The sequence below is a fragment of the Glycine soja genome, chromosome 16, assembly GCF_004193775.1.
Source record: "Glycine soja cultivar W05 chromosome 16, ASM419377v2, whole genome shotgun sequence".
Lineage (NCBI taxonomy): Eukaryota > Viridiplantae > Streptophyta > Magnoliopsida > Fabales > Fabaceae > Glycine > Glycine soja.
In genome coordinates this window covers 4238840-4380222 of record NC_041017.1, presented here as the reverse complement: position 1 = coordinate 4380222, position 141383 = coordinate 4238840, and the positions used below count along the sequence as shown (strand labels likewise).

The window sequence follows — 141383 nt, the reverse complement described above, 5'->3', positions numbered from 1 at the left end:
AATGACAGTGACGATGACATTGATGGTGGTAGCGCTGCCAATAGTAATGATATTGGTGACAATGATGATGGTGGTAGTAATAATGGTGACACTAATTATGGTAGTAGTGGTGATAGTAGTAACAATGTTGATAGTAATGGTGATATCGGTAATGATGGTGGTGATGTTAGTGATACTAGTTATGACAGTGACAACGATGGTGATGATGACAGTGATGTAGTGGTGACAAAAAATGTTATTATCAAATGTTTAAATGTGTGCTTTTTTAAATTAAAAATTAAATTCACAATTTTTTTTCCTAGTTTTAAAAATAATTTAAAACTCATTTCAGTTCTATTTTTACAAATATATTTTGTTTTGAAAATTACATTTAAAATTTAAAAATCAAAAGTTTGCAACGACCCCAAACAAACCCTAATATATTACCACTTAACTTAAAGTTTTAAAAATAATTTTAGTTATTTTTTTCAAATTCCATATAAATCTTAATTCATTCATTTTCCACCCTAAAATAAAAATTCATTCACTTTTAGTGCAAAAAATATTTTCGACCACATGTTAGAGTTTGATTTCATTTTTAATTTATAAATAAATCGTTTGCATTTCTTTGATCTTAAGAACCCATCCAACACCAACTTTTGGGCCGGGCCTGACAGCCATTTTTATGGGCACACCCCATTTTTATATATATAAGCATTTGACGCTGCTGAATCGAAACCTTATTCTCTCCTTCTCCCGCCGCAACTCACTGTCTTCCTTCTCTAGGGTTTTTAGCTCCCCCAATTTCTTCGCTCAACATGGTGAGTCCCCTCTTTCATCGTTTCAGATCTGAACATGTTTTTGCCCATGTTTCCATCTTCTATTTCCCTATGTTTCATTTTATTAGAGAAACTCATTATTAACTATTAAGACAGAAGAAAGCTGTTGCAATTTCTTTTTACGTTATATTTTGTTGCTGCGTTTCGCCTAGGAAAGAAAGGTCGGAACCTTTTGTTTTTCTCTCTGACGATGATGCGATTTTTTCGAGTTGTATTTTGATTTCTGTGGCGATGGTGCAATTTTTTTATTATTTTAATTTTGTTGCTGCGTTTCGCTTATATGAAAGTGGTTACGTTTGATGAATAACTGTCAAGTTTTTGTGCTTCTGGGTTTGATAGGTTCTTCAAAATGATATTGATTTGCTAAATCCTCCGGTTGAGCTTGAGAAGAGGAAACACAAGCTCAAGCGTCTTGTTCAGTCACCAAACTCTTTCTTCATGGTATTTTCATTAGAAATTCGATCATCCCTTTTTTATTTTTTATTTTATTTTTCTTTTAAGGGTATTTGTCTCCCATTTGGATTTTTAATTTTTTGCCTAATTGGTTTTGTTTGCATGTTTTATTCCTCTTTTGAAGGATGTTAAGTGCCAGGGTTGCTTCAACATGTAAGTTGGATCGTCTTTTTTCCCTTCCTATTATTGATTTTGATTGTGTACATAAAATAGCTCGAGTGTTATGAATTTGATTGTGGATTTGTTTTAATACTTGAGTGGTATGAATATGACTGCAGAACCACTGTCTTTAGCCACTCTCAGACTGTTGTTGTATGCGGAAACTGCCAGACTGTCTTGTGTCAACCAACCGGTGGCCGGGCAAGGCTAACCGAGGGATGCTCCTTTAGGAAGAAGGGAGACTGAGTGGATTGCCATCTTTTTTTGTTTGTGATTGGAGAGTTTCAGTAATGCCTTCTTTTGTTTTGGTTATGATGATATGTTAATTTTGTTAAATTTGTAAGACTTGAGTCTACAAGCTTATCCAAGACATTAGGGATTACACCTAATTTTGCATTTCTCTTTACTGCAATTGGGTTCATGTGGCTATGTTAGATGCTTACTTTTAAATTAAATTAGAGTGCATGTTATGGTAAATGTATCTTTGTTTCTTCAGTATGGTAGATATTTTTCTGATAGTTCTTGGTGTGTCTGCTTCCTTTCCTTCTTTTACTGTGGTTACCTTGTTTGTTCTGCGCAGTTAAATGTGCCTTGTTAAATTAATTTCAAAATATGAAGCTTGTATTTGCTCCCTATCTTAAACTGTGAAACAGTACCTTACCTTAGTGGTATGTGTTTTGAATGTCATTAGAAAGTAACTCATCCAATGCAAAACTGCCAAATAAAATGAGTCCTAACCTGAAATATCAGAAGTATCACCCTGTACCAGGCCATTGCAAGGAAAACTAGAATCAAAACCTTTTTATTATCTATCATTAACTTGGAACCGTATGCATCTAGAGCACTTTTTACTAAGATCCCTGTAGTTGTATCTCTAGGCCCTCTTGTTAAAGAAGCTCAGTTTTAGGTTCTTTCTTTTCATTTGTTTGGGTGGTTAAGTGTTTTTGTTTTCACGTTCCATGCTTTCCTGACATCCATTCTCTTCAGCTAAAAATACTTAGCTTCACACTTTAGTGCTTTAATCTAACACTCACCAAACAAGTGAAGTTTATTTGTAATGCTCCTTCGAGTGGTTTTAGGGCAGCTCCTATGCAACTTTCCTGCTTTCGTATTTAGTAGTCTTAGCGATGGCTACATCTCTTCAAAATTCTTACTGAAATGATTTTATAAATCAGAAGATTTTTTGTTATAAATTTATAATCAGGAAGTGATTTTAACCCCGTAGTTGAATTTTTTTAAAATGCTTTTGCTTGTATGTTCGTTCAAGGTAATGAGGTAATAGTCCAAATTTTTGAAACATAAAAATAACCATGTTTTATTTATACTTTTAGGCTTCTCTGTCCTGTTTTTGTCGTGTAATCTGGAGTGATTACAACAAAATAAACCTTCACGTTGTCTAAGAACTACTGTATTATGATCAACCTATCGTTTTCGTTACAATAGAACGGGTATTTGATTTCAAGATTTGATGGGTATGCCATCAACGCCCAAGTTCTTGAGGTTACTTTCCATCGGCTGAAACAACATGCAAGTTTACGATGATCCAAAATTTAGGAATCCAGAAAGTGAAAAGAAGGAAAAGGGTTTCTCTCACATTCTCCTTTTACAACAGAGCCATTGCTCTATCCCCCTAAAAAATTACTAATTTCAGTGTTTCCTCTATACCTTAGTGACCTCTCTTATTCATAGATATAATGGGTATAATCTATGACATCCCTCTAATTAATCTTTTTTTTTCTTTCTAAATAACAGTACAACTAATTATTCCTAATTTTTCAGATAAAGATAAATAAAAGATAGCTAACTTTTCTAATTTTTCTAGGATAAATAAAAATAATTAAATTATTCTTATTTGATAGTAAGTCTCCTAATTACCTTGTTCTCAAGGTAGAAGAATGAAATTTGGCTTGTAACACTGTCGAAATTTTGAGTAGCTTCTTCATCCCTTTTTATGTTCTTCCACTTCCTTCCATTGATAAGACAAAATATCTATTTATCTCAAATTCTTCTCCTTCAACAATAAGTGACTTGAGATGTTTGCCTAACATGGTGAGTTGGGCTATAATTCTATCCATATTTGAAACATATTGTTGAAGTTTCTTTCTCTGTCTCTCCATAAGCTCTTGATAAGAGATACATCTTGTCCCGTTAAATGACCCTTTTCACATTGATACTTCTTTTATCTTATCCTTGACCTCTATGCTCATTCTTTCCTCCTTATATCTGAAACAACAAACAATTGTCATCAATTTCTTGAATATAAGCTTTCGTTTGGGCTCGATCTCTGTCCTGAATTTGTCATCATTTAAAAGCTTCAACTCATTCCCATGCTCCTACATCTAGAACCCTTTCTAGTGCCTTCGGTTTGGTTGAGCTTTTTTTTTTTTCCATAGGTAAGGCCAGTGAAATCATTTTGTACCTACTGATTGGTTCCAAGCCCCCTAAAAAGAAACATATATATTGATCTTATGTATATTGATCCTATGTTAACAGTGCAACCTGCTACTAGCATTTCAAAATCCTTCACATATTCATCCACAGTGCTTGTTTGTAAAAGAACCTTGAGTTGGAAGAAAGGATTCCGCTTATATTGTTCTTCATATCCATCGAATAAAACTCTTTTAATTCTTTTCCTATTTAGACTTGAATATGATAACCCATAAGTTTGACGCAATACTATAAGGTCTTATTGCGTTCACATGTAGGGGAACGATTTATTTAGTGAGAGAACTTGTGTTCAATTCTCTTTGTGTGAAATTTTTTTAGGTCAGTGACAATCACACATCGTAAATGGGATTAGTCTCTGATCTAGTAAGTTTAGAGACATTCATGATCTCTGACCCATGACAAAAAAAAGAGACTTGAATTTTATTCCTTGTGGACTTTGAACCAATGCCAAGTGGCACCTTCCCTTCATATTTGAGCAAATTGAATTTACATTTCATGGAGGAGATGCCTGGAAAACAAAATAGGTCTCAACTCTAGACGCCCATCGCACTAGTCTTCACCATGACCCTCTTCGTTGCAAGTCTAAGTTCTTCATTTTCTCTATTGTGTGCTTTGGAACTCCTTCGTTGTTGTTATCATGACCCTCTCTTGTTATTGTTTCCCTTGGATCCCTCCCTTATCCCAGAGCGAAGGCTACTAAGGCATATGTTCACTAATAATTAGAATTAAACTTAGTTGAATGACCATTCTCCTAAGTCGTATGTTCACTAAGTATCGTCTCATGAGATCGAAGCAAAGTCTCTTGATTTTTGAGAGCGGACTCAACAAATTTGATTCGAGACCCAACAATGTCTAGCCTTTATGATGTCATTATCGAGCTCATACACTGCTTCTTTCTTGAGTTTGACTCAACAAAAGCACCAATTTGTTAGGAATCCAAAAATTGAAAAGAAGGAAAAGAACAACTTTATTAACTAAAGTAGTAGATAATCTCAATCTCTTCTCCAAATAGTTTCTCCTTTTTCAATAGAGCCACTGCTCTATCCCTGCTAGGATTACTAATCTGAATGCCTCCCCTATACCTTAATGTTCTCCAATTTATAGATATGATGGGCTTGGCCCATAACATCCCTCTGATTAATCTTTTTCCTAAAGATAAGATAAATGATAAAAAGAGAAAGATAGACAAATATAAAAGGACAAAATCTAAAACTGATGACTAAGTTGCAAGGCTTGATTAATTGAAAATGTCTAGAATAGGAAATTGCACCTAGGTTAAGAGTAAACACATAACGTAATACTCCTAAGCAATACATATTTTTTACTATGATTTTAAACTATGGTCCAGAGCCCTACACAATCCAACTCGACTCAACACATTATAGTATCCTAAATAAGTTACTGTAGTAATTTTAGCTTCATATTCATGACATTTACTATAACTCTATGGTAATTCTCACAAACTTATTGCATATTTGATTTTCAGTCTAAATTGTTGTCACATGAATTTTGAGACAAATCCAACGGACCAATGCAAAAAAAAAAAAAAAAAAAAAAACATAAAAAGAATGTTCTTGATCTATTGGCAAACTTCGTTTGGCCTCACCAACGTTTGGCAAAACATACATGTTTTTATTGCGTGTTTGTAAAAGCATTTCCCTCAATGTGAAACCAACGTTTAGCCAATGACAACCAATGTTCCTTCTAATCGAATGAGAAAGTGGGAATATTGTTTGTTTGAAGCCCCTTAAACGGCAATCTAATTGAACACACCCTTAAATGTTGAAGTGTCTTTTAGGTACCTTAATCACTTATATCATTAGCTTGCCCAGCTAGAAAGGAGGATTGCCGTAGGAGTATTTTAGAACTCTATTAGAGCAAATATCAAACGTATCGGACTATATCAATTTCGAAATCAACCTTGAGCTGATTTATTTATTAAAATAAATGAGTTTAATCAAACATTTAGGAAGTGGAATTTGAGTAAAAGACGTAAATGACAAATGTGAAGGAAATCCCAATACCAAAGTTTTAATAAAGGAATTTTCAGAGAAATTTTTATTAAGAAAAACACCAGTTACACACCCGATCGACAAACTTTACATCATAAAGTTGTTTTTCTAGTACTCACACAAGTTGGGTTACTTTGCTGACAATGCTTTCTTGTTTTAGTTTGATTGTTCCGCATGATAAAACATCTTTGAGGGGGCATTGTATCGTGAGAAATCACGACGAAGCTTCCTTCATGTATATCATATATCTGATCATGGAAAATTATTAAGCGAGTCCGATAATAATTGAATTTTTCCCTCCTTCGTTTTCTAGGGGGCTTATGAGGGCGTTCTTCATTAACCAATCTAATTATCCAATTTATTTTTATTGAATTGGATAATTTTGGTTCCAATATTGAAAACTAATTGAACTTAAATGGAGATATAACGTGGATTCAATGGTGTTAGGGAAGGATAAAGAGAGAAGGAAGAGGAGGAAAGTCATGATTTCAAATTCTCTATCTGACATTTTTAATAAATTAATATTTTTTGATAAAAAAATAATTTAATTTAAATTAAATTGAACTATTGTATTATGCAATAATTAATTGAATGATCATATATTAAAAGATTTATGTGAATTAGAAATTTGTTATGTACTTTGCATTGATCTTATAAATTATAAGAATTATCTTTGAATTACAATTTCAATTTATATTTTGAATTAAATTGTCTATTTTATGAGATGTGATGTTCTATATGATGTGATATGGTTGAGTTGTCTTTCAAGCATGTGGTTAGGAAAAAGTTACTATATAATCTCAAATTACCATTTGATTCATGCATGATCTAAGACCACTTAATAATTATTTTTATTATAGGTTTAATTTCATGATTATGTGTATTGAAAAACATCATGCTCTCAAAATTGATTTAATCTTGTGTGCAAATATCACTAAGTCTAACTTCAAAACTTATAAATTTAAACCAATTGATTGAGCACAAGTGGTTAATTTGAAGTTAAAGTTCAATCATTTGAATATTATTTTAGTTTACTTTTTAATGGAAATAATTGTTGATCAAATTTTACATATTTCATGACTAAATTCCGGTTTTTTTCTTGACAAACTAGAGTCTTAAGTAAAAAAAAAAAACTTACAAATTTAAAAGAGTTTAATTAGATAAAAAAAATATTTATAGATATTAAAAATTCAAAAGGAGTTATAGCAAACGATATTTTCAAAAATATTTTAATTAAAATTATAACTTATACGTATACTTATTTTTTTGAATAAAATTTTTGTGACGAATTATAACTTGAATTTATTAAAATATTTTCAAAGATAAATCTTATAACTAAATATTCTTTTAAAATCAAATGGGAATATATTAAATATGTGCACACACAGCCGTTCGTTTAAAGTTTGATGACATATTCATTTTATATAAAAGATATATAAAGTGAAAAAAATGTGTGTCAAACTTTTATACTTACACCTTTTAATAATTTTATATAGAATCCAGGGTTGAGTTAAAAGTACTTATAAATGATAAAATAAGCTTTTAAAACTTCATGTAAATCAAAAACAAAAAAACACTTCATTGTACTACTTCATTTTAATAGTTAATGTTATTTAAAATATAAATATTCATTAATAGATAACATACAAATGAATATTGAAATAATGTGAAACTAATATACATATATATTATAAAGATAATATCAAATAGTTTAAGATAGATTAATATCGTATTTTTCCATAAATTGTTAAAAGATATTATTACAAAAGTTTAATACCTAGAATCAAATTATCATGTCTTATTCTTAAATTTATAAATATATATATATATATATATATATATATATATATATATTAAATAATATATTTTATATTATTAAGTTCTTAATAGTTAATTTTTTAATTTATTTCATATTAATTTTATTTTTTATAAAATAAATAAATAGAAGTATGAAAAATAGTTATAATTTTAAATTAAATCGACTTCACGTGCTAAATGAATTGTTTTCTACTTAAATAGAGTCAAGTTTAAACTAAAAAAAAAAATATTTATATTAATTTTATTTTCTGTGTATATATGATGATCTCTGTTGTAATATAAATTATAATTCAAGTCTTTTCATGAAAAGCAATTATGTACCCTAACTTCGCAGAGCATGGTGATATCCATTATAATTTAATGCGTTAGTCTAGCATCAAGTATATGAGAAATTACAAGGAAGCTTCCTCAATTATTTTGACATTGAATTAATTCTTCAATCTTGGGATAAGCTAGAACTTGAGCCACTATGATGTATAATTTAAGGGTTGGATGCGTATCGAGTGTAAATCAATATGATGACAACGACTGCGTGCATGTTATATATGGAGGTGGAAAAAGGCACGTCGACCTTTCTCTTTGCTCTCTCTCTCTCTCTACCCTCCAGACATATTCACTCTTCAATAAAATTAATTTAAAATATATACTTTTAAGAGCATTTTAATTTCTTAATTTAGTCTTTTCAAAAGGTGATACATGTTATTAACTTATATTATTTTAAATTAATTATTCATATCTTCTTTATAATTTTAAGAATTCATTCCCTTTTAATATAAATTATTTTTAAGATTAATTCAGCCTAAATTCATTAGTAATATGCTTATATATTTATAATTTTAAATATCTTTCTTAAGTAATTTTCTATTTTTATTTTGATTTTATTTAAGTCTTAAAATGTCTATGTAGTGCATGGGATACTTCTAATTTTGCTTTAATTTTCAACCAATATCATTAGAATAAGAATATGAATATGTAATATCTATTTCTGCGTGAGCAAGGTTATGGTGCCATTTTGCACTTTTTCCTTCACAAAGTGAAGATCAATATGTGTTTATAGCTTTCACGAAGAACTTGAGCAACATTGATGTATAACATAAAGGGTTATTGAACTTGGGTGCATTTCGAGAAGGGAAAGCATTATGGGTTAGGGCGGACAAAAATATATAGTAACTTTTACCTGTCAATCTTTTGAGGCTGCTGTGGCTTAGAAAATCTGGGATTATAATTGTTCTAATTATGAAGCACACGATTGAGTTTTCTTGAGTGTGGAATAGTCATATAGGAAAGTTATGCATGCTCGTTAATTAATTCTTGACTCTCAAATAAAATAAAACGTAACAAATGTTTATGGCAGGAATTTTTGTTTTCTACACATGTTTAGTAAATTAATAGGGTACGTGGGAGTAGAATTCATTGTAACATGCATATATATATTTTTCATTCTAAAAATAGAATATCTTAGTAGTCAAAAATCATAAAACTAATCTTCCATAGAAAAAGTAGAACAACACTTAAAAGATAATGTCTTTTTATATATATAAGTGTTTGCTTTATTCGTAGTCAATAATCAAATCTCTGTTTTATATTAATTTAAAGGAATCAATCTTTTTTTTTTTTTTGAAAGGCTGATCATCAAGCTATATTTAAACACCTATAACTATTTAAACTGGAAATTTAATATTGCCAACTATTTATCAATAGAAGTCTATTTAATTTTGTTATCAGATTATTTTTATCATTTTAGTAATAATTTAATAAACATTCATAGCTATCTATAAATATATTTAGTATTTAATTGTCAAATTGTGAATGAGTACTCATGCAGACATAGAGCAGGGGTGTTTTTTCATGTCGTCGACAAATTTCCATGCGGATATTATATAACAATTGTGTTGCAGAGAAAGTGTACTTTATATACCTTTAGTGACTAAACGTCGTAGTTCATAAATTCGTTGGTAAAACACTTTTGTTTTCTTTTCTTTTCAATGAAGACATGACGTATTATTGTATTTTAAAAAGATAAAATTCCACATTCTTTAGAATAACTTTTTATAAGTGTTTATATACCATTGTGTTTAAGGTGTTGCCAGTAAGAATTGAAAGATTTTTGCGTATGAACTTGGATCTTGTGAGCCTGTTATAGATAAATTTGTCGCATTAATTATAATTTATTTTAAATTATTTTTGAGATTTAAAGCTTAGCTTTTTTAACCACTTCGATGATCTCCTGTTTTAGAAAAAAAAGATTAGACTTTGAGTTTTTTTATAAAAAAAATTAGACTTTAAGTTAGTTGAGAGATATCCTTTGACACGTATACTTATCAAAAATATTAATTTATCATTAAAGATTATAAAATAATCATTTTTAGACTTTATTTGGTCCAAGAGACTGGTTTAATAGAGTAAGAAAAGAAAGGAATGTGAGAGATCGCATGTTGGAGGTTTTACTTATTTTCTTGAGACGATCGCTATAAATATAATTTGTTTTTGAGATTAGAAACTTAACTTTCCTCATTGAGACACCATCTCCCTTTTTTAAATATAAAAACAAAATTTTACTGACTGTTGTTTTAAAAACAATCATTATATATGTAACTTGAAACGTAAAATCTTGTATGTAATACTAATTTTAATAATTATTGTGAGAACTTATTTCCCCTTTTAGATACTGAAAACATTTTCTTTTGTCACCAATGAGTATGTAGTTATTCCATTAAAATTATGGCATTTAGTATATATGAGAATTATATTTTTAATTTTAATTTGTAATTAAAATAAATACAAAATCAAATTAATTAATGATGCATATACATTTAACCATCATTTAATTTCTCCTTCCTTTTCAATTTATTTATATTGCATTTAGGCATATTTTTTAGTAAACTATGCCAAAATTAGTTAACATAAATAGTAATAACTCATATCAAAGAGTCCAAAATTTGAATCCTGACCTAATTATGTTAGAAGATGAATATTCACCTTTAATATGTCTCATAATTCTTAACGAAGATTAGTCATTATTTTTGATGATGAATACTTCATACCAATAATATATAGTTTATAAAATAACATTTCTTAGTATATTATACATATTTTTTAGTTTATTTTATTATTTTAATGTTAGAAGACAATTTTTAACTCTTGCATGAGATGGAGGTTAATTAGGATGATACCATTACATTTTTGTGTGAAGAGAACATATCACTTATGCTTCGTTTGGTATAGAGAACAGAAATATAGTGGATGAAAATAAAATAGATAAGTGGCAAAAAGTGAAAAATAGAGTTGAAATGAAATGTATTTGGTTGAAGAGAAATAGAGAAGAGATAATGAAATATAAAAAGATGGTTGAGTGAAATTAGGTAAGAAATAATAAAAGTGAGTCCCACACTTTTAAAAAATGTTTCCCCCTAATCTTCTTTATATACCAAACCAACTAACTTATTTCCATCTTTCCCCTCCTTTTAAAAAAAGAAAAATTCTCTTCTACCAAACAAAATATTATGAAATGCCAAAGTACTAATTGAGATATTTGAGTTTTAGGTTTTATTATATTTTGGGCCTTATTGAGGACAACTGAATGCTTGGTATAGTATTTAAGTGGCTTAGTTCTTCTCTCTTGATAACTAGCCTTTAATAGAAGATTTTTCAAGTACTCAGGTGCTAATTAATTGGTATCAGGATTGGTTGTCGTGTCTATTAAAATGTTACCTATGGAAGGGATGATTAGAAAGACCAAGAAAAGTGTCTAAAGTGCCGTTGCCATGACAATAACTTTGGTATTGTGAGGTGTCTAAGTTTTACATCGAGTAATATGATATGCTCAATGAAATACTTAAGTAACTTAATTGTTTTTTTCCTTGGTAATTAGCAGGGACACTTTCTCATTGGCTTGGGTCCTTATTAATTAGAACTCTTTTATTTTTATTAGATTTTAGACACAATTAATTTCTAAATGCTACACATAAAAAAGATTTAGAAATTCTTTTTAGAAACTGTTGTCACTCTTCTCTTCTCTTTTCTTTATTTTGTATTTTCATAACTTCTATGACAAGCTAAACTCTTCTTCCATATTTCAACGATAATCAAACCTATGTAATATGTTCTTCAAGAGTTGTGAGTTATAAACATATTCTATCTTTTTTTCTTTTTAAGCATTTGTATTTGTACTGCATTTATTTTCAAATTACTATTTTGTTAATTATGCAAAAGAGCTTGTTGTCGATTAAAAGAATAGTACAAAACAAATTAAAATGGTGGATCCATAATACTCCCTCCATAGGTTGTTTTACATAGATAAAAATAATAATAAACATATAAAAAAATAATAATTTTATAAAATTAACCTTATATCATTATTAAATTATTTATAGATTTTGTTGTACACCATTAATATTATAAAAGATATAAATAAAAAAATAATTAATATTACATTAAAAAATTAAACTAATAATCATTTTCTCTTATACAGTACTTATAACGAAACAGAGAGATTAGCCTTAAGAATCAGTTGGTAATTGATAAAACAATGATCTTAATTGTGTGTGTGTATATATATATATATATATAACCTAGCTTAATTAGATAAACTGAGATGCTGCACACACACACTAATCGCATCAAAGAAGTGAATTTTATTAGTTCATTGTAGATTCTATTTTGTAGATTTGTCACCCATTAAATAATTATGAAAGAAAATAGTTGGTACTCTAAATTTGCTGTGAATAGTGTTTGTTGGTGCTGTATTTAATTACTAGCGTTAAAATTTCACTTATAACTTTTAAGCTCCTCAGTTAACTTATAAGATTTACTAAAATGTCCTATGGAGCAAAGTTGCTTGGATATTTTTGTAAAGAAACTTGGGTGCATGACGCTAACCTGTTCGTTCACAAAATAAGATGGACTCATCTCTCTTTTCTCGTTAAATTATTTTTTATTTCCAAATTGAACTATCTAACATTTTCCCTAATGAATCCAACTTCCATATCACACTCGTGACTCAACCACACCACTATTACCAATATACAAACAAATAATTCAATCCAGAATATGTTAAAAAAATTCCTTGTTTCGTCGTAATCTTTGTTGCTCAAGGGCTAAACATTCTGTTCTTTCGCAAAGCCCATGTCATGAATTGTCCAAATATCAAAGCACGTGGATGCTAACAAGGAGCTTTCTACCAACTAATCAACAAATTTGTCTCCCCAGATCAATTTAATTAGACAAATACCTATGAATTTGGCGTTAGCCACTTAATTTACCTTCTAATCCCGTTATATATTGCTGAATATGCTAATGGTTTCTTAAATGTGTCATAGCCTGCCAAAGTTGCTGCGACCATTGGTTACATCAGTGAATAGGAAAGCTTCTTTATTTTTTTCTACAATTAATTAACAATGTTTACGGATTTGCTTAAAACTAACACATTGCTCCGATCCAATCAACATCATAACAAGACAATAATAAATCATTTTGGTTTGGCCTATTTGGATAGAGCTCAATGGATGAGAATGCATTGAAATATAAGTGGTGACGTCTCCTAATTGATTCCATCTTTTAAAGTATAGGGATCCATTTGGCCCATATGTGGATCTTATCCATGGTCGAAGACACGATGTGGAAAATGAGAGTGCCCGAATTAACAAAGTTTTATTTTTAAGGTTTTTTTATATTGCTTTTATTTTTAAGATTTAAATATTTTTTTGACCTCTTAAATTTAGATTATATTTTGTTTTTGTTCTCCTAAATTTAAATTTATTTTTATTAGCTTTTGAACTATACTCCTTTTAGTCTCTCATGTGATAAAAACTCACCCTAAATCATGCATCCAAACTGCTTAAAATTAATCAAGAGGAACTAAAATCTGAAATTGAGAACGTACTGAAAAAAAATTAATTTGAAGGATCAAAATCAAAAGTGAGCTAATTTTGAGGGACTAAAAACATATTTAAATTTATTTTTTATTATTTAATTTATTTGTAATATAAAATTGAGGTTTATTTAATTTTAATATATAAAATTTTATCTCTTCGTAAAATTGTATTTTCTAAATAAAATATCTTTATGCTGTCTACAAAGAAGTATATATATTTTTAAAATGCTATTTTTGTACTTTGAAAATGAAAAAATTAGTAATTTTTTATTGGTTTTCAAAAGCTCTAACTATAAGGTTATATTAGATCAGTCACCTTCCCAGTTCGCTGGTTTTCTAGTTAAACCGAATGGTTTTGTCCAATTTTTAGAATCGTAATGACAAGCAAAACTTAAAATTAAGCATGAGAAATGACTAATATATCAAACAAACTTACATTTTACAAAGGGTAATGATAAAAAAAATGGCGTGAGAAAGATAAAATGTGAATAGTGTATCAAATATTTGAATTTCGTAATCAAACATTTCTAACAGAAAGCCTATTCTTTGTTTTTATCTCTTTTTCTGCAAAAAAAAAAAAAAGATACAATAATATATTTATATTTAGAAAAGCAACAGCTCAGTTCTATCTTCCAAATTTATATATGTTGTCCTATTAGTCTTTCAAAGATTTTAATCATCACTGTATTATTCATTTAAAAAAATTGTCTTTCAAATATTATTTAATCCGTGACCAAATTAATCTTAATTGAATGAGTAAAGATTTTAATGAATTAATGATGATAAATTTGATAAGGTATTAAATAATAAAAAAAATCTTGATGAGGCGTGTAACAATTATCTCTACATCTAAGGATAAAATTTAGATGTTGTAAGTGTTTGTGATACTGTTTTCAATAAAAAAAAAATATAACTTTACTTTAATAGTATATACCAAAATTTAGAAAAATATAATCTTTAAAGTACTTATTAATAATAAATTTTTTTATTTGTAGCAAATATTAAAATATTTGTAATAATTTATGCATCCTGATGAATTAATTGAGCTAGACGTTTTAGTACTTATTAGTAATATAAAACTTAAATTTAATTGAAGATAATGTTACATATAACCAATTTAAAAAACATATAACCAAATTAAGTCCTGTCTTTTAGTTAGACAATGAAAAGCATTTACTTGGCCAGTCAACAGGTTTTGAAAGTTATGTATGAACATATTAGAAACTGGCAGGAGTGTCCCTGCCAAAGAAATGACTTGTGATTTTAGGGTCATATGTGATGTGTCCAGAGCGAGGCCACACAACAAGTGAGTACCAAAACCTAATGGATACAATTCACAATCGCATGTGGACAAAGTACGTAGCTTTAACTAACTACCATTATTCTGTCTCTTTCACGTGTATCCATGTGAAGCTCACGTCAATTTTGGAAGATTTATAAGGTGTTAATTATGCTGATGCTGATTCAGTTGGCCACTCGTAGTAAATAAAATCACTAGGGTTCCTTTCTTATTTGCTTTTCAAACTCCACGTGCCAATGGGGCATTGTCGTATTGGGTTATTGCCATTCGGATTGAGCATATATATTTAATTTGTGAACGTCTCTACTAGTCAGGGTTTTGGTCACAAAGTGATTCATTAAAGGGAATTTAACATACTAATCATTTTGCTTAGAAAAAGTTATTTATATTTTTAATATTAAAAATAATTTACTTTTATTTAATACTCTATGTTTTCACTTTGTTAATTATCAGCATGCATGCAATAAATTCTTTACTTTTACATAAGTTACAGTTTCAATAGAAAAAAAAATATAGAAGAGTGATCTTTAATTATATTCTTTTTCCGTAGAAGATAATTATATAGAACGAAAATAAATTGATTTCATTTCTATTGTGATTCATTTATTGGGAATTTTGATTTCACATACTCGTTCTTATTAGATTTGGCAGAACATTCTTTTAAGATTGTTTCTCCTACGTCTCCTCCTAGCAAAATGATGAGGATATTTACAAAAGACAAATTGATGCTCAAGTTAGCTAATATCTCAGAGGTAGTAAACAAGTAGGAAAATTAGGTTATAATTCATATAGAGATTTCTAGTCTGATATTAGACATCAACATGACATTGTCTGCCATAGATAATTTGGAAAAATCCCCCGCCCCCCTCAATTCTGGTCTAGGACCTTTTCCTTAAGAGAAAAGGAGTCAAAAGATCTCTTAGCCTTAACTCAGATACCACAAACTCAAAAGAAGAGCTTCTAGTAACCAACGCCAAAGTAGTAATAGAAGATAGACACCTATTGATCCATGAGATCCATTTATCATCATATCTCAATCATTTCATCATGTAGAACAAGAAATTTCAAGAAGTGGAATCATAGACTTTTTCATAATTCACTTTTAAAATAAAACATCTTTTTTTCCTCCTTCCTTCATTGACCACCAAAATACTATGCAAAAGATATCTTCCTCCCAAAAAAGAATGTTGCCTTAATAAGGACTTGATCAACTGGAAATTTAGTGTATTTGTACTCGGGATTTTAAATCTATCATACTCTCACACCACCTCTTCAAACATAGACATCGACACGACAGTGTCCTTCATAAAAAATTCACTCCCCCATTTTGGTCTAGGACACCCCCCCCCCCTTGATGCCTCTTCTTTAATGCGGATGGGATCCTCCACAGACACACCATCAATATTGATAAACATACCTTTTCTTCTCCTCCAATTCACCTCACCGAATGGAAATATTTAAAGTTTGGGTCTTCATCAATTCACCTCTTTTTCTTTCACACTGTGATCTAAACACTTCTTGGCAAGTCCAATTGGGATATATTTGCCTAGGAATTCAGCATTCTGTGTCAACCTCAAAAATCAACACATGGCCAACACTCAAATGGTATATATTTAGCGTAGCTTTGGTCTTATATCAATTTATGACCAACGTCAAAGACTTAATTTGTTGTAGTAAGCAAATCATAAGTTCTATGTATAAATTTTATTGCCTTTAGTTTAGTTTTCCCTTTATTCCAAAACTTCTCAATCCAATTTTTTTCTTCCTAAGAAAACTTATTCAGTCCAAACTAATAGACAATAAAAGATAATAATCATAATCAAATCCCAAACTATATTTTCCGCACCTCAATTTTAATTATTATTTTTATTCAATTCAACTATTAATATGTGATTAAAATATCTTCAAGTAATTGAATTTCATGCATGCCAATCCAAATAAATTAATTTATCTAACATATACGTTCTTAAACTACAAGCAATGTAGCCTTCTAAAAAAAATAACACATCTATTCAAGCATGATACAACAATATCAGTGTAGACATATATGTGACACTTTAATTTAAATGCAATAAAACAATAATTTAATTTATTGACTAAATCTATTTAAGGATTCAGGAGAAAGCTCACCTGCTGGCCATGGAACAACATACATAATTAAGGTGCATGCTATATTGCACATTTGCACCAGTTGTTCATGTTAGTTGAAAAAACGACAAATTATATAATTAAAATGATAAATCTGTTAAAAACAGTCTTCGAGATTGAAATTATGTAGTTAAAAGTAGAAAATTTTAATTAAGAAATAAATATTTTTTATATAGGAAAAATAAAATTGTAATAAATATTTTCCATGTCAATACAAACTTTCTAGATTTAAATATGCTTAGAAGTTAGAATTGATTTTAAGGTCTGATGTTAACAGCAACATTAAAAAACTAATCGAGCACATGCACTGCTGTGCACTGCTGGATGTTTCAAACAACTACATCTATCATTAATGACGAACTTCATTGAAGTTTCTTCTGCAACTTATATTCTGATGAAACTAAATTTCATTAAATAATTGTCAAGCACTCATGCATGTTGAGACGTGAACTAAGATATTGGCAAGCGGCCGGGCAGTGCTGATGTTCTTCATGTTAAATAAAGGTGTATAAGCTAGTTTGCATTGTCTCCAATTGTATTTTTGACTTTCCCTATTGCAGACTCATACATGAGTGACACATGTATTGAGTATATAAGTAATGAATAAATGGGCGCACACTGATTGATTTTTCTGTTATTCAGTTGTAACAAACTCTCTCTCTTCATCTTCGTGTGTGTGTGTGAAGTGCAGTGAAGCACTCAAGCTCCAACATATGGTATCCAGAGCAAGTTGTTGAAGCTTTGAGAGTGAATCCAGTGTGAGAAAAGTGAGTGAAATCTCAATTCTAACAGAATCAGTGTGTGAGCAACAATGGCGACGAACAGCCATTTTACGGCGATTTTTCCGATCCTCGACGGAAGAAATTACGATCAGTGGAGTAGGAAGATGAAGGCGATCCTCGGCTATCAGGATGTGTGGGATCTAGTGCAGAACGGATTAATTCCGTTGCCGGAGAACGCAAACGCTGCGCAACAAACAGTTTACAGAGAATCGAAGAAGAAGGATTGGAAAGGTCTCTGCATCCTCCATCAGTGTGTGAATCCTGCAATTTTTGAGAAAATTGCGAGATCGGAGACGAGTAAAAAAGCGTGGGATATTCTTGCGAATTCCTACGCCGATGATCAGAAATTGAAGAAGGTGCGACTTCAAACCCTACGAAGACAATATGAATTGCTAGGGATGGAGGAGAGTGAATCAATTGCTACTACAGTAGCAATAATGAACAAGGAAATAATCATACTGAAAATTATAGAGGAAGAGGAGGTAGAGGTTTTAGAGGAAGAGGGAGAAAATTTGATAAGAGTTATATACAGTGTTATAACTGTGGGAGATATGGACATTTTGCTGATGAGTGCTACAGCAATGTCAATGGAAATGATGCTAAAATGGCTGAAGAAGAGGAGGAGACAGAGGAAACTCTGTTAATGGCCATTGAAGAAAAGAAGAGCAGTGATGAAACAGTGCAAATGGTGTCAATTAAGAAGGAAGGTGAGAATGGTGAGTACTGGGTTCTGGACACAGGTTGTTCAACTCATATGACAGGAAGGAGGGAGTGGTTTGTTGAACTTGATTTCACAATCAAGAGTAGAGTAAGATTTGCTGATGATAAAACCATGAAGGTGGAAGGTGTGGGGAAGGTGATGATAAGGAAAAAAGATGGTTCACTGTGCTACATTACTGGTGTTCTTTATGTGCCAGGAATGAAAAGTAACTTGTTGAGTATTGGACAGTTACTAGAGAAGGGATACAGAATGGTGCTTGAAGACAAGGCCATGAAGGTGTATGATACTGAACATAATCTGTTGATGAAGGGAATTCTTTCTAATAACAGAATATTCAAGATTGAGTTGGGTATGTTGTTGCAGCAGTGTTTAGCTACAGCAGTTGACAAAGAAGAATGGTTATGGCATTTCAGATATGGGCACTTGAATTTTGGTGATCTGAACAGGATGCAGAGCAAAGCAATAGTGAAAGGTCTGCCTCATATCCATGTTCCAAAGGATGTATGTGCAGAATGCATGGAAAGTAAGATGTCAAGAGGTGCCTTCAATCCAAATGTGCCAAGTAGATCAAAAAGAAAGCTGCAGGTGATTTTCTCAGATGTGTGTGGCCCAATACAACATGAAACTCCTGCAGGTAACAAGTATTTTGTTACATTTATTGATGACTTCACCAGGAAACTTTGGATTTATTTGATTAAGAGGAAGAATGAGGTGTTAGGAGTATTCAAAAAATTCAAAGTACTAGTTGAAAAACAGAGTGGACAGAATATAGAGATTCTGAGGACTGATGGTGGTGGGGAGTATGTTAGCACTGAGTTTGATGAATATTGTGAGAATGAAGGAATAACACATGAGGTTACACCTCCATATACTCCTCAACATAATGGAGTTGCTGAGAGGAAGAATAGGACATTGCTTAATATGGTGAGAAGCATGTTAAAAAGTAAGAACATGCCTAAGATGTGGTGGGGAGAGGCTGTTAACACTGCTGCATATATTATAAATAGAAGTCCAACAAAGAAAATGGAGAATATTACCCCTGAGGAAGCTTGGACAGGTGTTAAACCAAATGTATCACATTTTAGAGTATTTGGGTCTGTTTGTTATAGGCATGTGCCTGATCAACTCAGAACAAAGCTGGATGATAAAGGAGAAGTGATGATTATGGTGGGTTATCATTCAACTGGTGGTTACAAACTAGTGAATCCTGTGAACAACAAAATTGTGATAAGTAGAGACATAGTATTTGATGAGGGAAAAGCGTGGAAGTGGAGTGAAAAGGGAGAGAGTTCTACTGGTGTAGAACAAAATCTGTTTGATGTGCCTGCTGGTGAAACTGAGTCAGACATTGAGGGTGAAACAGGGCCAGTTGAAGATAATGATGATGAAGGTGGTAGTCCTGAGATGCCAAGAAGATCATTGAGACAAAGGCAGGTTCCTGCAAGGTTAAATGACTATGAGATAATGCCTGATGGTGCAATTGATGATGAAGGTGATTTAGTGCACTTTGCACTACTTGCTGAAATAGAACCAGTAACTTTGCAGGAAGCAATGAAAAACTCTAAGTGGCTAGAAGCTATGAAAGAGGAACTCAGATCCATAGAGAAGAACTTGACTTGGGAATTGGTTGAATTACCAAAAGGAAAGAAAGCAATAGGTGTGAAATGGGTGTATAAAGTGAAAGTTAATCCTAAAGGTGAAGTGGTGAAGTACAAAGCACGGTTAGTAGCTAGAGGATTCCTCCAAAGACATGGTGTTGATTATGAGGAAGTTTTTGCACCTGTTGCAAGGATTGAAACTGTGAGAGTTGTGGTAGCTCATGCTAGTATGCAGAGGTGGAAAGTACATCAACTTGATGTAAAATCTGCCTTCTTAAATGGAGAATTGGAAGAGGAAGTTTATGTTGAGCAACCAGCAGGTTTTGTGAAACAAGGAAGTGAGAAAAAGGTACTGAAATTGAGAAAAGCCTTGTATGGCTTGAAACAAGCTCCACGAGCTTGGAACAAAAAGATAGATAAGAGTTTAATCAACATGGGGTATGTGAGATGTATTTCTGAGCATGGAGTGTATGTGAAGTCAGGGGGTGGTGATATAGTAATACTATGCCTCTATGTTGATGATTTGTTGGTTACTGGAAACAATGAAACTAAGGTAACTGAATTTAAAAGGAAAATGATGAGTACTTTTGAAATGACAGACCTAGGAGAGATATCCTACTTTCTAGGAATTGAATTTCAAAATACTAGTGATGGTGTGCTACTGTCACAGAAAAAGTATGCTTCTGATGTACTGAAGAGATTCAATATGCAACACTGTAATGGTGCTGCAACACCAGCAGAAGCAGGATTATGGCTTGATAAAAATGTTGATGAGCCAGAAGTTGATGCTACTGAGTTTAGACAGGTGGTTGGGGCACTGAGATATCTCTGCAACACCAGACCTGATATTGCTTTCAGTGTAGGTATGATTAGCAGAGTTATGGACAGACCTAGAACATCTCACCTTGCTGCTGCAAAACGAATTCTAAGATATGTCAAAGACACTATGGCATATGGAATTCTTCTACCTAGTAAATGCAGAGAAAATGAGAAAGGTCTCTATGGTTTCATTGATGCAGATTGGGGTGGTGATAAAACTGATAGAAAGAGCACTGCTGGCTCTGTATTTCTACTTGGATCAGGTCCCATTTCCTGGAGTTCAAAGAAGGAATCTGTTGTGGCATTGTCCTCATGTGAAGCTGAGTATATTGCAGCTTCAATGGGAGCTTGTCAGGCCATTTGGTTGGATAATTTGATGCAGGAACTAATGATAAAAAAGGAAAGTGTTGTGGAGCTATTTGTGGACAACAAATCTGCAATTAGCTTGGCCAAACATCCAGTAGCACATGGCAGATCCAAACACATAGAGACTCGTTATCATTTCTTGAGAGATCAAGTCACCAAAGGGAGATTGAAGCTGAGCTATTGCAGAACTGATATGCAGGTAGCAGATATCTTCACCAAGGCAGTGAAGAGAGAAACTTTTAAGAAGCTGAGGAACATTCTGAATGTTGTTGACTGTAATGAATTTGTTTAGCTGAAGTTTTGTTGTTATTTGCTTTATATTAGAGACTAGCTTAAGGGGGTGTGTTAAATAAAGGTGTATAAGCTAGTTTGCATTGTCTCCAATTGTATTTTTGACTTTCCCTATTGCAGACTCATACATGAGTGACACATGTATTGAGTATATAAGTAATGAATAAATGGGCGCACACTGATTGATTTTTCTGTTATTCAGTTGTAACAAACTCTCTCTCTCTTCATCTTCGTGTGTGTGTGTGTGAAGTGCAGTGAAACACTCAAGCTCCAACACTTCATAGTTACTATATATTAAATACAAAACATGTAACATATATATATATATATATATATATATACTATGGTGGAAATATACTGTGTAATATTACCTTCATTTGTGTCAGAAAGCAAGCACCCAGTTAATCTTTTTGTGATGAATAATATATCTATACACGTGTGAAATAAAAAGCACGAGTTGGTAGTTAATTTTAATTTTGTCATTGGCCACACCTTCTGATTAGGATCAACCGACATGGAAAAAGGTATAGAAATTTTTGTGAGAAAAAAATAATAATTCTTTATCCTCCTATTATGTCCTCTTAACAAATTCTCCTATTACCTAGGTTTTAAATATATTTTATAATTTTAAGACAATAAATATTTTTATTTTTTATTTAATACTTACCACAAAAGATAATAAGAGAATTTGTAGGAGGATTTAGCATTACACAAATATATTTAATGGAGGTCGTTTTACTTTTAGCCTTTGAGGGAGGGCAAGCTAGGACTCTAGGGTAAGGATAGGTCGTTGGTTTAGCATGTGAACGTTAATGGAGCTTAAATTGTTATAATTAAATATAATGTTATTTAATAATACATTTTCTATAATAGTTTTGTTTTGTTTTGTTTTTATCATGTTATTTTAATATTTTATCTTATTTTTACGTGTAATTTGTTAAAAAATTTGACGCGTAAATATCATTATTAAATATACTATATTTATTTATTCATGTCTGAAATGAGAGGAAAGAAACCATGTCGGCATGCATGTGAGCTCTGTACACAATGTCAATGCCATCAGTTAATAATGCAGGGATCCTATATTTAAACCCCATGGCCCATTAGTTTGCTTCTTTCCACCTTCTCCACTCTAAACAAGTTCAACCAAAGATTTTTTTTGAAAAACAAATGGTTCCTTTACGAAATGTAATTCAGTATTTGAATGATTAATGAAAACTCTAATATTTATTTAAATGGAGAGGCGCATATATATATATATATATATCATATATCTCTTTTATTATTAGCTTATATCACAATTTATATCCATGCATTCACTTATTTTATGTTTTTGAAATAATCGATTAATAATAGATTTTTTTATATAAAATAAAATTAAAAGGGAAGAATACACATTCAAGTATAATGTGTGCATAATTCTACACGTCTTTATTCTTTTTGTCGTAATTGTAATCAGTTACATAATCAATAAGCATTCTATTTTAAACGGTTTATATAGATATTTATTAGATTAAAAATTTAATACTTTTTCATCACTTAAAAAAAACTCTCTTTGAACAATATTATTATATAACAAGTTTAATAAAAAAAAATAGCGTCCTTATAAATATAATGGATTGTAAATCTGCAAGTAATTAGAAGCGAAGTCAAACATAGGCTAGAGGAGAAGGAAGAAAAGAACGTGAGTTTAATTTTTTTCTGCTAATAAAATGAACAACTAAAAATTAATATTTGCTGGAAAAAACCACAAAAGGAGTAAAAACAAAAAAATATAGGTGAAAGGAGTAGAAACAAAGTGAAGGAAGACACAGAAGTAATTATGAAGTTTTTTTTTTTTTTTGCATTTTTATAAAAACGTTTTACTACCCTTGTACAGTTACACCGAAAGAAAATAAGATCAACAGAAAGAAACCTACAAACAGAGTATGGATTAGTAGCATAACAAAAATTGTGGATGTACTAAAAATAAAAAATCTTAGTAATAAAATAGAAATGGTGGAAAATATATAATATTAGATATTGGGTGTATATAAGCATGGATATATGCATATGTATCATTATTCCCTCAAATTTATAGGAACCGTGAATATTTGAAGATCTATATATAAAATGAAATTGTTTACAAACATTCACTCGATAATTTTAGTTTTCGACCTCTAAAAAACAATAGTTTCTGAAAGTGTCTGTTTTAAAGAAGGTATAAGATTATTATTTTTACAATTTTATTCTTCTTACATTTGAGATTCCACGCACTCTTTAATGAAGTGTAAAAGCTACTAGCTACGTGAAGAATGCATAATAAAATTGTGTTTAAGGGTTTGATTTGTTTGTTATTCCAATGGTGTTTTGAATTTAATAAAGACTAAATTATAAACTTGGTTTAAGGCCAAGACAGGTCTTGTTTTTTTTTTTTTCTTTTCTTATTAGTGTATTGAATCGACCATGTTGCGTGTCTATTTATCCCATTGATTTGTGAGGCTCTTTTATTCTAGTGAAAATAAATTTTTTACTCTACTTAATCAATTTTGTTTATAAAAAAAATTGACGTATACATATATATCAATCAAGTTAAGAACCTACAACATGCCTCTATACTTAGAAAAACATCATGACCATAATAGTGTATCTTGCGATATTTCAAATATTGAAGAAATCTTTTGTTTGTTTTCTTTTTGTAATTGCACCAAGTCTACCAAACAAAAGAAATAAAAAGGATTTGCGTGTTTTATGTAAGTTGCAGAATATTATTAGCTTTCGTGGTCTAAAATAATAACAAATAGACTTTAATCTTAAAACTCATAAACAACTCTACTTTTTTCTTCTCATCACTGTAGTTAGCATGAAAAAATAATAATTTAAAAGTGAATTTATTTTTAGTTTAATCAGATAAAATTTAATTTGTTTTTTTCTTTACATGGTTCAAACTTCCGTTCTCTTCAATTCTCCAAGATTCATTGTTCTCTTCACAGTTCATCGACAGTACATTCTTCTCTATTTGCATGCATAAGAACATGTGTTATCTTACAACCAAACACGTGTTAAATGTATATTTACTTGAATATTTTAAAATAGTATATTGTTTACCCTCATTGTTTATCCCTTGAATTAATTTAGAAGTTTCGTTTAAAGAGAGAATTGTTGAGTAAAGTGCAGTAATTGTTGCTGGAATATAAAATTATTACTTATTGTCTAAACAGTGCAATCTCTACAAATTAATCAAAGAGACATTTTTTTAATTGCATCCCTTTTGATAAAGCTTCTTTAAATTGGCCATGTTCTGTGCACGGGTTACTTTTTCTTTACACGTGCCTTGTTTTTAAGGACTCCACATTGTTAAGTTTTTCATAATTTAGAAAAATTTGTAATTGTACAATATAATAATTACACAATAAAAAAAACTAAAGACAAATATAAACATGGTTATTAAAGCAATAAAAAACGAATTATAAAAAGTTATTTAAATAATATAATAGTATAACTCAATACTTTATGCGTATATTATTGACAACTAAAGCCGTGGCCGCCAACAGAATTATCCACAGAAGATTAAAAACTTGACTTGATGAATATTAATGATCAAAAACTAGAAAACATGCATATATCCGAATCCGATTACACAATACAATGTTCCGATGCTGCCAACTAAAAAGAAAACAATGCATGAACACTCACGGAATAAATTTTGAGAGTATGAGACTTAGAAAAATAAGCTTAAGCGTTAAATGGTTGAGATTGATTTCTTGTCGTGAGGTATGTATTTAATTTTCCATATATATAATTTGTTTATTTGACTTGTAATTTTATGTAATAAGTGTTTTTCATCTTTATCATTAGACTTGTAACCTAAAATATTTTTATGATCATACCTAATTAAAGAAATATCTTAAAAGTCTCACATGATCATAATCATGAGTAAAATGAAACATGTTAAAATTTAATAAAGATAATGTTAAGATAAACTATATAAATAGAAAATAATTCTCATCTTATAAGTTAATTTTATAGGATTAAGTTAAATTAAACTCACTTTCTAACCATCTTTAATAGTTGACTTTGTTAAATGATACTAGGATAATTTTATTTTGCATCACACTATTGCTTAATAAAACAAATTTAAAAAATCAAAATATACAAGGATTAAATAAAAAATAATATAATTTTGAATTCTCATCATATATGTTATTTTTAATTTTACTCCTTATACCTTTAGTAAATTAATTTCTTCTCTCTTTATTTTGTAATTTATTTTTACTGTGCAATTTAGTCTTTTATATATATATATATATATATATATATATATATATATATATATATATATATATATATATATATAAAGGTCTAAATTCATTAACCTAATAAATGTAAGTTTATAGACGGTAAATTATTAAAAAAATAGGTTTTCAAGTTATGTCACATTTTTCTTAAGTCGGATTTTTTTTAGAAAATGCTAGAATACTTAAATTAAACTCAAACGTTAAATTCAAGAAATAAGAGATTTTATAAAACTTAATTTAAACTATCTAGTTGTATGAAGAATTTTCAATCCAGTAATTAAAAAAAATTAAAAAATCATCCAAATAATATCACAATACAAATCACTTTCATTTTTTTTGTTATGAAATCAGTGTTATTTTTTAATTTAAGGTCAATCAAACTGACATTAAATACATGTTTAATAATTATATTTACAAGTATAATTTTTATTGTTTAGCATGAGTTAAGCTGATATAAAATAAAATAAAAAAATTACAAATGTAAATCCAACTGTTTTAATTATTATTTAATTTTTTCATTTATAGTAAACTTTATAGTTATAATACACTCTTCATTTTGTACTTATATTATATAATTTTATCAAAAATTTGAAATAAAAATTAATAAAGTACATGAAAAAACTAATGTTTTTTAAAGTATTTTTTTAATAGAATAAACATTTTTTTTGTTTTTTTTTATAATCTAATCTAAAGTATTTTGCGTTGGCTAAACTCCATGATCCAAAATATCATATTATGAAATCGATTCTCCAAACTGATTTTTGCATCTTAAATAATAATTTTTGGATCATATTATTAGAATAATTTCTAATTTTTTTTTATTATTTGTATAATAATTTTTGGATCATATTATTAGAATAATTTTTAATTTTTTTTTGTATTATTGGGGTGGAAAATTCGTTCTACGTACCCAACAAATATATTTAAAAACGCAAAAAAAAATGATGATTTGTTTTAATCATGCGAACAGAGACCTTAATGAATAAGTGGACATTTCATATGACTTTAATGATGCCCAATAGACCCTCCAACTAATAAGGAACCAAAAGTAGTCCAAAACAACTTCATGCAAAGTTGACGAACAGAAAGAAGATATTATAAGAAAAAGGCCCTAGGAAGTATGTTTAATAAGGTCATTTAGTAGCTTATAATGCTATTTTGACCAAAATTAATAGTTATGCTCAAAATTCATTTATTATTTAGAGCTAGCCTTGTTTTTCTTATTTTATATTTGATTTAATTGATTTGTAATTCTTGTAATGTAAGAGTTTTTAAATTTAAGACTTTATTAATTTTTTCTCATATATATATATAGCATTTGATCCCCTGGTTAATTATATAGTGGGTGTTAAATCTTTAGGTAATTAATAGAGGTCCAACTCAATACTCTTGCATCAGGTGACACATTTTTTTTCCAAATCAGCAAACAAGGTTGAGAGACTAAAATAAAATAGAAAAAACATCAGGATCAAAATAGAAAAAAAAATATAGGAATGAAAATAAAATAAAAATAATATAATTTAACTTCTTTAATTAAATTTGTCAATTTAAATTAGTATTGTTAATTAAGAAACATCAACTTTTTTTTCTCTTTTTCTTTTTTGATGGACTATAACTCCCCAACCTACCCCTAAATGAGGCAAACTGAAACTTTCAACCCACCAATGGCAGGTGGGTCAACCCACCTCAACTTGTTGTTAGCGGATTAGTGGTGGGATGAGATAAAATGAGTCGGATTAGGCCCTCTTTGCTATGTAATAAGATATTAGGTCAGTTTGTTTAAATTTTAAAAAAATAAATTATTCTTATATAAGTACTTTTAAGAAGTAGATAAAATTTGTTTCTTAAAATAAATAAATTTTTTAAACAAAAACAGTTTAGACAAATACACTAAAAAATATAAAATTGTTTATTTTATTAAAATAAATACTTATTTCATCAAATAAATTTAAACAAACTGATTTAATATTTTGGTTCATATCTTCCATAGAGAACTTAATACGGTGTCATCCCTGCATATAAATGGTATTGTCATTGTATGCGAACTTTATCAAAGGTAGGAATTTCATCTTGATTTCACTTGTATTTTACAACAAATACACGCAACAAATGTTTTAGATTTTGGACGAGTCTCTCTAATTGCCCATTTTTTTGGGGTTGAGGTCAAAATTTTCCTAAAATAAAGTTTCAATGATAAAAAAAAATATCAAGTATATATCATAGTCTAAGTAATCTAAACTTAAGTTACCAAGATTTGCTTTAAGAATGTCATTATAAGAACAAGACATGCTATAGTATGGAACAAATAAATAAAAAAAAAAACAAGAATCAAACTCCAGAAACATATTTTCAAATTAAACTATGCAAGTATCCATATTATTGAGGGCGAGCCCTGGTGCAGCGGTAAAGTTGTGCCTTGGTGACTTGTTGGTCATGGGTTCGAATCCGGAAATAGCCTCTTTACATATACAAGGGTAAGACTGTGTACAATATCCCTCATCTCTCCTCCATACATTCGCATAACGAAGAGCCTCTGGATAATGGGGTGAAAATTTAAAATATAGTCGAGTATGGTAGGAGTTAACGTCCTTACTTATTATTTTCTAAAGTATTTAATCTCAAAAGCAGGCTGTATTGGAAGGGATAGGGTCCGCATATAAACCAGAAAGGTATCCAACCACCGTATTACACCCATTTAATTAGTTGACTCATCGTTATTATATTCGGTATTTTTATCCACAACATTCATAACTATTCATTAGTTTTTCTTAACCAAAAAACTTTATTCGTCACTTTTGCATCTTTCATTTTAATCGCTTTTTTTTATACAAAGATTCCAATACCAACCATCTTACTTAACAAAACTAAATTCAATTAATATCATTCCAAATAATGACTTATTGATATGTATAATATATTTAGATAAAATTTTCTATAAACACTAAAAAATAAAAAATAAAAAATAAAGTAATTTTTGCCATAAATTAACTTGCAGGAATTTTTCTACCTCATTTAATTTCTTTAAAAAAACTTACGTAAAAATTAAAAATAAACTTCTAAAAAGTTAACATGAAAGCATTCTGCATATTAATTTATGTGAAATTAATTTTAACTTTTAGATGATTTTTTTTTTCTGTAAGTGCTTATATTTGAAATTTATCCAAATAAATCCTATATTTTTTTTGTCTTCAGCTGTCCCTAGATTTAGAATGTACCAAAAAATGAGTTAGTTAATTTTTAAAACATCATTTTTTATACTAAACACCATGTAATTTAAACAATATAAAATTGATAACTAACTTTTAATTTCATTATATCATTTAGAAAATCAACACAAATCATTTATACATCATCATCACAATCATTTATACATTTTTTTTTGTGAATTCTAACTTTTAATATTGTACTTGTAAAAAAAATGTAATGTTGTAAAGACCTTTAATTGTTAAACATTAGTACTTATTTTTAGGCCAGGTAAACATTAGTACTTGATTTAGCCCTTACCGTTAGTTTATTGACATCAGACACTTTAACATGTCAACGGATAATCAGTTAATTAATCCTGAAAAACCTTTAGTTTTTTTAAGGGTGAAAACCTTTAGTTAAATAATGTTTAAACTCGTTTTTTATTTAAAAAAAGATTAACAATAAAAGAACTTGTTCGTATTTAAAATCAAATCAAAGCATTAATTTAGCAAAATAAATAAATAAATTACTTGTTACCTACCAATGAAGAACCATATTCGAACGTAATCATATGACTATTATAAGTATAAAAACTATTTAAGTGAAAGAATTCGTGTCACAATTAGTTTCTTGACATCACACTCTTTAGCGTGTCAACAGACAATTGGTTAATACTGAAAAAACCTTTAGTTAAATAATGTTTAAACTCTTTTCTAAAAAAATGTTCAGAAATAAAAAATATTTATATTTTAAAATCAAATCATTTAGAGATTTCTTTTTTACTTATAAGTTGAGATAGTTTATACAATAACAATTACTTATGTTTTATGTTTTTAATATGTCAAATTTGAAGGTATATCTTTTTTAATCTCCCAAATTAAAACTTAAGTTTTTAGTCCATCAGATTTGTGTTTTTTTTTTTAGTTTTTCCTGTAGTCCAAAACCCTCACAAATTGTGCATTCAAACAGCTAAATATCAATCAAAATGGACTAAAAAAATATTTCACATATTTGAGAAATTTAAAAAAGTAAATTTTAATTTGAGTGACTAAAAAAGACAGACCTCAAATTTAAAAGATTAAAAACATATTTAAGTTTATAATTATTATAAGTTAAATGATTTTTTTATTATCATATTAGTATGAAACATTCATTAGCTTTATCAATTAAGTGAGTGAATTTTTGTGACAATTTAAACTAATTTTTAAGCAAAGGACAATGTTATTTATTTATGAATTTAATTTTTAATCCATTGTTAATAAAAACATATTTTCTTTATTACACATTTTATTTTTGATATCTTATTTAATGAATTTAAATAAATTAACAATCAAATAAAAAATCATGTTCGCTAATGTCACTTCATCTTAAAACAAGCATAAAACCTTTTTAAAGTCTTAGGTGAATCTTATGCTCCAAAAATTCCAACTACACATTATTAAAATATCTTTAGAATAAGTATAATTTTTTTTAAAAAAATTTATGCACGGTTAGTATAAAAAAATTGTATATTATAAACTAGTTAGAAGTTATCACTGGAATGATTTTATTTTAAAGTAGATTATGTATTGTGAGTTTAACGCTGATGTATTGTTTTACATTATATTTAATTAAAAATTATTATTAATATGACTTATAAATTTATATATATATATTTTAAAATAGGTTATGTATGGATATTGTTAAACAATTTTATATAATTATCAATTATAATTCATTATTTATTATAAATTTGTTGATTTTTATATTAGTTATTTTAAAAATCACATAATTAGTGTTTCCGATCGAATGATAGTGTAAAATCCTTTTATTTTATTAGTGATCACAATTAAACTCTTTTGTATTATTTAACAAACATATAATATATGTTGATTTATGATTGAATGACCATGTAAAATTATTTTATATATTTTATATAAATAATTTTTCTAATACTATATTTACATGATGTCTTGTGATTGAATGTCAATATAAAATTACTTTTCATTTATTGTTTATACCTTATTTTCTCTTTAAAGTAATATAAATTTGTAATTGAATATATTATTTGTTAATGCATATATTATTTATTCTTTTTTTATCATCATATTATTGGTAAAAAATATTTATTAATTTTATCGGATTAATCTTGATAGAAGACTGCAGAATGATAAATAAAAATTAATAAAGAATTATTTATGACAAGAATAAAATTTAAGTAATACTTAAACCATTCAACCTTAATTTTATATATTAATCACTTGTGTGCAATCATTTATTTCCATTCTAATTAAATTAAAAAAGAAAACTTTACCAGAATGGGAATAAAGAATATATACACACAATGATCAATATTTTTTAAATACAAGCTGAATTTGAAACTGTAAGAGTTGGTTACTATATAAACGGATGCCATTGCTGCACCCCGTGAAAGCTCTATCCCTCTCTTTCTTTGTTTTCCGTGGAAACCAACCTATCTTCCTTTGTTATTTTCATTCTGATAAAACAAACATATTTTCTTCCACCTTTTTCCATCTTTGCAAAGGGGATAAAGGGTTGCTAGTTGCTACCATTTATGGTTTTATTCCGCCATTTGGAGGAACCTTATGCTCTTAAAACAAATAAAACCCAAAGGGTTCTCTTGAAAAACACCAGAACTTTCATCTAATCAAAACACGTGTTGGCCAAAAACATCACCTTCTCTTTATTATCGCATGCAAGAGCTTTTTTAGATGCTCCTTTGTGTTCAAGATTGAGAGAAAACATAACCTGGGTATGATATGACTACGAGCATGCCCCGTTAATGTTTCAACGGTTTTTGTTTCTTTGGTTCATTTTCAGACACCCCCATATTCTTCTTCTCAATTGAAAACCTTGGTTTTTGAATCTCCCCTGTTTTCCTTTGTGTGCTTCAAGTTCTTTTTGTCTTTTTCTAGAAACCTATGTCGTCTGTGCCGGCACGAACAGGGCGACAAAGACAGCGTTATGAGGACAATTTGCGCCTTGTCTCTGGGTAAGCTTTTCCATTTTAATAAGGCCATGGCATGGCTTCTTTTATTACCTTTGTGACGTTAAATGAAGGTGCCTAACATGTATTTAAAACATGCCGAATTTGAATCCTAACTCTTGTGTACTAAGAAAATTTGATTGGGAGGGACAACTCAAATTTTGAGTGTTTCAGATCCTCAAAGGAAATTTGTCTCCGTGAATGAATTGAGATACTCCTTTGCAATCATATCAAAACCGCATCAAGTAATTGTTGGAAATTAGTTCCACATGCTTGCCTCAATTACTTGGATGTGGTTTATATATCTATTAAGAACCTTTACAATTGGTTTTTGTGATTAAATCTAACATGGTATTTAACAACCTTCAAAATCTCATCATTTTCCCTTTTGTTCCTTACCAGTTACCACCTCTTTTGACTTATCACATGCATTTTATATTCAAGATATGGTTCCAATTCTGGATATTGATCCATCTATGTCTTTGCTGGGCTAAATTTATCTTCTTTGTTATTTACCTTTTTTTATTTATCTTCTTTCTCAGCTATTGTCCTATATGCAAATAGAAAATTAATAAAGTCGTATTCAGTAGTAGAAATCTAAATGATTTTTGCTTATGGAATAGAGGGGGCATCTTAAAACTGTTTATACATAATTGTATTCTATGTTTGATGCTAAACTTATTAATTATTTTGATGCGGATGTGTCCATTACAATCATATATCAAAATAGTGGGCCATGTCATTGACTTAACGTCTACATAATAAAATGCTTCAAATTGCGTGATCTATTTTGGCATTTATCAGAATATAAAAAAGTAGGACAATCTCGAGAGTTATTGGTAACACCATTGAGGCGCATGCATAGAGTGGTTAACTGGGGTAGCAGTGTTGTTTTATAAAATTATTAAAAACGTTGCCTTTGCCAATTTCCATGCAAGTCATGGGAAACATATTTGTTGGTTGAAATTTGGGTTCAGCCTGCCATTAGCAGTTGCAGGGAAATTTCGGATCTATTCCCTTTTATCAGGCTGGAATCATTGATCCTCATTTCATGCATTCAATATATCCAAGTGGCCATAAAGTAAACAGAAAAAAAATATGGATTAAAGTAGGGACCGCCATTATTGAAAATTTTAAATCTTCTGGCTACAGAAAAACAAAAATGAGTCAGTGGGATTTGGTAAAAGAAATAATTTAATAGGAATTTTAACATTTTACTTTTACTTTTCATTTTTTATCTTTAACAATTTATGGATTCCAATAAAAGTTTAGAAATGATACATTGAGAGTCTAAAATAATTTTATATTATCATTTTATTATAAATTATCATTGATATGATTTTTAAGATAATTATTATAAAAATTAATAAATATATAGTATATTATGAATTGTAATTGAATGATGATATAAAATTATTTCATAATATTAATGCATAACCTATTTTCTCTTCTAAAAATTCAACCACATATTGCAAAAATTGAAAGCATGAAAAACACTACACCTCCCTTTTACGCCATCAAAAACATTTTACTTTAACTTTTTTTTTCTGAATTGAGAATCATGTCTTGAACATCTAGTTGGATTCATTGGCTCAAATTCTTGAAGACCATAATTATATGCCTCAGAAGAAGAATATGTAAGGTCACATTTATGGTCAATGATATATTTTCAAAAACAAAGATCATGTGTTAATACCATAGGCATCTACCCTAAAAGAAATCTTTACTATAAAAGTAATAAAACCAAGAGTGATTTGTGAAAGAAGTACAATAAGAAGCTAAAGGAGCCCACCAAAGTGTTAATCTCAGTTTTGGAGTTGTACATGTTGGAATAATCATGCTCAGATAAATATTCTGAGCTCATTTTGAACAGTAAACATATTGCTACAGATATAGATTTTGAATTGAAACTGTTGAATCCCTTTCAAGCTATATACTATTTGCTACTAAACTTTTGAGGACAAACATCTGATGAGAATTGCTAGTTGCAAGAGAATATTATCAGCCATGTGATTTTAATCAATTTTTCTTATGCATTTTAACAGATGTATTCCCTATAGATGGACAAAGGACAACACAGATCAAATGGGGGAAACCCGGGAGATAATAGAAGTACTTATGGTTTCTTCACCAAAACGTGATGACCTTGTATTCCCAAAGGTATTTCATATTGTCTGCACTAATAATTGATGAACTTCATTAATGAAACACTTTATATTGAAAAGGTTCACTTTCTTCTCTTGCAAGGGTGGATGGGAGGATGATGAGACTGTTACAGAAGCTGCTTGCCGCGAGGCTTTAGAGGAAGCAGGAGTTAAAGGAATACTAAGAGTAGGTTCAATTTCCCTCTAGGTTGTTTAAGTATTGGTTATAGTCCATTCTCCATCATGGAATGTTTAAACATACCAATTAGAATGACACAACAAAGGGAAGAATCAAATATTATTCCATAATCTGTATATGAAATGGTGATCATGATTCCATTCAAACATTTTCGCTATGCCATAAATTTTGCTTCGTTTTATGCTTCCCTTTATAAGTTTTCTACATATATAAAAATTTAACCGTCTAGGGCTGATATAACACCTAACTTCTGCTCTTTGGATGCAGTGAAACTTTTCTATAATGCAAGGCTGTTAGTATTAACATTTATCAAAACAAACCTTTAGTGGCTGCAAACTTCATTGCAATGGGAGGATAAAGATTAAATTTCTACTTAAACATCAAAAATCAAGTATGAAATCTGCTTCCATGTCATAAAGCACTAGCTGTAGGCATAACTAATTGAAAATCAAATTAATGGCTCATTTACCTGTACGTCATTTTCTTCTGTTTACTGGGAAAAAAAAAACTGATTGAAAATGGTAATGATTCTTTCATGTAACAATTGGGATAATGCTGAGATGATGTTCTTTCTTGCAATATGGTCTATATGGTGTTGAGTTTAATAAATTTTCTTTTGCTAATTGTCTTTCATTTTCAGGAAATTCCACTAGGAATATGGGAGTTCAGAAGCAAAACCAGTCAAGACTTATGTAGCGTGGAAGGAGGCTGCAGAGGATACATGTTTGCCTTGGAGGTGACTGAAGAACTTGAGACATGGCCAGAGCAGAAAAACCACGCTCGCCAATGGGTAGGTGCTACGAATAAATCTTTAAAAGAATTACATAACCCTTATAGGACAATTACATAAATCAAAGTTTCAAATTGTTTAAAGAGCTACAATATCTAGACACCTACATATATATATATATATATATATATATATATATATATATATATATATATATATATATATATATTGCAATTTGTACTGTTTGACATAATAACGTTTTCACAATCAGAGAACATCTTTAACTGAGTCAAAGTGCATATTTTGTCTTCCTAGTTAAACATAAAAGATGCATTCAAACTCAGCCGATATGACTGGATGTGTAATGCACTTGAGGCATTTTTGAGAGTAATGGCAGAAGACAGAAAGCCTGAGAACCAAGACCAGAATGTGGAACTTGAACCCCCTTCAATTGTAGAAGATATGCCAGAATGCCAAAGTATGTCACCTAACTGCTATAAGAGATCCTCTACTATGCAGCACCATGGTATGCCTCCTAAAGCCAATCTTCTGTCACGTGCTACTCGAGAAATAGCCATCCACTTTGGTTATTGACATTATCAGGAGGACACTTTTGAAATATGCTTATGTAATGGATCAACATTGTGCAATAACTCCTTAAAATTGTGAAAGAAAAAACTATGAAGTTATTATGGCTTGGATGCACAATCCATCAACTTCATTGTTGTAGGCTCTTTCTTTCTTTCTTTCCAATGTGACCATGATGTAAAATGTGGTGGTGAAAGTCTCAAGTGTATATGATCTTAACAGTTGTTTGCTTCACCCCAATGAAACTGAAGGCTTGTAAAATAGCATCATTTGTGAAAACCGGTAGTGTCACAAAAGGGCAAAAGATTATGCTGCTTTTGACAACCTACAATTCATAATCTTCTAACGCGTCGATTTTCACACAGCACCATTGATTTCATTCTCAACAACAGCTCTGGACCTCTGGTGGCATGTGGCACTATCCTTGGTTACCTGTTTCAGTGGCTGTGTTTTCTATTAAGTTCATGTCTCTCTTACACATGAAACCAATTGAACCATGGACTAAGGCATGCCTTTTAACCTTTTCACAAAATTTTCAGGGTAAAACTTTGTATCGTGGTGAACATCAAAGAATTTGCTAAGGATCAAACTTACATAAAAGACTAGTTTGGAGCAGACAAGCATAGAATCGCACACCTAAAATGAATAGATGTATTCTATTACAACGTAAGCAAAATAATTTAAGGCAATGATGGGTTGAAAGTTGTCTCTAATGTTCGGTTATGTTGGATAAAACATTTTAATTAGTTTTTAACTTTTTTTTATTTATTGAAAAACTTATTTGATTGTTTAAGCAAATTTTCTTTTAATAACTTCTATTATTTTTTAAAACATCATTTGAAGTAATATTTTTTTAAATATTATTTTTTAATTTTTTATATTATCTTTATTTTTATCTTTGATATATTTATCAAATTTTTTGTTTATCCTTTTTAAATAAATGAAATAATATGTCATAGGTTTACTCTAGTTTATTTTATTTTTTATATTATGATTTGGATATTTTTTATATTATATTCTTTATTCAATGATTATATTATTCATTTTATTGATTTAACATTATAAATCAAGACATTGATAATGATAGACGATATATATATATTTTTTTTGTTATTATATTTTTTGTAACATTATTTATTTTAACCATTGTATTACTTATAATATTTAATTTATTATTTAAACACTATGTTTTGTCTATTATTTTTTGAATAATTTTATATTAGATGATTTATTTTAACTATTACACTAATTAACATTGTAAAAGTATAATGTCTACTTAAGTATATTTTCTTATACTATTTTAAACTTGATTAAAAACATTTTAACAAATAGTATAAGATTAATAGTAGAATACTTAACACAAAATAATAGAATATAAATATGTTTATTTCTGATATTTTATATTTTTTAACTACTTTAACCCTTAATTTTATTGAATATTTATAATTTAATAAGTTAACTTTTAAGTTTTCAATTATCAACTACTAGTTAGTTTTTTAACTTCCAACTAGCATTTCAGTTAATTTTACCTAATATAACCTTAATTATGTCAAGTAAAAAGACAATTGATTTTATATTCAAACTCTGTCTCACACACGAGTTCTTTTGATCAAACTCTACACTACTAGAGAGTCATGGCAGAGGACAAAAAGCTTGAGAAGCAAGATCAGAATGTTGAACTTGAACCCCCTTCAATTGTAGTAGAAGATGTGTCAGAATGCCAATGTACGTCACCTGTGATTATAGATTATAGATAACCATCTCACCTAACTCCTATAAAAGATCCTCTACAATGCAGCACCATTGTCATAGAAGAGCTAATACCTCGTCTGTTTCAAAAGCTTAACATGTTATATGAAAGATCAAATTCTAGATTACTAAGTCATAGAAGAAACACTAATACCTTGTCATAAATTAACCATTTCAAAACAAAGCTTGAGATGTTAACTAACATTCAAAAGCTTAAGATATCATATGAAAGATCAAACTCTAGACAAGTCATAGAAGAACTAATACCTTGTCATAAATTAACCATTTCAAAACAAAGGTTGGGATGTTATATGAAAGTCATCAACTAACTTTCAAAAGCTTAAGATGTTATCTGAAAGATCAAACTCTAGACTACAAAGTCATAGAAGCACTAATACCTAGTCATAAATTAATATTTCAAAACAAAGCTTGAGATGTTATATGAAAGTCATCAACAAACTTTCAAAAGCTTAAAGATGTGTTATACTTATATGAAAGATCAAACTCTAGACTACCAAGTCATAGAAGCACCAATACCTTGTCATAATTAACTATTTCAAAAGCTTAAGATGTCATATGAAAGTACATGAATGATTTTATATTATATATTTAACATTAGTATTAACAATGAAAGAAAAATCCGGTTAGACAATTGATTTCTGAAATTATTAACTACAGTTATTATTTTACATTTATTTGACAAGGGAATGGCCTATTCTTTTCCTTCGAACATCAAATACTCTTAAGTTGGAAACAGAGGAATGTCATTAGACATATGTGATCACGATCTTTCAGTAAAAAACATAAAAGTAATGAAGCAGGATGATTAAAGTTTTAACATTCCAATAAGATTCACAATTTCAAGTAAATGCCTGGACTATAATGACAAATGAGAGCCATGCTTGCTAGTCACTTGTAGTCGTAGACAGGTCCCCATCCCTCGAGATGGTCACTTAAGTTGAGAATATCCAAACCAACTGTTCAATTCAACACCTAATTTCACTTCAAGTCTTTAGGAAAAAAGTTCAACTTTTACTGTTTGCGATTTGACAGAAAGAAGTAACAAAAAAAACACGTCATCAGTTCCTTCATATGTATTACAAGTTTTAAATGACTTCTTTCAAATATCAATGGTTAGAAAATGATGAAATAAATACCCAAAAAATCTACATCAATAATCCTCAAGCATATTATATAAGTAAACTAATAATACATTTTTATTCAAAATCTTAAAATTTAATTTATTAATTTTTTTTCAACTAATATGATATTTAACTTTTTCATTTTTATTAAATATGGAATTTCACTTCAGACTTTTTATTTAAATATAGAAAACCTTAACCATAAAAATGAGGCAGACTAGGCACTATAGCTGCACATGAGGAAAGGGCAACTCTCACGAGCACAGATTCGTGTTCAAAGAGATGGATGTTTCCTAGAAAACGACACCATGAAGGACCTTCCTTCTAAATCCTCATATGTGAACCATTGAAGGACAAAAAGCATGAATTGGATTGGATTGTCGTTTTGCTTAGTAACTAGGGAGGAATAAACTACCTCGGCATTAGCATTTGAAAATTTGGTCCATGTTAGTTTGGTATATTAGGCGCTATTCTTCTACATTTTTGTTTACGTTGTTCTATGACCACAACACAATGTTTACAATGTCAAGTTGTACGTGGGGATGGAAGATAGATTGCCCCAAAGCTAACAACCCCAAACTTATCCTAAGCACTTGTTAAAGAAAAACATTAAAGTAAAATAAAAGTGAGATTTTCTCTTGAATTAAAATCAACTTAATCATTTCAGCTTTTAAATAACTCAGTGTACAAATTCAAGTGTATATAAGTTGACTGTATCTTACGACAAACTCCTAATTCGTTATAATTTTTTAAAGTATTTATAGGAAAAAAAATTATTCAAATAATTAAGACATGTATATGTCAATAAAGGTTGATTTAGTTAGAAATAAATCAAATAATCAAACTCCTAATTGAAATTTTACTTCAAATTATATAATTACCTCTACAAGCTCTTCTTGAATAATGAAATTTGAGTTGATCATTGTAAGTTTTTAGGATCAACTCACATAAATTTTTATTTGATTTACGATAATTACACTGACATAAGAATTTAAGATCTTATACATACAATTATATTATCCAATCCTTCATCGTCCGGCTGATCCTAATGGTTTAGCTTACCTAAACTTTAATCATAAAAAAAAAAAAACAGTGAGCGTGGTTGTCATTCACGCAAGAACTACAAAGATAAATCATGCAATTATACAGAGACTGTGAATAAGCACATATATAGTGAGAATAATTATCATTCACGTGAGAACTATTAAAAAAAAATAATGCAATTATGGACGGTGAAAATAAAAAATTAATTAATAGTCACACTATCATTTAAAGTTAATTGGGTTGAGGTCAATTACCAGCCATTTAAAGCAAATTCCGTTAACCGTTAACAAACATGTTAGCTTAAAGCTAATTACTAACCATTCAAAGAATTATATATTTGAGCAATTGTGTAGCACAGCTAAGCCATATTTATATTTGTCTTGTTTGTTTTTATTATTCTCATTTCTCATCAACTGAACTTCCTTTACACTTTTAGAGATTATAATAGGCATGATGATCATCTCTGTTTTTGGAGTTCCACGTCGTGCAAAAGGAATCGCATTGTCTTTCAAATAGGGGATACATGAAATTTTAGAGTAAAATTGATTATGTATCAAAATCATAATTTTATTACCCAACTGTAAAGGCAAGTCAATTTTACTTTAGTGATAAAGAAAAATATCTACCAATATAATACATAATCACTGTATCAATATTAATGTATTCAAAAGCGAAAATCATCCGACCCAAAAAATTGTTACTAATTTTTATACTTGATTTGATGTTTATATTTGTGTCGAGGAATACTTTTTTTAAAAAATTTCTTGAGTAATGGCCATTGACGTTGCTATTGAAGGTGCCTCTCTCTCCGCCAGATTCGATTCCCACCCATCCATGTATTCTAAGAAAAAAAAACCGTTAGTTAAATTTGTCAAATTTAATAAAAATGATATTTTTATAACAATAAAAAAAATGATTTAGCGTCATGAATAAATTTGCATAGGATTTGGCTAATAGAAATTGACTAAAAAATTCAAAATATAAAGTAATAAATGAAACTTCTTTTAAAATTTAAGAAACTAAAAATAATATTTTAAATAAATATTTTTTAATAAATAGTATTAAATATTCTTCAATAAATTCATTTAAAGTATGTATTTCATTAGTAAGATTTATTTTTATCCCCTCTGTACTTGTATGTAAGCTACTTCTAATTGATTCAAACTTAGTAGAAAGTTTGTTAAAATTAGTTAATAATTTTAATTCATTAAAAAATCATTTAATTTTTAAAAATTACTCTTTTAAAAAATTCATCAACTACATTAATTTATTTTACCATTTTAATATCAAATTCATTAATTTCTTTTACCACTTTAGTTCTTTCCTCCAATTTTTTTTATTAATTTTTTCCTCGTCTTAATTATTTCTTTCATCCTCTCTTTAAAAGAGCGCTAGCTATTTGTATATTTATCTGTATTAAAAAACGATTATGTTAAAGTAAAATAATTAGTAATTAAAAAAATCCATTGGAAGATTAAAAGTTGTTAAATATAAAATTTATAAAAGACTAACAATATTTTTCTAAGAAAGTATATAATGCTTCATAAATTTTTAAAAGTGACATGTATAATATATATATATATAACGGTATTTTTTTTGTACATGATCTAAAATGGTATTTGTAAAAATATTGGGTGTAACTGTGTAAGAATGAGTTATAACCTTTTGTTGGTGGTTGAAAGGAGGAAAGAAAAAGAGATAGTGAGTTAAAATGTTTTTCCTAATAAAATAACAAAGATGAAAGTATATGATAAATAAAAGAAATCATTTGAAGAATGACAATAATAATGAAAATTTCATTTTCCAATGTTTACACCTTCAATATAAATAGTAGAAAATTTGAAATGCTAACATGTTCAAGCTAATATTATATAACAACTCGTAGACTTGGACCATCTTATTTTGCGGATGTGGGACAATTACAAAGATGCCTTTGGACACGCACAACTACAAGCCACTGAAGACGACAAAAGTGCCCATTATCAGACACAAACCTAAAATAATACCAATTCCAAATCCCTATGGAACTATCTTTTATTCTTTTTTTCATCAACGCCAAATTGCAGAAGAAAAATTACTGAAATTTCTAATAAATATTCTCTTCGAGTCTTTATAAGTTCTTTTATCTTGAAAAAATTAATTTATTGTGCTATATGTATAAAAATCACCTTCGAATTTCTTTCTCATCTTCTGCCTTTTCTAATTTTATCTTATATATCATAATTGTATGTTATCGAAGAAAAAAAATCTTATTTTTTTAATTGGTAGAGTTTATAACAGTTAATGTATATTATTCAACTTAACTGAATTAGACTTTTTGGTTGAAAAAATCTCAAATGAATCAAGATTACTAATATTAGGATAAATTGAGGAGATGATAATCATATTATAATGATTGCCTCATAACTTGCCTAAACAATAGTAACATGTGGAAATACTTCAAAATTTACTATAGAGTTAGATGTCCTGATTATAGTAGTTAAAACAAATATTATAATGACTAAAAATAACGAAGAGGAGAGAGTTATGTAATTACATTACACTCGACATTCGAGAAACAAGAGCTTAAAGATAAGTATTGTGTAATGTACATTGTACAGTAATCATTTTGGAATTCTTTGAATTTTGGCCTTTAATACTTTATCTGTTGTTAATTATAAGATTCTTTCAATTTCTATTAAAAAAATAATTATTGTATTAAATTTATTAATTATTTGTATTATACTTTTAAAATTATTCTTTTTTTATCTCCACTTACTTATTTCTCTTATTATTTAGAAAATAAAGATATGTAAAGAAAAAAATAATTAATATATTTAAAAATTATAAAAAAATCTTATAAAAATAACAAACAATTTTTTTTTAAAAAAAATCTTATAATTAAACACATTGGAATATATGAGTAGTATCAATGACTAATGTGTAGTCTCCTAATCCGATAAGGCTGAGATGCATTTATTAATTAAAAGTGAAATCTCTAAGACTCTAACTAAGAAGTACAATCGGTGAAAATTTAGGCCTTAATAAAGCTTATTTTAGATTAACAGAAGAAATAAGAACCTCTTAATCTAATTGAACAAGGGTCATGCTATCGAGAGATCAGATACTTCCCAGATAATTCCTCGGCAATAAATTAGTATGTACGTATACAACTAAAATTTCACATTAATTACTCCTTGAAATTGTATAGATGAAATTTTCTTTTGAATTTTTTTTTGTTATTCTCTGATCTTAATAACTTTCACTTTAGCCATTTCTAGTATAAACCTAATGAAAAATAAAATTAAAAATTACTATAAATAAATAATTTTACGAAATAAATTAGAACTACCAGAAAACTTTTAATGTCAAAAAGTAGAATACATAACTTAATTATACAATTTCAACACACAACTGATGATGTGCATCGAGTGGTAGTTTTTTTTAAAGATAGATATCTTTTCCTTTGAGCATTTTATTTATCATGATGACATTGATTGATATAGATTATTTATTAATTTTGTTAATAATTAATATTTATTAAAAAACTGACTGATCATCTTTACTAAAATGTTCAATTAATTTTTTTTATTCATAAAATTTGAACGCAAAAACTTTAAAATTAGTGGGCTGTGTGGATTGGTGGGTTGAACTTTTCAATCTAACCAAACCCATTTGAGCTTCTTACATAGGTTGACATGTTGGAGTTAAACATGTTTTATTATATCTAACTAAAATAATTTTATGTTATTTGATCCATATATTTAGTGATCATAGGTTAATTAAATGAAAAATTGAAAAAATAATTTGTAAACACATAATTATTCATGTGTGTCTTTTAAACATGATTACTGAATCAGTATTAGAAATTTTGAATATATGTTTACTATATTATCTAATTCGTTTAATCTCATAAACATTTACACAAAAAATAATTACAATTTAAATAAAAAATAATTACAATTTAAATAAATGGTGCGTGCACCGAAAAATGAAAAGATTTTTTATATTGTTATTCAGTTATAAATTATTATGTATGTAAGTTTATAAAGTTTAAATTAATTATTTTAAAAATTATAACTACCATTAATTTTTTTAATGGTTATCCGGGTATAACATTTATTTTTTAAACTCATTACATTTATATTAATAATTTAATTTCTGTTGACAAAAGCTATGCTGACATACGAAAATTTTAACACATGGTATCTTTTATCTATTAGTAACTGATTTTTTTTGTGTGTGTGGTGGCATAATTAAGCAAACCTTGTTTTGTTAGGTATGAGACATTTGGTCAAAGTCCCACTACGAGGAGTTGCAATTATAAATTTTCGCTAATTAAGAATTAGCTAGCCATTGTTTTCCTCAAGAAAGGTAAAGCCTATGTATTTTTATTTTTATTTTTTTCACATGCTGTCCAACAATGCTTTGCCTCATTAAGTTTTCTTTCTGTTCACTAATTAAATGGAAATTCAATTTAAAGGATGTGCATGGTGGACTGGTGGTAGACTCCAAACTTTGCAAATTAATATCGAAGGATATATTAACAATTAAATATGATTATACTAAAAAAGTGGCCTTTGTTGATAAAAAGAAGGGAAGACTGTGGAGCTTATCATTGACTTTATGGCTCAAATTGGTTGCACATGGGTGAGTAATGATATTCCTTAAACACATTATTATTAGTATATCTAAAAGGTTATATGTAAGCTAGACTTGGACAATAAACTAATCAACTGCTAAAATTTCCCTTCAAAGTCATAACTTTCTCAAATATATCATCCTAGCCAGACACCCATCATCATCTCATGAAATATCAGCAAATTAAAAAATGTTTCAAAGTGAAATTAACAAAAGCTAATTTATGTACTAATTAGTACTTTTGTAACTGCCTAGATGAAATTATCAGAAGGCAAAGCAATATTTTCCAAGTATAACTGAAAGTAAGGAATATAAACATTCAATGAAATTTAAATGCGGTCGGTAAATTAATTCCACTAAATGATCAATTTACTAACTGACTGTAACTAATTACCCGTGCAATAAGTTTGATTATGATTGGTGTAATTGGACGTTATAATATCATGTGAGTTTGTTTAATCTTATTTCTTGAAAAAAAAATATTTATTTTAATAAAATAAGTACGGTAATTTTTTTTAAAGTATTTATTTAAACTATTTATGCTCGAAAAGAGTTGTATTCTCTTTATTTTTTTAATGTTTTGTGTGAACTGTTTGTGATTAAAAAATTATTTTCTCTTTATTTAGAGAAATAAATCTTATATATTTTTAAGTATTTATTTTAAAAAAATAAATTTAAACAAACTATCTCATAATATAATCAAATATTATAAATGAACTTTTTTTTATCTTTAGAAATCGAATAAAGAGATTTACAAAAATTCACTAACCCAAAGTTAAACCCATTGACATAGATGAGCCATATATATTCCCAATGTAAAAGAATATGTAAAAATGTAAAAGGAATTAAAAAAAAAACAAATGTATAATAATTTGTTTTTTTTATGAGAAGGATGTTAAACTTTGTTCGCGCTTTGTAGACAAAAACGGTCTTTACTCACCAGCATATTGTTGGTCCAGATAAAATTAAACTAGAATTCTTTAAATAAATCTCAAATTCGAGTCACGTAATTAAGTTCTCAAAAGTAAGTTGCTTTTGTTTTTACAAGAACTCGAACTTACATTATATTATTACAAATTAAGTTTTCAATCTTAAATATGTTTTTTTTTGTTCTAGTAATATGTAGTTTTACCATTTTTTAATATTTTTTTAAAAATAAATTATTGACTATTTTTAAAATTTTCTTTTACTTGAAGATTTCTTTAAACCCTAACTTTAATTACATTAATTATTTTATTTTAATCCTCAGTCATTCATGGTTTTATTTTATTATATTGCTGTTTTAAAATATATTCCTTTCACACTAAATCTAAACTACATATAATTTATAGTTATTTATTTGAGTAAATTGTGTATATTTATCTTGTAATTTTAAAATTTACTTTATATTATATATATGTATATATATATATATATATATATATATATATATATATCATTTAAATATAAAAAAACAATTGTTTGACATACATAATATTTGCTTATTTTCTTTTATTAATTAGACAATAAAACGAATTTTCATACATTAGTTGATCGCCTTGCTAATTTTTTTTCGCTTATCAAAAAAAAAAAATCGGAATTTTTGTTTTCACAATATTAAATCTAAAAAAAAAGTAGGAGCAGAAGTTGTAGAGCATGCAGCCAAATGAAGAATGAATTGACTGGGCATAGCACACCCACATAATTACTGATGATAAATATAAGTAGTTTATTCTTAAAGATCTTAGCTTCTATAGGATAATCATCAAAGAGGGCATGGAGCTCCTCCCACCTGTAATGATCATCAAAATGTGCAACTGATCAATTCATATGAACTTTTTTTTTTCTTTCCTCCTTTGGGCTGATAAAAAATAATGAGAAAGACTAATAGATAAAGTTATACTATGGATTCTATATCTTAATAGATTGTGTGGAGGGTCTATTTGTGAGATAAGTTCCACGTTCATGTACTATCCCATAATTTGATAGAAAGGGTCACATGCAGCAACTTTGGACTATATGGGGTTTATTCCTATGCGTTCTGGACACAATATTAAAATTTATTTTGGCTAATTCTAAACAAAGCATAACTAATCTGATTGGAGAAATAATCATGAAATGGGGTATCTAGGAGAACATGCTTATCATTAGTCATTTGGATTTCTAATTATGCCACCCACTGATAATATAAGAGAAATTCTCTTTTAATATTTTACCCAAAAATAATATATATATATATATATTACATATTAATATTATTACATCCATATTTAATTTCTCCCATCATTTGAAATTCATTTATCACAAAATCGCTTCTTCTCGCAGAAAAGGGATATGAAATAAAAATCATTAATAAAAAAATATATTTAAAATTGAATAAATTTTCAGTAAAAAGTACCAATGTTTAGCCCGCATTTGACATAAATAAAATGCACTTTGTGAAGGTTCAAAGCCCCCTTTAAGAGTCAGTCAGTGATGGATTATGTAACCCAGGGTGCCCCTTCATTGCTACTTTTTCACTTTCTGTTAGATTACTCAATTATGAGACCACTGTATGGCAGATTATGAAAGCTAGAAACTTGCATATATATGTTGGATAAAGCAACAAAGCTTCAAGAAGGTTAAAATATAAGATAACTATTATAACACATGCATTTCCTCTTTTATTTTAGTTTTATCCCATTTTTTCTTTATTAAGATCACTATTATAACGCATGCATTTCCTCTTTTATTTTAGTTTTATCCCATTTTTTCTTTATTTCTTATTTTATATATATATATATATATATATATATATATATATCACATTATTTTTTCTTCTTCTAATTTCTCTTTCTTTTAGCTACACATATCTTAAAAATATAGGATATGTGTTAAATATTTAATTTCTAAGAAATAAAAAAGGTAGCATGTGAACACTCATTCATACAAAGAAAAACTAACTCACAAGTCATTCATTTGAATGAAACTAAACTCAATTTTCTTAAATAAAACTTTATGTTTGAATCTTATGAATGAAACATGTCATTGAGAGGAAATATTTTACTAAATATCACTATTCAGATTGTTTGATAAAGATTGATGTCATGGTAAAAATATAAAGAAGAACTTATATTATGGTAATTGGAGTATAATTTGGTCTGAATACTTAAATCAAAATTTTATATTTGAACCTTATCTAATAAAAAAATATAATTAAAAAAACTTTCACTAAAAATAATCAATAAAGTTCTTGATCGATATAAATTAATTATGAACAAAATTAATAAATATTATCGTACAAATGCATGTTAAATAATACAAGAGGGGCAAGATGGGAAAATAAAATAGAATAGAATGGGGGCAGAAACGACAATTTCCGCAACAATGTCTCTTATTTAAACCACACAGGCTCGAGCCCACAACAAAACAAACCCACCAAACCCAAAGAGATAGAAAGGATTTAAAGACCGAAATAGAAACAGAAACACCTCCTTTCAGTTTCACTACCTTCTTCTTCTTCTTCTTCTTCTTCCTGCACAACAACGCAATAACGATGAATCCGCGCACGACGTCGTCGTCGAAGGCGAAGAAAAAGCAAACGACAACGACGCAGGAGTCGCCGCACCAAAGGGCATCATCATCATGGGGAGGGAGGTACCTCGGCGTGCGGCGGAGGCCGTGGGGTCGGTACGCGGCGGAGATTCGCGACCCTTCCACGAAGGAGCGGCACTGGCTCGGCACGTTCGACACCGCCGACGAGGCCGCGCTGGCGTACGACAGAGCCGCACGTGCCATGCGGGGCTCACGTGCCCGCACCAACTTCGTCTACGCCGACACCACCCCCGGCTCCTCCGTCACCCCCATCATTTCACCCGACCAACCACAACCCGACCCGGTTCTTTCATTCGACCCGTTTTCCCTCCTCGCCTTCCCCTCCGGTTCTTATTCTGCCAGCGTGGCAGCTTCTCAGTTTAGCCAACAACAACAACAACCAGATAATAATAATAATAATAATATTATTAACAATAGCAATAATAATAAAGATAGCACGATAGAGCTTCCTCCGTTGCCACCGGATATTACTAGCTCCGTGGGTTATGAAGGGTTTTACAATAATGATGGAGGGTATTATTGGGAGGAGGATGATAATTACTTGCATAATCCAATGTTTAGCACAATGCCAGCAGTGTCAGACAATGTGGCTGCAGCAGCAGGGTCGTCTCAAGTTTTTGATTTTGGAAACTCCTCTTTTTTCTTCTGATCAGACACTATCCGTAAAGGCAATGCATGCTCATGATGCTGTGTACTAGAGTTAGTTTTGTGGTTCTCTGTGAGTTTTTTTTTTTTTTGGCCATTTGGGTCGTGGAATGTGTGTCAACTAGAAGATGTAGTGATTGTGAATGGGAGAATTATTGTCTTATTTTAGGCCTCAGAAGTTTGTCTTCGTGTGTGTGAGTTTAATGTGTGTAATGTGTTGGGTGACTTTTGTATTGCGACTTCTCCCTCTTGGAGATGCGCGCAAAGGGTACGGATGGATCTAATGGTGAATATGACGATGATTTTACGTTGCATATCTTCACATTTTTAATGATAAATTGCTTTAAAAATTATGTTTTTCACCCTATGTTTCCGTTATGGATAATGTTTGTAGACACACTCACACACCAAATGCTAGTTTGAGAGAGAGAAAGAAATATTGTAAGGAGGAGCGATAACCAAAAACGTTTCCTTAATTTCAATGATCAACGGAAGAGTCTAAGTTTATTGTATGCATTTATAAAAAAAAGTTAGGATTTTATTTTAAAATCTTGTTTATATCGGAGAACATCCAAGAGAGAGAACATATCACCTTACTTAATTTCCAGCCTTGGCTCAGTGTGAAGTTGGACTTGGTACAAGATAAGTATGCATTGTTATCATTAAGTCTTAACGGTATTGAATGCATACTAACTTGATAGTATAATTATTCTCTTAAGATGGTTGGATATGGTATTTGCCCGATAGACTCGGTTGGTCATTGAGTTGATCAGGAGACCTACATGTGAAATAAGTTCACTCAGGTTATTAGTTGGATAATTTGTGGGTTACTGATTGTTGAGCCCTTCACCTTAAGTGTGAGTTGGCTCTCCTAAAATAAAGTTGGTCGGATCCACATTCTTATTATCATCAATAAGTAAGAGTTTGGGTTTTAAAAATCCTTGTTTTCATGAAATGATTATCATACAAGGAAAGGTATAAAGGTAAATATAAAAGTGTCAAAATCGTAAAATAGAAAAGGGAAAAAACTTTTTCAATTAATCAAACTTCTGTTGCTCATTTTATTCACTAATTCTATTTTCTAATCTGATATAGTTATTTACTACATATGGTAGTAAATATAATTACAAGTGGAGGGGGCATATTATGACTATTTTTTCATATATATACAGCAATGTAATTAAAATAGTTCCTAGTATAATCTTTAAAGCAAAATTCATAACTATTAAAAATGTTTGCATATATAATTAGTATTATTATTTCAATATAGGTGTATTTGTACGGTACTGTGAACAAATATATTTTTTAAAAAAATTGGCCCAATTAATTGTTATTAGCATTGGAATCAATTCTTTTATTTTGTATAGGAATATTACTTTTGAAAAGGATAAATTATTAATGGAAATTAGAGACAAAACTAATTCCATGTCTATCATATATGTAAGTAAAGGAAAAAGAAAAATTAGACCACCACAATTGGCCTAAAGTGAAATTTGAGTACTATGCACAAGGTTTTAAGTCGTAATTTTATTTTCAATATTATACACACACAAAAAGTAGAGGTAAAAAAATAAGTATTAGAGATGAAAATCAAATTTTATAAATTAGTGACAAAAATTTAAAAATGAAATGTTCTGTCTCTAAATCTATTTAATTTCTAACAAGTCAAATTATATTTAGATACATAATATCCGAGACAAAGTTATTCTGCTTTTAATTCCGTCTTTAACTGGCCACGTTGATATAAACCAAAATCAAATTTTTTTAAGAGATGGAAAATTCCCTTTTCAAAGGTCAAGATATTTTTTTTAATAGATGGTCAAGAGATTTAATTACAATAGTATTAGTAAAATAGAAAAAGTTCTGTATGATGAGTTAAAATTTATAATAAAGATAATCTGAACCTCATAAAAGTAAAAATTTTGCATTCAAGTGTAATATATTTATTCTGTAAAAAAAAGTGTAATATATTTCGTGAAATATTAGCAACACATTCAGTTGTACATTTTATTTAACACGTTCTTTCATGTTAAAATTAAAAATTTATTAAAAATGACAATATTTTTTGGGTCTCACATTATTCTCATTTCGTAGTCTTTAACCGATCAGAGAGAGGTGTTGATGTTATGTTTCTTAATTATAATACCATAGCATACAGAAATTTTATTTGGGCGACTTGTTCTCTTTTTCTTTTTCTGAAGGGAGGGATAGATATTTCTGTTGGTTTGCGTGACAGTTTGTGAAGTCTAATACCAAACTGGCAGAGTAGAAGGCCCATTTAACCGGTGGTGGGCTTACAGGCCCATGCTGCAAAGTTGAAACGTTTAACAAGTTCGTATATGCACGTGCGTTACGCGCATGTAATCTTAGTTCTTAACTTCCTCACTTGTTTCTGCTGTTATGTTAGTTAAAGTAATATAGTGAATAATAGGTATAAATCTGAGGTTCCTGACATGACATCATTATAGGGCGTGATTATTTTTTAATTGTTAGTTTTTTATAGTAAAAGAAATTTAAATTAATGATCTCTCTTTTTTCTTCTCCCTTTAACCATTAAATCATCAACCCTGCATTTGTTTGAAAACATATTGTTCTTATTGCTGTTCTTTCACATTCATTATATTATTGGTTGTTGTGTACGTAGAGATAAATTACACTAGATCATTAGATAATTTAATTTTAAAAGAAGTAAAAAAAAAAAAAAGCTCTACATGGAAAAGTACTTGTTTTCAAAGCTTATCCAAACACATCCTTAGCAAATGACAGATTGGGCAACTATGATAGAATTGGAAGTATTAATGGGTTTAATTACTCCATCAATTACTAACGTGGCTGTTTGTAATAAAGGCATCATGTTATTATAGAATGGATGACAGGAAGCATATGTCTATTTTCTAATTTTGGTTATAAAACTATTTCTTCCAATCATTGTGATCTCTTCTGTCTAGGTTATGAGTAGTTCATCATGAGTATGGTTATTTAAAGATTATTATATTGGTAATGCATCGATTCTGGAATATTTTGCTATGTTAGACTTAGAGTACTAAATGGAATGGTGCCTTTTGGACATGTATGGGACCTACAGACAGCAAGGTGCAGAGCCAATTTTAATTTTTGATCTTCTGGATTTTGGTTGTTGTGCAAATATTATTTATGACCTGAATTGTATGTAGTATATATTAGATACGAGTCTATATTTGCTAGTACCTGTTTTGTTTTCATCGACAGAACAAATGTTAGTTATTAGGCGTTACATGTATATCTTTATTCATGAAGTGGATAAACTGATTTGGGGTGTAATGCACTTAAGCTTGTGTTGTGTGGAGAAAACATAATTGTGGAAGAAACTATGCTAAAATTGGGTCAATTATGCTCTGGGGGTACGAATGCCACTTATAAAACAGTTATGTTTATCACTTATCAATCAGTCAAGTTGTTAAAGTGTTGATAAACACAGAATGAAGTGTCATACTAATTAATTTCAATTCTAAAAGTATTATTTTTCTCTTTATTGACTCAAAATAAACACTGAAATAGAAAAACAAGAATAAATAATAAAAGAATGACACCAAGAATTTTTAATGTGAAAAATCTTTTTAATGTGAAAGGTAAAAATCACCAGATCAAGCCCGTCAATATCTCCACGGTTTAAAGATAAGATTATAATTACTCTTTCTCAACTTCATCCAACAATGATGGTTTATAATTTCTCTCAACTCTTACTAAGTGTGATGAAAATCAAAATTTTTTCTCTCACTATTACTCTTGTTTTATTTCTCTTAAGATGGGATGTTCTAACTCTTCACAAGTCTCTCTATTTATTGAAAATGATCTGACTTCTTTCAAGAATGAGTGATAGATATCAATAATTGAGTTACATCCACAAAACTTCTTGTAACTCTAATCTTCAATTTTCTAGATGGAGTGTAAAAGTGTCAAGGTTAAAAGAACCAATTTTAAGTCCTTAGAAAGTGTTCCATAACTTCCTATAAATATCTTGGAATGTCCTCTTCAATTTTCCATATATTTGAATTTGTATACTTGAATGTGAACCAACCTTAGTTATCAAGGAATTTCTAAGAAGGACAACTCAATTGGATTTCTTGTTGTCTGGATTTTCTGTCCCAATTAAGCTTGAACCCTCCTCATTCAGAATTATTCTTTACCTTGTCAGACTCTTACATGTTATGCACTGGATTTATTAGAAGTATGTTGTTTACCTAAGTCCAGTTGTTTTTGCGTATACCCAAAATTACTTATATTGGATAAAGAAAGAAAACAACAGTTGATTAATGTAATCAATTATATATGTGGACACAGGCTGAATTTCGTGACTTCGATCGGCTTACATCTTTAAGCTAGGAGTCAGAAATATGAAAATCCTCGTAAATATATTACATTTTGTTAACTTTATCAGTTGACTTGATGATCAAAAGAAAACAAAAATGGGATAAATTATGAATTCAAATCTCTCTCATTAACAAAATCTAACAAAATAACACCGGTAACATTTACCCATAAAAAAAATCACTTGTTAACAATGTTATTCGCTCAAAAAGTGATAGCCGGTGCCCAGTTGTATAAAGTAGGAGACAGTAGAAAATGAGAATTCCTTTTCAAATGAATATTGTATTGTTGCTTACAGAGATAGAATTAACAGCTTCCAGCTAGCTACCATTATATAGAAAACATCCTGGAAGAAGAAGGTTAAATAGTTCTCCCATGATTTTCTTAGACAGGAATTATATAGATTGCATGCAGCATATTCATGTTGCTTAACTTTATTCAGATTTTATTCTTCAGTCATGTACTGTTATTAGTTGTTTTTTTATCCGTAAATGTTAGTTGATAGTATTGTTAATTTTTATATTTGCGGGAAATTCGAACCTTTGAACTCTCTCCCTTTTCTTTCTTTAGTTACTAGTGGCTCTCAGTTGTTTGACTGCTTAATAGAGATCAAGTACTTACAATCCCACCTTATTTAGTCAAGGGACAGAAACAACATTTTCATAGTTTGGAGCAACATGGTATTGGTTCCTTACTTGGTTGTAATGGATTCATATAAAATTGGTGAACATATTGAAGCCAGAGATGACATGATAGAAGATGAAGTGAACCAATCTGATCTACAACTTTTATTTCTTCCCAATAAAACTTCTGAGTCTCGAAGAACAATAGAAAAATTACACGTACGACATTGGAGACAAGAAAATACATGTTCAAAACTGCTAATGCTGTTAGAGTATTGTCAACCTTGCGCTTCATAAAAATTACATTAGCAATCATCAAGGGAATTATGATCATTTTTAGTAGGATTTTCTTTAATTATATATTTTACATCACTGGTCCATTTACTTGAATCATGATTATTTGATGTTTTGCAGTTCTCCTAGGTGAATCTAGCTATCTAGGAATTTATTATTAGCATATCAAAGCTTTGGTGTGGTGCATGAAGATCCAATCACTTCACCTCTCTATTATTACGCTTCTAAAAAAAAAACCTCTATCATTTACAAGCTTATTCAAAGAAAGTACAGAATCATCGGCCATGGTGAAGAAATATTCCATTACTTAAATACGTGTTCATCGTAGAGTGCTGATCATAGCGCGCGGCAAATGCTTTCTTCTTTTTTTCTTCTTCTAAATTCTTTGCTAACCAGTGACAATTTGTATTACATGTTTATCTGCCATTGTAGCTTTAATGGTATTTATAGTGACATCAATATTATGGACTCGATCAACTTTTATTTACCTGAAATATAACCTAATTTTTCAATTAATAGGAAAAAGGTTAATGAATTTGATTATGTATCATGCAAAAATTGACCAAAATTATGGTGATAACTGATTTTGTTTTTGTTTTTCATTCTTGTAAAATTTAAAATAATTATTTTTCTTTGAAAAATATGTTAAATATGTTTTTGTCCTCAAAATATTATTTTTATCTTCATCTCTCTAAAATTTAAATTCATTTTTTACTGCATTTAAAATGAATTATTTAAAATTTAAAACCACTTTTGATCCCCTAACATGCATTAATGTAGATAAATAACATTCATTTTAGAATATATTTTTTAAAAAAAATAGAGGTGTCGCATACTAATATATGGTATATACCACAAACACTAGCCAGTAAGTATCATCTAGGATGATCATTATATTAGACTTTCCATTAAACATATGAGTGCCAGGTGACAATAGAAACCACAAACAATAATTTTATATTTTTTAGAGATAAAACCAAAAAAAAAATACAAAACCAAAACTAAAATTCATATATTTTCCAGGAACTACAGTCATATTTAAGCCATCATTTGGTAATTTATCACGTGTAAGGGAATGTTTCTCAACCGCGTATTTATGTATAATTCTGACTGTGTCTTGATATTTGAGTGACGTTGAGCTATATTTAACCAATAAATCAACGTATATAATACATATAACTATCTATTCTTGAATAGTTGAATTTATCATGATTCAATCATGCAGCTATTGAACCGCGTCCTTGAAAATTCAGATGTCGTTCCACGACATAGGTAATTAATTCAATTTTCCTATCCTTAAACTTTTTCCCCAATATATAAGGTATACCCTACGTAGACGTATCCCTAAAAATCAGAATGAAAACGAAGACTGCTCTGGCCTAACTGCGTATATAACATATAGCTCCAAAAAACTGCCAACAAAAGCACGTACCGCAAAAATTGCATGGAGAAAGACATGCTGAATAGTCCACTCTTTCTGAAGCAGATAGATAACGACTAACAAGTATATCCAAAAAGTATGAATGGTCAGTGACATATCCATGTTCCACTAAGTTCAGGGCTTCTCAGTCTCCAAAGGGTCTTAGCACAAGTAAATTCTGGGTTTAATTAATGGCATGCATGGCTGAAACCCAGCATGAAGATTGTTTCTGCTCCCCAACAAAACCGGAGAAACCACTAACCCCATCCCTTCACAAAGCGACCAGTCTCACTCAAGGAGAAAGGACTCTAGTCACTCAATACTTTAAAAACAAGTCAAGATTTTTTAACACTCTTTTTTTGGTTTGCCAGTTTCTTCTTGAGAGATAATCTATTCAAGGTACCATCGGACACTATAAATATCTCTCTCAATAGAAATTTAAATCTTAATATATCATGTTGTAGGAGACTAAGCTAGATTAGACTCTCATAGACTCAACTCTCTTTTAAAATAATTAATTGTTATTTTTTTTTATTTCTCTTTATCTTTGTTTTTTTTAACAAATCATATAGTTTATTATATTTAGATTTATTTTTTTTTATCGTATTTGCATGCTCATGATCAAATATTAAATTTAAAAATAAATAAATTAGAGAGCAGCACCCTAATTATTGTTCTGCTTTCCAAATTTGCTCGAGCAAACCATTGCTAATTCGGCCCCACTGATGAGAGTAATATCAATAGAATGTTTATGTACTACATTAGAGCGTTTTAATTATGAAATTTTTGAATGGTCATTTTCTTCAGGACATTGAGTTTTGAATAGTCATTTATTCAATTGATACATAAAAATTTTGTTTTTTTCATAAAAAATATATTTTTTGTGTCTCGGTTTTTCTTCTATATAAGCAAAACTATTTTTAAAGTAAAGATGTAAATTAAAACTAATTTTGCATTGAATCAATATGTTTTTTACTCTATTTTTAGAATTTGTAAAGTAGAAAAATGAAATTTATTAGAAAATACAACAAAATTAGTTAGAACAACAATTAAAGTTTTATTATCAATAGGGGACACATAGTCAAAAAAAATCTACAGGGGACATATTATATCATTTAATTTTGTTAAAGAATAAATTTTAAAAATATTATCTATTATAGGAATTTTTTAACAACTTTTTTAACGGTGTTAAGATATGCAAATTTAATTGAGTAAATCATGTTTTTATACCATTGGAAAAGTGAAAGACGAAGACAACATAGGACTATCCAGAGGCGGAGGCAAGGGGTTCCCCTACCATGTTTTTTTCAATGTATATTTAAATTATTATAAAAAAATTATGACTCCCTTAAAAATTATCAATAAATTATTTAAAAAATTATGCATGAAAAGTAACATGTTAGTTGACATTTACTGAGAAAAAAAGGATAAAAAAGATAAAAGTGTAGGTATAATATAATGTTATAAAAAGAGTGAGATAAAAAAAATTATAGGTATCAATGAATTATTTATAATGTTAAAATGTTCATATATAACTATTAAAAATTATTTTACACATTTAATTTATTTCTTTTCTCGTATACTACCTCAGTTGATATATAAAAGAAATAAATAACTAATTTATTAAGACATAAAAATAGTTAAGTTAATTAATTTTAATTAAAAATCTCATAAATTTAAATTTTTCTAAAAATATACACAAAATTCAATAATTTAAGTAGTCGTTATATTTAATTACATTACTGAGTAACTTTTTTACCTATGACCCATCATTTATAGTTAATGCTTCTAAATATAACATCAAGGATCATTTTGTATTAATAAAAGTGACACTACTACAAATTAGACTTTACAAATTAGACTTTCTATATGGATTAATTGGTCCTTTTTTAAGTAGTAGTGTGATATAAGGACTCAAAGCCTTAAAACTTTTTTCATACCAAGAACAATTCCTAAAATAGTATCTTCTATGGAAATCAAATAATTAATTTATCCAAAATATTTAGCCACATATTTGCGGGTCACATCATTGTCACTTATCAACCATACTTTGCCAGAGTTTACAATGAAATAAGACAGCAACCTACATTCAACAAAAATAGGAGTTCAAACACTAAAATTTACGTTAATTTTTTTAGAAATTAATACTTAAAATATTGTCAATTAGAATGATTAAATGAATTCACGATTATGTCTTAACGTGGATGATGAGAAAAGTGGAAAAATGTGGGAAAAAAAAATCAGCAACAGTGAATATGTAGTGTTAGATGATTTAGCGCACTACAAAAGGTACTTTACACGAATTTTTCGATTATCCAATCATTCCAACACTGTTGAAGTTGCACTAATACAAGTATACAACCCAGATCTTAATATTATCTTATGCCTGTTTTTATTCTTCAATCTTCCACTCATACACTAACTGAAAAAAAAAAAAAAAAAGATAAGCATTGACACACAGCACAAAACACCCTTTTACACTGTTCGAAAAGATCGAAACCCGTTCAAAGTTAAATCCATGGAATTTGCCCATATAATTAATTTCATGTGTTATTTCTTTTCTTCCTTTTTGTCTGTATTATTTCTAAAGGTTGTGGCTTGTGTCATGATCTTCTCATTTTGTTAATCGGCTAATTGGGTTAACATTTTGAGTGGTCTGAAAATGCAGAGAGTAACCCACGCGCCCGTGTGCTTGCGCAGTGTGGGGTACAAATCAAAGTCATCACTTAATCCCCGTAGTCGCGACAATCATATGTCGAAATCTGTGGATTTATTCTATTCCTCAATAATGTTCCAATGTGTTCGTCATTAAGAGATTCTTTTTGTCATAAATTTAGTGCTTTTAGTTTGAAAATATTAAATTAACATTATTGATGTCTCGTTATTTTTATTGGGTAAATATAACATTTAGAGTGAATAATCTATGCATAAACAATGTAAAAGATTGTTTGCTTTATGTGGACTGGTCACTGTAGATAGGTTATCAACCCAAGTTAATATGTTTAAACGATGAGTATGTCTCAAGTGCAGCTCACCTAAAAAAAAAAAATTGTCTCAAGTGCAGGGTATATCTCGTATGTTATGCTACTCATTTACAGATGATGGTTTTTACTTATTTCTATCTTGTCCAATGACAAATCGATTTTGGCATACTACGTATGACTTGAATATTTTAACAATTTTGACTATTATATCCAGTTTAGCTCGTTGTTATGAAGGAAAAAGATATAATATTTTGTTCATATCTCTTGCGGCACACAGTAATCTGGTCTACTTGGAATATGAACAACAAATTTGTGTTTTAGGGTTTTCTTTTCAATTTTATTGAAGTTTTGGATTTGATCAAGGCTATTAGACTTGGTTTAAGGCCAAAAAGGATGCTGCTCGAGCATTGTTCCTTTTCTGATTGGTGTATTGAGCTTGGATCTTGTATATTTCTCTCCCTTTTCTATGGCATGTGAGATCCTTATATATATTAGGGTATATAGTACCCCATGAATTTTATTTGATAATAAAGTTTTTACTTCTCATTTTTTTTAATGTAAGATTTTTTTTTTAAGTTTTGTCCTTAAAAAGAATTTGTTTTAGTTTTTATAAAATATGTTTAATTTATTTTTCCTTATTAAAAGCAACTTAGACAATACTTTGAATAGTAAAAAAAATAGTAAAAAAGTGTTATCTAACCTACTTTAAAGACGAAAAATAACTAAAACAACAAAAATAACGAAAACAAAAAAAACATTAAATCGCAGGAATCAAATTCAAAACTATATAATGTCATTCCTATGTTTTTGATAACTTGATGCCATCCTTACTATGAATTTATGATAATTCAACAAAGATGATTCATTGTGTATTTGTTTTTCTATTGTCACGTTTTTCTATATACCTAAAGGTGCCTAAACTAAATTCATGAATTGACAGGGTCACCAGATCTTCAAAAGGGAGAAACAAATACATGGTCAAACAGTTAGGCCTATATTCAATTAGTTAAAATTTATAATTAGAAGTTAAAAAATTAATTTATTAAAGTAGTTGAAAATTATAAAATAACAGAAAAATAATAAAATTATGATTTATTTTTAAAAAAGTAATAAAGATATTAAATAAATACATTAATGAAAAAAATATAAAAAAATAGAAACTAATATTTTAAAAAATATTAAAAGTTACTAAAAAAACTTATTTAACTATTTTCAACAAATGAAAGGTTGGATCGGAAAAGACACATATAAATAACAAAAATAAGAAAACAAAAAAATATTAACTGTTAATTTAAAAATGAATAAATATAATGATTTAAAAAGACTTTCTCATGCGGAAGACCTATTTAGCTTTCTCATTCTATCCACCATCCATATTCCAATTCCTTCATGTATTCTCTTGCACCCAGAATATATATATATTATCTTCAGAAGTAGAATAAAAAAAGAATCCATCTTCTTAAAAATGCCCTCACCAAAGAGGTAGAAAATTCTACTGTTTTTCTGAGTTGATAATAGCAAGATATCAAGTGATGTTGGAGATGGCGAGAAGGAGGAGTAGAAGGTGAAAGTGTGGTGTCGTTTTGGTGATTACTAAAATCTTTCATAGATAGATAGTATGAAGCTGCAGTGCAAGTAAAAAGTTAAATGGGGAAAGACACGTTGAAAAAGAGAAAAAGAAAAATCTTAACTATTAATTTAAAAATGAATAAATTTAATGGTTTAAAAAGACTTTTCCATAGTAAAAGACCTATTTAGCTTTGTCATTCTAGCCGCCATCCATATTTCAATCCCTTCATGTATTCTCTTGCTCCCAAAATATATCTACAGAAGTAGAATAAAAAAAAAGTTCATGAGCTTAAAAATGCCCTCACTTCTTGGAGGTAGCAAATTCTATTTTTTTTTTCGAGTTGATAATAACAAGATATCAAGTGTGAGTTAGGAAAAAACAATTAAAACAAATTCAAATTTTGGATTGATTGGGACGTGATACATATACAACCATTTTGTCTAATATTAATTTTTATGTCTATCTTTTTATATTATTATGAGATGTAATAAATTATAAATAAGAGAGAAATGGACACAAAAATTGTTGTAATACAAATTATGATATATTATTATACATATGACATTTCTAGTATCATAACGCAACAAAACTTTGTTGAAAGAGAGTTTAATATTCTTCGTGCATTATTAAAGTAATTTTTTTACACTATTACCTAATTTAAAATTATAATATATATATATATATATATATATATATATATATAACTCTTAAATAATCACAATAAAATTCAATAAACTTGTATCAATGTGTTTGACCATGCAGTGTGGAAGGTTAGTTTGTATGTCTTTTTTAAGTACTTGACGGTGAAAAATATGTAAATAAATATGTCATAATAAACGTGTAACTAAGTGTCCATTTTAATAAAATTCTTAAAAAGTTAATAAAAGTACAAAACAGTAAAAAATTCCTCTCGTACACACGAACAACAAAGAGTACAGTAGTACACACCGTACAAATGTCAGAGGCAACCAAATCCTGTTTCAAAAAGATAAGATAAATAAAAAGTCATTTTATTTATTTATTTTTTAAAAACCATAAAAAAGCTAACCTTTTTTTTTTCCTATTGAAAAGTTGAAGGAAAAGTGAAAAGCTGCAAAATGAAGCCATTCTTTTTCTCATGACGTCTAGATGAGGACAAGTTTGCAATTTGGCCCACGATGACGGCAGGGGTGGTTGTGAAAAAGAAAAAAAAAAAGGAAGGATGTTTAGGTTTAGGTGGAGAGAGAAAATATATATTATTTATTATTTGAATATTTGATAAAAAAAAATCAAAAATCAATTCAATTGAAACTACTTTAAATTAGATCGGATCAAATCAAAATAAATATTTAAATTAAATCAATTAAATAATAAATTAATAAAACCAAAATAATTAAATCTAATGATATTCCTTTTTAAAACCGATTCAATCTACCAACACCCTTAGATTTCATTGACTATTGCCTCCACTCTTTAGTGTAAATTAACTTTATCTTGTTGTGGCTTCTTCACGGATGCATCATGCATTCAATGTAAAAGCAGTTGACGCCATGGTAAAGATATTCTTAAATAAGTGATGGTCAAATGTTTGAAAGTCTATACTATATTGAATCATGCAATGAAAAAACAAGCTTAAGCTTAAGCCATCATAATCATATCAATGAGTAAATGACAACCGACCTTTCCCCTTGACGTAGACGCTGTTCATATTCAAGTGTGCATCTGTTAGAAGGTCACCTAATAGTAATAATCATAATCATAATAATACAATATAAAATTACACATGTGCACATGACTGAGATGCCCACACCTTAACGGTATGTTTGCTACTTACTGTAGAAGAAAAACAAGACATTCAAGAAAACTTTGAAATTTAAATTGAAAACAATAAAGAAAAAGTGGGATTAAGTAAAGATTTTTTTTAATCTTTTTTCCCATTAAATATGAAAGAGAAAAATGTGATTTTTGGTTCAAATTTAACAATTATTGACGACTTCTTAGTTCTTACCACAACAAATTACAACCGTAATAGCCACAAGCCCTGTCTCCACAAATTGAGTTAACATATTAAAAGAGACTTAAATTTTAATGTTGCAGGTGTAAATCAAAAGTAACTTCATTTTTGTATTTACAATAAGCAACTAAATTCAAAAGTTAATGATCAAAAAACAAGACTCAACATTTCCATTTTATTCACATTAAGCAACTATAATCAAAAGTTAATGATGAAAGACAATAACACATTTTTGTATTTACACTGAAGTGTCTGTGCTTTATTCACACTCTCACCATCTGAATAACAATTAGAGTGAATTGATGAAATGAACTAAAACATGGAGGATGTTGGTGAGTCTAAGAGCCCTCACAACCTCATGGTATTCCTTTCTAGCAACTTACTTCATCTCCATCATTGACACTTGTTTCATTTGGTTACTCTCCTCTTTCTCCATTCCCTACCACCTTCCTTTGTCACGTCTTTTACTAGTATGATCTTTAAAGTAAATTTTTTTGAAGGAATAATATATAAAAATTAACAATCTTATCTTTACCATACATAATTAGCTAATAGTGTATAAAAAATTTACACTATTAATTTATATATTTTAATTAAATTCATTCATTATTCGGTAAAAAAATCATTTATTAATTCCTTAAAGACAAAGTATAAATATACTGCTTTATTTATTTTTTTATATTCTTAAATTGAAATTAGAATCCATCTTGATAATTCGTACAACAAAAGTTAACGCTTATCTAAGAAAAACTCTAATTTTAAGCTGAGAATAATTATTGTACTCCATTATTTAATGTTTTATCCATTCTTGAACGTATTAATTGTTCTTAAAGCAGGGGTTAGTAAAATTGTCAGAAATCACATAAGAATATTGTTAAGTCGTGTCCCCAAGTTGCATTCGTTAAAAAATATGATATGATACTTTAGGTGACAAAATATCTTTATTTTATGTTTGATTTGAAAATGATAGGGAAAAAAAATAAGTAGGGAATCCTATAAATCATGTAAATAAAAATATGATAAAATTTATAATTTTTGTTACTAAAAAATTATGAGACAAATTTTTCTCTAAAGTACAAAAGGTTAAAATGATACATATATTTTTATTTTTATCTCTTTAATAACTAAAAAATAGTAACTAACTAACGTAATCATTTAAAAAAACATATAAAATCTTTTGTCTAATATTTTTTCTTTATTTTGGTAAACACATTAAATTTGATTTAAATTATATTAAGATAATTAATATTATATATTTTAGTAAATTTTATATTATTTTACTATCAAATTATATAAAAGATAAAAAATCATTCTGTAACTTATATATATGTCATGTGTTATTTTTTCTTGTATTATACAATACCTTATTTTTAACCAATCAAATGGACTCTAAAAACAATAATTAAATAAATACATTCAGTAAAAATCACAACATTATTCAATATTATCAACACATTTCCAATTTCTAATATTTTTTTAAATTATTAACCTTAAAATAATGATCAACAAAACCAATAACTTATTTATTATATCAAAATACAATATCTGTTTAATACATATGATCAGTAATGGGCATAAAAGGATGAGAATAAGTTAAGTGAAACTTTGCCCGAATACTATTTAAAAAATTCAAAACTCGTTTTTATAACATCCTTATGGTTGATTTACTCACACTACAACTGTTCATTAATGGACATACAAATAGGGATGCGAATATCTTTTTTTGCCTATTTAAAAAAATATTTTTGATATCTTATTCAAGTCAAATATTGAACATATGTAAAGCTGAAACACACGGTGTCAAGTTAATTCACACGTTAAATAATAAAACCTTTAATTAATTAATAATAATTAAATGAATACAACGAATTTGGAATCCCAAGTTAAACGTATCCAACTTAAGAGAGCAGATTAACAAAAACACAACGATTCTTTGGGGCGGGATGGCTAGTATAGGAGGTTGTGCCACGCGCCTAGCCAGTCGCGTGAGGTAAATGTGTGTTGATGAACTGTGCAAGTTGTTGGAAATGAAATTGAAATATTTTTAATTCAAGGATATATAGGTTCCGTCTGGTTCGTCAAGTGTCTCACGCATTTCATTATTTAATTAAAGGAATCATCCAAAGGGAACTCAAAATGAAATGAAATGGAAATGTAAGAAGTAGTACTGAAAACTGAACTCAACTAACTCGTGACTCGTCAGAGAGAAGAAAAGAATATCGTTCGTTCGCTCTTACCTTCTTCACCTTCCTTCCTCTCTCTCTCTAGAGAATGGAACCGGAATCCGGAACTTCGACTTCTCGGAATCCTTCTCAGGTTAGGGTTCTTTTTTCCGTTACTCGCTATTGCAGTGCTTTCGATTTATCCAAAACCTGTGAACTGTAATAGAGTGTGAAGTTCTTGCGCCCCTGCTAGTACTGCAATTCGATTCAATCACTATAAGCGTTCTGTGTTCGTATAGCTTGAGCAACTCGTTGACGTGTTTAATTCATATAATTTTAAAAGTGTTTGTTGATTTTCATGTCAAGCTGGAATTCATTTTTTATTTTATTTTTCGAATTCTGGTTTAGTTTATCATTTTATTGAATTGAATTGGATTTCTTTCTTCTTTGTTTGATTCTGAAATGTAATGTTTTTCGATGATATAGGTCACTGGTTCGTTTTCCGAGTTTTCTGCTTACTTGAATCATGGAAGTTGAATATTTGAATTGTTTATTTTGTGTTTTGTAGTTGTCTTGGGTGAATCTGTCTAGGAATTTATTATTAGCGTATCAAAGCTTTGGTGTGGTGTATGGAGATCTGAGCACTTCTCCTCTCTATGTCTTCACAAGCACCTTCAAGGGGAAGTTGCAGAATCACCATGACGAGGAAACTATATTCGGCACGTTTTCGTTGATTTTTTGGACCCTTACTTTGATTCCGTTGCTTAAGTATGTATTCATCCTATTGAGTGCTGATGACAACGGGGAAGGTATTATGCTGATGACTTTATTTTCTATTTTAAATACTTTTTTCTTGTAGAAAGGTTATATGAACTGTGTGATTGTGATCCGAGCATGATCCTTCTGTCATCAGGTGGAACATTCGCTCTTTATTCGCTGCTCTGTAGGCATGCCAAGTTTAATTTGCTCCCCAATCAACAAGCAGCTGATGAGGAGTTATCATCCTATAAATATGGTCCCTCTTCACAGGCTATAGCCTCTTCTCCTCTAAAGAGGTTTCTGGAGAAACATAAAAGGTTAAGAACAGCCCTGCTTGTTGTGGTATTGTTTGGTGCTTGCATGGTCATTGGTGATGGTGTGCTTACTCCAGCAATTTCGGGTATGGTACTTGTGTTATTAAATTTTTTTAGTAGGATATTTTGGTATGAATTGTCCCTAGTTTGAGTGCACAACTCCTTTGGTTTGTTTACATGAAAATTTATTGCTTTTATTAAGAAGCTAACTCTTACCCTGATTCTTCCGCTGCAGTTCTAGCATCAGTCTCAGGACTAAAAGTTACAGAAAAAAAATTAACAGATGGTGAGCCAAATCTCATTTATTCTTTTTTTTTTTTGTTCTCATCATTGCTTTTGTTATGCTAAGGGCAAATTGGTTGCAGGTGAACTTGAGAAATTTCATGTTGTTTGCAGGTGAACTTGTCCTGCTTGCCTGTGTCATATTGGTTGGACTGTTTGCTCTCCAACATTGTGGCACACACAAAGTTGCAGTTATGTTTGCACCAATTGTAATAATCTGGCTTGTATCAATATTTTCTATTGGGGTGTATAATACAATTCATTGGAATCCAAAAATAGTCCGTGCTATATCGCCATATTATATCATCAAGTTTTTTAGCAGGACTGGTAAAGAAGGTTGGGTTTCTCTTGGAGGGATACTTCTTTGTATCACTGGTATGCTAGTTCTTGATCTACATAACAGTTACCTGAAGTTCAGTATAAATTATTGTGATGTTATGCTGGATATTCCCTACTTTGTTTCAACTTTACAAATTTAATTGAGCTTTAATTTTCTAGATACTGAATTCAGATGCTAGAGTTCGCTAATTGTTTATTCTTTTCCCCCCTCCAGGAACTGAAGCTATGTTTGCGGATCTTGGTCATTTCACTGCTTCGTCAATAAGGGTGCGCTTTTAGCTTGACTGCATTTTATGATTCTGTCACCGAATATTAGGATTCTTTTTGTCTTTGGTGTCTTATTATGGTAAAAGTCTTATTTGGCTGAGCTTGTTTTAGTTGTAATACACTATTAGGAGTATGTAGTTATCGTTTTGTACCATCACATTATGACAGACAGCACCACACAGTTGCTTACTGTTATTTCTGTCTTCACTCTTTGATATTTTTTCCCTTTAATTCCAATTTTCAACACCATCAATTTGATCTTTGTTTTATAAATTTATGCTGTTTTAAGGAAAGAATAATCACTCACTGTACAACTACTATGCTGGTGATTAGCATGCATTGTTTGTTGTACAATAGAGATTTATTAGTTTTTTTTCTCCTTGTGCAGCTTGCATTTGCGTTTGTTATATACCCGTGTTTGGTGGTACAGTATATGGGTCAAGCTGCTTTCTTGTCTAAAAATCTCGACTCTGTTGATAACGGTTTTTATGACTCAATACCTGGTTAGTTGATTCAGCGCTCTGACTTATTGATATTACTGCCAGTGCTTTAAATGAATGCAATTTGTTAATGTTTTTGGCTGTGCTGCAGACCCTGTGTTTTGGCCTGTTTTCATAATCGCCACCCTTGCTGCAATTGTTGGGAGTCAAGCTGTTATAACTGCAACTTTCTCCATCATCAAGCAGTGTCATGCGCTTGGTTGCTTTCCGCGAGTCAAAGTTGTACACACCTCAAAACATATATATGGACAGATCTATATCCCAGAAATCAATTGGATACTTATGATCCTAACTCTTGCAATAACCATTGGATTTCAGGACACGACCATAATTGGAAATGCTTATGGTAATTTATTCCCATATGAGCCTCTCTCTCTCTCTCTCTCTCCATGCTTATGGTAATTTATTCCCATATGCTTATGGTAATTTATACCCACACACACACATAGAAACACAAGACCATTTGTCTTGCTATTTTGTATCTTTCATGGCTAGTCATATAGTCAAGATTGGCAGCATTGGCAGCATTGGCAACATAGTGATGTTGTGCTCTGGTGCCAATTGGCTGTTCACTGCTTGAGTGCATTGATTTCCCCCAATTATGAAACTGGATTGATAGTTCAAACTTATCAAAAGCCAAAATAGATGCTTCATATGCACAATTATTAGCTTGTGGGTGTGAAAGTAATCATATGAGGGGGTAAAAGAATCTTAGTTTGAATGTACAAATCTGAATGACATAAATACTACTATAATGTCAAGTACACAGAAAGATATCATTCCTTTCCCTTAGTATTCATATGCTCATGACTTCTACTTTGATCATGTATTACAGTTAATGCTTGGCAAATTCAGCTTAAAATCTGTTTTTTTTTTTTTAACTTGCATCAAAACTTGTTTTTTATTTGTCATATTGAAGTTATTTGTTTTTGGGTATTTGGTTTACAGGGTTGGCTTGTATGACAGTTATGTTCATAACTACATTTCTGATGACACTAGTCGCAATCTTTGTCTGGCAGAAAAGTGTCTTGATTGCTGTAGTATTTCTTTTATTCTTTTGGGTGATAGAGGGCGTATATCTATCAGCAGCTTTCATCAAAGTGCCTCAGGGAGGATGGGTACCTCTAGTCTTATCATTCATCTTCATGATTGTTATGTACGTGTGGCATTATGGAACTCGTAGGAAGTACAGCTATGATCTGCACAACAAAGTTTCATTGAAATGGTTACTGGGCTTGGGCCCAAGCCTTGGCATTGTTCGTGTACCTGGGATTGGTCTCATCTACACTGAACTGGCAACAGGCATACCTGCAATATTTTCCCATTTTGTAACAAATCTTCCTGCATTTCACCAGGTGTTGGTTTTTGTTTGTGTAAAATCAGTTCCTGTTCCATATGTTTCACCGGAAGAACGTTTCCTTATTGGGCGAGTTTGCCCCAGACCATACCGAATGTATAGGTGCATTGTCAGATATGGTTACAAGGACATTCAAAGGGATGATGGAGATTTTGAGAATCATCTTATACAGAGTATAGCAGAATTTATCCAAATGGAAGCAGTGCAACCTCAGTTCTCAAGTTCCGAAGCTTCTTCTTCACTTGATGGGAGGATGGCCGTTATAAGTTCTAGAAACTATGATTATGCTTCAAGTTTAATAGTTTCTGAGCAGGAGGATATAGGCGTTGACATATCCATCCCTAGCAGCAGATCTGCAACCCTGCAAAGTTTGCAATCGGTTTACGATGATGAAACTCCGCAAGTTAGAAGACGACGAGTAAGATTTCAGCTACCAGAAAACACTGGTATGGATCCCGATGTTAGGGAAGAGCTTTTGGATTTAATTCAAGCCAAGGAAGCTGGGGTTGCATATATAATGGGGCACTCATATGTGAAGGCAAGGAAATCATCCTCATTCTTGAAAAAGCTCGTGATTGATATTGGTTACTCATTTCTGCGCAAGAATTGCAGGGGTCCAGCTGTAGCTCTTAACATTCCTCACATTAGTCTTATTGAAGTTGGGATGATATATTATGTGTAGTTATTGGTGAAATTTACAACTTGATCCTAGTTGCATAGGTAATTAATTGTAGCTCACGGGAAAATGAGTGTCTTTTGGGGCTCTACGTGTTTATCTTTGCTTTCGCATCTCTCTCCCAATGTAATTACATAGTTGCAACAATAAGGTTTTAGAATTATATTTAGGAATCAGAATATTTTCCTTACTTCCGCGTCCACCTGTTTTATTTCGTTTTCGTCTAGTGAATGTTTAATGTACACGCAAATTTAATTTGTTATAAGAATATGCTTGCACTTCAAAGTTAAACGTATGAGATTTTGATCTCAATTTTTTTAAGAATAAAAGCTCCTTTTATTTTCAAAGTTGAGCATATTTAGTCTACTTGTCAAATTTCTTCTACTTTAAACTGCCAAACCCATTTTTTACTCAAAATCTTTAAAATTTAAATCAATTAAATTATTTTAAAGATTCTTTTACTTAACAATCAGCAATCAAGATCTCAAATTCCACACAAAATAAAAATATATATACCATAATTTTCCTCTTTATACCTTAGTCTCTTATTTTGCAAAATCTTTCAAATTTTATCATAATTTCACTAAATTTTTAATTACTAAACTTTTGAAAGTATTTCATATCTGAATTGAATATTTTTTTTAGAGGATATCTCAATCAATCATAAGACCTCAAATATTTGGATAAGAAAAAGAGAAAATGAGATTTTTAGATTGAACAAAATTGATATAGGAATCATGACGCACCTCAATTTTATCACAATTCCTTATCTCTTTTGTGTTGTGCATGATACTTGTGCATTTAGACATATTTCCTAATATTGCATAATCATGTCTTCTTAGTTTATGTCGTTGATCTATTATTTGTTTTCTAGGAAAAGGACACTTCAATTTTTAGAAAGGATGGAAACAAGTTAATATTGAACAGAGCAAGAAAATAGAATGTCTAAAGTCAGCACACCCCTATATGGAATCCACCACATTTGTAGAATCTTAAAAAATTAGTTAAGACAATTTAGTAATTTGTTTCATTATAGCTTGGGCATTCATTAAAAACCGTCTTTTTAAGGGTTTTAAGAATTATTAGGAGTAGTTTTCTCTCTCTATGTTTTATGTTCCTATGGAGGCCATGAATAATTGGTTTCTTAATAATTGTAAAATCTAACTATTCTCATCTACTATTTTATTTTTAGTATTTATATACCATCTGCATTTATTCATAATTCATTGACTGTTATTCTGTTGTTTGGTTCGAAAGGGCTCTTTGTTCCATTAACAAAATAACATAATTTCAATAGGACGATCAATTCACAATTGTCCATATTCTAAAAATAAGTGGTAGCACAATGTCTATGTTTGTGGTTATATAATTCGTCAAAATAAATTGAGCTTGTGTGTTTATTGGCTGAGATTAGGTCTCTCAAAATCTTAAAGTTATTAGTAGGTTTAGGGTTGTCAATTAGAAAAGAAAGTAATAATCGAACTTCTCTTGATTATACTAAAAAAGTGTGAATTTGATTATTTAGAGTTTTTTAAACAACTATAACCAATTTACTAAGACCCTATTTAGGTTGTTTTTTAGTATTGTCTTTTATAAAATAAAAAACACTTTTCAATTTTTAATTCATAGTTTTAAGTTTTTTATTTCTAATTTTAAAAACTTGTTTTCAATCTTATGATTTTTCTTTAACAATTTCACTAAATCTTATGGTTCGAGCTGGTTGAACTAATCATTGAACCGAATAAGGGTTATAGATGATAATGGGTCAAACTAAAAAGCTTAACTTCAATTAGGGCTTCTAAAACAAGAATTAAGCCCAATTAGGTTTTATACACCAAAAAAAATAAAAATCATGTTTGCATGGAACTAAAAAGGTCTAGATGTAATCTGTGCCAAATTTTAAAGTTGAAGCCTTCACGTTTCATGGAGTAGGTTCAAGTCAGGTCAATTACAAGTATGATGCAGGATGCATGTTATAGTGAGTTATGCCAAAAAGGTCAAATTCAATTCATAATTTTTTTTGTAAAACTTTATTAATTTCATAACACTTTATCATATACTCACTGCTTATTGATTTTATGGATAACACTTTAGTATTGATAATTGACATAGGTTGATACAAGTGTTTATTGTCAATTATTGAAATTTTAAAGTACACCAGTTCCCAAAATGAGTAAGCACCATGATGCATAAGTATTTCAAAGTCCACTAATTTGTCAAAGAGTTCATCAAATAGTAGGGGTATCTCTAGTGTTAAGTGAGGTTGTGAATTCGTGAAATGATGGTTCGAGGTCATTTAGGGTAATAATAACAAGATCAAGGTCATCAACATGATGATCAATAAAAGCAAGTCCATCAACTATCGCTTGGATCGAATGCAAATAGTCACTAAGATTAGATATGCCTTTGGTGCTGGTTGAAAGGTCCTCCTTCAAAGACATGACATGAGTGTGAGATTGGTTCGCTTACTGGTTGTTTAACCTCTTCCATGCAGAAACATAAGAGTTGGCATAAGTCATGACAATTTGAGCATTGAGATCATAAGATCAAACAAGGGCGAGGAACATGTAGTGATCCTGGTGATGCCAATGAGTGTAAGCAGAGTTAACAATGATTGCATCTCCTTCGTCAACAGTTACATGGGGTAAGGAGTGTCATTGGTGACATCATGAGCTTGTACAAAATATGAGTGATTTAAGCATGCCAAGTATGGTGATTGTTGAGTATGATGGGGGGGGTTGAGTTCCACATGGGAGGAAGTGGTGAGTAGGCTAATCTAATACCAATAGAGAATGGAAGAAATTAGGATTTTCTCATTATTCAATAATTGTGATACAAGCGATACACACACACACAAGATATCCAAAAGATAAGATAGAAGATCACTTGCAAGTATTTGAATTTAAAAGATGTTATTGCAATAACCTAATTAATCACACCAACATATGAGAACTTGTTTAATTGTTTTTGCTGTGTATTGCGAAGTCACATCCTTTATATTCAATTATAACACAATGGAAATAAATGACCATTGTGTATTATTGACAATCAAAACATGTTTCGATCAAAAGAATTTTAATAAAGAAAATAAAAAGGAAAGTTCAAGAGTGGAAGTAGTTTCTTTCAAAAAAAAAGTTGTAGAAGTAGTGAAGTGGGCTGTAAGAGTAATATGGACCTCCACGAAATATCCCATGGGCAGTTTCTTCCTGCACCTATTCTGGAATGTAAAGTTACATTCTTTCTGGAATCTAAAATTACATTCTGTATTAGGTGCAAGAAGCAATGTTAGAGGTGCAGGAAGTAATTTTCTATCCCATGCTAAACACCAGGCCCTTATTCCTAAAACCTCCAGGCCCATTGGACACAAACTATGAAACGAAGATTATTGTAAAAATATCAGATCATACGTATTTAATTTTGGTATGCAAAAAATATCTGAATACTGAAATTTAGAGCAGGTATGCATTTGTTGGCATCCCTCCCTCCACAGGCTTATCTCTGAACGACTCAACCCCACACAAATGATGGTCTTTACTTGATAGATAACAAAAACAACATTTCTTCATATATATTACGACACTGGATAATAATCCTTCTTGTTCCTTGGTTCCAACAAAAACAAAACCCCTCCAAAACCTTCATTTCCCAATTATCCTTCCTTTTCAACTCTTCAATGACAACAATCTGAACCCACACCTACATGGCTTCTTCTTCTTCTTCTCTTCTCCCAAGGTCACACATTCCCACACCCCTCATCTCCAAAATCAGCTCCTCCCCCAGAACATGGAGCCTCTTCATTCTCACATACCCTTCACACCCCAAAAACAACAACAACAACAACAACAACAACAAAAGACTATTCCTTTCCCCCACCAATGCAGTGTACACTCAAAGCCCCTACACCCCTTCCACACCCTCCAAGACCGAACTCCACAACGACCCCATCACCGTCCTCAACGAGAGGATTCGGCGCGACTTGAGCAAGAAGGAGGCTTTCAGAACGGTGATGGACTCGGAGGAGGCGGGGAAGTACATGAAGATGGTGAAGGTGCAGCAGCAGAGAGGGTTGCAGAAGTTGAAGGGCGACAGAGAGAGTAAAGATGGGGTCTTTAGCTACAAAGTCGACCCTTACACGCTCCGTTCTGGGGACTATGTTGTGCACAGGAAAGTCGGAGTTGGTAGGTTCGTTGGGATGAGGTTTGATGTTGCCAAGAATTCTTCACAGCCCACTGAGTATGTCTTCATTGAGTATGCTGATGGCATGGCAAAGCTACCTGTAAACAAGGCTGCTAAAATGCTCTATAGATATAGTTTGTGAGTGTTTTCTTTTTATCTTGCATACCCTCTTTGTTGTTTGTTGAATTCAATGTGGAAGGTGGTGGTGATGAAGTTGGACTTGGGGGCCTTCATTGGATAAACTTCTCGTTAAGCACTTATAATAGAAGAAAGGGTCTGGCTAACTAGTGCCCTTAGGGTATTAGTTAAGGAATTAAAATGATAAGTATTTATTGTGAAAATCATAGGAGAGTAAAAACAAATCATGGGCATCGTAATTTTATGCTTCCCAATAAAAACCTCCCTAAAGGCGCTGGTTATCATTTGGCTAGAAGAAAATAAGAAAGTAAAATGAATTAAACTTCTCCTGCGAGTTAAAAGTAGCTTATATTTTTTTTATCTGTTAGAATCTGAGGATAGGTACCAGGGGTTTTACAACAAGTCACTGAACTAGACCTTCTTGGTGTTAAAAGTAGCTTATGCATAGATTAAAATCAGCTTTTGGAGAAGTTAAATAAGAGAGTTTCTATATAAAGTTGAAGTCCATAAGTTGATTTGAACTTATGGGAAAGCTTAATTTATTTTACCTTCTTATTTTTCTTCTTTTGTAAGTGCTTATTGAGAAGTTTATCCAGAAAAGGGTCGTAGTTGCTTTGGTGAATGACTGTTGTGGTAAATGTGGCGTGTCTGTGTGTGTGTCTGCATTTGTAGGCCAAACGAAACCAAAAAGCCAAAGGCATTGAGCAAGTTGAGTGATACTAGTGCATGGGAGAAAAGAAAGGTTAAAGGGAAGGTTGCAATACAGAAAATGGTTGTGGACTTAATGGAACTCTATCTACATAGGCTCAAACAAAGAAGGCCTCTCTATCCAAAGAGTCCTGCCATGGCCGAATTCGCAGCCCTGTTTCCTTATGAACCTACGCCGGATCAGAAACGGGTGACGTTATACTAAATGCTGTGTTTTTTTATGGAAAGGGATTAGTTGATTGTGGTTTTATGTTGCAATTTAAATTTTTATTTGAGTGCCAATACCTTTTCCTGGTTGTTCAAGAATCAAAGTGCACATGTTGACTTCTTTCTTGTTACAATATTATATGTTTATGTGATGCTTATTCAGTTATGTAATCTTTTTCTGAATGCATATTCTTGCAGGCATTTATTGATGTTGAGAGGGATTTGACAGAGAGAGAAACTCCAATGGACAGATTAATTTGTGGAGATGTTGGTTTTGGTAAAACTGAGGTTGCACTACGTGCTATCTCCTGTGTTGTCTCAGCTAAAAAACAAGCAATGGTTCTGGCACCAACAATAGTTCTAGCAAAACAACATTTTGATGTTATTTCAGAGCGCTTTTCTGTATATCCTGATATTAAGGTTGGACTACTAAGCAGGTTTCAGGTATGACTATGATAAATTTTTTCCGTTTCAGTCGTAGTTAAATTCATCTAGTTGTTAGCGTTGCATGCTACAAAGAAGGTATTTCACTAATCTAATTAAAACTTCTTTGGTAGTCAAATAATAATATGGGTTCATTATCACTAAGTCCTCTCCAATGATAATTCACTTTAATCAGAATCAGAATATTTCATGAACTGTCCCATAGATTATAATCATGGTCTGAACTGAATACACGCCAGTTTCTGGGTAGGGTAATGTTTCCTGGCTCTAACAACAAAATTTCCATTTATTGTATAAACTTGATAGCCTTTTAGTATCTACCTTGAGTGAAATACCCAATCTAGAACATCACCTTGGTAGTTTCTGACTTTATCTACTTCTAGCGTATTGCATATGCATGCTATTGGTCACCACTCACCATAATTGTGATGCTATTACACTTTTACTATTAGAATGGTTAGTTTTATTTTTATTGCTTGTGCATGGACTAAATATATACTTAAATTAGTTAATCATAAATCATTTATACCTCTAATTGTAATTGCTGTTTTTGTGTCCATTTCTATATTCTGTTTTTTTTTAATTATTATTATTATGGATTAATGGCTAAGTTGGAAAGCCACCTTAATTGTGGTCACCCCTAGCCCACCTTAGTTGTGACGGGTAGCTGTGGGGAAAAAGAGGGCATGTTTAGGGTTGAGTTAGACTCAAACCCACTTTCTAACTGACAATATTAGATAATTATTGCAGTTATTCTCTTATTATTCATAGATATATGAAATGTGGCACTATATTTTGCTTGATGGATCTATATTGTTCCTCACATACATCATTTTTATGTGATGGTTCTTATAGGTTTCTTTCTCCTGATTTGGCAAATGCATTTTACAAAGCCATTTATAATTGTTATCCTATGCTTAATCCTTTCTACAATCTGAATTTCTTTATGATCTGCAGTGGTGAGAGTGACAATAATTCTATGGTGGTACAGTATACATTACTGCCCTTATTTGCCATTCAGATATATATTAAATTCACTAGTTCATGGTATTATAATATTCGAAAACTGGATATGTCTTGCTCCTCCTTTTTTCCCACTACAAATTTTTCTTATAAAGTGAAAGCATATGGACATTGTAGGAACTTGAAATTTGGAAAATTGTCAATCAAATATGATAGGCATCATGGGCTTCTAGGTGGATATTTATGAATAGTTTATAAGCTCTATATCAATTATTGACTATTTCACTTATCTCAATTTTCAGACCAAAGCAGAGAAAGAAGAGAACTTGGACAAGATTAAGAATGGTAGCTTGGATATTATCGTTGGGACTCATTCACTCCTAGGAGACCGTGTTACATATAACAACCTTGGTCTGCTTGTGGTTGATGAGGAGCAGGTTTACCAATTATCTGCTCTACATATTTTCCTTTTCTTTAACTACAGTGGCACTCCACCTTCTTTCCTTACTGAGCAACAATTTATTGCTTGCAGAGGTTTGGTGTCAAACAGAAGGAGAAGATTGCTTCTTTTAAAACTTCTGTGGATGTACTTACTTTATCTGCAACCCCTATACCACGAACTCTTTATTTAGCATTAACAGGGTTTCGTGATGCTAGGTAACTAGCCTTTCACAAATTAGGAAGGAAGATTGAATGTCTTTGGTTAACTTGGTCTTGATATTAAACAAAAGTTCTCATGAATTTGTCTTGCATATTGTTATTGGATTTTTTTTTTTTATCTAACATATCTGGTTGATGAATGTACTTTTTCTTTCACTCACTTAAGCAGGTAGTGTTGTGGATGTTCTATAAAAATGTGTGTGTGAGAGTTAGAGAGAGAGAGAGAGAGAGAGAGAGGGTCAGAGGAGTACTATGTCGGATTATGATATAATTGGCCTTCCAAAACATATGAATTATGGTCCCATAGCATAGATTTAAGCTTCTATACTAGAAGTATGTTTAAGTTGCGATGTGATTCATTAGATATTAAACCATTATAAGTCTTCACTTGATAGGTTAGGCTTTTGGAAGAGTTGATTCTTGACATGGTATTAGAGACTAGAGCCTCTATGACCAAGTGATCTAGAGTTTGATTCAACATGATTACATGCATATTCTTCTAAATGAGAATTTTAGCACAAGATGGAGTAGCTTGTGAATTAGCCATGTCATGGCTATTGTGTGAGGGGTCATGTTAGGTATAAAACCATTCACAAGCCTTCACCTGATGGATGATGCCTGATAGCTTAAGCTTTTGGGAGACTTGTTTTTTTTTACAACTCTTTTAAGCTGTCTATCCTGCTATGCACGATGAGGGGATTTTTTATCCAAAAAAACTCGTAAAAATAAAGTGGGAGCTAAGTCCCAATGAATATTGAGAAAAGATATGATGAAACAGTCTAATATCTCTTGTACTTGAATGCCAAGTTATTCTCCCTTCCCCCACCCTGCTTTCCCCCAAAATTGTGTGTAACAGGACATCCATAATGTTAAGAGATAATAAGTTAGTGACGAAGAAAAATATAGAGTCAAAGGCATAAATATGAAACTATCTTAGTTAACAGAAGTTGGTTTGTCAACTCCCCAGAATGTTGAAAATTTAACTTAAACACAAACCTCTGTAACAGTAACATTTGTCCCCTGCAAAATTCTGCTGCTCTTAGAAATGACCTTAACATTTTTATTTGCACCTTAATCTTCTGGTTCTAGTTTTTCCTAGCATCGTGCTTTGTTGGATGCTTAGATGTGAACTTCATCTTTTGCATGATTGGCTCTTTCTATTGAACTTAGGGTAATCAAACATCATTAAGATTACCTAACCCCTGAGCTTAAGTATAATGCTACTGTAAGTTCTATTAATTTCTGTTTCAGTTTAATGTCAACTCCACCCCCAGAAAGAGTTCCTATCAAGACTCACCTTTCTTCATTCAGTGAGGACAAAGTAGTATCAGCCATCAAGTATGAGCTGGATCGTGGTGGTCAAGTTTTTTATGTTCTGCCAAGAATTAAAGGTGATTCTCAGCTAAAAATTTCTATACAGACATGTAAGCTGATGTATTGTCCAAGTCTGATAATAAGACCTATTATTCCCTTATGCAATGTCTTTTATGTTTAATTGGAAGTAAGAAGTGTTGTTTGTCACTCTTGTTGTAGCTGATTATCTTCATATTTCAAGTTTTCCTTATTTCATTATTTTGGTTTTTCTTTGTATAGATTTATTTCCTTGTAATTTAGTTTCCTTTTTTTTATCAGTAATTATGACAGCACAGCTAGTCTCCTATATATGTGTCTTCTTTACAGATTATCTAGAAATAATATTCAGTTCTTTACATATTTTCCAAGTTAAGGCACCAAACTTTAATAAGTTCATTAACTAAGTTGGGCAAACTGAAGATCAGAATGCATATGTGGCACCAGAAAGCTTACTGGAAAATTGCTCAAGTATAGCTTTCTAATATCTAGCCACCCTGTTTTCACTTTATTTCCATTTTTTCAGGAATTTGCAAAGAAAATAGTGAGAACAGCAAAATCTTATTTTCACCATTTCTTGTGAAAATTCTTGAAAACAAGAAATAAAGTGAAAACAAGGTCATAAGCTCATAGTATTAATGAAAACATATCAATAAAAAATAAGCCAAACACATCCTTACATATTCTTAAAATCATTTTGAGACATTACAATTTACAAGAAACAACTCATGGGATATGCTATGCTGATCATTTCATCAGAGGAACACAAGGTCAGCAAACTTGTGGTTTCAGTTACTGAGAAGCCTGCTGTTATATCAAAAGTAATAAATAATATAAAGAAGCTAATCTAAAGTCTCCCATTAGTGTGAATAAGTTTTGTGCAAATTTGATGTTGTTCCTGTCACAAGAAGAATTTTACTATATGACCATCACAGACCTAAAAGGAGATTGCCTGTGGTGTTGCTGTTAATGTATATTTGCTAATATGTCTAATGTCCATTAAAGTACTGACTCTTTTTTCTGAATAATTGTGTTACAGGACTTGATGAAGTAATGACATTTCTTGCAGAGTCATTTCCAAATGTGGAAATAGCCATTGCCCATGGGAAGGTAGTTACACATTTACACCTTTTTAAGGGTCTAGTGCTTGCATGTAGGACTGTCAAGCAGATCTCCAAATAGAATTCTTTTTAAGTTAAACATCAGTGAAGTAGTGAATAAAATATTTCTCACTCTCAAAATTACTAGTGCCATTAATTGTCAGTTTACCAATCTTTACTAGTGATTTCAGCACAAGTCTATAAAGTGTGTCTATATAAATTATCTCACTTTGAAGTCTGAAATCTTGAAATTAGAGATATTAGAGATAATGCAACACCGTTTGCTTAGACCTGAAGCATGTTAATTTTGGCTGAACACATTTACCCTGTAACTCTGTAGGTGGATAAGTAATTAAGAAAGGCATAGTTATTTTGTATTTTAATATTATTTTTTCATGAAGAGATCTTTGTATTCCCGGATGTTTCCAGGCAATATAACTGCCTACAATCTAACATCTGTGCTTTGCATTCTCATATTCACCATGCATATACATTTCTGTGATGACTCTAGATATTGTAACATTCCTTAAATTATTGAAAAACTATCCTTTAGACTTCTGCAGGCAAGAGTCTTTTCAATCTCTTTGATATTAACATTAGTATGACAAGTTTCTACCTTTAGTAAGTTGCAATATACTCCCAATAATCTAATCTAATTATGGAAATTGATGCAATTGTCAAATTCATTCCATCCTTATGTGGGAAGCACTATATTCTGGGATGTTGCTTATACATTTTGTACTTGTTGGTTGTCATTCTATTAATAAGCATTTAAGTGCTTGATGTGTCATCATCTATACTGGATACTGGCCAGCTGGCTGCTTTGTGAAGAACATTTCATGATGTGCAATTTTAGTTAATCCTTTCTTCACAAAATTATATCTGCTTCAGTCGTACAAGTTCACTTCTTCCTTTTATTCAATGCAAGATGTTAGTGCTACTTCAAATCCAATGGTGTGGCACACACACTGCCTCTCTACCATGATAAATTTCTCCTGGATCTTTTGGGGGAACTTGTGCGTCATATAAGTACTCAGTCGACAAAGTTATTCTTCATATGATGAAAATATATGTTTGGATTGATCAACTACAAAAGTTAATTGTCTTGTATCAAAAGTGTATATATGCATCATGTGTTGACAATGATATTTTGACTTTAATTGTATGCATTTGATTGTGTTTCTGGTGTAGCTATACTCAAAACAATTAGAGGATACCATGGAGAAGTTTGCTCTGGGTGAAATAAAAATCCTTATCTGCACAAATATAGTAGAAAGTGGGCTTGATATTCAAAATGCAAATACCATAATCATTCAGGATGTTCAACAATTTGGCCTCGCACAGTTGTACCAGGTTTTGTTCTTCCTAAATTATTTTTGGTTTGGATGTTCTTATATTTCTGTTGCTGACTCCAAACATTGTTTAAAACTGGTTAATGTTATTATATTGGCAGTGTATTATGTATTACACTGTCACAGGATATAATGCCTGAGCTGATAATTTCATGAATACAGAACTTTAGATCATCAAGTAGTTTTGTTTTCATATTTCAGATCTTGTGCAGGAGTAATTGTTGTTTCATCCCACTATCAACTTAATATTGTTTCAAACAAGCATATTTTTTATGACTGAAAGAAATTGAATGTGAAATGTCAGAATTATAAGGATTTAGATAGAGAAGGAGGAATAGAGGGAATGGGAGACTATGGATAATATTCTCTTATGCTTATTGATGTGATGCTAAAGGCAAAAGTACTAATCCTTATTTGTTCTAGTACCACTGCTACTCTCTTAATGCTAATCAAATTAGGAAACATATGATGAAATACAATGAATATGGAAACCACTCCTAGAGATCATCCAAGATACTCTAAAATATTTTTTGATACAGTAATGATAATGATATATTCTATAGGTATTCTAACATAAATCCTTTTATGCGATGTATGTTGGAGGAAGTGCAAAATTCCATATGGTCACTCTTGAACTGCTTTTGCCAACATTTTGCCAAAATTCCAAACCAAAAGTAATGCATCTCACTACTTCTCTGAAAAAATATAGTTGCCTTGTGATTGCTTCCTTAAGAACTTGATTATATTCTCAACAATGAGGTTAATACATGCCTGATAAGCAATATTTGATATGTTGCTTGCTTATTGCTGTTGGACTCAAGAAATAAGCACACTGAATTCTGAATAAAGATAGAAATAGTCTGGTTTTTAGGCCATATTTGAGAACAAACACAAGGTTTTCCCTTAACAAGGAGTTTCCTCCTTCAAAACTCATAAACCTTACACCTTAATTGCATTTTAGAAGTCTGTAACACAACTTATATGTCACATCATAACCTATTACTGTCTAATCTGAAATTTATATAAAAATAACTTCCTAATAACTTTATAATACAGAATTACAAATACCCAAATCAGATTTTGGCCTAGCAATGCCTACTGGTGTAGAAGTAAAAGAAAGAACCTGTATGCATTCTTTTTCAAGTTTTTCAATTTTTGTTGGAACACAGTAAGTCAGACCACACAAGATCATCTATTACTGTTTCACTAATATTGGTAATTTTTTCATTTGTTCAATGTTGATAGTTGCGTGGAAGGGTTGGGCGAGCAGATAAGGAAGCACATGCATACTTATTTTACCCTGACAAAAGCCTGCTTTCTGATCAAGCATTGGTATGTTTCTTGTCAATCTTTACCTTTTATTTGTAAAAACAAATTGCACAAAACAATACTTGATTCATCAGATATGACAAATGAATGTCACATAACTTAACATATTTCATACTTCACTATTATTCCTAGATTTAAATTGATTCTTTCATTTGAAATATAGAAAATTAGTTGTTAAACAATTGCCTAAAACTGACATTCTCCTTGGTGATCTCCGTAGGAGAGGCTTGCTGCTATTGAAGAATGCCGCGAACTTGGTCAAGGCTTCCAACTAGCGGAGAAAGACATGGGTATAAGAGGTTTTGGTGCAATTTTTGGTGAACAACAATCAGGAGATGTCGGAAATGTTGGTATTGATCTTTTTTTTGAGATGCTCTTCGAGAGCTTGTCCAAGGTAAACTTCGATTTGCGACGTGTTTCTTGCCATGTGCCATCGTTCCTGGACTTGGTAGTTAAAATAAAAGTATTCTTTTGTTTAATTTGCATGCACTGTTTGTTGGCTGAAAAGTGAAAACTCGCTTTCTTAGCATTTTGCTCTGTAGTTCTTGATCATCTGCCTGCTAGTTTTGTGCTTATCCTATTCTTTTTTTTTATTTTTTATTTCCAGGTTGAAGATCACCGTGTTGTTTCAGTTCCTTATCACTCAGTGCAGGTATGCTTGATGTACCACAAAGGATTTAAGACATTAGCATAATCTATGCTTGATATGTGTTTATCTGAAAGCAGACAGGGTTCCACAAATCAAATCTGACACTGACACTGTTTTTCTCTTGCTTGAGGTGAAACAGGAAAATGTAAAATGCTGTTTTGCACATTGTAAAATGATGTGAACCAGAAAATACGGTGTTCTAGCTCACATCTATCCCTTGTTGTGGAAAAGATAGTATTAGGTCGTCTATCACAATTCTTATAATAATGTAAAGACATCAAACACATAAAAGTAATTACTCAATAATTATTGGTCTCATTGAGGCTGGATGATTATAATGAACTGATTCTTTTTTTTAGAATCTGTCCTCTGTAAGTTGAACTTAGACAAAAGATTTTGAAAGACAGGCATTCACAGATGTACTATTTATATCATTAGTCCCTAATAGAACACATCTTGCTCTATTGTAGAACTCTTTCTTTCTCTTTGCTATGAGAGTTTTTTTTTGTTATCGTTAAAGTTGTTGTTTGTTATGTTTTATATTTCTAGCTTGTTGTAGAAGCTTGTAGAGGCTGTCCTGTAATCTGTCACCCATAGGCTAGGCTGTAGCCTTCATCATGAACTATTTTTTGTACTATCTGTCAATTCTCATATATATATATATATATATATATATATATATATATATATATATATATATCAGCAAACTAAGGCCGAGGATTCTTTTTGTGTGCATATTTTTATATTCAAACATTTCAAGTTTTATTATTATTATTATTCAAACAAACTTTTTCTTTTGAATTCTTGTTCTCTTCATTTGTATGTGTCTTTGTTTTTATGTAGGTAAAATATGTATCTAACATCTGTATAGATGCATATAACAGAGATCTTGTGGTTGATGCTTTTTCTACTTTATTATTGTTTAGGTTGACATAAACATCAATCCTCATCTCCCTTCTGACTACATTAATTATCTGGAGAACCCTTTGAAAATAATAAATGACGCTGAGAGAGTTGCTGAGAAAGACATCTGGAGTCTGATGCAATTTACAGAGAATTTGCGCCGCCAATATGGAAAAGAGCCTCGCTCCATGGAGATTTTACTGAAGAAGCTTTACTTGAGGAGAATGGCTGCTGATTTAGGGATAACCAGTATTTACTCTTCAGGGAAGATGATCTATATGAAAACAAACATGAGTAAAAAGGTATTCAAGATGATGACAGAGTCCATGGCATCAGATTTACATAGAAATTCATTGGTTCTTGAGGGGGACCAAATTAAGGTATTGCATAGAAATTCTTTATTTCTGAATTCTTGAATTTGGTGACCTTTGTTATCTCTTTTGGAATCTGCCTTTGTATTTTGTTCAGTTTCCCCCTCATTATAGTTGTCTGATCTTTAACACATTCACACTTAAATATTTAATAGTGTAATTTTAGCAGAACAATTTTTCTTTTACCTATTTTGTTTTAGCATTAGGGATTCAATGTCATATTTTCATTTAGAAACAAGCAAGATGACTGCCTGCGTCTAATATTGATAGGCTATCTCATTGTAAATGTCAACATGTCATTACCATGAAAAGTCTGAGGTTACCATTTATCTATAGGAATTATGAATCCAGTATTTTTCTTTTTCTGGCCATTATGATTGCCGGCTTTTGTCCATTACGTTAGTAATTTCTTGTGCATAATGGATCCTTCCTATCTTTTGGTTTCTGCAGATAATTTAGGCAACATACATATACTGCTGCCGGAAATCATATATAAATGCAGTTAGCTCTTATTCCTTTTCCCTAATGATTTGCTTCATGCAGGCTGAACTACTACTAGAGCTACCAAAAGAACAACTTCTTAATTGGATCTTTCAATGCTTGGCTGAACTTCATGCTTCACTACCCTCCTTCATAAAGTACTAGGTTCAAATCCTGGTCATTTCTGCCAATAAGCAAGTTGGAAACTCAACTTACTGCTTACATCACAAATATGTAAGATTTGGTGGATTTAGTGTGTTGAAAGGCCAGAAACTAACCACGGCGAATGCAAAACAAGATTGTTTTGCTTGACTGACTTGGCAGTACAGGACATCAGAACAGACTGGGGACTATCAGTTGATAATGGTGAATATGTGCTTCCTTTCAAGATGTATAATCAGAGCCACATCAATGAGGTTAGTTACAACTTACAAGCACCTTGGAGTTGGGGTTATCTAAATTGTACTCCTGATTTGCATGCCTTATGTGTAGCAGGTAGTGACCTAATCACCTTCAATACTTGCAATCATAAAACAACATTCCTTTGAGAAGCTGCCTATGATGACCTAGAGTTTTCATGCAGTAAACCTTTAATCAAATTATCCAGAATTCGTCGTTTTTTTTATACGTGACATTGTAAAGTATTCTCCGACCATATTTTCCTCAATTGTCCCATCTCTAAGATTTCGTTGAAGTTACCTGATATGAAGAAATTCAATGCTAAGATTCAGTCTCAGGCTAGCTAATACATTCTAAAGAAACTAGAAATCGGTCTGGTGAATAGTGCATTTTTGTTACTGATAAGTCAGAAATATACTGTTGTTTATAGTTGTTGTTGTCATGTATCTGTGTTATTTTCCTCATGGAAACTTGTATTCTCTATAGAAAGAAATTCTTGTAACCACAAGTTTTTACAATTAGTTCCATTATTTAATATTAATACTGTGGTGGACATTTTATATAATTATTTCTATTTCTCAGTTTTTAATCCTTTTCCTATGCTTATATCTCAAAAATACTTCTCAAAATAGAAGGGGACAACAAAACTTATCCTTCTCTAATTGTGCAGAAAACATGAAAATCATTTGAGGCATCTCAAGCTTGCTGACTATAACCTTATGGCATGTATTAATGAGTAGCTGTGGTTAATGCATATTGTGCACAGGCTACACATACTGTTAGCACTTTTCACTTATCACTTATCAGTATGTTTTACCAAAGACTCGTGAAGTACTTACAAAGTGTTAGAAAAAGGAAAAATAAGGAACATGACACAAGAACATGAAAATATTGAGAATGTTGTGTACTGATGTCTGACGATCCTTTGCATGTTTGGTTACATATTTTTGGATATTCCTGAGAATATAGTCAAAGGTTAAATTGCAAATATTATTATATTAAGACATTCCTTCACCTTAAAAAATGTCAAGTAACACCATGGGTTAATGGATATCTCAGACAAAAGAAGCATGTTTTTAGTGACAGAAAATAACTTAAGATACAAAAGTGAACTCATTTTGGAGAAAATAACAAAAGCCACTGAAGGATAACAATTAATAAGGGGAGGACGGTGGTGGGGGGATAAATATTAATATTACAGGTCACTTTCAATACCTACTTTGATATTTTGATGATCAGTTAGCACTTAGCATAAAATAAAAGAAAAAACTTAGACGAGGTCCAATATACATTTTTGATATTATTCTCCGATTAGAAGTAGAGTTGTAATTCGACAGTTTACATTGACATTTAATAGTTATGATTTCCAATAATTATTAACTACTAATAATAAAGAGTGTTAGCTCCATATAAAAAATAAAGAAAGAGAGAAAAAGTATTAAAGATAATGTTGTTAGTGTTCTTCTAATAATATTTTTTATCATATGAATTATCGAGGTTAAACTTTAATTATGACTAGGAAACAAAATAAAAACATGTACAGGATGGTATCTAAGTTTTGTCCTAAAATAAAATATATATAAAAAAAATCTATATCTTTCTTTCATATCATATGGAAAGATATGATTTTAAACAAAAAATAAATAACAAAAGATTGTACCAAATAAAAATTCAATCATCAACCAAAAATTGCCTTAATTATTTGTAATAGTTATCGAGGGACATATCTTAGTCGATTGAATATGGTAGGTGAGTAGTAGATCTTCTCTTATGATATTGTGTTTTAATCCCTTATGAATAAAAAAAAAAATGTGTAATAGATTATCAAAATATCAATCTTAGTATCAAGAGTGGTAAGGCCCACCAGGAAAAAAAAAAAAAAAGAAGTGAAACTCAGACCTGAAGACGGCACACGTCTCGGCGAGGAACACGTTACACATAGTAAAGTAGCACCTACAGAATAAAATGCATTTTCACGAACTAATTACATAATGAATCCAAGGGATTGGAGTAAATATACAAGGATTTAAGTTTAATTTTCATTACCATAATTGTGCATGAAAACAAAAATTAAGGGGGTGTATTGGATTGGGATTTTGAGAGAATATTTTGACAAAAACAATCTTGAAGATTTTAAAAGATTATGTGGGATTGTATTGATTTTGTGTGATTTTAAAAGATTTTTTTTAAAAGACTTTTTACAATCAGGATTCTTAACCCAAGATTTTAATGGATTTCTAACACAGATTTTTAAGATTTCAAAGTACTTTATGGATTTTTAAGATTTTGAAAGATTAATACATTTTAAACAAAAAAATAACGGAAGTTACAAAAGTGAATGAAAAAGATGATAAATAAATTATAATGTTTGAATAAAGAAAATAAAAACGATAGAAATTTTAAACCTTTTAATAACAAAGTCATTATTGCCTAAAAAAATAATAACAAAGTGATTCTCACTTCATGTTCGCCTAATTACTTCACAAAATATATAACCTAAATACTTCAATCATAATAGTTCGACCAAAAAACAAACCAAATATTTCAACCAAAATACAACCATAATAGTTCGACCAAAAAACAAACCAAATACTTCAACCAAAATAGAGACCCAAAAGATATAGTTCAACAAACTCACGATGTTTAAAATAATATGTTAATAATAGATGATCAAAATATTAATTATTCCCTAACTTAAAGTTTATCCAAGATGAGCGTTCTTCCGGTGACATGTTCAAGAAAAAATCCTTTTTTGCTTTAGTATTTAACAATTCAGCTGTCTTGAAACGCGTTATGTCATCCAAATTTGGAATTTCTTTTATAACATCCCAAATAATACCCTCGAGCTCTCTATCTCTATCTCTATCTTTTTCTCTTTTCTCCATCATGTTGGATATTTTTTCAAAATTCACAGCAATAGTCCCAATGCCAACAGAAAGATTTTCCAGAACGTTGCATTGATTGTTGATCCCAACAGCGCTTGAAACTCCCTCCATACTCGGATCTCCTTCGCTTGTGACAGTTTTGTTTTTCTTTGGGAACCTCTGAATCTAAAGGGGGATGGGATGGTGGACTTGGTTGGTTTGGTGATGGAGGCTGATATGCTGGTTCATAGTTATTTGGTGTTATGAATGTATCACTATTAGGATCATATGAAAATTCTTCTATCCCAACAGTTCTATTTTCTGGCTCAAAAGTTGTTGCATCAGTATCATCTGGATCGACTGATATAGAATTATTCCCGCTAGAAACTCCACCCCCAACAACGATCTTCAAATACTCATAATCAACCATACTTTTTCCTCGAAGTTTGTTGTGACTTGGGTGGGACTAAAAAAAAATCATTGTTAATATACTACAAATATTATAATTTACTAAATTTATAACTATTAATATATTTAAAAGATTATGAACTTAGCTCACCTTTCCTTTGTTATTTTCTTGTGAATCCCCCATTTGATCGCTAATATATATATAAGAAACTAGTTATTGGCAAAAATAGTTATTGTTTCCTAATTGTCAAAAGTATAGTGACTATATCCCGAATAATATACAATTCAATAGAAAAACCAATAAAAAACTACCTAATAATAAAATAAGGGTCATGCTAACATGCGCACTTAGGGCACATGTTAAGGATACTTCCAATAGTAACTATGTCTTAAAAACAACAATTTTTTACTTTTAAAAAAGTAAATTGCACAACTTTCAATACAAAATTTCTATACATAATACACTAACAAGTGTCTTAAGGGCACATGTTAGCATTTTCCATAAAAATAATACTCATATATCATAAAATCATTTAAAAAAAACTATTAACAAAATAACAATAATAATAACACAATAACAATTAAAAAATTATTAACACAATAATAATAATAATAACACGCTGTCAAAAAAATAATAATAACACATTAATAATTAACATTTTAATAATAACACAAGAAAATAATAATAATAATAATGGACGTTGTAAAAAAACAAGTTGAAGAAACAGAAAAAAAAAAGAGTTTTTTATTTTGATTTGCATATACAGTACTAAAAAAAAAGCAATATGAAATCTTGATGCATATCAATTGCCATTCTTTTGATGCATATTCATTGCCTGGACGTTGAAAACAATATGAATACGAAATCTTGAAGCATATACAGCACCCTTTTCTTTTGATTTGCGTAATATACATATAGTATGAACAATATTGACTATCGATTGTCATTAAAAAATAGGTAAAATTGATTGAAAAGTTGTAAGAGAATGAACCTGGTAGTGGTTTGTGTCTTGTTCGGCAGGAGAAGAAAAAGTCTTTGGAAGATTATGAAAAGTCTCAAGGGTTTGGGTGAGATTGTTGGAGGAGTATTTTATGTGTATTTCTAACTAAAAAGTCTCTCAAAATCCATTCCACAAAAGAATCCATCAAAATCTATTTACTTTTGAATACCAAAAGACATTTTAAAAGTGATAAGAAATCTCAATTGAATACCAACAGATTTTGTTGCCCTGAAAAAAAAATCTTTATTGTCTTAATTGAATACCACAAGATTTGTTTATATTTTATAAAAGTCTTGATTGAATACACAACACTTTTTAATCATAAAAAAGTCTTTTAAAATCCTTTGAAATCTTAATCCAATACACCCCCTAAATGTAAATATTTTTATGAACATTTTTTAAGCCTCTCAAAGGACTTTCCTCCTAATTTTTTTCTAACAAAAAAAAATCTTTACTTAATGCATATTAAGTCACATTAACTACGACTATTAAGACGAAAAAAAAAATAGATACAAATTTTCGTATGAAAGCAGTGTTGGCAAAATTTCTAGAGTACCTCCTTTTTTTTTTTTTTTGAAAACATTTGTATGATCCAAAGAAAAAACAGAACAGAAGGGAGAGTGGGGTCTGTGTAGTCTTTTGAGTCAAGGTGGCACTTCCCAATTGGTTCAACAATTAAATTAATTTTAAGTTTCAAACTGAATTGAAATCATATTCCTCTCACTGTCTCGAAGCAAGTAACTTTTTTGCTTCAATTTCATAATTCCATCAGCCATGAGTTTTCAAGACATCCAAGGTGGGCCCAACCCTCCCTCTCGCCGGAACCAGTCCCCGTCGCAGGCCGTTGCCGCCGGAATTTTCCAGATCAACACCGCCGTCGCTACTTTCCGGCGACTCGTCGATGGCGTTGGAACCGTTAAAGACACTCCCGAACACCGTCAGAAACTGTACCTTCCCCTTCGCTCTAATTCTTGTTTCTTTGGTTCTTTGTTTTTTTCTTCTTCTGTTTTTTTACCATGGCGTGTTTGGTAGGCACAATACGAGGCAGAGAATATTGCTGCTGGTGAAAGATAGTTCTGCTAAGCTCAAATCCTTGACTGAATCTGATCGTGATGCTAATGCCAATGTATGCTTCACTTCTTTTCTTTCTTTTAATTTGATGCTTCATGTGTGACTAAGAATTTTCATTACCTACAATCGATCATATTCATAAATCAATTAGATCAATTTTCTCCGTAAATACTTATAAAAAAAGATTATACTACAAACTAGAATTAGTTTATGATTAAGTTTTCTTATGGAAAAAAGCCTGTTTCATTTTTACTTCTTATTTTCTTCTTCTTTAAGTGTTTATTGGTAAGTCATGTTCATAAGAAAAGAGTGAGAGGAAAAAATAAAAGAACCTGGATTCTAGTTTCTATTTGGAAATTTTCCAAGAAATTCAACCCTTGTTGAACCACAGGAAACTAATGGTTGCGTGCCGTGTACCAAAAGTCAATCGATCATAGCCTTGTGATGCTTTCTAGTATTGAAAATTTGGAATTGACTTTTTTGTTTGGCCTTGTATTTGGTGCTCCAAACTTTCTGTTTCTTTTTCTATGCTTGAAAACTGTGAATGCTAAATATGAATTGGATGTTAGTTAACCCTCCCAGTTTTTCTTCATCTAACCCCAGGCTAGTAAGAAAATTGAGGATGCTAAGCTTGCAAGAGATTTCCAAACCACATTGCAAGAGTTCCAGAAAGTACAACAGCTTGCCTCTGAGCGCGAATCAGCTTATACCCCTGCTGCCCCTTCTTCTTTACCAACAAGGTCAATCATTCTTTTGCATTATAGTAAAAATATCACTTCTATACTCCTCAAAGTCACCGTTGTGGTTGCAGTTTCATTCCAATCCTTAATATTGTGGAAAATTGCAAACAAATAGAGCTAATGTAGCTACAATTGCAGTCAGAAATACCCCAAAAACTTTGAGATTTGGGCCGCAATTGCAGTTGCAGACCCTTTTTCTTAACCTTTGGAGCCTATTTTTTGTTTTTTTCCCTCCTGATTCGAGCTCTCCTTTATCATTTGTTTGTTTGTAAACAGCTCTGGCTCTGGTGAAGAATCGGTTGGGATAGACGTGGAAAGCCAACCTTTTATCAGAGAGCATAAGAGGTAAGTCTGCAACATTTCAGCTATTTAACGGGACCAATTGACTTCTGTTTAATCTTTATCTTATCATTGTAATATATAAACAATATATGCGTTTTTGAAAGATATATGTATAGTTTGTTTTTGGCTTATTCAACTCTTGATTGAAGTATAATTTTTCGAGGTCTGGTTTCCTTGATCGCTGAAATAAAAATCCAGGCAAGAGATACTTCTGTTGGACAATGAAATATCCTTCAATGAGGCCATGATTGAAGAAAGAGAACAGGGAATTAGAGAGGTAGAAGAGCAAATTGGACAAGCAAATGAAATATTCAAGGACCTAGCTGTTCTGGTTCATGATCAGGGTGTTGTTATTGGTAAATAAGATTACCATTTTACTAGCTTCTTGTTGCTACAACATTTAGTTATTCTCTTCGCTCATATTTCTATGCATCATTCTGACAGATGACATTCATTCAAATATTGATGCTTCTGCTGGTGCAACAACCCAAGCTAGGGTCCAGCTAGCTAAGGCTTCCAAAAGTGTGAAATCCAAAACCTCATGGGTGAGTCATAAAGATCTTATCATTCTAAATAATCTCTAATAATGCTCCAACACAATCAAAGCCTGGAAGAAGTGCAAGAGTTGCATACAGCATTCTTCTTCTACTATTAATGTTATTACACTTTTACATCATTCTTATAATATATGACTTCTCATTAAATATTTTCTTACTTTGCAGTGTTGGTGGTTGCTTGCAATTTTTGTGGTCGTGCTTGTCATCTTACTTGTTGTACTCATTTTTTAGTGTGCAAGTGCCTACAAGCTGGACAGATTTTTCATCCCATATTTCGTGAGTGTTTTGTTGTGTGAAGAGTGTTTTGACCAAAAGAAATGTGTTAGAAAGTACTGCACTGCAGTTTGATATGCTGACTGCGCATTTGCAGGTGGAAGTTGGAAGAAGTTAGTGAGGTAAAGCGATTATAAGAAGAGTCCTGTATTTGTAATGTAAATTTGCAACATAGAATTTGTACTTTCTATTTAAACATGAATTCAAAAGCCATTACCAATTTGTTGATGACTTGATGGCTAGTGCCTTCCCTGTGCTTATCTTAACGTCCATGCTGCATTGTCTGTGTAAATTCTCCCTTCCAACCCTCTCTTCTGCGTATTTGTTTAGCTTCGCATTCAAGCAACAATCTGTTTCTGTATTCGAATTATGATATTATGGACTTTTTATTACTTAATTGAAGCTTGCTTATCCCTTCAACCGCTATTAATTTGCAGAGGCTTAAATACAATTTTGATTCTCTTATTTTGTCAAAATCCATAAGTTTGATCCTTCTATTTTAAAATAGACACATGTAGTTTTCCTATTTTTCAAAATTCATAATTTTGATTTCTCTATTTTAAAATAAAGACATTTAATCTTCTAATATTATAAAATTTGCGATTTTAGAAACCTTCCATCAAATTTGAATCATCGATCGATGAAGAGATTAACCTAATATTGTCCAAATTTAATGATGTGGTATGAAATAATTTATTTAGTCAACATTATAGTCAACATTAATTTATTAATAATCAACATTTTCAGTTTGATAGAGGACTAATTTTGTAGATTTTACAAAATTAAAAGATTCAATGTTTTTATTTTAAAATAGGAGATCAATACTACAAATATTAAGAAATATAGAAATTAAATATCTCTAATTTAAAATTATGAATTAAAAAAGATAAATATGCTAAAATTACATTTAAGTCAATTGTAGAAATAGCAATATATGGTGTTAATAACCTTTGATTGGTGTTACTTAGTTCTTACTATCAAATATCAAGTATTAACAATAGAATTTTCAATCATATAACATAATACAATAAATAATATATTAAAATTTATAAGGCAATACAATAACAATGCACTCCCTATGGACTTTAATACAAGAAATTTTTTACATTTAATTTTATAATAAAAATATTTATATTTATATGACAAAATATGAAACTATTTAAACAAATACTTTTTTAATTTTGAATTGTAATTATGCTATACTCATTGAAATATATGGTAAGATTGGGTAAGAGAAAGAAAAAGTAAAATATCAATAAATGATATAATTATTCTTCCTTTAATTATTTAAGAAAATTACACATTTATGACTTAAACAAGAGATTATTAGCTAAATCAAAATAATTTTGTATTAATTGAAAGAAAAACATATTTTAAAATAAAATTAAATTTTGTCCTATTTTATTAATTTAAATTTATTTTTTGTCTTCTAAATTTGATTTTATTTCTTTTATACCAAAAATAGACTTACAAGATTTGTTTAGATGAAAAGGAAAATAATAAAAACAAGAAAAGATAAAAATTAATTTAATTTTAAAAATTAATTTTTCTCTCTCATTTTATCTTCTTCTTTTTTCTTGGATTAGAAAAGCATTGTGTTTCTTCGATTAGAAAAGCAATGTGTTTCTTCGATTAAATATTTTTTTTCTCCATCCGAAACATCAACACATTCTTTCATGAAAAAAAAAATAAAATAAACTGTCAACACATCCTCTCGAGAGAAAGAGAAAAGGAAAGTATGATAAGATTTTGGGTTGGGGGAGATAGAAAGAAAGAAAAGCCAATAAAGGGAAAAAGTCATAGTTATAATAATAATATAATTAAGAGAGAAAAGGGAGAGGAAGAGGAAGATGAAACCTGACAGAAGAAGAGAAGAAGCAGTGTAACAGAATGGGGAGTTTAGTGTACCAAGTGATTTCCTCCGCAGCACTTTTCACGCTTGGCATCTACCACCTCATAACCACCACGCGCAACTACCTCAAATCGCCCCTCTCCTACGCCGCCAAACCCTTCCACCCCTTCCCCTACCCCCGCCGCCTCCCTCTTTACTTAGTCATAACATCTCTCCTCCTCGCCATGGCCCACCACCTCCTCATCTCCGCCGACGCTGATCCCTTAGTCCGTGGCGCCACCGCCGTCCACCGCATCACCTCCCTCCAATCCGCCGCCTCGCTCTTTTTATTCCTCCTCCTCGCCCTCGCCCTCCTCTTGGCCGACGCCTCCCCCGCCCTCCTCCCTCTCCCCCCCGACCTCTCCTTCGCCCTCGCCTCCGCCCTCTTCCTCCTCCACGCCTCCCTCGCCTCCGCCCGCGCCTCGCTCCAAACCTCCGCCATCGAGGCCAAATGCCTCTCCGTCTCCGCCTCGCTCTCCCACCTCTCCGCCCTCCTCTGCCTCCTCCTCGCCGCGCTCCCCCGGTTGTTCCCCGCGGACGTCGCGCTCTCCGCCGCCTTCTGCCTCCGCGGGCTCTGGGCCCTCCAGAGCGGGCTCTCCCTCTACGCCGACGCCTTCATCCCCGAGGGCTGCCACCGCCTCCTCGACGTCACCAGCGGCGTCGAAGGTTCCACACAGTGCGATCTCGATGAGTCCAAGCTCCGCGCCGTCGCGATCCTTGATCTGGCGTTCTTGATCCACACCATCTTCGTCGTCCTAATCGTTCTCCTTACTTATGCTCTCGTCTGCAGGAGTGTCGGTGGCAGGAGGCTCGGATCCTATGAGGCGCTCCCCACCGCGGCTTCCCCTACGGACGCTAATCACAGCCATATTCAGATGAAGGCCTTTACTGGCACCCAGGCTTGAATCTTTTTTTTTTCGCTCATTATTTATTTATTTATTTAGAATTTTTGTTATCTATCGTTAGTATTTGATCAGAATGTAGGGACATTAGTATTCCTGTTTAGTGAGTGAGAGAGATGAATACGTGTGTAGTTCCAATTTTGTTTTGTTATGATATAGAACTTTTCACTGCTTTGCATATTCCTAAACACCCTTCATAGATATGATGAGTTCTTTTTTCACAAGCATATCATATCAGGTCATTCACATTGACTAATCTCTTTCGGGAGATCTGAAGGTACTCAAAGGTGGATTGTCTCCGTTTGGACCTTTGGTTATGCATAACCTTTTGGAATTGAAAATATTGATAAACTATGTAGCTGGTTTGGAGGGTAAATGAACATGATGATCTCTGTCGTGCATTTCATCTGAAAAATGAGTGATAATGAATGTAGGGTAGAGTGCCTTTATAAAAAAAAAAGGGTAAGTGTTATGTGTGAAATTTAATATTTAGTATTTAGTATTCTATACAATTGAGATGGTAGCGTGTCAAGATCACACACACACATAAAGCTCTCAAGAGTACTTCTAGCCTTGTATTCAAATAGGCTCATGCTAGTGCCAGTGGTGGTGAAGGATGACTTATTGCATGACCTAAAGTTTACATTACGTAGGATTTCTTTGTTTGATGAATTGTGGATGTTGAAGTGTTTACATTTCTCTAAACTAGCCTGTGAGTTGCCTTGGAATTATATTTGGCTGGCTACTCTCCATGATCTTTAACTACCTGTTAAGATGGGTCAGTGGGCTTATTCTTTCATGGATGCTAATCAAGGACTTTGAAACCACTGATTTATTGAGCTTAAGGTTCTTTATGCCATTTGCTTCTCTTTGGTCTAATGTCTTGGAGGTGTGGCTTGCATAATCTACTTGAGTTCTTTTTCTGCACTCTGCACGGGATTAAGGTGATGGCATCATGACAGTGTCTAACAGGTTTATGTAGTATAATCTATCATGGGACAGTTTCAAAAGAAACTGAGTACTAATCATTGGGTTATGCATGGCTTTACTTAAAAAAAAAAGTTGGTATCGGACAGTTTGTCATTATAAGATGAAATGGAAGATATTTGTGCTTGATGTTCCAGTATATTACTGCACAAGGTAGATTTACCATTTATTTTCGGTCTTTGACATAAGCAAACAACCTGTGAAATGCACATGAACTAAATCTGCCTTAGTTCTTGCTGAAATCATGTGATTGATATCCCTTTTGTGATCCAGCATTAGTTATGGCCCTTACAGCACGTGAATTGCATTTATGGGGATGCATATGGGGGGCACTACATACAGGGAGAGTTTGAGCACAATATTTTTTTCTCTTTCTTCAACAGACAGATCACCGAAGCATCTTAATAGAAACAAACACAAACTATGGATTTTATCAGCAATTTTGTACTTGGTTTAGAGCCAAAATTACAGTTGTATAGCCACTATGGGTCTATTTGGGTATGCTTTCTTATAAGCACTTTTTAAGATAATAAGAAGAAAATGAGATGATTTTTTTTATAAGTTAAAATTAACTCGATAATATTTACTCGATATTAGTTGATTTGTAAAAAATTTCATATAATTTCTCTAAAAGATGAGAGAATATATATAAATTAATTAACAATTAATTAATGAAGAGTTAATTTTAAATTTTGAAGAAATTTATTTTTGTTTTTTTCTTATTTTTTTTCCTAGAAGTAAATATGTGTTTGTTTTGTCAGTATCGTTTCTTGTGTGCATTTTCATTGAGAACTTGGTATAAATGGCAATGTGGCATGCTAAAATATGGTTATCAAGTTTAATTTCTTTTGGGTGACGGTTGTCCAAACTAACAAGGTATGGAGTTCAGAAAGCTCTACTGTGCGTTATTGACTTTGATTGTACTCTACATAATAATTCATGGCTTTAATGCTAGGGCGAGATCAGAGAATATGACAATTTTATTAGACAAGGAGCCCATCGTGCCAAGACGTGGGGCTTGCAAACAATCTTTAAATATATTAATTAATAATATAATTCCGATTGCTTCAACTATCCTTGGAAGCTGAATACCCATATAGCTGGAAATGGAAAAGTTAATTTATTAAATTAGAAGTATTCGATAAAATTAATTGTTAAAGTGGGTATAAAATGATAAAAAAAAGTAATAATATCATGATTTATTTAAAAGAAAATATAAAAAATTAAAAATTAATGTTTTAAAAAAGGATATTTCAAGTTGTGTTTTAAAGAATGCTATTTCAAGTAATGTTTTAAATTAGAAGTTAAAAGTTTTGAATTGCCCTATCGAACATAATCTTTGTAAATTTAAAAGAGTATTTGAATTAAAACAAACAACTAAGTCAGTTTAAACATAAGTATGGAAAATTCTTGTGTGATCGTGAGAAAGTGTGGTATTTTTAATGGATCAAAAATAATAATTTTAGTATTTACTCTCTCCGGTCTTGATTATAATGAAAAGAGAAAATAAAAAAATATGTTTCACGATGTTAAGGAAATTAGTTAATTTCATTAAATTATTATTTTCAATTAAAATTAATTTTTTTCTTGAATTATCTTTGATTGGAACTTGATATCAAACATAAAATAAAAGATATTTTAATAATAATTTCATTAGACGAGAGTTCATTAATTGAGATTTACTTATATTTTAGATAAAAAAATAAAAAAAAATGTTGTTTAAATTCAATATCAAAAAATATAAAACTTATTTATTTTATAGGAACTAAAAGTTTTATATCATTTTGTCTCCCATGGTCTGTTAGGCAGGTATGGTTATCTTCATCTATTAAGATTGAAAAAGAAAATGTTAATAGAATCTCCTTAGAGTCAAATGGCATATGTGATTCAGTAATTGAGTATCACTTACTGTTTTATAACAAAGCCTAGCATCCTTGTTTGTTACACGATAAATTCGTTGACAGTTTGTTAATATCTTTTCATGTGAAATTTAATTAAATGAACTTCATGTTTATATAAAAAGTTTTAGTTGCTTCTAGAAGTACGTTAACAACTTGTAGCTTTTGAGTTATTAAAATACTTTTGATGGTATAATTTTTTAAAGAACGCCTGAAAAATTAGTGTATGAATGATAGTATATTTTCACGTGTTTTTGTTTTTTTAGCAAAAACTTAACCAAGTTATAACTTTTTGATTTGTTAAAACTCTTAAAAGTGTATCTTGTTAACACACTCAACCCTTATATAAACTTCTGTTTTTATTATATAACTCTAACAAGTATCTTTTTAATTATTAAAAAGTAGATGCAAGTAAAGTGTTATGATAATTAACATAAGGACTCATTTTATGACATCAAATCAATCCGCAGGAGTAAAGTCTCATGTTAAAAGCATTGAGGATCAAATCGCAAAAGATTGTTAAACTATAAATTACCATAAAATAAAATAGATAACAAGATTTGCTCTGCATATCATGAAGGGTACGCTGAAAAACTCCTTAGTTTTCTTATTAGGATATCTAAAATCTTTCCCATGTTCTTCAAGTTGAGAAGTTTTGAAATATTTATTAATCTAAGTTTAAAATTAAATGAAAAATTGATAATCCCTCAGGTTGATTTCACCAAATGCAAATCGATATTAAATGTGTTATAATCGTACGATATTTTTCTCCAACGTACAGGTAGCTTAACTACTACCAACATACTACAAAGGAAGGAATAAAAATACCTACATGAAGCTTTAGCAAAAGCCCTCTACTCGATATAACCAAGTCCTACGGAATAAAACAACAATAATTACTTGATTTATAAGCGGGATAAAAAATAGGAAACTTCACTGCTATTTGTTAAACATCAATGTTCAAAATGGGCAGTTGCTAAGGTACACAGAAGACAATATCAGAAGGCACGGAATCTCCTTCTATTTTTCCCTATTTTGGTTGTCATAAAATTGTGGCATGCCCTGCATTAGGACCTTGCAGGGATATTTTTAGTGGCAACAAATGGGAACCATACCGGGGCTCAACCTGAAACATGTCAAAACACCCGTTGCACTGTGTAGCCATTTGAGAAAGCATGTAATCCAAATGATTAAGGTGTAAAAAGAATTCATATATCACCTTCAGCGCACAGCAAGAAATGTTGAGTCCTTGCAAATTGGTTTTATAATGGTAATCTCAGATAAAAAGTTCAATCTCTTTCAGGAATAGCAGAGACCCAGAGAATTTAGCCCTTCAACCAATCTCGAAAGTAGGATTGCATCTTTTCTCGATTAGCAGCATTTCCAACATTCACAGTTGGAATTATCTTGTCAGGCCTCAAAACCTGTATGAAGATAAAGGTAAGTTCACTAGAAAAGGAGAACAAAATATTACAATTTTGTAGATATCATCAGATAAATTATCATGTCTCAATGAAAGTAATCACAATATTCACTTCTGGACCTGAACAAAATCTTGCAGTTCTGAGAAGCTGGAGTGCTCACTATAGGGAACCCCTAAAAGAAGGAAGAAAAACGACTTGTAAACTGTACTGCTCTACTAGATAAACTGTACTTACATTAATTATACTTCTTAATTCTTATGTCCCAACCTTAAACAACACTTAAAAACCAACAGAAGTGGTATAAGGGCAATAGAGAATAAACAAATTAAAATTGTGTTTCACACTGAGGATGCATTTCAGCATCAGAAAGCAGATTGTTACTACGAAGAAACACTATACCCTCATCCACCATTGTCCAGTACAGAGCATTTTCAATACAAATAAGTACTAATAACAAGTTCATATTTTATATCATCAGTGGTTGTTGAAATGCAGTTTATCTTACCATATATCGTAATATTTCCTTTAGAAACAGGTTTAATTAGTTCCAGATCGTTGCTTATCTTCTCACTGAAAGTCCAACCTAAAAATATGAAGGATGAAGTATTTTCACTTGAATTGAACTACTCTGTCGGCACAAATAGCTTCTCTGTTGATAACTTAAAAATACCAAGATGATTCAGAAATAAATGTTATCATAAGTATAGGTAAAATGCCTGTAGGACGAAATGCCAAAATTGCTGTGAATTGCTCCTTGTAGGTCTTCAAGTAATCCTTTAAGGTCTGATGTAACAAGTAAAAACATGATGGTGAATTGTAATATAAATTTTTTTAAGAGGAAGGACTTTTGAGATTAAAATGTAACGGCACAGAATTAAACCTCAACTCTTAAAGATGACATCGGCAGAACATGGAGAAGTGTGTTGTTTCCGTTTGTACAGAGTTTATCTGAAAGGTCAGGCCAACCAAAAGCTTGCAAAATCCGTCTTCTTGAAGCATTTGCATAAATTTTAACCTGAATCATAAAAGAGGCATATATATTCCGTCACTGGGTCAAACAGTCTAAGCCTCTAAGAGGGGACATCACAAGGCAAATTAAAGCTACTTTTATTAATTCAGGTCATGAAACAGTCTAAAAAACCCTCATAACCATACCACAAATAATCAAAATTGTCATTTGGCTATAATGTTGGCAACTCCAGCACGCAAAAATTTAGACATTGCAAAAGGATCAAAATAATAAAGTGAAAACTTCAAAACCATCAGCAATATGGATTAGATCGTTATGGAGACAAACCAATCAAGAAGGTATCAATATATGATCTGAAGGATCAAAGAAATAAAGAGAATACTTCAAAACCATCAGCATTATAGATTAGATCCTCATAAAGACATAAATCAATCTCTTAGGTATCAATTTATGTTTTTTTTTTATTTTTCCTAGGACATCCCTTCATGTCAACAAGAAGGACAATTGAAAAGAAAAAGGTATAGAATGTATACATAAGTCAAAATAGAAGTTTTCCATGGAAAGAAACATACATACCCCAAGAGCCTTAGAAATTGCAAGATATACACATTCTTTGCCAATACTGTATGCCCCAACAACCACTAAAGTTCTAGGATGAATTTTGAGGTGGTTCTTTGTGATTTTGACAACATAATTGAGTACTTCTTCCTTGGAAGGGAACCTGAAGCAGAAATTTGTCACTTAGAACCATCAACCGAGGTTGGAAAAACCAGCGATTAAATATTGTAACCAAATGACAAGACCTATACAAACCAGATCAGTGTCTTACCTGTATTTTGGGTTGCAATATGTGGTATCCAAATAAAGTACATTCACACGTTGATTTACAAGAAGATGGTAAGCTTGCATTAGTTTACATGCTCTAAAATCTCCAGTGTGCAAATAGCGTTGGCCATTTGGTAGGTTAAAGTGAATCAAAGCTGCACCAGGGCAGTGATTAGCTTCTAACAAAGTCACTTTGACACCATCAATCACATGTTCCTCATTAAATTCCAAAGGGTGGATATACCTATACAAACAAATATTAACAAAAAACAAGTTATTCCCTTCACAGAATTGCAAGGGAAAAAATAAGATCAAGTGCAGTTTGATTCATAAGTCCATGAAAGTGAGCAATCTACAGACAAAGCATAGGAGACACGAGACAGTTGAGCTTCTGAAATCTTACAAAGGATTTACCGAGAGACACATTTGAACGAGCCTTCCTGTGAGAGGAGAGCAATATATAGGGCCATGTGACCATTTCTTGCTAAGGCCACCATAGTGATCGCAATGGAAATGAGTAAGAAAATATGCTGAGCACCCTTCAACACACCCATAACGAAAAGCATCAACAGTGAACATTGTCCCTGCATTGACAAATATAGTATATCCATTTAGAACATTCAGAAACTTCACGGAACAGAGAAGAAGAAAAATCAACATGTAAGGGTCTGTTTGATTCTCTTCTCAATTTTTTTCTTCTAAAAAATGTTTAATAAAACAATACTACTCAAATCAACAATCAAATTCTCATGCAAAATCTATGAAGCTAAGTTTTGAAAATTGTTTCCAAAACAAGTGTTTTCTCATCTTCTATTTTCATCTTGTTCAACCTATCCTTCAATTCCACACTGTGTTATGTGCCTTGCACCAACTTTATTTAGCTGCATTTTGAAAACTAAAAACTGTTTCAAAAGGAAGAAATCAAACACACATAACTTTCGCCAAACTCATTTCTCAGCTGATATTGTTTTCAACACTCTAGTGGACTTAAACTTGTACCCTTTAAGTTGGTTCACTGAATCAACTTGAATTGGAAAAGTTACTAAGATATAACCGATAAAAAGAAAGTGGAAGAAATTTCATTTCATTTCACCTGGCATTTTCTTATAAAAGGGACAGGAACGTGTAACCCTATTTTCACCACAGGAACCCTTTCTCTTGCGAGAAGATTTCGCGTTCTCGAACTCTTTCCCTGTGTCGGGAAAAATCGAACACCGATTTTCAGGTTTCACAATCTTCCTCTCAGAAGAACCACCTCCGTCGTCACAACAACCACTTTTACTGGGACCAGATTCAACTGAACCAATGGCGTCGTTTCTTTTAAACCCCCAAATCTGGAACAGATTGGCCTGCTTCATCTTCTTCCCCGAATCTTGCGCTAAATCGCTCTGTTTACTATCTTCCAGCGACAACAACAGCGAGGACCAATCGGTTCCGCTGCGATAGAAATCCGCGGCGAAACTGCTCTTTTCCGACGCCGTTCCTGATTCGGGGAATTGCGACGGGAAACCCTCGTCGTCCAGTGAAACGATGCCGTGGTAATCGTCGCCGTCGTGAGGTAACGGCTCCTCTTCTAATGCCGGTGGCGGTGAGGGCGCGGTGGATAGCGTCATCGCTTTCGAAACGGCGCGTAAAGCCTCGAAATTGAATGGCTATTTGGGTTTTTTTAAAATGAACCAGCGGGAAAATTAACGAGATTTTAATTAGGGTCATCTATTATAAGACTTATCTGACGCGTCAAGAACGAATTTATCGTTACAAACAAAAATAACTATTTACTTAAAATATAATTTAATTTTTATCTTTTTCAATCGTTACATAAGGACGCGTGGTATTCTTGAAGCAATTCACACTCTTGGTTGATGCATCAAAGTTTATTTTAACTATGCTCACATAAGGACGTTTCCAAACAGTTGGATGTGTGGAGCCACTGATCTTCACCAATCATTTCATTATAGGCCTTTGCAATTACCTGCTCCATCACTTGTTTTTTGTGCATCATGTGGTTACGGCTAAACCATATACTCTTGCCATAAATACCTTATAAATATCTTAATATCTTAAGTTCTAATTTACCATCTTATCAATTTTAATAAATAAATATTGTTTTTATTTTATTATTATACTTATTATTTTATTAAATTTTTAATTTAATAAAATTTTAATTAAATAAAAATAATAAAAAAGTTTTTTTTATAATTTTAATCTAAATTATTATTGATCATATAATTATTATGAACAAGATATCAATAATCTGGATAGATTAATATATATGTAACAATTTTTACTGGATAAAGATTAATATATTTCATTTATTAAATTACATATATAGGTGATGGTGGATTTCATCATTGAATTAATTCAATTGAAAATTCTTAATAATTAATATTACATTAATATGTCGATAGAAAATTCCCCAAAAAAAATTATAATTTTCTTTGACCTGAATTTATTATAATAATTAACAAGTTATTTATTGTATTTTAATTTTGGACACCTAATATCTTAAGATGGACATTGGATATGATTAAATAAATTAATTATTAATAAAAAAAAATTCATCAATTCTTGATAATAAGTTTAAGCTTTATAATATAATTAAGACTTTGGTCACACCAATTGAATCTTGTATTTCAAATATTATTTCGAAGAGATTGAGCTTAATTTTGTTTTATCCACACTTTGAGTTATTGAATCTTGTAATTCAAAACAAACACTTGTTTGTAAAAGTCTGAAGTAACTTAGTTATAAATAATATTTAAATGTCTTTTGATTTAGAGGAGTTTAAGAGTTTGTTAATAGTGATTTAAAAAATAATAAATGTAGTCAGAAGTGATAAAAAAAAATTCATTTATAATCACATTGATTAGTGTTTTTACTCCTTTCCTAAGTTTTACCATAATGTTCATTAAACACTTATTTATTACACTTTTCACACAAGTCTTCATCTTTTATAAAATCTATTCAGATCAAAGTAGTGGACGATAGTCCATCCCTTTGTGTTTTTGACAAGTAAACGAACTTTTTCAAATACAATATATATGGCTTTATAATCGTTGATCTTGCAAGATTCAATTCAATGTCCACAAAAGCTTGGGCCATTTGGGCTTATGGGACTCAACTTCTATTAGTACCCCTTTCTGTTTGTCAACTTTGTACACCTTATATAGCTATTATAATCAAGTGTCGAGCCCTTTCTTTTCTCCTTCTCTGAGTCCAAAGACCGGATACTTTCTCATGTACGTGGTAGTTTTTATGGATTTTGGGATCTCTAGTTTGAGATCTGGGGAGTTTGACGGATTAAGGAATCTTCTTTTGGTTCCTCTCTAGTTTTAGATTTTAGTGAGAGCTTGTCCTCTAGTTATAGGTTCTTTTATGCAATCCACCATCTTGTGTCCTAGCAGAAGCATGGTTAAGTCTTCATAGGACCTTGGCCTAAAGAACACCCTTACTCTTTTCTGTCACTTGCCTGTTCGTATCCCCTTCAATGACTTTATTAGAGGGGGTTATTCCGAATCTTTTTCTTCAACAAAACTATACTCGTACAACATAGGAGATCATGTGGCTTTGGTGGGTAAGTAGACGAATACCTTTCTTCTTTTTTCTTGCACCGTACTTGTAGATTGGTATGAAAAGTTATAAACTTGACAACATTTATTAAATTAGTAAATCTATTTTATTTAATGTGAATTAAATATTTAGTTCAAAATATGAAATAATTAATACTATATTTTATAAAAATTTATTAAATCTAATAAATCTATTTTTGTTGAAGGCTAATAAATGTGTTATTTAATATTATATCATTTTTTATAAAATAAAGAAAATAATAAGTATTTTAATTTATAGACATATGTATTAAATTTACTTCAATAGCATTGATCATATTAAATTGTTCCAAAAAAATTGTATTAACTACTATATTTACTAAATAACATAAATTTATTAGATGTAATAAATGTTTACTAAATATAGTAATAAATATTCAATTCATTAAATAAAAAAATTAATTAACGTTAAATTTATTACATTTTTTTAATGTTCATTAAATATATCTTATTTAGTATTATTAATGTAGTATTTATAAAAATATTTTATGTATTGTATTGATGAATTTTGACTTTTCATAATATTTCTCCTTCTCATTGTGTGTGTTTATTAAATCGGTATGAAAATTAATATGTTTAATAAATATTTATTAATTATACTAAATATATGTGAGAATGTTTCAAATGAGAAATGAGAAAATTTGATTTAATCCTTAGATTATAATTAAAAAGAATGAAAGACTCAGATTATTAAATAATATCATTAAATACTATATTTACTAAATTTAATAAAACTGTACCAAAACAAAATTGTATTATTAAATACTATATTTATAAAATAACATAAGTTTATTATATGTAATAAATGTTTATTAAATATAGTACTAAATATTCAATTCATTAATTAAAAAAATTAAATAACATTAACTTTATTATATTTATTACATTCAATAAATGTTGATTAAGTATATCTTATTTAGTACTATTAAAGTAGTATAAATAAAAAAATTATATTGTATTAATGAAATTCGACTTTTCATATTATCTCTCACTGTGTGTATTAAATCTAATAAATTTATATTCACAAAAAAATCTAATAAATTTATTAAATTGGTATGAAAATTAATATATTTAATAAATATTTATTAAATTTACTAAATATATTTTATTTAGTTAATGTGATATTTATTGCTACATTTAATAAACATCTATTGCATCTCATAAATTTGTGTTATTTTTTAATACAGTATAATATTTAATAATATTATTTTGTTTTGGTAATAATATGATGGATGCTGTTGAAGTAAATTTAATGCCTAAACATACATGAATTAAAGTAATTATTTTTATTATTGTAAAAAAAATCATTTTTAAAGCATATTTTACAATAGAAATTGATTTTAATACTATTAAATTCAAAAAAATCATATTATTAAATATTATAATATTAAATAACAGATTTATTAAATTTAACAAATTTTTATCAAATATATTTAAATATTACAGTCACTAAATAACATATTTATTACATTTCATAAATATTCATTAAATATATTATTTTTCACACCCATTTAATAAATTTATTATATTTAACACACACAATGTCTATGAGAGAGATTATGAAAAGTCAAATTTCATTAATACAATACAAAAAATATTTTTATAAATGCAATATTAATAGTACTAAATAAGTTATATTTAATGAACATTTAATGAATGTAAAAAATATAATACATTTAACGTTATTTAATATTTCAAATTAATGAATTGAATATTTATTACTATATTTAATACACATTTATTATATCTAATAAATTTATCTTATTTAATAAATATATTATTTAATAATAGAATTTTGTTTTGGCACAATTTAATATGATCAATGTTATTGAGGTATGTATTTTGAAAAGATAAAGTTTACAAAATATAAAAAATATAGTATTTAATGATATATATATATATATATATATTATTGTATAAAACATTGTAATTATTGAATAATATCATTAAATACTGTATTTTTTACATTTAATAAATGTAGCAATAAATATCTAATTAATTAAATAAAATATATTTAGTAGATTTAATAAATATTTAAGAAATATATTAATTTTCATACTAATGTAATAAATTTAGTAGTTTTTTTGTTAATATAAATTTATTAGATTTAATACACACACAATGAGAGAGAAAATATGAAAAGTCAAATTTCATTAATACAATACAAAAATATTTTTATTAATACTACATTAATAATACTAAATAAAATATTTTAATGAACATTTATTGAATGCAATAAATATAATAAAGTTAATGTAATTCAATTTTTTTAATTAATGAATTGAATATTTATTACTTTTAATAAATTTATGTTATTTTACAAATATAGTATTTAATAATACAATTTTGTTTTGGCACAATTTAATATGATCAATGCTATTGAGGTATATATTATGAAAAGATAAAGTTTATTAAATATAATAAATATAGTATTTAATGATATATATATATATATATATATATATATATATTATTGTATAAAACATTGTAATTATTGAATAATATCACTAAATACTATATTTATTAAATTTAATAAACTTTATCTTTTCATAATATATACTTGATCATATTAAATTGTGCCAAAACAAAATTGTATTATTAAATACTATATTTATAAAATAACATAAATTTATTAAATGTAATAAATGTTTATTAATTATAGTAATAAATATTCAATTCATTAATTTAAAAAATTAAATAACATTAACTTTATTATATTTATTGCATTCAATAAATGTTCATTAAATATATCTTATTCAGTATTATTAATGTAGTATTAATAAAAATATATTTTCTATTGTATTAATGAAATTTGACTTTTCATATTATCTCTCTCATTGTGTGTATTAAATCTAATAAATTTATGTTCACACAAAAATCTAATAAATTTATTACATTGGTATGAAAATTAATATATTTCATAAATATTTATTAAATCTAATAAATATATTTTATTTAGTTAATGTGATATTTATTGCTACATTTAATAAACATCTATTGCATCTAATAAAATTGTGTCATTTTTTTAATACAGTACAATATTTAATAATATGATTTTGTTTTGGTAATAATATGATCCATGCTATTTAAGTAAACTTAAGACCTAAACATACATGAATTAAAGTACTTATTATTTTTACTATTGTATAAAAATTATTTTTTAAAGCATATTTTACCATATAATTTTTTATAGTATTAAATTCTAAAAAACCATATTATTAAATATTATAATATTAAATAACATAAATTTGTTACATTTAATAATTTTTTATTAAATATATTTAAATATTACCGTGACTAAATATTTATTACATTTCATAAATATTCATTAAATATATCATTCTTCATTAATAATTTATGATTTAATTTTAAAATAATTAATTTTCTCATTTCTTTCATCTCTATGAACATTAAAGTTTTAGACACTATTAATTGATTGACAAGTACAATAATTTGTCTCAAAAATGGAAGTTCGAGTGTTGAATTCACAAGAACTTTGTTTGTACTTAGATAGATGAATATTTAATTAAGAAAAAGATTTGAAAAATGTTGTAGAAAACAATAATTTAAATTGATAGAAAATTAAATTAAAATAAACAAGAGAAGAAATTAAACATAAATTTAAATTAATTAAAAAAAATAAGAAAAACCAATTTTTTTTATAGAAGTTAAATACAGAAGATGAGATGTTGGAAACTTAACCTACTAGAGATACTCTTGATATAATATTAATGAATTTTCTCTATTTATGATTATTCTAATTTATACATGTATCTACTTATATATTCTAACCAATATCCCTCGAGTGAAAGAGCCTAACTTATCTACCTTTCTTCCCAAATTCCTTCGGAGAGATAAAATAATAAATTGCATTAAGAATAGATATGTATATCAAGATAAACAAAATCAAACAATCTCTATTGATGACTTTTTTAGATACCATTTTCCAATTCTATTAGAAAATAACATTTTCCAACGCTATCCCTAAAACTTACCATGCAAATGGGTGATCAAGCCACAAACAATAATATTAAGCACAATAAATGATAATGCAAAAGTAATATTTTTAAATAGATAGAAAGAGAAATTACATCAAAAGTAGTTGACTTTCAAGTTCCTCACAAGGAGAGGTTTAGCCTCTAACTATTATAAGAGATCTTCCAATTACAAGAGGAGAATATTTAGTAAATGAGAATTTAACAAAAGGAATGGAGAAAGAATGACTCATAATAATTGTTTCCCCTTCTTTTATCATTTACCTTCTATAAGGAATTATATTCTCTTGAAATTAATTTCTGTGTGTTTTTCCTTATTCTCTCTCCTTCTTTTATAGGTGTAGATCAACTTAATTTTTATGTAACATTCGCGCTAAGCGCGCTTCTATGCTTAGCGAGTATGACAGTATTTGCGCTTAGCACGTGTCTCAAGCTAAGCGCATTTTCAATTTCCTGAATTAGTCTGTTTTCATAAATTAGTCTTATTTTCCTAAATTAGTTTTGTTTTCTGCCGCTAAGCGTGTCATTCTCGCTAAGTTGGTGTCTCGCATTGAGCGCCTGGAACGCGCTAAGCGTGCTTTTTCAGATTTCAAATTTGTTCTTTTAGGCTTTACTTTACTTATTAAACATAAAAAATTCATCAATTTTTAATATTTTCTGCACAAAAAATGAAAAAATAGGTTAGAAAAATTACCAATTTCTATATAATTTAATTCCAAAATATACCTATAAATAATAGTTATCAGACACCCTCATCTTTCCTCTCTCAAACATTAAATTATCAACATTTCTCCAATCTCATCTATCATCATAGTATTATGAAAAATTTGTATTATAAAAATAAATAAATAAATATTAATTTTTAGTATTTTTTATAATTTTAGGAACATAATGAGGGTAAATAAATCAAATTAATATGAAATTGTTAACTTTTATATAATACACCATAAAGAAATATAAAAAATGATGACGTAATTTCTTTAAAAAAATGATTACTTTTGTTAAAAAAAATAATAAAAATAATTGTTTCATTAACATTACAAAAATATTGTTCATAAAAAAATCATTATGAGATTAGAATGTTATAAATTGTTTCATTAACATTAGAAAAACAACATAATTTATCATTAATTTTTACAATAAATTGTTTTTGAAAAAATAGTTATTTTTTCAAATTCATTTAAATATAAAAAATATTATTATTTTATTAAATAAATTTGAATCAGTCACACATATTTTTTAAAATAATTATACAATCTAATTTAATGTTTATGAGAGAGAAAAGATGGTTGACAATTTAATGTTTACGAAAAAGGAAATATAAGAGTGTTTAAAAATTTAATATCGATAAAGATAAAATAGAAGAGGGTAAAGATTATTTTAAAATTGAATCGTAAATTATTATAATATTCTTACATTAAACTTCATAACACAAAAGAGTTTAATGATTTTTCTGTCCAAATATTTATGGTGTTGGTTGTTAATACACTTATACTAAAAAAAATGATATGTGTGTATTAACATTCTTATAATTGTGTCTCTATATACTTCATCTGATCTCAAATATAAGAAGAAAAAAAAATGTCATGTTAACCAAAAAAGTTAATTAATCACATTTAATTACATCAATTTCAACTTAGAAATAGTTTTTTTTTCTCCAACTTACCCTTTATTGGAACTTGGTGTTAAGAATAAGAAAAAGTCATTAAACTAGCACATCAATGAAATAAGGGGTATTTTAGAGATAGTAACAATAAATAAAATAAAATTCGTTGAAATTTATAATATTTGAGATCAAGAAAAAGGTTTTCTTCTCTCTATATTTGAGACTAGAGGGAGTATATATATATATATATATATATATATATATATATATTAGTATGAAAAATAATATATTTAGGCTAAAATATATTTTTGTCCCTACAAATATTGAAATGTTCGGAATTTGTTCATGTAAATTTTTTGTCTGCTTTATTGTCCTAAAAAATTAAATATGTTTTTTTTTTGCCAAACATAAGTTTGGTTTATCCGAACCTACATTTGTACCTATTGCAACATTTTTAGATCGGTTAAAATTAGAACCAATGAAGAATAACCTATTCTACATTGGTTATAATTATAAACGATGTAGAATTCCTCAAACCTTGAATCCAACGCCCAGAAAATTTCCCACATGTGAGAAGAGCACAATCAAACATAAGCAAAAATAAAAAATCATAGAAAGAACCATAAATAAAAAAATCAATAAAAAAAACCATTTGTTGATGTTAAACAACAATCTATTAATCCATAATCCCAACAACAACAAAACAAAATTCAGTTCCCATTCTAGAAGAGGTGTTCCCCTCTGTGAACTTTGTATGAAGAAAAGACGTGAGGTGTTCCCCTCTGTGAACTTTGTATGAAGAAAAGACGTGCAATGACCTTAAGACTTCAGACAAAGAACAAAGTGAAGAATTCACCTGTTGAGAGACAACATATACTTGAAGATGAAAGTTATGAATAGAAGAAGATTTGAGGAAACAAAACACGAACCAACTTACGCGAAAACATTATTTCATTCTTTTTGTAAATCTTTGTATAAATACTAAACTCTCGAAACACCGTGTAAACCTTGAGACAAAAGACTAACGTGTTGAGAAAGATATCTACTTGTAAGACAGTCTCATATTAGTCATTGTACAAACTTTCAACAAATCTTATTGATTTGATTAGAGCTAGTAGTGACTTGATAGGAAAAAAATATTGAGTTAAGTCAAGCTTGAGGTAGAGCCTGTCTTTGTAAGAGCCAAAAATGATAGTGAAGAATACTTTGTAACTTTTGATAAGTTAGTGGAAACTTATTGGGTTGCTAAGAGCTTAACGTAGTCTCGAGGTAAGGATGAACCAATATAAGTTCTTGTGTTATTCTTTACTGCTTTTCTTTGTGTTTACTAACAAATGGTTCAAATTTGTTTTTTGTTCTTATATATGTTAAGAAAACAATTTGTCCATCGTTTGATAGAGCTTTTCTTAAAAGATTTTTTTCTAGTAAAATCTACATCAGACAATAAATGTGTTTTTGATAGAAGAAAAGTTAAAAATTTAACACAATTCAACCCTTCTTTGTGTGTTATTTGCTTCTATAGTTTGGTATCAGAGCTCAACCTCTAAGGGTTGAGCACTTATAAATGTTTAAAGGAAAAGATCCAGATGGCAAGCCTTGAACGTCAATTCATCATTGAGGAAGCATCTCTCAAAGGGCCACTAGGCTTCGTTGGAGAAGACTATCCTTATTGGAAGGATGGAATGGAAATGTACATCAAGTCCACCCATTATAGAATTTGGCTTATCATCACTAATGGGGATATTCCTATTCCCAAACCTAAAGTTGAATGGATTGGTGACGATTTGGCCATTATATAGCTCAACACAAAAGTTAGATACCATATGACATGTGCCTTATCAAAAACTGAGTACAACAAGATATGTAGACTGAGAACTGCCAAAGAGACTTGAGACTCATTAAGCATAAACTATGAAGGCACTGATGATGTCAAACTGAGAAAGGCCGCAACTCTGACCAAACATTTTGAAAGGTTCATCGTGAAGGATGGAAAGTCCGTGGATGATATGTTTAGAAGACTTTAAGTTCTTCTAAACAAACTAGAAGCTCTTGGACAAATGTAATCCAAGGCCCGGATACACTTAAAGGTGTTGGACAACTTTCCCAATGTGTGGGAACTAAAGACCACATGCATTCAAGAAGTAAGAGATATGAAAAATCTTGCATGGGATGAGCTATTGGGCATTCTAAGAGTCCATGAAGTTCACATTCAAAGCAAGGAGCATCTACAAAAGAATAATTTCGCTGCCCTCAAATTTGAAGAGACATGCTTTAGAAGAAAAGAAAATAAGAGTTTGTGTAAGGCTCTTAAAGTACTAATGCAAGAATCTGATGGATCAAATAACTATGATGGATCCATAAATGATGAGATGACCCTCATGTACAAAAATTTCAAATAAATGATGAAGAAGAAAATAAAGTTTCAAAACTTCTGTAGACATAAATATTCAAGATTTAGAAAGAAAAATCAAACAATTTGATGAAATTCTTTCTCAAACTAAAAAATCTTCAAAGCATCAACCACAGACGAAGGACTAGATGTTTGTCCACTATCATCCAAAAGGTCATATCATTGGAGATTATATTGAAGGAGTAAAAACTAAATCATCATTCAAATATCTTGCTTCATGTGATTTTGTGTCTGAAATAAAGCCCATGACCATGGATGAAGCCCTTATAGATGACAAATGGATTATTGTCATGGAAAAAATCCTTCATCAATTTACCATAAACAACATTTGGACTCATGTTCCCAAGCCTTAAAACAAAAATATCATTGGAACAAGATGGACATTAAAAAATAAACTAGATAAGAAAGGAAATATGGTAAGAAACAAAGCTAGGTTAGTACTCAAGGTTATAACTAGCAAGATGGTATTGATTTCACTGAAACCTTTACTCTTATTGCTAGACTTGAAGCTATATGAATCATGCTTTCCTTTGTTGCTCATAAAAACATAAAGCTTTTTAAAATAGATGTCAAAAGTGAATTTTTGAATGGCTTGATTGAAGCAGAAGTGTATGTCAAACAACCTCCTGGCTTTGAAGATCATACATTTCCATACCATGTTTTCAAACTCCAGAAGGCTCTGTATGATCTAAAACAGACACCATATGCTTGGTATGACAAATTGAGTTATTTTCTTTTAGAAAATGATTTTATGAGAGGCAAGGTAAATGTAACTCTTTTTAGAAGAAAAGTTGGCAAGGATTTCATTATAGTTCAAATATATGTTGATGATATTATCTTTGGAGCAACTAATGAATCTTTGTGCACAAATTTCTCTAATCTAATGAAGAGTGAGTTTGAAATAAGCATGATGAGAGAACTAAAGTTCTTTCTAGGGCTTTAGATCAAGCAAGACAATAAATGGTATCTATATCCACCAACAGAAATACACTAAGGAGCTTTTGAAGAAGTTTAAAATGGAAAATGCTAAGCCTATGAAAACTCCAATGCATGCTTCCAATCCCTTGAGCAAATACGAATCAAGTAAACCAGTAGATCGATCTACAAAGGTATAATTGGATCTCTTATGTATTTGACTGCTAGTAGACTTGATATTATGCATAGTGTATGTTTGTGTGCTAGATTTCAGTTTGACCTTGTGAATCACATTTGAAAGTTGTGAAAAGGATCAAACGTTATCTAGTAGATACCACTAACTAGTGTTTGTTCTATAAGAAAAATCAAAATTGTAGGTTAGTACGATACTATGATGCAGGCTATGTTGGAGACATAGTAGAAAGAAATAGCACTAATGGAGGATGTCGCTATCTTGGACCTTGTCTTATATCTTGGGCAAACAAGAAACAAAACTCCATTGCTTTATTTACATTTGAGGCTGAGTATGTGTTTGCTGCAAGTTGTTGCTCACAACTACTATGGTTAAAGTATCAACTGAAACATTATTCTAGTTTTGAAAACAATATCCTAATATATTGTGATGACACTAGTGCAATCAACCTTTCTAAAAATCCCATACAACATTCAAAGGTTAAGTATATTGAGATAAGATATCATTCTATTCGTGATTATGTGTAAAAAAGTATTTTTGATATAAAATCCGTAGACACAGATAATCAATGGGTTGATATCTTTACTAGGTCTTTGTTTGAAGAATGTTTCATATGTATAAGGATTTAAATATTGCAAGTTTATTAGATTAATGAGACTTTCTTTTCAGACAATATCACATATCGATGTCTTATTTTCTTATCATTAATATGTTAATGTTTGTTGAAGTGTACATACAAATGGGAGAACATGTTCACAAAGACAAAAATGTTTTAGTTTTTATTGAGAAGTGTGCATCGTACTTTTTGTCATGATTGAAAAGCAATTTTTGAAAATATTTAATAAGATTTGAGCCATTACATCAATCTCTCTCCTTCTTTTTGAAAAACTATAAAGGCAAACTCGAACACTTAGAGAAGTTCCTGAAGTTTTTGAACTTTCAAAAGTATTTGTGCTTTTGCAAACAATCATCTAAGAACTCGAAAACTTTCAAAAACTCTTTCTCTTTTCTCAAATTTTCTCAAATCAAACTTTCAATTGATTAAACCAAACTTATGCTTGTTTTCCTATTTTTTTAAGTACTTATTGTAATGTTATGTTTGCAACGATTAAAAAAAGGAGAAAGATAAAGATTGAATTATATTTAGGGTAAATAGCTATTTTTGTCCCTGAATGTGTAGAACACTGACAAACTCATCCTTGAATGTGTCATGTAAGTTCTTTCATTCAAAGTAACGGACGGAAGTTAACGAAATAATGAATTGGTCATATTTTTTCCACTTTCAGGGACTAAAATTTGATTTTTCATCTTTCGGGGACGAATTTGTCAACGTTTTACACATTTAGAGATGAAAATGATTATTTATCCTTACAATAATAAAAACAAACCACTAATTTTATACTAACTAACTTTAATGGTTATTATAATTATTGAAATAATAACACAAATAATTAATTAACTTAAAAATATATGTCTATGTACATCAAAAGTGCCAAGGGAGGGGGGCTCAGGCCCCTGCCCGCCCCCTTCTCCATCTGTCCCTCAACAAAATGATGTCATTTTGTTTTATCTTTAACTTTGTTAGTGACACATCAATAGTGTTAAGATGTGCAAAAATTAAAAACTTTGGAGGTAAAATTCACGAAAATAAAACTTGAGTAGTAGAATTCGTAAAATAATGAAAGTTGGGTGGTAAAAATTTTGCAATTAAGCCTTTCAAATATTGATTCTTCATGCTAGTTGGAGCATTCTAAGTCTTTTGAGTGTAGAATATTTGAATGAACTTGCGCTATTATCTATGTGAGTTTAATAGGTTGATTTGATAACTGACAAGATATGATATGATATGACGGTCATGGTGTCTTAATGAGGGATAAAAAAATTTAATAAGGTCATTTAGTTGCACGAAGGTTATACTTAATAAATAGTTGCCTAGTCAAGTCAACAATCTTAAATATTGAATTGAAAGTTTGGTTTATTCAATCAATACGAATCCTCAAGAAATAATATAAAATGGGGCCTAAGGTCCAGTCCCTCAACACAAATCAATTGGTTGGTGTTGGAGCTTGTTATGCCATTTTCCTTTAAACGATCCATCCAATCCTTGCTCTTTCAAGCCTTTTAAGGTACATGGATACCCACCTTACTTTTTTTTTTTTTTCTTAATTGGAATTTTTTGTGTTTCTTTTATCTAACAATTTGAGTCAAAACGGGTAGCCTAATTTAGCAAAAAGGACAGGCAAAACCATGACTGACAAAAACAAAAGCTCTCCAACTCGATCAACAGTGGTGTCACCAACATCACCACAAAGCTCATGTGGGTCCAATGATATCAACCAAGATGGCAACAACAACAACCATGAAGTCATTTCTGTAGTAGTTGGTTGCTCTCACTGCCTTATGTATATGATGATCAATAAGGGTGAAATCAAGTGCCCCAAATGCAACAACACCAATTTGATTCATTTTACCAATGACAACAAAAAGAGGGGATAGAGTAATAGGCTAGCTTGTTTCCATTTCTACATTCTATGTTGCAAGTGGGACATGTTATCATTTAATCTTGGAATTTCCTTTTTATATTTCCTTTTTATCCTTTTTACCAAAACCTTTCTATGATTAGTGCTACTTGTGTTATGCTTTTTACCTTTATTTCCTGTACTTAGTAAGAAAATCACAAAAGAGTTGAGCATAAATAGTACTTTATGTCAAAGATGTTTTACTTAATAAATGATTGACCATCTTAAATATTAGGTTATTCAATTTCCTCTATCAGTATTGAATTTCTTATTTGATTCACAATTCTCAAATGAGTAAGATAACTTTTATTTTTGACTTATTACGAATATGAAATTATTTTACGTTATCAATAATTATAAATTTATTAGCCTTTATATAATTTTTTTCTTCTCTAATTCAACCTCTAGTTTTTTTTAGGGGAAACTCAACCTCTAGTTAAATACTATAACATCTCAATAGAATAACATTAACAACTAATCATCAATAAAAAATAGTGAATCTTATGTTTTTCTTTAGTTTTGAAGTAAGGATTAGAAATCAACACACTACTTGATCATTATATAACAACTTATCTTTGCATTTTATTATTTCTTTTATCTAGGTATGTATCACTATGTGCCTATTTTCTTTTCGATTTTTATTCTACCGTTATTTTATTTTATGTTTTGGTCATTATTGTTTAATCTTTTCTTGTGTTTTCTTTTTGTTTTCTTTTATTACTATGCTATAAATAATGTATATATTTTAGTTTTTCTCTTCTTGAGCACAAAAAATAAAATAATTTAACTTATGTATTATATCTTCAATTTACAATAGTAATACATTAAATTGATTAATTAAATAGTTCATAATCTATAACATTGATTCAGTTTAATATAAAAATATATACAAATAAGATGATGATGAAGACAACAATAATAATTCAGAAAAAATGACAACAATAATGATAATTAGGATCGGTCTAATAATAAGTGAAACTTAATTTTTTTAAGAATTTTTTTATTTTAAATAATAGATTTATATGTTTGATCTTGAACTCAAAGGATTGACGCATATAAAATTTTCTTGGACGGACGATAATTACACATAGTAAGTGGAATTAATTTTTGATCCAATGGTTAGGAGACACTCATAATTTTTTAGTTAGGACCAAAAATATATTGAATTTTTTTGCAAAGATATGTGACATTTTGTCAATATATGTTTTTTTTTGTTTTTCTTTTATAAAAACTAATGGCAAATGATCGTTTGTTGGTGGACCTAAAACTTGAACTTTAATTTAATAATCTTACTTGAGGTTACCCTAATAATAATAATAATAATAATACTAATATTATTATTATTATTATTTTAAAACAGTGATCGTTATTTATAAGATATTATAATTTTTTTATTCTTATACATTCAAACATTAAAAGGGTAATAAATATCTATAATTACATATCATAAATTTAAAATAACCGCACAGTATGTAATAATAATATAATAAATGTTATTAATAACTTTATCTTTCTGAATTCACTTGAAATTAAAAATAATAATAACATATGAACAATAGTGTTTAATAATATATATTTAAAAAAAAAGTAGTAACACATATAAATAATGATTCTATATCACAAATAATGGCAAAAAATATAGACTGAGATGGTTTACTTGCTTGAGAATAAAATGGGCAAAATCGGAATAGGAAAAAGAAAAGAAACACAAATAATGGAGTATTATTTACTGAAGAATATGTACCCCTTCCGTTCTCTTTTATATATATATAAAAAACTGATTTCATATTTATCAAAAAAAATATTTAACTTTATTAAATTATGTTATTTTTAATTAAAAAACAAATATTTTCCATAAATTATTTTTATTGAAACATAATATTAAACACAAATTTTTTATTAAATGAATGATATTTTAAATATAATTTAATTAAATAAGTTAAAAATAATTTAATTTTACTTATACAGTATATGAGAACAAAAGAATTAAAAAAAAATCCATATAAAAGAAAATGGAGGGAGTGTATTGATATTTTTACAAATCTACGTGCATACCAGGACAACAGACACGGCAACATAATCACAAAGACAAACACAATTAACGTGAATGGAACACCGAGAGAACCTTCCATTCAAATCAAAGCCTTAATTCTGAAGTATAGGTACAATACATGATACTACTAGTTAACAAATTGAACAATAAATGTTCGTTTTCTCGGTTCTTCCTCATTACAACAATATCGTTCGATATCCCCAAAGACACTGCTTCGAAACCCTAATTCAGAAACCAATGGAACCAGAAACCAAATGCATAGAGCTGAAACTAATTTCCTGCAAGGACATAAGCGCCTTCAACTTCTTCCAAAAACTCACCCTTTACGCGCTCGTCTTCATCGAGAGCGAGGATCCCAATACGGATCTAACGGCGGAACAGAGGCAGATGCAGAGAACGTTAACGGACCGAGACCCCGACGGCGATGGCAGCAACCCAGAGTGGAATCACCACGCGCGTTTCGATTTGTGGTGGCTTTCGCACTCTTCGCGCGATTCCGATGGATCAGATCTCTTTCTCCGCTTCGAGTTCCGCCATGACGGCGTCGTTTTAGGCGACAAGCTCGTCGGAGAATGCCGCGTGCCGCTCGCCGATCTGATCCGCGACGCCGCCGACGGTGCGGCGAGGTTCGTGAGCTACGAGGTGAGGTCCGGGGAAGGTAGGCCCAACGGGATCTTCCATTTCTCGTACAGCGTGAAGGGGATTGGGGCCCACACGTCGCAGATTCTCGAGGGGAGAATCTCCGGGTACCCGGTTCTGCCTCCGGAGGATTGCGCTCCCAATCAGGTGCAACAATATCCATATCCTACATGTCAAATTGAGAACACGTGTTGTTACCCGACGGTTGCGTTGCCGGTGGGTTCTCCCGTCTATTCCGCCGCAGTTCCGCCACCTGTTTTTACTCCGTCGGATGGAGAGTATCATTGTTATTACCCGCCTCCGCCTCCGCCGCCGCCGGTGGTGTATCCATACCCTCCTCCGCCTCCTCCGGTGTTGCATGCTTACTCGCCTTATGGGCCGGAGGCCCATCCCTATCCACCAGGCCCGTATTGTAAACGCAGGTGGTAATGTACTTTAACAAAGAGTACGAAGCCCAGCCCATATTTTCTGAAGAGTATATTTCCTCAACGAGACAACGACAGTGTTCACGTAGCTGTACAGTATTTTTTTTTATTTAATTTCTCTTCTAATTTTATGTACGGAAATTTAGTTGTAAACAATTTTTTGGTAATGCTCGGAGTTTTTTTTTGGTATTATTGTTTTTGTCTTAAGTATGTTTTTCTTAAATTTGTTTTTCATCCCTTAAATATATTATCTTTTCAGTTTACTGTCTAAATTTTTTATTGTTTATTATTTGACATTTTCAATTTTTTGTTTTTGGTATTTATCCTTAGATTATCACTTAACAGATTTAGATTAACTACAAATGCGAAAAAAATAAAAGTTTAATCCTTTTTAATAGAAAATTTAAAAATGAGATAGTAAAATAAAAAAAATAATAAACTAAAAAGAGAGGATATTACATGTATAAAAAATATATTTATATCATTTTGATATTTTCTTATTTTTAGAGGGGGAAAACAGGGAGTTGGTACACAATGGACCCAATTTAGATGACTCATTTTAAGCATTTGTTAACAAGCATGAATCCAAATGAAAATATTAGGTGAATTAATCAGTGTTGTCCAAGCTAGAAACCAGAAACAACCACTAACATGACCAACTAGGGGAGGGTTTGTTTTGTAGGCCTACCATCTATTTTTATGAATCTAAGTTGAGAATTATTGATAAGAGATTTGCCAACACATTTTTTTAAATATATATTTTATTATAATTAAAATTTATTAAAAATTATAAAAGTAGTAAAGAAATTTATTAAATAAGAAGTGAGAATTATAAAAAATTATGATTCTTAATATATTTTAATCAAGGAATATATATATATATATATATATATATATATATATAATATGTGTTCAAAAGAGTGTATTAGACTTCCACACAGTTTCTATCAACAAAATACAGACTAGATTTTTACTTGAACAATTAAAAGTATGTGAAAAATAATATTAAGTAGAATTTAATTAAGGGTGAATTAATAAATTTCACAGAATCTAAAGAAAAAACTATGCGCTCGCACCATTTTTCTTACAGCATTTTGTAACGGTTAATCTTTGCTAATAACGAGTAAATGTCATGTATTTTAAGTTAATTATACTTTTCTGAAACTTTGGATGAAAAATTCTGTATGAAGAAAATTTTCTGAAAACTGAGAGAGATAAAAATTAAGAGAAAGAAGAAGGACGTGAAAAGGATATAAAATGAAAATTACTAATGTGTATGAAATGTATTTTGCCAAAATTTTATGACTTGTGTTTTGGACTTTGGTCAAAATTTATTTTATATTTTTTATCAATATTATAAAATAAAGCTTAAATTACACTAATAGAGGATTAACTTATTGTTAAAGATGTATTCAGATGCTCCAAAAAATATTAACAAGTCCTTAATTTGAGTGGTACTAAATTTGATCTTTTTAAGCAAGATTTTAATTTTCTTAGTGTTTGTTAACATTTAAATTTTAAAATAATTAATTAACATAGTAACGGTTAAAAATCACCACTATATTTATTTTATTTCAAAAATTACAAACCACAAAAAAAAACTCATCTTTCCATGTTCATCTTCTTCTTTGAGTGAACAATTTTTTTTTCCAAGCCATCAGAATAGTTAAGCAAAAACATAACATAATCAAAATCAAAAGCACTCCATAGGATTAAAACACCAATTTGCTAAAGATATTCCCGACAAGCATAATCCTTCCTAAACCAAGCCTATGATAATTGCTGAACCTGAAACAGAACACATGCAATATTAGATTGCTATAATTGGAAATGATGTTATTTCGTTGAATCCATAAACTCCAACACGTCACATGCTATATAATGAATCTTGTATTCTTCACACGTTTTCCTCTAAAACACAAACCAAGTTGAACATAATGTTCATGTATTTGATTCTAGTGCACCATAGCAAAGCCCAACCACCGATATACACCCATCCAAACAGCATGAGCAAAATCACACATTAAAAATAAATGAGCGATACCTCCAACTCATTGTCTCATAAAGCACATGACAAACTAGGCAAAATTACTCCTCTTCTATTCAAAGTTGATCTTGTTGGTAACCTCCCCCAAAGCAATCTCCAAGAAAAGAAAGGAACCTTTGTTGGTATGGTATACCTTCTAAAAGTCAAATACAAAGATGGGCAATTGGGATGAGTATAATTTATCCCACAACCAACACCACCCAGTGGGAGCAAATCTTCAACTGAACCTTAATCTCCCTTCACCTACACAATACACACAACATCCCCAGGGATTCATTTTTTCATGACCTTCATACAAATTACTCTTACCCAACACTTACCTCTGCCAATCTCTTTTTTTTTTCACTATCTTAACCACTCCCCACACATAACCAATCCTTTCCTCATTGAACACAAAGAGAAACGAAAAATCTTGCCTCCACATCTAGATCTAGATCTGAGAAACGATGTGGTCATCATGTTGAACACACACAACCATAGAGTTCTGGGAACAATGATGCTGGGCGGCATGGAGTGGAAGAGTGTGCGGGCAGCGTGAAAGCGTGGAAACGTTCTAGATCACATCTCACAATCCTTCATCTACTTCCGGTCGTTCACATGCCCCCAAATTATTCCCTTGCTTTAGATGCCGTGGTTGCTCTTGTCGCCCAAGATGGTGGCGCAACTGAGGAGGCCGAATAAGCCTTCTTGTATCTGGAGAAGGAGCTAAGTACTGTGAGGTGGGGCAATTGAGGAGGCCGAGATGAGCGCAACCCCAACACCACCCTAATGTCACCATGCGCGACCAATATCTCTACTATCACGCATCCCGTTCTTCCATCCCATAAACCACTATCCACACACTGTCACCCGATCGCCATCCATAGACCCCAGATTCTTGCCACCTTACCACTTACAACTCTCTTTATTTGTTCTGATTTCTCTGTTTGTCACACATCTCCTTAATTTTTCAAAAATCTTTTGCATTCAAACACAAAAATAATTAAGACTATACTTTGTACTCTTACTTGTTTGATTCCTTGGTTGGGAGAAGGATGTGTTGATGTGTTGTTGTTCGTGACTGAAGTTTTTGTTTAGTATCTGCTATTTTAAATTTTTATTTCAAAAAAATTAATTTAACAAAATTAGTGAATTATTAATGTTTTTAGTGAAAAATTAAAAAATATTAAAATGAAACTTTTAGGCATATAAAGGATAACAATAAAATTTTTTAAAAATTTATTGTGCCAAAACAAAATAATTTATAACATAATGAAGTTAAGAGTTTTAAGAAAAACAAATCTCCTAAAAATATATGGATACAACAAACTTCAAACTTTAAAGTGAAGAGAACCCAAACTATATAATTCACTACAAAAATAAACAATGAAATGAACATAATTAGAGTGGTGGTTATTATTCACGGTTCAGGCCGCAATTCAACCTGCACACCCTTTTCCAAGGAAATGATGACAAGCACTATGATTCTCTCTTTGACTCTTTACAATACTCGCTAATTAATTTCTTCAAATACCTCACGAGTTTTTTGTTGATGGTAAGCTATTAACCATAATGCCAGCATCCCACACAGCCTCCATCAGGCTTATCACTACCTTAGAGGGCAAAGAGGGGTATCAATCATGTTCATGTTCATCTGCATAAAGGACACTATCACCTCATCTTCCCTCGACATACTTCATACTTCAAATATGCACATTGCCTAATCAGCTTCCATAACACATCCTCCCTCGAATTGATCACCTCAAACAAGTGCTTAGTCGGGCCCCTATCAACTGTTCTTCCAAGTCTTCTCCTTATTCTTATCATAACCTTTTTCTCTTAAGCCACCGTATAAGCCTCCTCCAATATAATAGTGAATACTCTTATCCATGCCCCAACTCCAACACCAACAATTTGATGGATCACCATCCTCTTTTCCCATTAGCTAGCAAAGCTCATCAAGCTTCTCTTCCAAATTACCATTTACATCTTTGAAAGAACCATTGGGGGCGTGCATTGTGAGTCACCGCTTCCCTTGCTCCAAACACTTATGGAAATTGCATTCGGGAAACTCGTTTTTGAAAGGTTAACACAAGCGGAAATAAGGTTCGGGGAAGAGGGTAATTGTGGAATAAAAACTCAAGGGAGGTACGCTAGTAAAGCAGAGATATAAATAACAATTGTCTAAAATAATTTGATAACAATAATAATTGTTAAGATAAGTTTTAATATCCTTTTAGACTTTCTAACTTTCAATTTGTATCCTAACTCAACTTTACACAAAATAAGTCTCCTGAGAATTATTTTCCACCCCCACTTGTATACATTAATCTCATAGTAGCATTGGTGGAGGTGGGATCTCAAACAATTTCCTACCAAATTGAGACCATTAATTTTATCCCATTTAATTCTTTTCTTTACTTGTTACTATATTGACAAGTTCAAACGTGCAATCAACACCAAATTCAATATAACAACTACACCGAAATTGCAAGCTAGCTTCCACATCTTCTAGCATATTTTATACTTTCACACAGATCATCCAAATCCAATGTGCACCCATTGAACATGGAACTTATAAAAATTAGCTACCCCTAGGGAGAGGAGCGATAGCATGCAGACAAAAAACCAAACACAACATGCGGTGAATAAATGAAAATCAAAATGCAAAGTGTTAATGGTAGTTGAAAATGCAGGAGCTGGTAGGTGGGGTCACACATGTCTGAAACACTGTTTTATGTAAAGGCAAACACAGAAGAAAATGTTGTCCAAAGTTCCACGGTTCCCCACCTACATGCCCACAACGTTGTAAGTTGTAACACCATGGCAGAGAGGTGAGACGTGCAAACCAACGTTTCGCATATCCTTTGTTACAGAACACAACATTAGTAATTGAGTATACCTTATACCTTGAGTTACTCACCAGGAAAACTTACATAGATTGAATTTTATACTACTCCTCGACTAAATATTACTAAGATTTTAGATTTGCAATGCATATGATAAATATTTATTTTTATATAAATAAAATTTGTTGGCTGCATAAATCATATTTAATTTATAATTAAAATTTGTGTCTTTTAATAAAAATATTATAATTAAAATTTGTAAATATTTTTTTTAATTTATAAATTATATTTTAGATTTATGATATATAATTTATATTTATATTTTTTAAGAAATAATTTATATTCTAATATAAAGTTATTTTTAATATTAGATTATTTTTAAAAATATTATTTTAAGAATAAAAATGATAAATTGAAAGTGATTGACAATTAATAAAATCTGAAAAACTCTTAAAAATGCTCTTGATTAGAGAAAACTAATTATACAAATAATTATGGGAAAATAATTTTCTTTAACGAAAATGTCCTTATTAAAAAAGTTATATTTTTTCAGGTTTTTAAAGTGACAAATAAAACAAAAAACAACTCAATTACAGAATGAAACAAAAATATTCAATTACCAAAAACGATTATGGATAATAAACAGCACAACACCAATTTACAAGGACAACAAAATCCAAAATTTCAGACACCAATATTCTAAGAAAAATGCTCTGCAATATTGCAACATGTAACTGATCGCATTCTGCACTAGTAGAGCATTTATCAACAACTGCATGGTCATTATTATTATCATAATTAACTACATGCTTCTGTTTCGTCTTAATTTACATCTCTTGGTAACGGAGGAATTGCACGGGGCTTTGCGTCCTAAGCTGTTCATAGAACCTTCTGATGAAATCCTCAGCCTGATCATCGACATGGTCATTTCCAATGTCTTCATTTTCATCCAATGCAGAGTAATTGGAGACCCTCACAGAGAATGGTGAGAGAAGAGGACTCTTTTTCTCAACAAGAAAGTTGTACATGTATTCTGGGGTCTTGGGCACGGTGACCACAGCCTTATTAGGCACAACATCACTTTCAACTTCGAATGAAAAATCATGTTCTTCTAATTCCTCCTCTAGAACCTCTGGGGCATGGATGCAGGGGAAGTTGAAATGGTGCTTGCGCTTTGGCATGTTGAAAAAATTTAGATTTGGACTATTGTTACATGAGAATTCATAATGCACCCCTAAGCCGCCGCCATGTGTCACGCTCTTATGGTTGTGGTGGTGGTGATGTGAAGACATGAGATTGCTAAGAGATTTTCTCACCACCTTCCCTTTCTTCATCATCAAATTCATATCCATGATCATCTTTCTCTTTGAGATCAAACCCTTCCTTATCATGAAGAAGGTTACCCTCAACACATTCCATAATCTCTTGGCCACAACGGGAGAATGTACCTCCATTTCTCAAACTAAATACTAATAATAATAATGATTATGACTATAGTTATATAAGTATGTGAAAAGAGATATTACTAATATAGCAAATAATGAAAGGAGTAGTAGTACTATATATTTGAAAAGGAAATAAAGAAATTAAGAGATGGGTTTCTTGAATCTGCGAGGCTTGCCACACACCTCGCAGAACCCGGGGTGAGGAAGTGGAAGGTGAAGAGAAGATTATATATAGTGGTTTTGTTTATTTATTTTAATGTTGATAGAGTGTTGCAAAAGGCATATAAAGAATTATAAGAGAGTGGGTGTTGTTTTCAAATGGACACAACAAACGCTCCTATGAATTCCATTACTAATTACTATACATCCGTTTTTTAAAAAAAATGTGAATTAAAGTCATTAAATAAATAATTGAGGGGTTTTGATGGAATTAAAATGAATGCCATCGTTTCAAAAGTGTTGAAATGTGTAAGTAGTTGACGTGTTCAACTCAAGTACAGCTAGAGCACGCCGTGTTTAATTGGATTGTTATAATACAAGAAATTCAACGGCCAAAAAACATGATCTGGCTTAAACATTGAACAGCCAACAAGGGACCCATTTGGTTCTGTCCTTTTTCAATGACAATGAAATTCATCGTTGGTCTTTGCCAGGAAAAAAAATGAGGGAAGCTTCATTCAAATATGAGCCACGAAGCTACATAAAAAATCTCTTGTTGGGGACACGTGCACCTTTGTTCAGTTTAGTGTATATAATGTTCCCCTACAACCCTTCCTTGTGGATTAAGTGATTAACATTGGAAGGTTCAGAAGGGGTTCTTGCCCTTTCTTCCTCTTTTTGCTAAAATTTCTTGCTGCCACGGAAACACTTGATAAAGGGTGACATAATTTGTTTGTACTCAATAATTTGCTTATGGGTTTATTAGTTAGTATTATTATGTACTCAATTACGTGTTTCAACGCATCGAGTACTACACTTTCTAGTTTCTTTCCTATAGGATTTCATATATCATAGGTAGATGTAATTTAACCGGAATTTCGTATTAACGCGTTGTTACATACTCAATTATTATGTACTCAATTAAGTGTTTCAACGCGTCGAGTATTTAGTTAGTCTAGAAGTGCAATGCTATGCTCTAGTTTTTCAAAATTCAGTTTGAATCCAAAGAAGTATAAATTAAAAAAATATTTAAATGTAAGAATAGGAAAAGACGTGGTGGTTGGGTTAAAAACTTTGAATTTAAAAATATAAAATTTGCTAATTGAATAAGAAAAATGAGAATTTGAATTAATGTTTGATCAAATAGTACCTGTTGCTTACTTAACAACACAATATAGTACCTGTTGCTTTCAGGGAGAAAAACAATACCTCAAAGTAGTAAATAGAAAAGTTTAGAGCAAATTACATTTGTATTTCGTGAGCTTTTTTCAAATTATATATATCACTATTTTATTTTATTTTTAAATTCTTATATTAAACCTTTTTTATATTTAAAACATTGCACCAACGCTTCCTTATATATTATACTAATATTTCCTTATATGTTTACTAACATCTCCCTAATGTTTGAAACTATATTAATATTCTTTATATATTACACTAACATCCTTTACAAGAAATATATTATAATGGTTAAAAAAGAATGATATATTTATATAATTTTACATAACTTTTGAGATAACGACTGTAATTTACTCAGTTTTATGAATAATTAGGAAACAAACTGCAAGCTTAATGACTTAATTGGTATAGAAGATTTAAGTGTAAGATAGTTAGTGTGATAGATCATTTTTAAATATGTAATTTAAAAACATATTTAAAATAATCATAAGAGAAAATATAAATTTGCTTGAGAAAATTTTATATATATATATATATATATATATATATTTGTGTGCAAGTTTTAATATATTTTTTTTGCTAAAATCAAGATTATGATGTATGTTAGTGTGATATTTCACTGTGAAAGTAAATCAACAGTCAAGAACAAAATTAATTATAAGGAATCTTTTAAATTATTCTTAACTACCCAAATTAAATTCAAAGTGTCACCGACACATCAGTAATGTAATTAGTATGAATATTTATGTTAATCAAGCTTTAATAACTCATTTTACACCTAATTGTTAATTAATTAATTAATTTAATAGTAGTTATTACCTGTAAACAAATTTTAATTTTTTTTACCTACAATGGTACCCTTTAGACATCCCACCTTATAGCCCATCCTAGCCTTCTTTGGCAAGTGAATGGCATGCCTAAAAGTCTTATTCCAAGGAGAAACTAAATCCAAAATGGTAATTTAGACAAAACTTTGAAAAATTAAGTTATAGGTAAAAAAATTAGCAAATTGAAAATGATTTAAACATAATTTCACATCTTGAATCAATAAAATTAAATCAATAAAAAAATTCAAAATCATGCCAAAAAATTAAAAACGAACAGTTTTATGAAATGATTAAGTTGTCATGAATTAAATAAATAAGAAAATTATTTTAAAACTTTTAAAAGTTAAAAGACCAATTTAAAATAAAAAATAAGTTAAGGGACCATTTACATATTTTAACGTAATTTATAATGTTTTATTTAAATTTAGTTAAATATTTTTTGTTATATTTTATAATTGGGATATAATAAAACTTTTGTTTAATTAAAATGTGGGTAATAACTCTGAATGTGCCTTAGATCTCCACAGAGTACAAAATGGTATTAAAATTACTATATATCTGCACGAGAATAAGTCGATTTGGAAAGTATTTTAAAAGATGTAAGTAAAAAAATGACTATACATAATTAGTTATCAACTAAGATTTTTGGCCAAAATTTATATCAACGGCTTATTGAAAAAAGAGAATGACTGCCAAAATTTAGCACAAGACAGACCAAATCTCAAAACTTGACACATAATGATATCTTTACATGAGGGACCTCAGTTTCACATCAGTAATATGATTAAAAAAAATTACTCACTCATATACACATGGCCTATCGGGATAATCACGTAATAACAATCACTATATCATGACCTTATGTCGATTAAATATTCTTCTTATTATATTTATTACATTTTTTTTCAAAAAAAAAAATAGATGAATTGAATGATTGATATAAACAGGTCTTGTATTACATTGTGGGAAAGCAAAAGATGGACATACACTTGCGCTCACTTGCATCGCACAATTTCTCTAGTTTTTTCAGTTAAAAAGAATAGCTGGATCGTCATTTGATCAAATAATTGAAGAAAAACTTTTGTATTGAAATTGCACTTTGAAAAAAAAAAACACAAAGGAAAAGCGAAAGATGGACATAAAAACATTTGAAGCTCAAAAGGGTTGAAAATTTGTCAGCAGGCTGTCAAGACAAAAGACATTGAATGGTACTTCCGTAGAGATCATACAAAATACTAACATACATGATTTCAATCTTGGTATATATTTTATAATTATATGGTTTAATGGAGGAACCAAAGTATGTTCTAGTGTTCTACGATCACGGGAAAACGACGGCTGAAATCAAAATATATAAAATAAAGCACGGATATAACTTATGAGAAGCTGTCAAATGCTACAATATTACAAATTTAGATTCTTTGAAGTTATGAACTTATGTGCCTTGTATGCAATTCATAGCTCAAAAACATGTATGCATGAATTGTGGTTTAAGTTGCCAATCTTTTACACCCTTTCAATCTGATAAATTGTGTCAAAAGTTATGACTTTTGTCACTTTTTTAATTTGGTTCATGCTCTGCATGCCCTTTCTATGTATATTGGCACATTTATATTATCTTCCTTTCTCTTTTCAACCCTAAATTTAAGGTTCTTATTGAGAAAAATCACATGGGCAGAGAAGTTGCCGGGAAAGAAGTTTTCTTTGTCACAGCTCAAGCCGCCTTTTGCCCTTAATAGAAAAAAAAGTCACATAATTATTGTATTCTAAGAATTAATAATAAATTGTGAGCAATGAATTTTTTTAACATTTCCCCCTTTTCTTTGGTAGAATGTTTGGGGGATGAATGTTAATTAGCTCTATTCAAAACTCGAAGCATGACACATACTTTTGAGGAAATTTCCTGTTTGATTGTAATTTTTTGAAAATACTCCTAATTAATTAACTGAAGGGAACACAAAACATACTGAATACTACATGCTAAAGTAAATTAATAAAAAAATCATAAATTACTATAATTTAATAAAAAGAAATACTACTAAATATTTTTATGTGCAAAGGGAAATAACCATAACTAATATCATCATGACTCTATGTTTTACGTGTAACGTTTGAATAGGTTATTCTAATTCCCCCCCCCCCCCCCCCCTCTTTTTTATGTGCCTTTTAGATTTTTTATTAGATGAAAAAGTAAACCTTTTTTTAATCATACAGAGATCCAATGCTTAGTTACAAAATTCTATGCATGGGGTTAATTTATAAATTTTTATTACTAGCCTCTTATAATAATTGACTTTTTTCTATTCACAAAAACGTAGAATATAGTCATTTAATGTTAATTTATTTTTAATTAACTAAATTTGTATGACTTTGTTCTAATTTATTACTTATACTACTCATATTTACTATTTTCTGATAATTATTGTAATCCGATTTTTAATTTATGACTTTTTTTTAAAAAAAAGGCTTTCCCATGATGGAAGGGACCTATCCACCCTAGAACTCGTCTTAGTTTTGGGCCTTTCGATCGGCCTACCTTGGCCAACCATGGAAAGCAACATTTCTTCTACAAAAAGGATAATTAGTCATTTACTCCCTTGGTCACATACTAAATATATGGTAAAAGAAATGTCACTTTGTCCATGTAACAAGATGACACATCTTTCATTGTTTCTAATTTTAGGATTGTTAGTTTGTTAGTTTTAAGCGCGTGTATTTGATTTTAATGTTGTTATATGTTGTGTGTACTATTATAAAAAAATTTAGCATTATATAAATGTTGTTGGATATTCTCAATCAGTGTTAGATTTTTTAAAAAAAGTCACTCTCGTGTAGAGTGTTAAGAAGCAGAAATTACTCTAATTTTAGTTTATTTTTTCTAAATATTTTACACGAAATAAAAAAAGTTATAAAATAATATATTAATTGATTGTCATACTTTAAATTTACACGAAAATAAAAAAGGAGATAAAAGTTTGAAAATTAGATTAGAAGAAAAAAGTAAAAGGAAAGATTTTTTTCAAGAAATTAACATCATAAAAATATTATATTCTCCTCCATCCAAACAATAAAACATAAGGAAAGGGCCATATCATAACAAAGAAAGAGGAAAGCCAAAAAGCCCGAACGCACTACCTTATGTGAGTTATGCGATGGTCGTTTTCTCAGTGCTGAGACTTTTTATAACATTTACTATATACTTTGCTAGAAGTACGTAAAATACCCAAGTTATTATATAGTTATTTTGAACTAACCGATCCATCGATCTTTACAACCTAGATTGCACAACTCCTAAGCTCATGTTTCCCAAAATATAATATAATAAAATCTGGTGCCTGCAGCTGCTAAAGTGTGCACCTCTTCTGATTTTGATTAGACACACATACAAAATACAAATGCATGCATGTGTAAGTTTCCTATAATTAGTTACTTTTAAATCAAATCCACAAAACCAAAGCCAAAACCATTATTGTCGTTGATCGACCTCAACGGCTCAACCTTTCTCCGTTAAAAAGATCAAGTTGTACGAAAGATGTTGTGTTTGTTCAGAAAATAAAGGTCCATATATATATATAATGGGATGTTAGTTTTCTTTTATGTAAGAGTATGAGAAAATAGATAGTAATTATTAATCCTATTTTTTATTTATCATAATCGTCAAATTGTCGAGTTAACTTTAAAACTTTTATGATTTTATGAGTTAACTTTCTATTAAACCCTTTTTGAATAATTTTTAATAAATTTGGTAAACTCATGTAAATAATGAGCCAATGAATTTAAAATCAATTACTGTATAATTCTTATCCCCATAAATGCCACAACAATATAAGAAGTGAGAATTCACAATTCAACATATATATGGATAGATATAAAATTAAGAAAAATTAAGGATTTGTACAATTCCATTCATAGTTTGTTACATATATACTATACAAGTATTAATTTTAGCACAAGCTATAAATCAATAAGATTTTGTTTGGTTACCTATAGGAACGCTGTTGAATGTGTTAAAGAAGAGAAACCTGAAAGGAAAAAAATAACAATAATATAATTGTAACACCCACTAAATATAACTCTTATTTTTCATCTAAAATAAACTCTCATTTAGTCAACGTATGGGTCACTCCTAGGTCTAACGAGTCTTTAAGTTCCTTCACTGATACATGAATCTATTGCACAATTAATCAATTTAGGGTAAATCCGCATAAAACTTAAACACATTAGTTTTTTTTTTTTTATTTGTACAAATTAACGCACTTGTTTATCATAAGGTGGTTTGAATTTAAGCTGTCGTTTTTAATCAGTGCTTGGACTTTTTTGAGTTTTGGCAAAGAACTTTTTATGCAAAATATCCAAAACCAATTCAAAGTAGGAGATTGATTGTTTAAGCTTTTGATGATCTTTACTTTACAGACTAGATTGCACCACTTAACAAACACGATTCTCCGAAATAATCACGTTGCCAAACTCTTAATAGTAGGTCAAAGGAGATTGTTGAGATCTGAGGGCAACATGCATAAGCATAATAATGCATGCGTTCTCAACTTGCTTATAAAAGATGGAAGCGCAATTATAAAGAAAGCATCCGAAACCAAAGCCATTGCCAAAGTTTAGCTTCGCCATTTTTGATTTATATTTAAAGTATAAGTTGCACCATTAATTAATTAAGCTAAAGTCTAAAGCTACTACATTGAAATTGCTTATATACAAGCATGCAAAGTCTAAAAGCATAAAAGGGTCTGGGAAAATTTTATAATTATAATTTATAACATATATGTACCAATTTAATTAATTGATTAGATACCTTGATATTATGATATTGGTTGAATATTGGTCCGATCCACAATGAGACCCACAAATTTCATGTGTCTATCACTCTTCTATTGGACTCTTCCAATAACAAGAGAGGATATTTTTCCGTTGGCCATTGGCTGTGCGTTCTATTCAAGACGTCATGTGGCACATGACGATGATTTTTGCTGCACCACGGGTACAAGTAACAACAGACTTGCATGGGACCAAATCCAATATTATTGTACATATGGTTCATGCATTTCATTCAAAAACTCATCAGCTTGCAAAGTTTTAAAGTAGCTAGAAGATGCTTTAAAATAGATGACGATGGTTCATAAAAGAAATGGATATGACGATGGAAATTCAGTTTTGCATGCATGGTTTTCGTGGGCACAAAAAAATTTATAAGTTTTACGGGCCTCTGTTTTGCCCCCTAAATATCATGAAAATTTTACTCCCACCAGTAGGTTACTCGTGAATACGATGTTGATATATATATATTGAACAAAATAGAGCAGATACTCACATTTTAGATTTTTTATAGCAAAATAATTTTATTATTTGAGAAATAAAAAGCCAAACCAGCACAAGGATGACATACACAAAGGTCGAACTACATTATTGCATGGTTTGCGCTAACCAAAGTTTTGGATCATAAGTTTAAAACTAAATAAAAAATCGCTAAAATAATGTGACACCTTAACAAAGAAAATATTAATGTTAATATAGCCTATTGCACTAAAAAAAGTTTTCATTTTATTGTTACCTATACTAACAAAAACCTTGTATCTTTTTTGCTTTCTATTTTTATTATAATAGGTTTTATTTTTTATTTATCATATCTCAATCCCACAAACTGACTTGTAGATAAGGATTGCTTAACCATAAAAAAAGGGCTTGTTTAAATTTTGTAAGCTCTATTTATGTTATATGATCTAGTCGATCCGAAACTATACTTCCTCCTCACACCTATCTCAATGAAGCTAGCACGTGAGGCCAATAATTTAGGGAGTGCAGACCCTCTACAGTATATTAAAGAAGTAGAATTTTTATTGGTGAATTTTAGTCTTAAACCATACACCTAATTACATCAAATTCATTTTTTATAAAAAAAATTATTATTAAAATGATGCATTGATGGATATTATAGAGAATGAATCTGATGCAATTAGGTATATGATTTAAAATTAAAACTGGTCAATAAAAATTTTATTACTCCAAATAATGCTCTAATCTATTATAGAGGATCAGTACTCTAATTTAGGTGGGCTAAGAGTGTTTGTAATCAATTGATGACTTAACTTGAATTTTAAGTATATTGAGTAAGCAATAGTATTAAATATTTGAAGATTTTTGTTGGTATAGTTCAGTTGACAACACACATTTATAGAAAAAAAAAATCTTTTTGATTTACATAAAATACACTCTTAAGAAAAAACAATAAGGATCAAATGATTAATTTGATTATAAGCTTAAATGGTTAAAGTTTTGTAGAATACATTAGGTCTCACGAAAGATCTAAAGATACTAATTATAGTGATTATAAAAAAGAAAAAAATAATCATCCTACCTAACTCAAGTAACATAGTCTCTCATTAAAAATACATGTTAGTTTGTAAAGATAATAATACTAAAAAAAACAACGTTGAGTTAATATTAATTATATTAACAGAAGTAAAAAAAAAATCATTAATTAATAAATGTTTATACCAATAACTATATGTTCGTTAGTGTGTCCTTCCTTAAACATATAATATTCTTTTTAAAATTTAATGGTCATGTATTAATAATTTAAAACATTTTTATATTGCTGTTTAATCATAAATTATCATTTATATAATTCTTAAATTAATTATTATGAAAGTAATAAATTTATGTTAGATGATAAATTATGATTTACGGTGTGTATAATCGGTTTCCTCTTCTTTTTATATACCAAACAAGATGGTTACCAAATGACGAAAAAAAGAGAGGCCACAAAACTAAACCATCCTATATGGTCACATGTTGCAATAATTAAATATCAAATGGTGTTTCAATTCTTTTGAAATGATGTTTCGTACAAGATATGGTAACTTGTTTTATATTAGAAATGATTTGTTAAGATTTTTAATTAATTAGTTTTTTTTATACTAAAAGTAAGAAATTGTACTCCACAAAATAATAATCACAGTTTTTATCTACTAATATTAATGTTGGCTGAAATTATAAGTGTACCTTAACAAAGAAACTTTTATGAATTAGTTAAAATCAATCTAGAAAGTTGAATTGTAGCATGTTTAGTTCCAATTATTTCCATAAAAAAAAATACTTTTTTCTTAAATTTTCTCTAAAAGTAAATAATTATTTATTTAAAATAAGTAAACTAAATACTATACATGATTTAGAAATTAGTACCATGTTATTACGCTCATTTGTATACTTCATGTTTTATCCTGCGCACAAGTACTATGGCACACACATTTTCCAAAGTCACTCAACGGAAATATTAATTACACAGTGCCTCATGCTAGTCCAAGTTGTATAATTCATGTTTTATCCTGCGCACAAGTACACAAGAAAAAACATTTATACATGTCTCTTTGTTATTAATCGAAGTTAATTATATTAATGTTAAATTCGATCTTAATAATTTATATAATTTTTATTTTGTTTTTCTCTACATAAAAAATCCACACTCAATCTATATATGTTCATGTTTTTGTATATTATAATAATTATATTAGACACAATTTTATATTTAGTATTTATATAAAAAACTTTAACATTATTATAATTACAATAAATGGAGAAAACATATTCCAAACATTTTCTATATATCTTCCTAAACGAAAAATAATGTTAAATTGAAGATGAACTTTTTATTTTTGTTCATAAGTGATGAACTTTTTAATTTAATCATATTGATTCTATTTCCATTTACAAAACCACAGGCGAACATTAGAAAGTGGAGTAGATCCAAAAGGAAAACGTTAAGCCGTTGGATGCAGTCTTAGGGGCTAAGTATTCAAAGACGATATAATAATTAAATATTCAATCAATATTTCAAACAAGTTCACGCTATGCCTTGAAGTCCGTTTCTGTAGCAATAAGAGGCCCAGAATTTTCGAACAGTGCTTTGATTTAAGCCTTCTCTTGTAGTATATATCACTGCACTAAGTAAAATGAGATTCCTATTTCTACCCAAAAAAAAACATTAGAATATAGCTCGAATGCAATGTCAGGGGTACCACCCCATTTCATTTCTCAAAAGAAGGCAACTATATATTAATGGTCCAAGGTTATGATGGTTATTTTTGTCATTGAGCCCGAAAACATATCTAAAGTGAATGTATAGAACAGTAACTGTTCCATTGCTATCTGGTGGGTTAGGTCTCTCTTCCTATGTCCCCATTTCAGTTCCTCAAAAGCCCCAAAGGTCCCCCATAATAGTGGTCAAATAATTGAAAGGGACCAAATGAAAACGATTAAGCTACATTAAAAGAATGGGTACTTTGTTTTAGATTTTGAGGTATTGTAACATTTCAATGAATAGTTCCATGATCAAGTGGGTTTTGATATTTTACATGATTGTATATTTTTATTGATTAAAATTTTAAAATTTAAGTACAATGCTTAGACAAGCTAATTTTTTACAATCAACTTTCATTAAATTAATTCTACTCAAAGTCAATTTGCTTAACATTTTAAGCAAAATTTACCAAAAATATAAAAAAAATGTGTTAATGTGAGTTGATACTAGTTAAAATTTCAAAAATAATTTTCATTTTTCTATGAATGCTAGTTCGATTTTTCCTTATACCACTCAAATCTTTCTTGGTAGACAACCCTCTTTAGGAAGATGCTCTAGTACTCCCGAGTTAGTTAAGTTATTAAGATTGGATAAAATTACTTGTAATTTATGCCTTACATTAATCCTCCTTATGGTAATCCTTTAAGTGTGTCTATTGGCAAGTATGCTATTGACATCCTATTCTAAAGTATTGAGGGTTTCTCCCAATCAAAAAACAAATATATATATATATATATATATATATATATATATATATATATATATATATATATATATATATATAAAGAATAAGATCTAAAATCATCACATTAGTAAAAAAAAAGAAGGAAAAACTCAACACTCCTCAACCCAACCCCACAAGTAATTTCTGCCCACCAAAACAGTACAGCTTCGTATACCACTGAACAAGCCATAACTCACACGCCCTATCATGAAACGCCAAGTGTCCCTCTTTAATTTAATCACTTTTTATGTTATGCCTTTTTCTTTTCTTAACCCTCACTCTTTCTTTAGTTACACAGTGTATGTACGTGTTTCCCTCACAAAAAACAGCTACCACAACTAGACGCATAACCTTGAACATCATCCCCTATATAAACCCGTGTACCCCTCGTGTACTCTTTCGTCCCATAACACATCTTTTGCGTTATAAATTTAACGGTCAAGTTTGTACATCATCATCAACAACAACAACAACAAATCCTCTTCACACAATCTCCCTCCCTCTCAAAATCACAAAACACACCCACAAAATTTTGTTTCCTAGTATTGATTTTGTTCACCACTTCACTTAATTCCTTAGTCCATAGAGTCATTATTATTATTATTACTTTATATTATTTGTTACTTGTTCCTTGTTAGTTACTATATATTATTACTACATAAATTAGAGCAACATGAAGAACAGAACATCAGGGTTTCTGAAGGAGATCATAGCAAATCTGAGCTCAATGGCAAAGTCAAAAACCATGGCGTTGAAGTCCAAAACAAACGCGATAAGGGCTCGTTTGATCGTATTCTCACTGATGAAGAACAAGAAGTTCTTGATGAGTTCCCTCTCTGAGAAGTTCCATTCTGTGTGGGGGCAAAGTTCATCATCTCAACAACAAAAGGAAGATCATTGCTTATTGGAAGATGGCATCAGCAATGATGATCATCACCAAAAAAGCAAGGCCATAGTGTTGTACAACAGCAATGCACACTCATATGAAGCCTTGCCAAACCCTAGTGAAACCCTAGTGGTGGAGGAGGAACAAGACCAAGATGATGGCTTTGATGGTTACTACAATTATGATTGTGATGATGATGATGAAAAGTACCCGGATCTCACACACACACTTTTTGAGTCTGAGGATTTGGATCTTGGAGGGTCAGTGATTGATTTGGTGAAGAATTCTAAGGAAGAGGCAGGGAAAGAGTTTAAGCTGGAGGATGAGATTGACCTTGCTGCTGATCTTTTCATTTTGAAGTTTAGAAGGCAAATGGTGTTGCAGAAGCAAGAGTCATTGAAGAGGAAGAGGGAAAATGCTTGAAAAGGTTGCATGAAGTTCCTGAAGCATGATTTGGTTGGTTATTACTTATTTATCTATCATGGTTTGGCTCAACCACAATTATCTCCCTTTGTTACGGTTTTTTTTCCTTCTAGAATAAGGGAGACCAGCAGCCAGAGCTAGTTTGGTTAATTAATTTCTAAGATAAATTATGGTACTTAAGTGGTTTAAAGACAAGAACAATTAATCCAGAACTGACCAGGGTGAATGGAATATGAATTTTGTTCTTTACATTTTTTTGTTTTTCTTTTTAATTTTTACTATTGGATGGTGCCATAGTGTGCAAAATAAAAGAAAGAGAACAAAAATTGGAAAAAAGGTTTACTTGTAGATGTTGTATTGGTAAAGCACTAATGTTGGTGTTGGCTCCAACTCTGTCAATCTGCAACCATTGCAGCCAATTGATGTATATTCATATTATCATATATAAATTAAATTCTGACACATTCATTGCCTTTTTTAGATTGTTAATTATATGGTTGTGGTAGTGTAGAATGAGGGAAAAAAATATGTATTGGGGAGGAAAAAGTGTGGGTGCTCCATCTTGCACAAGGAAAAAAGGTACTACAGCTACTAGTTGCATAATAACTAATGTGATGGATGCACTTTGAAACCAAATTAAGGAATACATGTACCACATGTTGAAGGAAACAAAGTAAAAGAGAGAATATTTGCATCAAAAGGTGCGAGGTACGAGTTGTAAGCAAACACCAATAGTTATAGTCTAGCGGGGAGTGACATTTGATTAACTGTTTCTCTTCGTGAAGCTTCCTAAAGTTGAGACCTGAGAGGAACACTTTTCAATTTTTCATTTATGTTCTTTTTCTTAGCTCCTAATTAAGCTTGATTTCGTAAATATTTACTTCCTTTCTCTTACTATATAATGTATATTAAGCCCGTTGAGAGGAACAGAATGTGCTATACTAAGGTTTTCTGGTGCTCTCTGGATGCATTGGGGAACTTAAATAAATAATGTTTCTCTTTTAACTATGTTTTTAGACAATTAATTAGCAGGATATGAAAAAGAAAAATATCTTCCTTTGTTTAACCCCGGCCCATAAAATGGAGAATAAAAACTTTAATCTTATAATTTATTCCGTTCTTTATTTTTCATGTTGAGGGTTAATTGGCCTGAAGCTGCTTCGCCCCTAAGGTCATTTCTTAAATCTCATTGTTAGAAATTTGATAGATGTTTCTTTTTTACTTAAGATACACTTTTTTTCCGATGAAATGTTTTCTTTTTTGCTCAGTGGAGAAAATAAGTAGAAATACACAACAAGGGTATAATTAATTCAATCTTCACGGTGTGTCAAAAAAAAAATCAATCTTCACGGAGTACTATTTTGTCTTTGTCTTTAACACTAAAATTGGGTTTTTAAATCAGATAATTACGCGAGGATTTTCTTTTTAACACTAAATACTCTTTATTAGATATTTATTTTAGATTTTTTTGAAAAATCATATAATCCCATTTAATTTTAAAAAATTGATAAGTTTTGTCTCAAATAATATTCACTATTTGGGGTAATGATTATTATAAGAGTGAAGTTTTTAGTTCCTTGCTCGCTTGAAGCCCAATTTTGATGATGTCAACTTTGGAAAATGACACTATATAAAGAATACAAACGCATTACCTTTGGAGATAAAGATTCTTTTAGTAACACAGAATCAGGTCTGCAGATTTTGTAACTTTACCAATATAATCACATGCTTAATGCTTTCCAAGTAGAAAGTTTAAGAGCTGTTCAACACTTAAACTTGAAATAACAGCAGAAAAATATGAAATCTTCTAATTGATTAAAAGTCATATCTCTCCAATGCTTAAAACTTGAAATGCAATCCAAGGTCTAACTTAATTGGTTGAGCAACGTATTTGTATAAGTTATTATAAATCTTTGTTACTTGTTTTCGATTCCTACACATAAAAAAACCTAAAATGCAAAATTACTATAAGATTTGGAGAAATAATAACTAGATCATCCAAAAGGAATTTAAATCCTGTATTTCCTATATTTTATCATGTACCTCTTAGAAACGTTTGAAAAAACTAAAATGTCCTAAGACCTCACTCAGATTAATCGTAGTCCTAAGACCCACGATGACACCTCCCTCAAAAGCATACTCGCGTTGTGGCGGCTACGACCTTGTCGTCCACATTGCACCACCTCCTTCACCCTTCTGTGACAGCAGTGACCTCATCCTTCACCGTGCAAACCCATGCACCCTCCTCACGACGCCACGCCACCACCTTCTTCCTCCTTTCTTTGCGCCTCACCATCTATGAGTTTGGATGGGTTTAGGGTTTCTGGTGTGGGGAGGGGCATCTATAATAGAACAATAAATCTAGAATGATCATTCTGGAAGTGAATTTTTGACTTACAAAAAAGTCATTCTAAAATAATTTTAGAACACTTTATTCCGAAATGGTCAATATGAAAAGTAATTTTTACCTTCGGAAATAATTTTTTTGAAATAGTTTTAGAACATTTATTTGTGTTCTGAAAATGATCATTCCGAAAGTACAGTTTTTGTCCACACACATAAAATAGGAGGTGCAGGATAAAGTTGGGAGGTGCAGAATTCAAATACCCCTCCTGGATTAGAACTGGCCATGTATGTCCCAACATCCAACTGTGCCCAATGACGTGCAGTCATCATGGGTGTCTTTGAAGCTACACTCTATGCTGACACAAAACATCAGGTTTTTGCTACTTACACTCCCTATGTGATTTCACCCTTCCCCCTCTCATTAAACTCCCTTTGATTACTATTTCTCTGCATCAGTCTCTTGGCCTTTTCCATTTAAGCGTTCACTTATGAAACCTTTCATTTGTGGCTCATTCTGTTCTTGCCTAGTTCAAAGTTAGACTCGTCACTGGAATTGCGGCATCACCTTTTCTTGTTTTGTTCGAGGCGATGTTCGACCATGGAAATTGTGTTATTTTGTGCGTCTTCCATTTTTTATGAACGTCCACCGAAATCCAAAAGTTCTAGCTTTTTCATAAACCACTAATTTGACGTGGTTTTTACTTCATACATGTGTGTTGGATGAGTTTCCAAACATGAACTGTAACCAACCTTCCAGAATCCAGAAGCTAAAACTTTAAAGAAAAAAAAATTGTTGAATAGTTTTTCTCTCAAAATGAAGGAGAAAGTGAGAATTCAAACTTGAATAGTAATACCATTACTCTTGAATTTTGAGGTTCGTTTCTTAACGACTAATAGAAGTATATCAAACATTAGTTTTTCTGTAAAAGCATGCATGTTTTACCTTGCCACAATCAGTTTGGATGTTAATACTATTTTTTCCCTAAAAAATTTGGTTGCAAGTGAAGTCACACAAAATAAAGAGCATTGATAAAGAGAAATATGCAGAATGGTAATCTCATAGGAATTGAATGATGTGTGGGTCTTATGACCTCCTATATATAACCCACATAGGAATGTAAAAAGCCTAAGAAAAAGAGAACTAGTAACTAACTTCTGACAACACAACATAAAAGTAAAAAAGAAACGAGAAAATATAATTATTCTATTTTTAGACTTAATACACCCCCACCCATTTGAGGGTTGGTATATATCAGCCATCCCCAACTTGAGAAGTAATCGTTGGAATGGAACAAGGTGTAGAGTTTTAGAAAGTATACTCTGTGTTCCAAAACAATGGTCTTTTAAGTTATGACACACTAATTAAGAAGCATTCAATTGATATAAATTTAGACTAAAATGTCCTTAATTTTTCAACTATTTTTGTCATGAATTATCCCACTATCCACCAATAACAATATATTTCATTATTCACTAACTTATTTTTATGATAAATGTCTCTTTTCAATCCAAGTATTAATTGGTTGATCTTTTTAATTATGTCCAGGGGTATTGTTGGAAAAAAATAGTTTAAAAAACTAAAGGCTAATTAATAAGATTATTTTGGAACGAAGAAAGTATATTCACAATCTGATTAGAGCTTGATAATGGCAACAAACGTATGAGATAAATCTTACATTTCTCTCGACGTGACAATCAATCTCTAGGTGCATTATACATTCATGGAACATAAGGTTAGTTGTTATGTGCAATGCACTTTGATTATCGTAGTATAAGAGTGATTGCTTAAGACATTTAACATGTAAATCATGCATAACGTAGGATAGCCACAACAACTTGCAAGTGACTGCTGTCAATGCCCTATATATAATTGACTTCCGAGGATGAATGGACGACTTTTTTTGCATCTTAGTTTTTCATTTGATAAAATAATTCGTTTTAAATTTGATCCTACACAACTTCCTGTCTTCATTTCATTTTCATTGACAATAAGTGGAAGCCAATAACAATCTCTTAAACATGTTAAAATGTATCTTTCTCAGCCATTTTTTTTTTCATGACCATGGTGTGGAGGTGGTATTGGGTGGTTGCGGCAGTGGTGTTTGGGTGCGGTGATGGTGGAGGTGGGATACAGTGGTCATGGGGGTTTGGGGGAGACGTGGCTAGGGTATTCCTGAAAGAGGAATTGTAAAAATGAGATATTAGAAATTTTGGGAGTACACCAATCAAAAGAGAGGTGCATTAAGTAATTGGCCACGATGAAATATAATCAGTTTGGACTGGCTTATAAATTTAAGAATCATGGGTAAA

General features: G+C 30.3%; 12 protein-coding genes and 1 long non-coding RNA gene across 18 annotated transcripts; 11 read left to right on the top strand and 2 right to left on the bottom strand.

Annotated features, from left to right (window-relative positions):
* The first annotated feature begins 640 nt into the window (after positions 1-640).
* LOC114390694 (40S ribosomal protein S27-2-like) lies at positions 641-1925 on the top strand. Its single transcript, XM_028351534.1, has 4 exons — positions 641-800; positions 1158-1259; positions 1396-1424; positions 1550-1925. Exons 1-4 carry the CDS (start codon positions 798-800, stop codon positions 1674-1676), a joined length of 261 nt encoding a protein of 86 aa, XP_028207335.1. The 5' UTR covers positions 641-797; the 3' UTR covers positions 1677-1925.
* A 15914-nt stretch (positions 1926-17839) lies between these two features.
* Positions 17840-18454, top strand: LOC114391084. Its single transcript, XM_028352073.1, has one exon. It carries the CDS (start codon positions 17840-17842, stop codon positions 18452-18454), a length of 615 nt encoding a protein of 204 aa, XP_028207874.1.
* A 13012-nt stretch (positions 18455-31466) lies between these two features.
* On the top strand, positions 31467-36053 carry LOC114389130 (nudix hydrolase 12, mitochondrial-like). The gene is made up of 6 exons (XM_028349731.1): positions 31467-31820; positions 31984-32060; positions 34100-34214; positions 34302-34385; positions 35038-35187; positions 35443-36053. The coding sequence occupies exons 2-6, from the start codon at positions 31990-31992 to the stop codon at positions 35719-35721; spliced, it is 699 nt and encodes a 232-aa protein (XP_028205532.1). The 5' UTR covers positions 31467-31820; positions 31984-31989; the 3' UTR covers positions 35722-36053.
* An 11731-nt stretch (positions 36054-47784) lies between these two features.
* On the top strand, positions 47785-48492 carry LOC114391082 (ethylene-responsive transcription factor LEP-like). The gene is made up of 2 exons (XM_028352071.1): positions 47785-48169; positions 48275-48492. The coding sequence occupies exons 1-2, from the start codon at positions 47785-47787 to the stop codon at positions 48490-48492; spliced, it is 603 nt and encodes a 200-aa protein (XP_028207872.1).
* Positions 48493-63813: 15321 nt separating this feature from the next.
* On the top strand, positions 63814-68637 carry LOC114390501 (potassium transporter 4-like). The gene is made up of 9 exons (XM_028351237.1): positions 63814-64035; positions 64450-64690; positions 64795-65040; positions 65190-65240; positions 65351-65611; positions 65790-65842; positions 66231-66345; positions 66434-66688; positions 67291-68637. Exons 1-9 carry the CDS (start codon positions 63991-63993, stop codon positions 68379-68381), a joined length of 2358 nt encoding a protein of 785 aa, XP_028207038.1. The 5' UTR covers positions 63814-63990; the 3' UTR covers positions 68382-68637.
* Positions 68638-71846: 3209 nt separating this feature from the next.
* On the top strand, positions 71847-84568 carry LOC114389404 (ATP-dependent DNA helicase At3g02060, chloroplastic-like). Of its 4 annotated transcripts, none has more exons than XR_003661767.1 (14): positions 71847-72689; positions 73362-73587; positions 73803-74048; positions 75314-75448; positions 75544-75668; positions 76923-77062; positions 78061-78131; positions 79313-79474; positions 80719-80805; positions 81023-81196; positions 81410-81454; positions 82378-82734; positions 83269-83621; positions 84275-84568. XR_003661767.1 is itself a non-coding variant. In XM_028350072.1 (13 exons), the coding sequence occupies exons 1-13, from the start codon at positions 72076-72078 to the stop codon at positions 83368-83370; spliced, it is 2484 nt and encodes an 827-aa protein (XP_028205873.1). In that variant the 5' UTR covers positions 71847-72075; the 3' UTR covers positions 83371-84172. The 4 variants fall into 4 exon arrangements, 1 of the variants encoding a protein (XP_028205873.1); XR_003661765.1 differs by lacking the exon at positions 84275-84568 and adding an exon at positions 83701-84172; XR_003661766.1 differs by lacking the exon at positions 84275-84568 and adding an exon at positions 83698-84172.
* A 4013-nt stretch (positions 84569-88581) lies between these two features.
* On the top strand, positions 88582-91280 carry LOC114389394 (syntaxin-22-like). 2 transcript variants are annotated; one of them, XM_028350063.1, is made up of 8 exons: positions 88582-88824; positions 88910-89003; positions 89552-89688; positions 89965-90033; positions 90229-90386; positions 90475-90575; positions 90753-90863; positions 90958-91280. In XM_028350063.1, the coding sequence occupies exons 1-7, from the start codon at positions 88652-88654 to the stop codon at positions 90816-90818; spliced, it is 798 nt and encodes a 265-aa protein (XP_028205864.1). In that variant the 5' UTR covers positions 88582-88651; the 3' UTR covers positions 90819-90863; positions 90958-91280. The 2 variants fall into 2 exon arrangements, with proteins under 2 accessions (XP_028205864.1, XP_028205863.1); XM_028350062.1 differs by having other exon boundaries at positions 88583-88824; positions 90753-91280.
* A 1310-nt stretch (positions 91281-92590) lies between these two features.
* Positions 92591-93854, top strand: LOC114389393. The gene has a single exon (XM_028350060.1). The coding sequence runs from the start codon at positions 92751-92753 to the stop codon at positions 93654-93656; it is 906 nt and encodes a 301-aa protein (XP_028205861.1). The 5' UTR covers positions 92591-92750; the 3' UTR covers positions 93657-93854.
* Positions 93855-97250: 3396 nt separating this feature from the next.
* LOC114389662 (DNA cross-link repair protein SNM1) lies at positions 97251-101478 on the bottom strand. Of its 2 annotated transcripts, none has more exons than XM_028350388.1 (10): positions 100851-101478; positions 100161-100341; positions 99762-100001; positions 99509-99653; positions 98849-98977; positions 98679-98745; positions 98468-98545; positions 98082-98134; positions 97758-97962; positions 97251-97664 (listed from the first exon to the last, which is right to left on the bottom strand). In XM_028350388.1, the coding sequence occupies exons 1-9, from the start codon at positions 101368-101370 to the stop codon at positions 97864-97866; spliced, it is 1512 nt and encodes a 503-aa protein (XP_028206189.1). In that variant the 5' UTR covers positions 101371-101478; the 3' UTR covers positions 97251-97664; positions 97758-97863. The 2 variants fall into 2 exon arrangements, with proteins under 2 accessions (XP_028206189.1, XP_028206188.1); XM_028350387.1 differs by having other exon boundaries at positions 98843-98977; positions 100851-101475.
* A 12996-nt stretch (positions 101479-114474) lies between these two features.
* LOC114389336 lies at positions 114475-115121 on the top strand. Its single transcript, XR_003661751.1, has 2 exons — positions 114475-114610; positions 114702-115121. It is a non-coding gene; the product is annotated as an uncharacterized LOC114389336 (long non-coding RNA).
* A 2172-nt stretch (positions 115122-117293) lies between these two features.
* LOC114391081 (protein SRC2 homolog) lies at positions 117294-118124 on the top strand. The gene has a single exon (XM_028352070.1). It carries the CDS (start codon positions 117294-117296, stop codon positions 118122-118124), a length of 831 nt encoding a protein of 276 aa, XP_028207871.1.
* Positions 118125-123593: 5469 nt separating this feature from the next.
* Positions 123594-124657, bottom strand: LOC114389727. Its single transcript, XM_028350476.1, has one exon. It carries the CDS (start codon positions 124447-124449, stop codon positions 123823-123825), a length of 627 nt encoding a protein of 208 aa, XP_028206277.1. The 5' UTR covers positions 124450-124657; the 3' UTR covers positions 123594-123822.
* Positions 124658-135809: 11152 nt separating this feature from the next.
* Positions 135810-137189, top strand: LOC114390117. The gene has a single exon (XM_028350799.1). The coding sequence runs from the start codon at positions 136092-136094 to the stop codon at positions 136725-136727; it is 636 nt and encodes a 211-aa protein (XP_028206600.1). The 5' UTR covers positions 135810-136091; the 3' UTR covers positions 136728-137189.
* Positions 137190-141383: the final 4194 nt, after the last annotated feature.

Bases quoted from the DNA above. Each gene is read 5' to 3' on its own strand.
- LOC114390694 (XM_028351534.1), top strand. The intron at 1,260-1,395 runs GTATTTTCATTA...CCTCTTTTGAAG, and splicing joins CACCAAACTCTTTCTTCATG to GATGTTAAGTGCCAGGGTTG. The intron at 1,425-1,549 runs GTAAGTTGGATC...ATATGACTGCAG, and splicing joins TGCCAGGGTTGCTTCAACAT to AACCACTGTCTTTAGCCACT.
- LOC114391084 (XM_028352073.1), top strand. From the start codon at position 17,840: ATGGCGACGAACAGCCATTTTACGGCGATTTTTCCGATCCTCGACGGA.
- LOC114389130 (XM_028349731.1), top strand. From the start codon at position 31,990: ATGTCGTCTGTGCCGGCACGAACAGGGCGACAAAGACAGCGTTATGAG. The intron at 32,061-34,099 runs GTAAGCTTTTCC...GCATTTTAACAG, and splicing joins AATTTGCGCCTTGTCTCTGG to ATGTATTCCCTATAGATGGA. The intron at 35,188-35,442 runs GTAGGTGCTACG...TTGTCTTCCTAG, and splicing joins AAAACCACGCTCGCCAATGG to TTAAACATAAAAGATGCATT.
- LOC114391082 (XM_028352071.1), top strand. From the start codon at position 47,785: ATGAATCCGCGCACGACGTCGTCGTCGAAGGCGAAGAAAAAGCAAACG. The intron at 48,170-48,274 runs GTTCTTATTCTG...ATAATAATAAAG, and splicing joins CCTCCTCGCCTTCCCCTCCG to ATAGCACGATAGAGCTTCCT.
- LOC114390501 (XM_028351237.1), top strand. From the start codon at position 63,991: ATGGAACCGGAATCCGGAACTTCGACTTCTCGGAATCCTTCTCAG. The intron at 64,036-64,449 runs GTTAGGGTTCTT...TGTGTTTTGTAG, and splicing joins CTTCTCGGAATCCTTCTCAG to TTGTCTTGGGTGAATCTGTC. The intron at 64,691-64,794 runs GTATTATGCTGA...TTCTGTCATCAG, and splicing joins TGCTGATGACAACGGGGAAG to GTGGAACATTCGCTCTTTAT.
- LOC114389404 (XM_028350072.1), top strand. From the start codon at position 72,076: ATGGCTTCTTCTTCTTCTTCTCTTCTCCCAAGGTCACACATTCCCACA. The intron at 80,806-81,022 runs GTATGTTTCTTG...TGATCTCCGTAG, and splicing joins TGCTTTCTGATCAAGCATTG to GAGAGGCTTGCTGCTATTGA. The intron at 81,197-81,409 runs GTAAACTTCGAT...TTTTATTTCCAG, and splicing joins TCTTCGAGAGCTTGTCCAAG to GTTGAAGATCACCGTGTTGT.
- LOC114389394 (XM_028350063.1), top strand. From the start codon at position 88,652: ATGAGTTTTCAAGACATCCAAGGTGGGCCCAACCCTCCCTCTCGCCGG. The intron at 88,825-88,909 runs GTACCTTCCCCT...CGTGTTTGGTAG, and splicing joins CCCGAACACCGTCAGAAACT to GCACAATACGAGGCAGAGAA. The intron at 89,689-89,964 runs GTCAATCATTCT...GTTTGTAAACAG, and splicing joins CCTTCTTCTTTACCAACAAG to CTCTGGCTCTGGTGAAGAAT.
- LOC114389393 (XM_028350060.1), top strand. From the start codon at position 92,751: ATGGGGAGTTTAGTGTACCAAGTGATTTCCTCCGCAGCACTTTTCACG.
- LOC114389662 (XM_028350387.1), bottom strand. From the start codon at position 101,370: ATGACGCTATCCACCGCGCCCTCACCGCCACCGGCATTAGAAGAGGAG. The intron at 100,342-100,850 runs GTGAAATGAAAT...TTGTCAATGCAG, and splicing joins CTTTTATAAGAAAATGCCAG to GGACAATGTTCACTGTTGAT. The intron at 99,654-99,761 runs GTAAGACACTGA...TTTCTGCTTCAG, and splicing joins TATTGCAACCCAAAATACAG to GTTCCCTTCCAAGGAAGAAG.
- LOC114391081 (XM_028352070.1), top strand. From the start codon at position 117,294: ATGGAACCAGAAACCAAATGCATAGAGCTGAAACTAATTTCCTGCAAG.
- LOC114389727 (XM_028350476.1), bottom strand. From the start codon at position 124,449: ATGGAGGTACATTCTCCCGTTGTGGCCAAGAGATTATGGAATGTGTTG.
- LOC114390117 (XM_028350799.1), top strand. From the start codon at position 136,092: ATGAAGAACAGAACATCAGGGTTTCTGAAGGAGATCATAGCAAATCTG.